General features: G+C 44.0%; 1 protein-coding gene across 3 annotated transcripts; it reads right to left on the reverse strand.

Annotated features, from left to right (window-relative positions):
- Window positions 1–28,525: 28,525 nt before the first annotated feature.
- On the reverse strand, window positions 28,526–108,432 carry ZFP64 (ZFP64 zinc finger protein). 3 transcript variants are annotated; one of them, XM_035025422.1, is made up of 9 exons: window positions 108,261–108,432; window positions 104,596–104,835; window positions 92,056–92,217; window positions 90,796–90,858; window positions 87,230–87,481; window positions 40,989–41,138; window positions 40,695–40,757; window positions 32,246–32,497; window positions 28,526–29,446 (listed from the first exon to the last, which is right to left on the reverse strand). In XM_035025422.1, the coding sequence occupies exons 1-9, from the start codon at window positions 108,304–108,306 to the stop codon at window positions 28,785–28,787; spliced, it is 1,890 nt and encodes a 629-aa protein (XP_034881313.1). In that variant the 5' UTR covers window positions 108,307–108,432; the 3' UTR covers window positions 28,526–28,784. The 3 variants fall into 3 exon arrangements, with proteins under 3 accessions (XP_034881313.1, XP_034881312.1, XP_034881311.1); XM_035025421.1 differs by lacking the exons at window positions 28,526–29,446; window positions 32,246–32,497; window positions 40,695–40,757; window positions 40,989–41,138 and adding an exon at window positions 80,684–82,106 and having other exon boundaries at window positions 104,596–104,829; XM_035025420.1 differs by lacking the exons at window positions 28,526–29,446; window positions 32,246–32,497; window positions 40,695–40,757; window positions 40,989–41,138 and adding an exon at window positions 80,684–82,106.
- Between the last annotated feature and the right edge of the window lie 35,747 nt (window positions 108,433–144,179).

A 144,179-nucleotide genomic window follows, 5' to 3' on the forward strand; every position in this document is an offset into this window, starting at 1 on the left:
ACGACTTTAAAATGCCCTGAAATGCGGAAGCCAGCCCGAAGTCTTCTCCATATCTGATAGCTGGAGCTATCATTTCTTTTTAAATGCAAATAAGGTCTTCTGAGTATTAGGAAAAAAAACTAATTTCTGGTGGCACTGGGCAGGATTTTACTTTTGGAAATAATGAATGTTTCCACAGGGGACCAGTCCTGTTTTAATTCTAGACAGGTAGTTTCATAGATTCACACATAAAGAGAGACCCTGGCTTTTTCTCTGAAGCCACAAACAAGCTCTGCCCTTCTATTGGGTTCTTAGGATATGTTCTGGGTCAGGCAGTTTGCTTCTGGTCACACCAATAGCAGCATCCAGTTCAAAGTAGGGGAAAAACAATCTTAACAATGCAAGAATTTCCAAAAGTCCAAACATCCTTGGCCACGGCGCTCCCACAAATGGAAATGGTGTCAGATCTGCATCATAATTGATCCTCCAGATTTCCATCCGCAAAAGAAGGATGTGGTCAATGAGAACAAACAACACCAGGGGCAACAGAGAAGCCTTTTTGCAAACTTTCCCCTGCCTCCGCCCACAAGAGTTTAGCAACTGACATCAATTTCAGCATAATCGCTCAAGATACAATCACCGTGAGGTTTACGAAATGTTACCAACGAAGAGCAGTGGACAAGCACATCTGTGCGATTTTTCCTCTCGGAGATGTGAACTGCTGATAAATATCCACAGTCGTGTTTTTTTTTTCCCCCCTATAATTTTTTGATTTTTCAAAAAAGCCAAACCATTCGAAGAGTCATAGCTTTTTGCCCCTGCCCTCCACAAACACAAGTGGGGGGGTGGGGGGGAGGAGAAAAAGAGAGTGAAAATGAAAGAGAAGAAAAAATTTGATACAGATAAAAGAAATTAAGGGAGCCATAAAGTCTGCTTTATTTTAACTGGGTTGTTGGGTCCCTGCTGTGCTGCCTATAATCCAGCTGGAAGAGGGGTTCCTGCTGGGTGGCTAATTAAAACAATTATAAATACAAAGAAGGTATCAATGGCATTCCAAGACTCAAACAAAGAGATAAAGCACTGAAGATTTAAGTTGTCAATGGCCAGTCTCTCTTTAAGGAGGTTGTGAAGGAGCGTCAGTGTCCCCAAGACTCCATTCTGGACTGACTGATGTTTGGTTATGTGGGAGGCTTCCTTCTAGTAGGTTTATAGACATCAAAATATATCAATGATGGAATTAGGGGAAATAAATTCATAGGCTGGAAAAAACTTAGTTGTCCTGGCATGTCAGGATAGTAGATCTGAATTTAAAAATAAAACCCTGTGTGTGGGGGGAGGGGAAGGGGGAAGGCCCCTTGACCCTTCTTTTGCAATGGATATTTTCTTTTTTTTTTTTTTTTAAGATTTTATTTATCTACTTGAGAGAGAGAGAATGAGAGAGAGCACATGAGAGTGGGAAGGGTCAGAGGGAGAAGCAGACTCCCCGCCGAGCAGGGAGCCGGACACGGGACTCGATCCCGGGAGTCTGGGATCATGACCTGAGCCGAAGGCAGACGCTTAACGACTGAGCCACCCAGGCGCCCCGCAATCGATATTTTCAAAAACAAAACAGAAAAGCTCTTGAGACCTTTTTACCCCAATTCAAAGTGATAAAAAGAGTCAGTGTAAAGTGTGATTAGTGTTTTAAAAGGACAGTTTGAGGATTGTTAACCATGTAGCAAGGGTGCTCGGATCCTTCCTGAATGTGTTTTAGAAAAGTGATTTTTTTTTTGAAGAATTAAATTTATTCCTCAACAAAAATGGAAATCTTTCTCAATGTATTCGCCCATTCCCCGCCCCCCCCCCCCCGGCTTTTGTAGATTCAACCTTTAAAGGAACACGCACAAGTATGATAATCTGGCACTACGTACATTTGTTTCTTGATTATGGTCAAGGTTCTCAAAAGGCATGAAACGGAAAGGCGCAGACAAGGCTGTAGCTAGGCAAAAGTGATGCGCATTCTAGAATCATCCAGCATACTCCCTAAGGAATAGCATTCCACATAGTGTTATGCACATGCCTTACAACTTCTTCTCAACTTGTCCTTGCTTAGAGCTTGCTGTCGCTTCAGGAACGTCTCAGAACCACAATCAGAGTGAGCACAATGGATCACAGTCGTTTCCAGGTGAGTCTCTGGGGAAGCGTGGTCCGTCTGCTCTCAGGAGGGGGATGGGACCAGTGTGTCCCCCGCCACCCCAGCACTGGGGCCTGTCAGCAGGGCTTCAGGAGTAAGAGCCCGAAAGCTCCAAGGCGCCAAGGCTGACCCTTAAAAGGAGCAACTCTTGTTTGCACCCAGAAAGTAACTGGTGTCACAGGTGAAAGCCAAGCGGGAGGAAGGTGATGGAGGTGCAGGACGCTGGTAAGACCTCAATGGGGGTGGGAGCCCCAGAGGCATTCCTTCCTTCCCATCCTCCTTTCCTCCTGCTTTCTCAGCTCTCCCTGCTCCCTCTCCCTCCTTTCCCCACCCCCTGCTCCCCCTCGTCCCTCATTTTGTTTCCAGTTGCAAAGGGATTGAGTCTCTCTTCTTTGGGAGTATCAATGGCTTCCCACTCTTTGCCTTTGTGTTATTTTCCCCACCAAGTCACTGGAAGTTAGGTCTTATTCCTGGTGGCGAAATGGTATCACAATTATCCTTAACAAGGTCGAAAGGACTGAATGGACACCTTGGCCCCAAACCTTTGCAACACGGGATGGTGATTAGTAAAAAGAAAGATACGATTTGACCAGATGACTTTTTTGGGGGAGGGGTGGGGATTAAAAAAAATGTCTCCTAAAGCACCTTTGTTGCTTTATGTATTTTTAAATGATTATGTAACCAGAGCAGTGATACACAGCACAGAAACTCCTAGTTATGAAGGTTCAGTTCAGACCTTTTCTTGATTTGAACAAACTCCAAAGCCGAAGCAAAAGTGTGACAACTCTACCTGACGCCAACAGAGGGCGATACATTCAGGCTCTGTCTCTTGAGTCTGGTCAAAATTTTTAGGCGAAGGCAACACTGAACCTCAAATGCGCTCGAGGATTAGAACCCGACAGACCAGCAGATCTCAGCCGTGGCCGACAAGGTCATAAATCAGCCTAGACAAATTTTAAATAAATCATCGAATCCTCCTACGTTGACAAGTATGTTCCTAACGACAAAGATAAAGCCTGTGTAAAGCTACTGAGAGTCAGAAAACTATCAACGATGAGAATTTCCTTATGACTGCACATGACTGGGTGTTCTGTGGTTGTGCCTGTGATATTATTCAAATGAGTAACAAACATAACTCATTATTATTTATCTGAGGTTACATTAGTGTCTGATAATAATTATATATGCCATTTCTTTTTGTTGCTTCCATTTTGGTAAAATTATGAAATATGCAGTTATAGCCAAGGGTTCTTTTTTTTAAATTTTTTTTAAAGATTTATTTATTTGAGAGAGAGAGAGAGAGAGAGAGCATGAGTGGGAGAGGCAGAAGGAGAGAGACTCTCAAGCCGACTCCCTGTTGAGTGCAGAGCTGAGGACCCTGAGATCACGACCTGAGCTGAACCCAAAAGCTGGATGCTTAACCGACTGAGCCACCCACGCACCCCCTTTTTAAAAATTTTTAAGTAATCTCTCCACCCAACGTGGGGCTTGAACTCACAACCCTGAGATTAAGAGTCACGTGCTCTTCTGACTGAGCCCCTATAGTCAAGGTTTTACATAATTTATATTCTATTGACCAAGCGTTGGCAAAATGTTTGTAAAGAGCCAGAGAGTGTTTTGTTTATTTATTTATAAACATCTTATTTATTTGAGAGAGAGAGCAAGCAAATGAGCCAGCACAAGCAGGGAGAGTGGCCGAGGGAGAGGGAGAAGCAGACTCCCCACTGAGCAGGGAGCCCCACGTGGGGCTCGATCCCAGGACCCTGAGATCATGACCTGAGCCAAAGGCAGACGCTTAACCGACTGAGCCACCCAGGCACCCCCGAGAGTGTTTTAAGCTTTGTGGTCTATACAAGGTCTCTCTTTTTCAATTTTATTTAAAGTCAATTAATTAACATATAGTGTATTAGTTTCAGAGGTAGAGTTCAGTGGTTCATCAGTTGCATATAACACCCAGTGCTCATCACATCACATGCCCTCCTCAATGCCCATCACCCAGTTATCCCATCCCCCCCCACCTCCCCTCTAGCAACCCTCAGTTTGTTTCCTAGAGTTAAGAGTCTCTTATGGTTTGTCTCCCTCTCTGATTTTGTCTTATTTTTCCCTCCTTTCCCCTATGTTCCTCTGTTTTGTTTCTTAAATTCTACACATGAGTGAAATCATATAATTGTCTTTCTCTGATTCTTATTTCACTTAGCATAATACCCTCTAGTTCCATCCACGTCCTTGCAAATGGTATCATATATTCTGTTTGGTTTTGCAAATCTTTAAAATATTGTTTTTAGCTGTTATGGACAGAATATAGCTAAATAGAGACGTTAGGCTTTTAGAAGTAAAATCCTGTCATTTGGGGCACCTGGGTGGCTTAGTTGGTTAAGCGTCTGCCTTTGGCTCAGGTCACGATCCCGGGGTCCTGGGATCAAGCCCTGCATGGGGCTCCCTGCTCAGCGAGGAGCCTGCTTCTCCCTCTCCCTCTGCCTGCTCCCCTGCTTGTGCTCGGTCTCTCTCTGTCAAATAAAATCTTAAAAGAAAATCCTGTCATTTGTCGACTCCTGCTATTGACAATAATGATCTAAAAGATGAAAAAAATCAAATACAACTATATTTAAAGGATAAAAAATTTGAGCATATGTTCATTGAAACATTAAATGTTAAAAAATAAATACCTCCTAAATATTTAAAAATACTTTTTGCCTAAGATATCCAAAATTACTGAAGACGGAAAGGTAAAATACAAATGATAATTGGTATCAAGCTTCACATCAAAATTATTTAAACAAAACTGAAATGTACATATATAAAAGTTTTAGCTAAATCCCCCTAAATACATTATAAAAATAAAACTACTTTCAAGTCCAACATTCATTTTTCATCTAGATGCCAATATCAAGAAACTAAGGGGCAACTGGGTGGCTCAGTCGGTTAAGCGTCTGCCTTCGGCTCAGGTCATGATCCCAGGGTCCTGGGCTCGAGCCCCACGTCGGGCTCCCTGCTCTTTGGGGAGCCTGCTTCTCCCTCTCACTCTGCCTGCTGCTCCCCCTGCTTGTGCTCTGTCAAATAAATAAATAAAATCTTAAAAAAAAAAAAAAAGAATCTAAGCATGGTCATCAAGACCAATATCTAAGCAAACTGAAGAGTGATATGAATTGTTTAATATTGTGGAATGCTCCTTACCCAGTCCCGTGCCCTGGGTAAGCCCATAGCACGACGTCTGGAGACCATGAGAAGTTGGAGAGGGATGCCCTGATGCTGCTGGGGAGACCGGCTTCCCCTCTATCTGCGGTGTTTATGGAGATGCCAGAGTTAGTTCTCTTTTTTCTTTCCTCGTTGCTCCTGGTGCTCAGGACCCCCTGCACAGTGGGGCAGGGTCGGTCGGTCTTACCTTGGCGGCCGCGCAAGGACGCGTCTTCAAGCCTGCAGCAGCGAGTGCCTTTTGTTTTGCAGACATGGGACCAGAGATGTGCAGAAGTGCTTCCCTGAGGTCTGAAGAGTGTTCGCCACAGAGCAGATGTGTGGTGCCACCCTGGGGACCGACGCTGGGGGGCAGATTGGCCCACGAGGTTTAACAAATGTTTTGCGTGTGTAATTTATAGTCAGAGCCACCACGGCGAGGCATCCTGGGCAGGGGCCCCTCTTGCTCAAGTCTAACGGGAGACCGAAGGCTGGGTTCAACATATAATGCAAGCGGGAAGACATAGGGCTGCTGACACTTGGTGGCAGAATCCAGGTGATGACAGGAGGTGGACTGTGGGCACCTGGGAAGCCCACGACCTGTCTCGAGAGAACTGCTGACATTCTGCCCCTTCCAGTTACTGCCCTGGGGGAAGGGGGACCCGGGGTTGCTGGGCTGTCCGATTTCTCAAGAGAATGCCAAATTTGGGGTTTTCATGTGAAAGAACTGATATTGATAAGTAATCCAAAATAAAAAAACAAGCGTATTTTGGACGGTGCGGGGGGGGGGTGGGGGTGGGAGGCGGGCGGGGCAAGCCCATCTTTGAGCTGGATTTGTTCCCAAAGCCACCGTGATCAGCCCTCTGGTCTACTATACTTTGCTATGGTTTGTGCTTATTTTCGAAGCACTGATGGTCATTAATTCCTCATTTTGGACAAATACTAAAACAATGACAGAGTCAAAAGTGTGGAGGAAGAGGCGAGACAGGATGAGGTCAGGGAAGAACGTGATGGGCACATGGGGTCGAATGTATTCTGTCACTTAGACTCGGCAGAACATGGACCCAGCAACATCCTGCTTCTAAGTAGAGAAGCCGCCACAACCCAAAGAATTCATCTGTTTTTGGCTCTGACACTAAGTTCAGAGAACTTTTTTTTTTTTTTTAAAGATTTTATTCATTTATTTGAGAGAGAGAGAATGAGAGACAGAGAGCATGAGAGGGAGGAGGGTCAGAGGGAGAAGCAGACTCCCTGCCGAGCAGGAAGCCCGATGTGGGACTCGATCCCGGGACTCCAGGATCACGACCTGAGCCAAAGGCAGTCGCCCAACCGACTGAGCCACCCAGGCGCCCCAGAGAACTTTTTTTAAAGAGAGCTTCACTCTACTTCCAACGTATTTTCAGTAATAGGAGAGTGGTGAGCCAAATGTGAGCCTGGAGTGTGGAAGAGAAGTCAGAGATCTCAGAAGAGTATTTTGAGGAGGCGTGAAGATTCAGGACACGGGGTTACATCCTGGGGCTCTGGAAGGGCAAGCAGAAGACATCCGGCATGGGAGTTGGGCAGCGAGAGAGGAAAGGGGAAGGGAGCAAATGGTGTTTCGGGCACTCTGGAGCACAAGTGAGATGCCTAGCATGGTGCTTAAGAGGTCAGACTGTCCCAAGTCCAAACCCTGGCTTTAGTACTTGGAAGCTGAAAAAGTTGCTTTTTCCCCTGAGCTTCTGTTTCAGCGTTGGCAAGAGGGTGATAATGACGACCTACCTCAAAGGTCTCTGGGCAATAAATGAGTGAATCAAAGTCAAGGTCTAGCACACATCCCACAGCAAGTACTCAATACCTGCTGGTTGTTGCTCATGGGCGAATGGTCACGGTTAGTGATGAGAATTCGGGAGTTAGCTGCAGAAAGGTGGAGGGTTGACATCTGAAGAGGACACCTTGGAAGAGACAGGACATATGTATTTGGGGAGCGTATTTGGTGGAGTAGAGGAAGGATGTGGAGCCCTCAGAGCGGTCAGAGAAGGAATAGTCAGGTAGGACAAAGGCCAAGACAGGGTTAAGGGCAGGTCCCTGCGTGAAAATAAACTAGAGACCTTATTTCACATGAGTGCTGAGTGAGAATACAGTTGGGTTAGAAGCTCCATAAGCTTTAGGTTGCCTAAGAATCACTTGTGACAGGGGACATGTTTTGAATGCAGATTCCCAGAAAGACTGGCTCAGTAGTTCTGGGCTGGGGCCCAGGGATCTACAGGGATTGCAACTGCAGACAGGCGACTGGAAGGATACGGTGTGAAGACTAAGCATGCAGCCAGGGAAAGGAGCAGAGTGGCCACCAACCTTTAAAGGCAGTTAGGGCACACACGGGTCTCACCCTCCTCCACTCATGCATTGAACAAAGTACAATCTCCAAGGAAAAATGGGTTGCTTTCAACAGGTTACTTGGCGAGTAAAGGAAGGGTTGGTGGCTGGCAGTGTTTATTTCTCCTGTATATGTATAATGGCCAAGGGGACTTGAACATCTGTGGCCCTGGGTTGTCACGGGTGAATTAAATTGGTTGATCTTCACATATTAAACCAACCTTGCATTCCTGGAATGATCCAGCTCAGTCATAAGGGATAGTGGGAAAGAGACACATTGATCAGACCTCAGGCTCAGGTTCCATGCTCCCTTTCTTCTCTCCAGACTTCAGGCACACAGGACCTTTTAGCCAAACAACCCAACAGCTCCCTAAGCCTTGGAAGTAAATACCAGGTCTTCTGGAGCAGTGATCTTCAAACTGTTTTTCTCTTACACCATCTAGAATAATTTTTAAAAAGTATATACTCCCATAGATGTTGTAAAGTTGATCTCTAAAATGTTTTCACATATTTAAATAGCTTAAAAGGATTCTGGGGCATTGTAATTATTTGTTACATGATTTATTTAAATATATTTAAAGTAGTCTGAATATCATGTATCCTGGATCTCCATGGTCCATCCATTTAAATAGTATACGAGTAAGCTGTCTTTAAAAATTGAGATTTTGTGTCATTACTGAAGGAGTTTTTCTCCTAAAACTTGTATTTCAATTCTATGTCCCTATGGGATTTTATAGTCATGCAATAATTATTTTTTGGCTTAGAAGTCTTGTATTGATCATCCCGTCAATCTTCTTAGCAAGAAAATTTATACATAAATTTAAAAAAACCTTTTTAACTTCCTTTGATCAGATCTGAGTTACTATTACAATGATTGCTTCAATGTAATTGATGAAATGATTATTTTTATGCAATTGATGAAAACAAGGTGATGGTATTATAAATCAGAACGACAGAAGGTTGCTAATTGTGTAAGCTGGGTCACTCACTCCTCTGTATATGTTTGAAATTTTTCATAATAAAATGTTTAAAAACATGTTGGAGAGTAAGTATGTCATAAATTCTTAAAGCTTCTTGGCAATAATATTTTAACAGGATGGCTATTGCTTGAATGGTCTCTTTGGTGCCAGTCAAGTAGCAACTGCTATTACAAGGTTCTTATGTATCTTTCCAGGGATATTGGATGAACACATGAATAAATACTCATATATACTCCTTTGATATGTAAATGGTTGCATAGTGTATGCAATTATGTGCCCTATTTTTTTTACTTATGTATCTTTGCATATGACCATGTCATAGCAATATATAAGGATACACACACATTCTTGCTCTCTATTTTTAAATGTCTTCAGAGAATTCCATGGCATGGATGAACCATAGTTACTTAGCCAGACTCCCTATGTGGGGGCATTGAACTGGTTTCCAATCTTTTGCCTTTACATTCAGTGCTGCCATGAATAACCTCCACAAAATGTTGTTCTGCTCATCTCTGAGTTTATCTTAGAAAAAAAAAACCACATTTTTAAGACTAGTCTTAATCGAAAAATGCCTCCTTTTGATAGCCTGCAAAATACCTGTCATAGATTTAAAAACAGATCAAAAGTGATTCTCTTGGTTTTCAGATGAGATCGTTATACCCCCTTCCTGCTTTTCTAATTCAAGTGAGCCAACTTCAGTGACCTAAAACAAATCTCACTTCTCATTATTTATTTGCCAAATATAAAAGCACAGCTGATTGCTCCTTTTTCTGAAATGACAGAGAAAGGGAAGATAGCATTTATTGAGCATTTACGATGTGCAGGTACCATGCTAGGAAATGTGTTACATGAGATACATCATGGAGCCCTCACAACAACCCCACGATGTGGACACTGTTTAAATATAGGAAAACTGGGGCACCTGGGTGACTCAATCAGTTAAGCCTCTGACTCTTGGTTTTCAGCTCAGGTCATGGTCCCAGGGTCATGAGATAGAGCCCTGTGTCCATCCAGAGCTCTGTGCTCAGCAGGGAGTCTGCTTAAGATTCTCTCTCTCCCTCTGCCTCCTGCCCAGCCACACCCCTCACCTTCCCAGGCTCTCTCTCTCAAAAAAAGAAAAAGAAAAAGAAGGCTCTGAGAGGTTAAGTCACTTGCCCAAGGTCACACAGCTGGTAAACTGGTGAGGGGAGGGGAAGGAAGAAAGAGAATCATTCTAGATATATGTGATTTCAGGAATTCCTCTGCTGCCTCGGGAGTCCTACAAAATATATACCCATGCCGTCCAAGCCAACACTTATACACTTTTTTTCTTTTGAAGTGTAGTTGGCATTATATTAATTTCAGGGGTGCAACATAGTGATTCAATGCTTATATACATTATGAGGTCATCTCCACGATAAATCTAGCTGCCATGTGTTGCCATACAAGGTTATTACAATATTATTTATTTTTTTAAGATATTTATTTGAGAGAGAGAGATCATAAGCAGTGTGGGGGGGAGGGGCAGAGGGAGAAGCAGACTCCCTGCTGAGCAGGGAGCCCCACGTGGGGCTCCATCCCAGGACTCCGGGATCATAACCCTGAGCCAAAGGCAGGTGCTTAACCGACTGAGCCACCCAGACGCCCCTACATTGTTAACTATGTTCCCTATGCTGTACATTGCATTCTTGTGTCTTATAACTGGAAGTCTGTACCTTTTAATTGTCTTACACACTTTTAAAACTACCTTTAGATTTATGGGAAATTGCAAAGATAGTACAGAGAGTTGTATGTGTGGTTCACCTAGCTTCTCCTAATTAACAAACCATATAAGTGTGTATCCTTATATATTGCTATGACATGGTCATATGCAAAGATACATAAGTAAGAACATTGCTACAACACTACTAACTAAACTAGACACTTTATTTGTATCTTACTAGTTTTCCTACTAATAGCCCCTCTTTTGTTTTGGGATCTAGAATACCACGTTGCCTGTAGGATTTTCTATTACTTGGAGTTCTTTCTTTCTTGTATGTCTCAGCTGCCCCACTACTTCTTGAGAAGAGAAATATTACTGAACATTTAAGTCCATCCCAGTGGACTCACAACATGGAGTCAATCACAACGTGACATGATTTATCGGGTTTGGACTGATTTATTAAGGTTCTGGCTGTAGAAGAAAACAGAAGTTTCCAGGGCTCTGGAATATCAGGTGTGCTAATGAACGTCCTCGAATGCTGGGGGAGCACATCAGCACCTTGTCACCTTGTCTGCCAGGCACTGGCGGAAGTGGGAGATTTGTTCGTAACACCAGGTCATTTCCTCCCTTCCTGTTCTGACCTTCCGGCACTTCCCACACCAGCTCCGCAGACGCCACGAGCCAAGTCACTTAGTGACATCTTAAGGTGAGGCAAAGAACTGACAGGGTGTGCCGTCCTTAAACACAGAGGGGACCCTCCAAATCCAGAGATCCCCTCCTTGGATGGCTTGCCACTTGGAAATATGACGAGTCTAGACGTTAAATGGATATACTTAATAAAGTCTAGATGTTAAATTGAATATACTTAATAAAGAAAAAAATTTGCTATGCAATTTTACCTGATCCCTATGATTATCTAGTACTTACTATCCATAATAAGGTTTTATAAATGTGTGGGGTTCATTCATTTATTCATTTAACAAATGTTTACTGAATATCTAGGCACTATTTTAGGGGTTAGGTATAAGGAATAAATGATAGAGTCCTAACCCCTTCCCTGAAAGCATGTATCTGGATATAGGAAGCAGATCAATAATCAATCAACAGTCAATAGGCAAGTGAGATGTTTGCCAATTGTGCTAAGTGCTACATTCATTTAGTAAGTATTTGAGCACCTTTGTGTGATAGGCACAGTTCTAAATCCTGAAGATGTGACAGGGAAAAAGATAGCCCTATAGCTTTGAGAAGACAGATTCTAATAAAAGGGGAGGGGACTTTAAAGAAAGGGATTGGGGAAGGCATCTCCAAGAGCGTGCCCTTTAATCTGGGATCCAACAGATAGAAAGAGCTAGACTTGGGCAAAGGGAGGAAAGAGCATTCCAAGCATTCCAAGCAACTGGGACAGCATGTGCAAAGGTCCTGAGGTAGAAAAGAGGTTGGCAGATTTGAAGAACTGACAGGAACATAGTGGAGTGTGTAGTGAGCAAGGGGAAGAGAAGGCAGCCATGGTTGTGGAGTGAATTTTAGCCCACAGGATATTGGAAGCCACTAGGCTAAATTGTCTGTTGCCCTTTGGACATTTCCCAGAATCCTCTTCCCTGTGGGTTCCAGGTTAGAGACTGCCAGTGGGAGGCATTTTAAGCAACCTGGCCTGCAGAGGAAGATAGGCTAGCTGGAGGCAGCTGCAGGCATGGGGTTGGGGTGAGGGTGGGGTGGGGAGGTTGAGGCAGCTTCCCGGAGAACTCTGTATTAACTGTGGTGCTACCTACTGAGAGCTTTCTAAAAGTTCATAGTGCCTTTGGATAAGGTTTTGAACCTACCTGCTAATGCAGGCTAAATCCAGCTCATTACCTATTTTGTAAATAAAGTTTTATTGGAACACAGCCATGTTCATTTACTTGTACTGTGTTTATGTCTGCTTTTGTGCTATAATGGCAGGACTGAATGGTCTGCAAAATAAAAAATACTGACTTTCTGGTCCTTTACAAAAAAAGTTCATCAACCCTGCACCAAGATGTGGCAGGCCAATATTGTTGGTGGCTGGCCGTGGGCAAGGCTTCAGTTCCCCATGCTCAAATATGTAGTGATTTCTGTTATCTCAACCTAACCTTGACACCCATCAAGGTTTTATGCAAAGGAATGATAAGGTCCAAATAATGTTCAAAGATTATGCTTATTACCCCCTGGAGGGTAAATGGGAGGAAGGCAAGGCTGTAAGTAAGGGACCCAGAAAGAGGGGGTTTATCCAGATGAAATGTGACGGCTTACCAGGGAGATAGCAGTGGGGGAGGGCGGTAGGGTAGGTGGTGGGAGGGATGAAGGGAAGATGCATGATACAGTTTGGAGACACCCAGTAGCAATAGGCACACCTAGTGCCCAGACTGATTTCAAATACTCTTCTCCTAAAAGAAACCTGCGTTCCTTTGAGAAATCTCTGATTCCACAGCTGGGGCAGGAAATGTACATGATGAGCTTGGAACATCTTGTGAGGCCAGGAAGGAAGTGCTTAAAAAATGATGGGGGCCTTTTGAAAGGACACAGGAACCAATATGAAGACCTCCCAATGGCGAAATCTAGACCAAATGAGCAACCAAACAAGTCATGAAAGTAGTAACTGATTCAAGTCAACAACTGAATAAATAAATGGGAGAAAGGACAGTGTTTCCTTACAGAAATTCCATATAATAAATGTGAAAGTAATGACAGAATTTGAAAAATTGTCATTTGGCAAACAACACAGAGTATCGATGGATGCTAAAGTGTGGGGCAGGTTGGTGGCGGGGGGTGGTGGGGGATGAAGAGAAACTGGATGGTATCAAAGAATCTCGCCACAAGGTACTTATTAAGGACAAAGGGGAAGAAGGTAACCTTAGAGTGGACAAACCCTACAGACATAGCCTTGAGACTGCAATGTATCAAGTTTGTAGATTATGGGGACTGGATCCTCAAATCTCATATACTTTAGCCCTTGTCAACACGTGGTATCACCAACTGTAAAAGGTTTGCCAGTCTGATGGTTATAAGCTGTCTCACCATTCCATTTTCCTGAGTCAGGCTCTGTCCAGCCTCTTGCCTACAGGACTGACTACACGTCTGTTCCCGTTGGTCGTCCGTCCACAGCCTTTGCCACATTTTCCCCTATTGAGTTGTCTTTTTCTTACTGATTTGAATCCTGGTGGGAAATATTTCACCCAGCATCCTGCTTGTCTTTTAACTTTGCTATGTGCCTTATTACTACTACTTGGTATTTCAAATCTAGAGATGTCCAATGGCTCTGATGGATTTTGTGTCTTTTAAATATATTTTTTAGGCTTTGTTACGTAATTAATTTTTTTAGGAGAGGGGAGAGGCAGAGGAAGAAGGAGAGTGAGAATCTTAAGCAAGCTCCACACTCAGCACAGAGACCGACGGGGGGTGGGGGGCTCGATCTCACAACCCTGAGATCATGACCTGAGTTGAAACCAAGAGTCAGATGTTTAACTGACTGAGCCACTCAGGCACCCCCAGGCTTTGTTATTTAACCAGTGGGGATTTACTTTTGTAACTAAAGTAGGGAATCCAACTTTACTTTTTTCCCCACTCAATAGTCAATTTTCCCAGCTACATTTATTGAATTGTTCCCATCTTTTTCTTTTTAAATTATATGTAAGATTTAAATCTTCTACAAATTATGTAGTACTTTTATAATAAAATACAACTACTTGAAAGGAATAAAATTCTATATTGAGGTCTCTTTCTCTCTCATGTGTCTCACAAAGTGCTGGGCACACAGTAGGTGCTTAATAAATACTGCTGAACTGAAGGCATCAACTTGTTTTTTTTTTCAACTTTTGTCTTCTACTTAACATTGTTATGAGTGGTACAATCTTCATGTTAGCTAAGGCATTATGGGCATTTTCGGGTTAGATCATAATCTTGAAGATTTTGTTTTCTTAGTTTTCAGTGAGGTTACAAAGAACCCCATTCCAAGGATATAAAACCAGTAATGTTGGGTGCCAGGAGTCTCTATTTTAAAAAGGACATCAACAAACCATATATAATCTTCATGCCCTCTTTTTTTTTAATAGATTTTATTTATTTATCTGACAGAGAGAGAGAGTTAGCGAGAGCAGGAACACAAGCAGGGGGAGTGGGAGAGGGAGAAGCAGGCTTCCCGCGGAGCAGGGAGCCCGATGCGGGGCTCGATCCCAGGACCCTGGGATCGTGACCTGAGCCGAAGGCAGACGCTTAACGACTGAGCCACCCAGGTGCCCCTCTTCATGCCCCCCTATGTCCTTTTTCATTGATGGATTATTCATATAACGCATTTTCAGCTATTCTTAAACTAAGTTATTTTGCAGCGATCTTGACTCTTTTCCCAAATAATTAAATGAAGTTATAGAAATGACTGCATGAGTAGCCCCTAAGAGATACTAGATAAGTATTATTCCTTCCTTTTTTTAAAAGATGCTGACTTGAAGGAATCGCTGAGGGTAGAGTCCCTCCTCCTCCCCGAAGGCTCCCATCCATTTTCTGACGTAAGGAGCTTTGTCAACTGCTGCACATTTCCGATTTTTAAGTTGCCCTCAGAGTTACTGAAAATCCGGCAAAGCTGTACATTTATTTTATTGTGGCCTCCACCCCCATACCCTTTCCTTGATCAGTGCTTTGTTCAGCTATCAAGAGTTGCATTTAAATACAGGAGTAGAAACTGTCTTTGAGGCTATTAGCAATGAGAGATAATCAATTGGAAATGGCTCCCTGCTGGACAATTTTCAAGCCAAGTCATCACCAAAACCCAACTGTGCTGGCAGCTTTTGGTCATCATGGACATCACTGTCCAATTAGAAGTTACAGTCCTATGACTTATATACAAGCAATATTTCATATTGATTAAGCCAATCAAGACACATGGGATAAATTCCCAACATGGGGGCAAAAAGTCTGGATTCTTAATAATTTCCTTTTTTGTTGGTGACTAGAATCATTAGGTGCTAAATAAAGTGGTGAAATTGCAAATGATTTTATGTCTCTACAGTGCTTATTCTGCTGTTGGATTAAGGGATTGATAAATTTTTTATTTGCGTATTGATACCTGGTCATCAAGATACTCATAATCCTTGATTTTTTTTTTTTTGCCATTCTTTTATTTACTATATATACTACATATCACTTAAACTATACAAAGATATGACCATGTATGGATTTTTACAAACTCCTCTACTAAGGCCATTAAGAGTTACTAATGCAATAATGATAATTGGCTTATCTAAATTAGTATGGTACTTAGCAAAATAATATCCAATTTTGGAGCAGGGGGTGGCCTCTCAGTATTGCTGATGAGTATAAACTGGTCCAACCTTTGTGGAAAGCAATTTCGCAACATGTAGCAAGCGCCTTAAAATGTTAATAACCTTTGACCCACTAATTCAATTTCTGGGAATCTATCTGAAGAAAATAATCCTATCTCGGAAAGAGCTTTATGTGTTAAGATGATAAATACGGTATTATTTTCAATTATAAAAAACTGGAAGAAGCCTGAATGTTCACTAAGGAAGTAATGGGAAGTAACTTATATTTATAAACAGTATATGATAACATGGGGAAATGTCTTGTTAGTTTTAAAGAAGGGAAAAGAAACATTTCAAATTGTGGATATGGTAATACATTAGACAACGATGTACGGTGGCTCAGTCAGTTAAGCGTCTGCCTTTGGCTCAGGTCATGATCCCGGGGTCCTGGGATCGAGTCCCGCATTGGGCTCCCTGCTCTGCGGGGAGCCTGCTTCTCCCTCTCCTCCCCACTTGTGCTCTTTCTCTATCTCTGTCTCTCTCTCTCAAATAAATAAAATCTAAAAAAAAACAAAACAAAAAACATACCAAGCATAGCAAAAGACTATAAAAATAGAGCAAAAATGTTAGGAATTGTTGCCTGTGAATTTAGGACTAGAGTAAAGGTAATTTTACTTTTCTGTATTATTTTGCATATTCTGCATTTTCTACGAGCATGAATTTAACTTAGATAAGGAAAATGATCATACTGCAAGAGGTTAAAAGTTAACATTTTAAAATTTAAATATTTAAATTTAACATTTCCTTCTAGTGTGAAATGTCAGTAATAAATCGTGTTGTTCCCTAGTACAATATTCCCTGTTCTTAAGAGATGGGTAACATTCTTGAGAAATATTTGATCAGAGGAAAGCACAAGAGTGGGAGGTAAGTTATAGACAGAATCAGTGAACAGACCCACTCTGTGACAGAAAATCTATCTGCTTTTTTTTTTTTCTTTTTGGACAGAATCAAGGCCAGCTGCTGAAATGACCACTGTACGGAATAAACTCCTATTTTATCCTGAAATCAGACTCTCAGAGAATAACAAAGAAACCCATGAAGGTGATCGATTCTTCCAGGCTCATATTTGGAGAGACCAGATTCTGTGCTATTCACAAACTGCCTTATAAAGAACTTTTTCCGTTTGTTGTCCAAGATTTTTCTAGAGACTGGCAGGAAAGGAGCTTAAAAATGTCCAAAAGTGCGTGGCGAGGGGTGGGGAACACAGGTGCAGAGACACCTCAGAGAAGCAAAATACAAGAAGGGAGATGTTCATAGAACTTTTAAATTCCAAAGGATTTTACGTGTTTAAATTAATGTATCGTATATATTTACAACGTGGACATCAAAGTGAACAAGTGAGAATGTGGGAGATAAACTTAAAAGCTATTTTTATTATTTATGTAGTCCTTGCTTGTTGTAAAAAGCCTAACAGAAGGCTATTAAAGTAATAAAAGCTCCTCTCTCCTCACACCTGCTTCACTTACCAGAGACAACCACCATTAAAGTTATTTTGTATCCTTTGAGACAATAGGCACGCACATAATTTCTTTTTTGAAGGCCAATGGGGACTAGATTGCACAGAGAGCTCTGCAACTTGCTTTTGGTTCACTTAATAATTGACCTTTAACCATTATCCACATCAACACGCACGGGTCAACCACACCTTTTAAAAAGGAAAAAAACCCACAAAGGTTTGTGTGGTCATCCACTGTATGGCTGTATTGTAATTTTGCCTGCGCTCATGGAAATTTGGGCTGTATCCTGCTAACTGGGCCCATGGACAATGTTGCTCTGAACACCTTCATACACGGTGACTTGCATATATAATCAAATTCATTCCATGGGAGAAACTCCTTCAAGGAGCATCGCTGGGTGAAGGATAGTTGCATTTTCTATTTGGGTAAATATGGCTAAATTCCTCTTCCGGTGAGTCTCCCCCTCATAGAGCACAAGAACCTGCCCATCTTTGGCTGTGGAATTAAGTTTTGTCTGTAATAAATACATGATTTCTATTCAACTGTGTCCACGTATTTGCAAGGCATGGGCATTTTTTATTTGGCCAAAGAGAAGATGATAAAGGGCAAGATATGTGTAGGTTTATTCAAGTATGAGCACTGGAAATTACTACTAACCAAATAAATCCAATACAAATGTTATAGAATTAATTCCAAAGTCACACATAAATGATCTGATTAAGGAAACAGCCTAGTAGGCATGGGTAAAGAGCTATCTGCAGTTATTAATGACTCATTTACAAATACAAATTATAATTAGCTAACTCGTGATCTGGGGCTTATTATTACATGCCAGACACGATTCCAGCTCTTTACACAAATTTATTTAATCTTTGTGACATTTCTGCGAGGTCGGAACTATGATTATCTTCATTTCATAGATTAAAAAAAAGGAGGTACAGAGGTCTCAAGTGATATGACCAAGGTCATGCAGCTAATACGATGAAGAGCCATCCTGACTACTGCCTCTGGGCTCTTAACCACCATGCTATATTCGAAGTTCACATTCAAGAAATAAGGATGCACTTTACAGTTCTCCACAAAGCTTTTCATCGTAGCATTTCCAACAGGGAAAGTTCCTTACCTTCCTTTGGGTTGCAGATGCCCCAATATCAAGATATAGCAATGGCTGGATTATAGGTTTTTCATTTTTGTTTTGCTTTTCAATGTTTTCTCTGATGACCACATATGGCTTGGGTCATAAGAAAACAAAGTTGCTTAAAAATATTGACAGTTCTTGAGGACAGAACACTTTCCGTATCAGAAAGTGGCTCATCTTTCAAATGCCTCATCCACCCTCCCTACCAGTGGCCACTCGGCATCAGGAGGGTTTCATGACACCAAACCACAAAACCTCAGTGGCACCAGAGGCAGAGTTTCAAAATTCCCCATTATAACATGTCACGTCGGTGTTTCACATACTTGGCATACAAATCTGGAAGATACTGCACACCCAGAGAATTTAGTATTGACCGGAGTACCCTAGTGTCTGTATCCCCGGTTGAGGAGTATGACGTGGGCAAAACAACCTTACACACAGACCCTAAAAGCAGAATCTGACAAGAGCTATTGTCTGCTCTGGGAAGGGAAAAGGAGGAGAAAGTCCTTCCAGTCAGGCAGCATTAGGGGGTGGCATTTGAAACAGGATTCAAAGGATGGAAAGAATTCCAATAGAGGACGTGAAGACCCTGCTAAGTGCTGCTCAGGGGTTGTTGGTACTCTCCTCAGATGCTTTTTTTGTTTTCATTCATCTGCTCAGCAGGACAGAGCACCTAAAATCCACCCTTCCCACTGCCACTGGGATGGAGCAGAAAGACCCGGAACAGCTGGGTGGTTCATTCTGCGGGACCGCAGGTTGGGTTGTGTGGGGTTGAACGCCGGCTCTGCCACTCAGAACCTATGTGTCCTCAGGCAAGTTCTGCAGCTTCAGTTGCCTCGTGTGTAAAATGGGGATAAAACGGCTTCTCCCCTGCCCCCATACAGTTCTTGTGCTGATTCCATGACGTCAGGTAGGCAAAGCTTATGAGAACACCGGGCACGTAGGAATCCCAAAACAAAGGCAGGCTATTGCCAGTACAGTGAGTACCTACTGCTATGGGCTAGGGCAGGGTGGTAAGCCCCTTCTGTAAAGACCACGGTCTTAGTTTAGGCTTTGCAGGACACCTGGTCCCTGCCTCTACTGGGCCACCGGAGCTCAAAAGCAGCCATAGACAAGGCAAATGAACAGATGTGCTGTGTTCTTTACAAACACACATTTGAATTTCATGTAGTTTTCCCATATCACAATTTCTTTTTTCTTTCAACCATTAAAAAAAAATCTGAAAACCATTTCTTAGCTCAAGGGTTGTACAAAAACAAGTGGTGGGTTGCCATTGGGGGAAACTGGGTGAACTGTCCAAGGACTTGCTCTGTATTCTTTCTCACAATGGCAGGTGAATCTATAACGATCTCACCTGTACACTGAGATTCCAGTAAAACTATTCACAAAAATAGGTGGCTGGCCAGATTTAGCCCATGGACTGGAGAATGCTGATCCCTGGATTAGCTTCTAGGTCCCCTACTCATCCCTAACAGGATTATACACTCACAGCCTCGGCCAGAGAATGCTGCACTCCCCCCAGTGCATGGGAAATGTATCTCCCCACCCCTCGGGTATTGGGCTTGCTACAGCCAATGGGATATTAGCCGACGTGATGTGAGCAAAACTTTATCCAGTTTTGCCACTTTTGCTTTGCCTTGTGCCTTGCTCCTGTGATCGGCCACGAGAAGATCAGGACCACCACTGACCTAAGGAGAATGTGGAGATTCACGGAATAGACCAGAACCCAGTCTGAAACCTGGAGCCTGGTCCAGTTAACCTAAAATTGAGCTGCCAAGACAACCATAGGTGAGAAAGTAAGTCTGCTGAAAGCCCCTGTGTCTTGGGGGTGGTAGTTTGTTATGCAACATTATCTCAGCAATGGTTGATTAATACACCACCTAACGCTCTGAGCTAAAGCACCAGGGCATTGCTTACTGGTTTGAGCGGCCCTTGTCAAGGTGTAGGTTTTGTTCACTTCACTGTAGTCTCCGTTTTCCAGATGAAGGACTACAGATTTGTAGCTTAGTCTGACTAAACACACGTGGGCTTATTTTAATGGTTGACCATGCCCAATGGCTATAAAAATGCAAGAAAGGTCAGCAGGGGATGTGTGTCCTGTTAGTCTTTGCCTATTCAAGAATAATTTTTTAAAACTTGAATACTTGTAGAGAAGAAGAGCTGATGTTTGGTCCATAGATCCTTATTGGAATGGTCACAGGTAATATGCCATGACTTGCAGGGAATGCACCTCCAAGGTGACCAGATGGCCCTTTGCAGTAGCCTAGTGGTGCATGTCTGTTGTGGAGGAGGCCCCCACGTAGATGGGGAAAGTAGAAAAGGAAAAGAGAACGGCGAGAGGTCATTCACAAGGTGGGAGACAAGGATCACCACGGCTCGGTGTGTGAGGGTAGACAGAGGGCCTTTGGCGCCATGCCCAGGCGCTTCCTGTGCAGGCAGTGGGGAGAATCACAAGGAAAATGTCTGGGACCACTATGTGCTAGTGATTGAGGACTCTTCCAGGAGCTCGATCTGTGAAGTGGGGCCAGTGGAAAGTTGCTGTATGGAGGAGAGGTGTTTGAGGTTCAGAGCACCAGTTGGCCCTGGTAGCTACTAGAATTACCACTGGCAGCTAACCCAACACAAAAACAGCATGATGACAAGTTTGAAATCAAAACTATCACGGATACGAAGACACGGCTAATGATGACCGCCTCTTGGAAGGGTCGAAGAGGGATCTAGATGAGAGACTTCTTACAGCACATCATGATAAAGTACCCCCCCCAACCAATCATGTGTATGTATTACTATTTTAAAATATAAACAAGACCCTAAGAATGCCAAGACTTTTTTTTTTATAAATGACTTTCCTAATTAGAAAACTTGACACATCATCTTTCCTAAAGAAGTGAACACTTGACAACATAAACGCACTTCATCTATCCCTTAAATGCTTGAGAAACACTAGAGTCTTTAATTACACTGACCCCTATATGGCAAAGCCTTTTGTATTTGAACTATAATATAAAGGCAATGTTTGGGAACAGGACACATCAGAAGAAATCATATTCAAGCATGCTTTTTGTGTCAAAAACAATCTAAGAAATGAGAGTTTAAAATCAAATACTGTATTTTTATAAGTGTTTCTGACTGGCAAGGGTTGTAAACTACAGCTCAGGGGCCAAATCCAGCCATCTACTGGTTATTTCATAAAAAACAAACAAACAAAAACCATTTCTATTGAGAATTGTAGGCCCATATGCAGTTGTACAAAGTAACAGAGAGATCTCTTGTATACTCTGCTCAGGCTTTCCCATAGTAACCCTCCACCTGTTTTGCACAATCCATGAGCTAAGAGTAGTTTTTAGATTTTTAAATGCTTGGGGAAAAAAAAGTATTTTGTGATGTGAAAAATTACATGAAACTCATTTCACTGTCCATAAAGATTAACTGGAACACAACTATGCATTCCTTTACGTATTGTCTACAGCTGCCTTTCCACTATGAGGTCAGAATTGAGTTGTTGCAACAGAGACGGAATGGCCCACAAAGCTGAAGATATTTATTACCTGCTTTACAAAGAAGTTTACTGACCCCTGGGCTAGAGACTGGGTTAGGGGCAGGAAAGAAATGAGTACCTGGAATAAAGATTTTTCTTTCAAAGGCTAAACATTTCTCAAGGACATCTGCACCATGGCTGCGTTCAGGTACTGGTAATAGAAAGGTCTTCTTCAACTGGGGATGGGTTGACAACTGAAGAGGCAAATGTACCTAGTTTTTCTCAAAATCCAGAGATGTCTTTATTTATTTTTTTAAACATTTTATTTATCTGAGAGACAGAGTGAGAGAGTGCATGAGGGGGGTGAGGGGCAGAGGGAACAAACTCCCTGCTGAGCAGGGAGCCTGATGCAGGACTCGATCCTGGGACTCCAGGATCATGACCTGAGCTGAAGGCAGATGCTTAACCGACTGAGCCACCCAGGTGCCCCTAGAGATATCGGTTTTAAAAGAACTCTACACAGGGAATCAACTTCTCTTACCCGTAAAGGGATCATTTATCAAAACTAAAAGAAACAAAGGTAGGTTGTTTCAAATCCATTAAGTAACCACCAATACAAATGAAACACCATTCCCCTCCCGGGACTCTTATAACTAACAAGTGCAAAGGACACTAGGCTGAACACTAGAATTAACTGCTGTTATTCACCTGTTACCTGCCCGGCAATGGGCAAAAAGCCTACCCTTAGCGAAAAGGCTGAAGCCAGTCTTTTGCAGACCTTATATTTTCAAGAAATATATGGTACAATAAGAGTGGGGACAGTGGCTTGAGAACTTCAGGATTGTTGGCCAAATCTACAATGTCTGCTTTCTGCGGGTCAAAGTCCGTTAAACTAACGTGAGGATTGAGCCATCTGAAAGAGCAGCTCATTGGAAAAAGATTGTACACCATGGTACAAAGAGCTCATTTGGTGAAGCCCTCCTACTGCAAGGTGTTTTGGGCAGGGGTGCTGGGGTAAGTTTTTTTTTTTTAAGATTTATTTTAGAGAGAGAGAGAGACAGCACTAGCAGAAGGGGGAGAGAGAGAGAGACTCTCAAGCAGTCTCCTTGCAGAGCCTGATGTGGGGCTTCATCCCAGGACCCTGAGATCATGACCTGCATTGAAACCAAGAGTCAGACATCCAACCAACTGCGCCACCCAGGCGCCCTGGGGGTTAAGTTTTCAAATGTTGGTGCTACTAGATCTGTGTTATGATGTAAGCAAGTGCAAATTCAAATTTTGCCACGGACACCAGATCCCCCAAACTCTATTAGCACTGAAGGTCTTCATATAGGGTCAAGGGGACCATGGATGGAATTTAGAGGGTTCAAGGACTTGGACAGGAAAGAAGAGGAACTTCCTGCACTAGCCTTCAACTGAAATTGAGCATTTCTGTCAATTCTGGATATAGGTACCAAACCACAGTGGCATGAGCAAGCCAAAGGAAATCAGGTATGTGCATAGAACATGTGAAATACATAACTTTTCAGGCTCTAGTTATCTTGAAATACCATCACCGTTTCAAAGTAAGAGTTACTAGATCTGCTGCTAGAACATATTTAATGCACTATTAAGTGTACATAATTCAAAAAATATTTTGATAACTATTTCAATATAATTGTTTCCCTTGCAAACAGATGCATTGTTTTCTTCTTTTAAACATCACTCAGGGGGCCTGGGCGGCTCGGTCAGTTAAGCGTCTGCCTTCGGCTCAGGTCATGATCCCAGGGTCCTGGGATCGAGCCCCACTTCAGGCTCCATGCTCAGCAGGGAGTCTGCTTCTCCCTCTCCCTGCTCTTGTGTTCTCGCTTGGTCTCTCCCCCTCCCGCAAATAAATAAAATCTTTAAACATCACTCAGAAGGACGTCATAGATTTCACTGGACTGAAAGAGGTCCAGGCCTCAAAAAAATGAACTCAGGCCTTAAGGCAGATCTCCCAAGCCGGCAGTATTGGGTATTAGAAGGACTTCCACCGGCAAGCCTCACACACGGGTTCAAATCCTAACACTCTTGACTTCAGACACTACAATTATGTAGTGTATGTTGGGAGAAAGTCATGTCGGTCGTTCCTGCAATACTTGCCCCAGCATGTGGTCGGACAGCCTAGGGACACTTCCGCAATCATCTGCTACCCATAACTGAAGTGTTTTTTTTTTTTTTCCCAGTCCCACCATAGACCTCCCCATTCTTGCAGAAAGAGCTTATCCTTTTTCTGCCTTAACATTTGGAACTCAAATGGTTCCACCTGATTCCCTCACCTCTGCTAGGGGAAGACACCCCGTACTTGAGTGGAGACCCGGACTGCAGATACCATGTGGGAATGTGAGCCCGGTACACCTGGGCTTGGCTATCCTGCACTAGCTGTATTATTAACCTTTCTGAAGATAGGTTCCCTTATTAGGACAAATGCAAATGCCATTCCTCGTGAGGTCTGAATGGAATGGTGCAGAGGAATGCTTGAACACCATGGTTCCCCGTGCCTGTTCCTCCCATGCAGAGCCCTGTCTGGCCAACCATGGTTAAGACAGCTTCTGGACCAGCAACACAGGCAGGTTTCCTTCATAGGCAGATTCTTTTTCTTCCTTCACAGGACCAGCTACATAATTTGCAGGGTCTGATGCCAAATGAAAACACAGGGCTCTTTGTTTAAAAATTAATTTCAGGATGGCAAGAGCAGAGCACGCAATTAAGTGTAGGGCCCTTTGTGACAGCAAGGTGGCAGGTCCATGAGGACAGCCCTGCTCCTTCAATGGGAGCATCTGTCCCCCTGTTGCACATCAGAATCACCTGCAGAATTCCAGAAAATACCCCCCCCCCCCCCAGGGCGGTCTCTCAAGATAGGTTCCATATACCTAAGAGCTTCCCAGGTGACTGTGGCCACTGTTGAGCTCACTGGACTAGAGGGACAGAAAACCGTGGACAAATGCCATGGACCAATATCCATCAAGAGCAGGCAAAGACAGCCCCAGTAAAACCGTGATAAAAGCGAAGTGTTCATGTATAGAACACCCCGGGTGTTCAGGATCTGAGCCAGGTGTTTCCTAGGAAAGTCGTCTCCAACTTTTAGGAGGCTGCACTGCTGCTCAGGGGCAGAGAACACTCATGACCTAGCGTCTCTTTCCAGGTTTTAACTTGGCAAAGGCTACTCCAGAGCCACCATGTCCCAGCTCCCTTCACCTTAGCAATGCCCTAGGACCAGCCAGGTAGCCAGGGGAGGTGAGCAAGAGTTTACGTACAACTTCCTGGCCGTGTTAAGGGGAAAGGGCATGGCCTTTTCCACCTGATTGGAGCTTAAGGCGGCACCATCTTGGACCACATGTGGAAGATCCAGAAGGGGGGAGAAGACAGAAGCCATGTTCCCCAACATCAGAAGGTCACAGGACTAGTTCTTGGTTATTTTCTAATCTGCCTCCCCACTCCCCCAACTGAAGAAACAAGAAACGGGCAAACAGGTAAGCCAACCTTAGTTTCATTTTACACCAGTTGATTTTAGCATTAAGCCAAATGCCTGAAGTGGCACATTTAGAGGAGCAAACAGAGAATCCGAGTCTCTGGTTGGATGCTGGACAGATAGTACTGCCAGAGGCTGGGGCTTCCTCACATCCTGCCTCCTCAACCCCATTAACTTATGTCAAAAGGCTTCTTCGGGATTGTCCACATCACCCTGCTCAACCTGCTACTTTAATAAAATTTTTGTCTGAGACCCAGCCTAGCATTTTGTTCACATGGACTCTGGAGCTACCCTGCCAGGGGCTGAAACCTAAGTCTGTTCTAGAAGTTTCTTCACCTTTATGCTTCTGGTTTTTGCATTTGGACCAGAGGCAGGGATCAGGGTGGGGTGGGTGAGGCAGTCCCCTCAGGTGCCAAAAGAAAGTGGTACCCCAAATCTCACTGATCAAGGTCAATATTTTAATGCAATTTTACATGAGACTAGGATCCAATTCTGCCCCTGCATAACTGGCCTCAATTCCCAGGCCAACTTCTAATACTACTTCACAACAAAGTGGCTGACCTGGGGGCCATAGTTTGCCAATTCAAGTATTTCTTGGTTATGGAGTTTTTGGTGCCCTAGGCAAAGGCCTCCCTTCCCTTGCCCTAGTCCCAGCTCTGGACGGCACTGGGAGAAATCAGTGAACACAGATAAAGTTCTTAGCACAATGTCTGGCTCAGAGTAGGGACTCATGTTGCCATGGCAACAGAAACAGGTTCATTTTTTTTTTTTTTTTAAAGATTTTATTTATTTGAGAGAGAGAATGAGAGAGAGAGAGCACATGAGAGGGGGGAGGGTCAGAGGGAGAAGCAGACTCCCTGCCGAGCAGGGAGCCCGATGCGGGACTCGATCCAGGGACTCCAGGATCATGACCTGAGCCGAAGGCTGTCGCCTAACCAACTGAGCCACCCAGGCGCCCCAGGTTCATCCTTTTTAAGAAAAACTAAATGGGACAAAAAAATCCACGTACTATATAGTGCTTAGAAGGCAGCAAGAAACCATAAGCAGAAAAGAACACGAGGTCATCTTGATTTCTGGACTCTTTCCTGGAGATTTTATAGCCAATCTGAGTAAGGATCAGAAGGACCCTGTTTTTCCCAATGCCTAAACTTGAACTCATCTGTTGCATGAAGTGGCCCCCTCCTTGAAGGGACCCCAGGACATTTAGCATTCTCAGTATCTCTTTCCCATGTTTTTAACCCATGATCATTTACCCCGTTGCTTGTACTCATCAATAGTCCAGCTCAGGGGTCAGCAAACTAGGCCTTCCAAATCATGGCCTTTTTTGGTAAAGTTTTATCGGCACACAGCTATGCCCATTCGCTTACCTATTATTTCCGGCTACTTTAGTGACAAAGGCAGAGTTGAGTAATTGTGCTAAAACAGCAGAGATGAACAGAGTTGAATAGACAAAGGCCAGCAAAGCCCAGAATATTTACTATCTGGCCCTTGATTGAAAAAGTCCACCAACTCCTGGTCTGGGCGAAGTCAGACCGCAAACATACTCAGTTTCCCCTTTCAGACCCATATTGACCTTTCAAACAGAGGCACAGAAACTTGGCCGTTCTGGTCTGCACCAGGTCAGCAGCCCCCTAGCCATCACGGCTCTTTCCAACAGTTCTGTCCTTATCTATATATTTGAAGTCTCATCCTAGAAGGGTTTACTCTTGTACTTCCTCAATTGTTTTATAAAGTTTTATTGGAACACAGACACGTTCATTCTTTCTCTTATAGCCTATGGCTGCTTTTGTGCTAAAGCCAGAGTTTCCTCACAAGAGAGACCTTACAGCCCTACAATGCCTCCAATATTTACAATGTGGTCTGGCACTCTTCGCGAACCTCTGCTCTATGGGGAATCCAAATTCACGGGTTATACCCAGGGTGGACCTCAGACCCCTGAAGTCCATACAACTGGGGAAAAAAAAATACCTTTTAAAAAGGCTTTCCTGTTTATCTGAAGAGCTGTGATACGAAAATGAAGAGCTGTGATACGAAAAGTTCAAGGAACGTTTATATGATTTCGATCTACGGGTTCCCACTTGAAAGGTCAACAGCCCTCTTGCTACTAGAACAGAAACACAGATAAGACTCATGACAAACAGAGGTGACAACAGAATCTGTACAATGCATGGGCATTCAGTCACGAGACACTCTCCTGGACAATCGAAAAGCAAAGCAATCCAAAGCAAGCAAAGATTAATTCTATCATGGGTCTCAGACATCATTTTCTCCTTACAGCAAAGAGATCCAACAGTGTATCATCATTCACCTGCTGCCACACTTAAATCAGGTATGTTCAAACAGAATTCATAATGAAATAAGCTAATACCTTCCATAAGTGAACTATTTATTCCCTTGTGTATAATCTATAAAAGTCTTCACGTCCTTTTTCTCCCAGTTTACCAAAAACGATGGATCTATTTAATCGGTTTTAAAAGCACCGATGTTTAACTTGATGAGGGCACATAAGAATTTGTATTAAACAAAAACTGTACTTGAAGATGCCAAACAACGAAACAACTCTGGATAAGTTATAGATCCATGGCATTCCAGAGCCTCCTAAGATTTGGCCAAAGTAAAATGTCCATCTACAAGAAGTTTGGATTTTCATTTGTTGGTTCGGCGAACACCAAGTGCTTATTGGGATGAAAGACCCTAAGCTCCGCCTGCCGCATGCATCACATGTCCCAGAACCAAGCCCGGGGCCCAAGTCTTTTCTCTAAGAAGTATGTAAATGCCCTTTCACAATGCACACGTGCGGGCTCAGCCAGTGTTAGCTTGATCTCTGGCGCCACCTACAGGTCAAGCTGCAGTTCACGTCACTGCAGCATTAATACCTCGAGAAATCTGGGTGCGCCCGAACGCATTACTGAACGGGGTGGGGATGGAGAACCCCACACCCTAACCAGTCTAATGGAAGAACGTAAAGAAAAACGGAGCGTCCCTCTTACGTCATTCTACAGCTGAGTCTGCCTTTTTATTATAAGACAATGATAAAAGGAACCACACGAATGCATAAGGCAAACACTCATCACCACCACCCAGGTTAAGAAATAGAACTTTCCCAGATGCCCAGGTCCTCCATGTAATGCACCCCCGCTGCCATCTTAGCCTCCCCCACTATACACATCAGTTTAGTTCTCCACGTGGTCTGAACAGTTTCATAATTCCATTGGAGGTGGATAAGTTTTAGGATCGGAATCCATCACGAAGCTATCCCGGTGGGATAGAGCGGTGCGCAGTGGACCCCCCCCCCCCCCCAACCTTGGAACGACTGGGTCGACTTGCGGAGCCGATGTTTGGAGGAAAGACAGCAACGTGGAGGGGCGTCTCCACGCTGTTGCTTTGGCGTCGGTTCTCACGCCAGTGACCCGCGGCCATGACCTTGAGGGCCTATAAAGTTGGAGCATCCGTCCCCGGAGCTGGTGACAAGTCTGGCTTGGCGGCCTCCACTCGGAGGGCGGGACCGCAGCATCTGTCTGGCGTTCGGACAGCCGACCACCGTCTGCGGCTCAACTAGAGGGTGCCCAGCTGCCCCGGGGCACCGCTTTCGGGCGGGAAGGTGACCAAGTCTGAGTTCTTGCTCTCGCTCTGGCCGTTGTGCTGCTTCTTGTGGCATCTCAGAGAGTCGTCCCTGACGAAGGAGGCTCCGCAGGTCTCGCAGCGGAAGGCCCGCTGGGTCACGATTTTGGCCACGTGCTGGGAGCTGCTCCCTCGGGGCCCTTCCTTGCCGGGCGGGGCCTGGTTCTCCGTTTTGGCCTCGTCCCTGTGCACCTTGTCAATGTGCTTGGCCAGGCTGCTGGGCCGCTTGGTGTCGAAGCTGCAGAAGTCACACTTGAACGGGCGGTCGGTGCAGTGCACTCGGCTGTGCACGCGCAGGGCCGCAGTGCTGGAGCACGAGTAGTTGCACTCGGGACACTTCTCGGGGTGGTCGGCCTGGTGCAGCCGGCTGTGCTCCAGGAGGTCGGCCCGGTCCCGGCCCTGGAAGGAGCAGTGCAGGCACTTGAACGTGTGCTTGATGCGGATGTGCGACTTGAGGTTCGCCTTCATCGTGCAGCGGACGTCACAGAACTCGCACTTGAAAGGCTTCTCCCCCGAGTGCACGATCATGTGCCTTTTCAAGTCCGAGCTGATTTTGAACTTGGCGCTACAGAGCCAGCACTGGAAGGGGGTGTCCCCTAGCAACGGAAGGTGTGTTTCCATTAGAGCAAGCAGGCAAAAGAACTCCCCCCTACCTACCCCCCCCAACATGCGTCAGAACACGTGGTGCAGAGAGAGTTGGGTCTTTGAACTCCAACGACGGGTAACTCCCTGACCCGGCCACTTACCATGTGCCTTAACTTCTTTTATCCTCACAACAATCTTATGAGTGGGTACTATTGCCCCCATTGAACAGATGGGATAATGGAGGCTTCGAGGTCAAATAGCAGGGATTTGAACTCAGGCACCAGGGCGTCCAAGTCCACACTCTTCATGAGGCCACTTTACTTTCCAATCTAGCTCTCATTTAATCTAACACCCCAAAACTGGGCATGGGAGAGGTGCAATTTATGTTACATCTGTGCCAAATCAAACTAGGACTTATTGCGGACTCTAATGTTTCAGCTGTATTACATCAATCGATTGGCTTGTATTACTAAAGTCTCATAGTTACACAACGAGACTGAATTATTTATAAAATTAATACAGGAATATGGCAGCAGGGGACAAATTCCTGAAAATCCATAGCCTCCTTTGTACTCTGGAGGCACTGCTAAGGATTTTTAGTGCTTCTGGAGGTTGCTACTTTAACGATTATCATCAGTTGAACATAAGCAGAGATGAGGATCTCACTTACCCTACACGTTCACCTTACCCACCCCCCAGCCTCTCCTCCATTGTTGGGTGTGTATTTTACCCCTCTGGCATTATCTTCTACATTGGGTAATAGCATCCTAACTTTTAGTCCATCAGCTTGAGAGGTTTCTTGAGGATTCCCTTGTCTTCACCATACTACCTCTTCCTACTTGTCAGGATTTTCACATTTAAGTTCAAGAACATTCGCATTCTGGCCAGTGAATTCCCATGCTTTAACTAGTTGTTTTCAGTGTTCGAATCAAACTGTAATTTATGACTGGGTATATGTCATTCACCGGGGCCAAATACTGCACCGGAATTCCGCCCACCTCCTTAGAGGGTCACTGTCACATCTGGGCCATTGGATAATGTTGTTAGCATTAAGGTCACACTGATTCTCTTTTCTTACATGCTCATTTTGGGTCACAGTTTAGCTTAATTCTTGACTGGACTATGCATTCAGGAAAAAAGAATCTTGCCATAATCTCAAAAGTAACCCAGTCCTTTAATTATGGAATATTTTAGATAAAATTTCTTGTGGATTTTGAGTTTCTGATTTACTGAATTTTCTTTTAAACCTTCAACATAGGAATCATCCTGATACTTCCCTTTACTGCAACCTCTGTTTGCTATATTCAAATATACATCAAATATGCCAAATTTTGTTTTCTCCCTGGAGAAGACTTTATCTTCCAGTAACTTCCACTAGCATGATGGCTGATAGTTTGATTTCTTGCCTAATTTTGTCTACTTTCTACCTGTATACTTCAGATAGTTTAGCTGGGTATAGAATTCTTCATTCAAAATCACTTCCCAACTTTGAGGGCATTATTCCACTATCCCCCTAGAAGCTAATACTACTGAGAAGTTTTTCTAGGTTTGACTCTGCCCATCCACTCTGTACTGCTTGGCATCTTGTGAATCCTTTCCACTCTCATGGCTCCTTAGAATTGGGAAATTCTTTCTCATTTGATTTTCTCACTTCTATTTTTTTTTTTCCTAGACCTAGTCAGTAACCAAACTTCCAATTTCTTATTCTTTCTCAGTTATCCAAATCAGTTTTTTTTTCTTTCTTCTAATGTCTGGGAAATTTCTTTGCCTTTGTAGTCAACAATTCCAGTTTTAATTCTTACTTTGTTCTCACTACATTTTCATAGAACTCTTCTTGGATAAAACATTTCTGCTAGTGGGTAGATACCAATTAGAATTGAAGAATTCTTGTCTGTGACCCAGGTACTCTGTTAACTCCAGGATTTGTTAGATTTGGGGCATTTTAGATCACTCATCTCTTGCCAATGATTCATAATCCATAGTTGACATTTAGTTTAGGAAGAACAGATTGGTTTAAGGATTAGATATAGGTGGTCATTGGTTTTACCTGCTACTGGGCAGTATGGACCATGTTGCCAATAGGCTTTAGCTTCTCCTCTGACTCTGTGGCCTTGGCAGTCTACATGCCAGTTCCAAGTCCAGAGCTCTCAGGGCAGTAAAACATTGGTTAGAAAGACTGGGAGGCAGCCATAGAGTTGGGAGCCATTTGTCTGCTGGACGAGTTTTTTTTTTTTTTTTAAACTTAGTTTCAGATGTCAGCATATTCTATCTGCTCGCCATCTTCCATGAATTCATTGAAAAGCCTCATTTTCTGAGGCCTTCTTATGAGCCTCCCAATCCCCACTTTTCTGTGCCATGATGAACTGGTTGATTCTATCTATTGTTATTCAATGGGGTCTCACAAAGGGAAGATAAAGCTCTTTGCCAAGTCTAATTTCCAGCACTAGAAGTCTGTGATTTGCAGTTCTAGTCAACTAATTTTGCAACGCATCTGAATTCAGCCATGCGATCAGTTTATGTGAAATGACTGAAACACCTAGTTTATACGCCAGACTTTTGAGAGACATCCCTTGCTTCCCTGCTGTAGTGGGTACTCATCCCCAGCTGTGGCCTATGTAATGGAGTTGGAAAAAACCCAGCTGTCAGACTTCCACGTTTTACTGAAAATTGCCATCCAAGTGAAAAACCACAGAGATTCCAATTCCTTTACTTTTGACCACCAAGTCCTCTTGGTTGCTTGTGTTTTGGCGAGGTGAAGGTTAAGAAACTGGACAACAGGTAAGGCACAGGTCTCTGGGCCAGGGACCTACCTGTGTGGGACCGCAGGTGGACGGTGAGCTGGCTCGAGTTGCGGCTGGCGTACGGGCAGAGCTGACACTTGTAGGGCCGCTCGTCCGAGTGGATCCGCAGGTGCTTCTTGAGGCTGCTGCTGTCCACGGCGGCGTAGTCACAGAGGTGACACTTGTGGGGCTTTACGCTGGTGTGGCAGCGCATGTGCATGGTCAGGTTGTCCTTCCGGCTGAAGCACTTGTCGCAGAACTCACACTTGTGGGGTTTGTCTCCTTCAAACACATAAGGAAGATTTGAGGGTTTAAGGGTTTCTCTATTAAGGTGACCGCAGAGAGATCTCACCAAGACGGTAGCCTGGGCCTAGGGTCTGCCTCTTCGTCTGTCCCAGCGTTCAGACAGGAAGACGCTGAAGTACGTAGTTCAGCATGCTGGGAAACGAGAAGGTGTGCTAGGCGTGGATGGCTCACAAGTTTTAAAGAACCCTAAGGAACAGGCAAGATCAGGTTGAAGGAGAAAAATCATAGACCAAACTCTGTTTGGGGAAAAAGGGAGTGGTCATAGAAGTATTCAAGATCAGGTGTAGGGACCTTGGAACAGCTTTCATGGCTCATACTGAATGGTCTGCTGGCCTCCTCCTCCACTTGTGCCAAACCATAGCAGCAATGGTGTCTACCCCAGGCTGTTAGAAAATGAGGGCGCTTACACCACAGAAACAGTGCAAAGGCCTCAAGTAGTTAGAAATAATCTGGAGAACAAGACCCCATGGCCAGAGCGTTTCCTCCAGTGTTCCATCCCTCCCCTACAACCACTCCAGACTGATCATTTACAAATAAAAAAATCTACCCAATAACCAAATGCTTCGGGGAAAGCCAGAACCCAGGAAGACACACCCAACTCAAGAAGTTGAGGTTCTAAGAGCAAATAGTTTTCATTTCCGTAATAATTCCGATTCTCCTAGGTCTCTCAAGACTCCAAGTTCATGAGTGGAAAAGATGTTAAAAAAAGCACTTCGAAGATGGAGCTCCAGAATCTCCCAGAAGGCTGCCCGAAAGGACAAGAGGGAAAGTGCAAGACATGAAAGCCAGTTCTAGATGGTCCAGGACGAAACAAATAGTTATTTCTCAACACTAACGACAGTCCCAGGTCTTAAGATGGCTTATCTGGAGGCAGGGTGATAGTTTCAGAAGCCCAAGGAGCTCTTACAGCTTTCAGAAAGAAATGCTCAGATCAGCATGTAACTCCTCAGACAATGGGAGCAGTGTCTGCAAAGTTCTATGGAAATTATTTAAATAGAGTCCTATACTTGAACTAGCATTCAGTAGGAAGAGAAAATAAGGCCAGATGATGACTCAGAGTATCACACTTGAACTGTGTACCTAAGAAAAAAGGAAGTGGATAAGATGTGGATTCTAATAAAATGGAAAGTATTGCTTCCAAACCACAAGAGAACCATACAAAAAGGCAAAAGAACACAAGTCAAACTACATAGAAGTAAAAACAGGTTAAGTTTCCCTGTTAAAAGTTTTAACACATTTTAAAAATCAGCTTAATGCTCCTAAGGTACATAAGTATTTTAGGAAAATGCTAGAAGATAGGAGTATCAAATATTGGGCAAAACAGAAATCTTGGTGAAAGCCGCTAAAAAAAATTCATACTGAAAAGATAAAACCAAATAGATGTGACTCAAACTTATGAATCTGACATGGTTTCCCAGAAGGTTTTTCAAAAGTCAGGGCATATTTTAAAACAATTTTTAAGAATCAAAATCCGATTACAAACTCCCTAGAGACGGGCAGGGAAAGCTCTGTCAAAACCTATAGCCTAGCCCTGTTTTCAGAAGGATGTTTGTAGACAAGTTCATTTTTAACGAACGGCTGGAAGTGAACTATGCAATTCGATGAACTAGAAGAAATCAAGATATACAGCAGTTAATCCATATAAACAAAAATGGTCAAGAAGGGAGGTTTGCTCAAGATACCAATACCCCAGGGTCTTCAAGCTCAGCATCACTGCCTTTTTGGCCAAGTAATCCTTTGCTGTAGGCTGTCCTAAGCAGCATCTCTCACCACTTCCCACTAGATGCCAGCAGCACCTCCATCCCTAGTTTTAAGGTCAAAAAGGTCTTCTGATTGTCCAATGTCCCCAGGGCTGGGGGGGCGGCGGGAGGGGGGGTTGGCGCGAGACTACCTGGTTGAGAACCATCCCAACACACTGGAAAAGAGAAAGGGGACTGCAGATTAAGTCCATCATGGCTTAAGTAGAACTTTACCCTAATAAATTAAGACTTGATAAAACGGATAATGATTTAGGAATATATCAAATTACAAAGCCTGAACCAGGAGAAAACTGATCAATGACAGAGTTGCTAGGTCAGAGATGAACCCCAAGGTGAACTATGTACCGTTTGACTATTCACTAGTGGTGCCCTGCCCAGGAGAATTCCGCCTCCTAGTTCGTGATCACAGGCTTGGGACTGTGACTCGTTCTGCCCAAAGAGATAGGATCGAAACGGAGGGATCACGCTCAGGCAAATGCTTTTAAGAGCCAGGGTGGTTCACCACATGTTTCTCTTACTCAGATGACCTGTAACGTTACAGATCAGGGTGTTTTTTTTTTTTTTTTTTTTAAAGATTTTTATTTGACAGTGTGTGTGTGTGGGTGGGTGCAAAAGCAGGGGGAGTGGCAGGCAGGAGAGGGAGAAGCAGGCTTCCCACTGAGCAGGGAGCCCGATGTGGGGTTTGATCTCAGGATCCTAGGATCATGACCTGAGCCCAAGGCAGACACTTAACCAGTTGAACCACCCAGGCACACCCACCCTTTTTTTATAGAAGATTTTGAGACTGTGTGAGCATGGGGGGTGGGGGGGTGGGGGGGTGGGTGGGGGAGAAGGGCAGAGGGAGAAGCAGGCTCCTGGGTGAGCAGGATCCCTCATGCTGGCCCGATCCCAGAACCCTACGATCATGACCTGAGCCAAAGGCAGATGCTTAACCGACTGAGCCACCCAAGCACCAGCCTCCGCCAGATCAGGGGGTTAAAATAGGGCTTGTGGATAAGATTTAGGAGGTCCAAGACCTTGTATGAGAAACTACTACATTTTTATTTCTACTACCTGTAACTGGAATTTAGCATTTCTACCCATTATGCAATCAACAAACCCAATAATGGTACCAGAGACCCTGGTCAACAGACAGGAGCCATGCTCATACCATATTATGCTTGTTGCATTTCTGAAGGATTATTTATGCTCATCACTACTTCACAATTAAGAGGAGGATCTGGTAGCTGGTCTGTCAAACTCAAGGTTTTCTTAGTGTTCCTGCACATACTAATCATCTGGGGGCTGAGGAGGGGCTCATTAAAATGGGTTTCCCCCCAAGCTTTGGGATGTAATTGACGTGACATTAAGGTATACAGTGTGATGATTTGATATAAGTGTATATTGAAAAAGGATTACCACCCTAAGGTTAACACCTTCACCTCAGAAAATTACCGTTTCTTCGTGGTGAGACCATTTAAAGTCTACTCAATATATTAAGAGTTGCTAACTGAACAGTCGCCACGCTGTACATTAGCTTCCTAGAACTCCATCTTCGAACTGGAAGTTGGTACCCTTTAACCAACATTTCCCATTTCTCAAGTTAAACTTACAGAGTAAAATGTAGTTTGTGTCAGCGTGCCCAGGTTGGTCCGGAGATTCAGGGTTTCTAACAAGCTCCCAGCTGAGGCTGACACACCTGGTCTTTACCACACTTAAGGGGGGGGCTATGTATTAAAATACCACACGTTTAACACTGATCAAACAGGTACAGAAATACTGAAATTTAATTTAAAAACCTTCTGGGAAGGGTCCATAAGCTTCACAAAATTGCCAGGTGTCCATGGCAGGAAAAAAAAAAAAAAGGTCACGACTGCCTTTATCTGGCATGTTCCAGACAGAGGCCAGGCCGCTCCACGGGCCGGTTCCCAGACAGAAGACAGCACAAGGCGCAGAGGGGTGACTGACTCTGGGGGACACTGGGAGGGACTGAGCGGTCTTCATTTGTCCTGGAGATGGACACTGTCCTCACAACCTAATCTACACTCTCTCCATCCACTGAGAAAGTCAGAAGCGGAGAGCATCGTGGGCATGTTCTATTAAGTCTTCCAGAAACAGTGTTTCCACTGTTTATAGCACAGGGAAAGAAAAAATGCCCCCACTCATTTCATGACCAATTAACCCTGATTCCAGTACTAAAATAGGATAAAAAAATAGAAATATTGTAAGTCAATCTCCTTTACTAAGCTAAATGCTACATGAGCATCTTAAAACATTTACAATTCAACTATTATTTCTGATTAAAAATTTTTATCCAGGATAAACTGGCATTTGGGGTATAAAGAGGAAATGTAACTTTAGAATGAAGTTAATAAACCCCAAAATCAAGGCCTTGTTCTCCAGGAGGTCTCTAATGTGAGCACACCCAGCTTTCTAGTTCACTCTCCCGCGGATAAGCCTGCAGCAAGCCCCCATTCCCGGCACAGAGGCCCTTCTCTGAGCCGCTATGTCCGCCGCGCCTCCCTCCCCTGCATTAGCCTGTCCTGTCAAACTCCACCTCCACGGTTCTCAGAGTGCAGTGCCTGGGGGTCCCCGAGTCTCTTCCAGTCGAGTCTGCAGCCAGAAGTATCTTCATCCTACTACGAAGATAGGACTTTTCCTTTTTCATGGTTGACCTTCACTCTGCTGTGGGAGCACCTGGGCAGAACTGCAGGTGCCTGAGCACGGATTGCCAGCCACCGCCCCCCCATCCCCCTCCCGCCGGAAGGTGATTCCTCCCAGCCGTGCCCTCCCAGGGAACCCAGTGCCAGTTTCACTTAGGAATAGCCTTCCCAGCAGCAAAACCTATTATATTAAATCTCTCCTTGCTGACAACTTTTTAAACACCGTGTAATGAAACGGGAAGTATGCAGACCAAAGTACACGGTCTTGAGAACAGGCTCTTGCTGGGGGGTAGGAGGGGGCTGCATTGTGAGGTGCAGACGTCAGTTTCACTCGAAAGAACAGACCCACTGTGGTTTTTTCAAATTTGGGATTTGACGAATAGGTTCTTCAGAATGAACTACGTGAGCCTGTCATTTCAAGAAAGATAATCAACAATGCTGCAGTGGTAACATCCCAGCTCTAACCTCAAAGTTAGGATTTCGGAACATCTATCCCCTACCCTGGGCATGCAGCTTCCTGGTTCTTAGATTTTTCTGATGAGATTGGGAATATTAACAAGTGATTTTTTTTTTCTATTATAAAATGGGTCAGTGTTTAGAAGGATTATGAAAGGCGATAAATCAGTATTTTCCAAGTAGCCAATGCAGGATAGGTGTTTAAAAAAAAAAATCAAGCATGAGTAAGACATTCAAAAAGTAAATAGAACAATGGATTTTATCAGTTTGAGAAGTTTATGGGTATGGCTCCAGGTTCTATACAGCAACTGATCCTTAAGAAACCCTTGGGGTACCTGGGTGGCTCAGTTTGTGAAGCATCCGATTCTTGGTTTCAGCTCAGGTTGTTCTCTCATGGGAAGGAGTCCTGCATCCGGCTCTGCACTCACTGGGGAGTCTGCTTGAAGATTCTCTCCCTTTGCCCCTCCCCCCACTTGCACGCTCTTTCTCTAAATCTTTAAAACAGTTAAAGAAACTTCCCTCTGATGTGTTTTGGTAGAATATTAAAGATTATTGGAAAAGGCTATCAACAAAATATTCCATTTCCAACCACATGAGGCACCAGATTTTCTTCAGACACTTCAAAACACGGCAACGGACTATATGCAGGTGCGAGAATCCAGCTGACTTGAGATTTACGAGGGTATAGATAATACCACTGGTCACATTTTTGGGGGAAAAGTTATTGCTCATAAAAGTGTCAGTATAAGGAGTTTACAGGTTTTTTTTTTTTTTTTAATTTTAAGTAATCTCTCCACCCAGTGTGGGGCTCAAACTCACAATCCTGAGATTAAGAGTTGCACGCTCTACCACCCAAGCCAGCCGGCCACCCTGGCTTACTTTTAAGTGGATAAATATTTTAAAGTTTGGTTTTAATTTTTAGTGCAGTAACTATAAAAACAAACTTGGGGTGGGGGAAAGCTTCAATTCTTAGATATAAAAAGATCACAACAGTGTTTTGAGAACCACTGTTGAATCCATTAGGCAAAGCTCCAGCCTAAGCCTTAAAAGATCACCTGCACATAGCACCCTCCCCGCCTCTCACAGCTTGGTCAGGGACGCCCTTCAGCCCACACGTCCGTTTTCTTGTAAGTAGAACTTTTCTCTATAAGCTGGGCACGTGGCCAGAGTCAAGACTTTTCTCCCAGCCTTCATTTCCACAGCCTGGAGTGACCCATGTGACTACGTTCTGGCCCAACAGGAATGAACCCAAGTGACAGGTAACTTCTAATATATACCTTAAAGGGGGGGGGGGGGGGGGGGGGGGGGGGGGGGGGTGTCAGCCAGCTTAGACCATGCCAACATGGGCTACACACTTGGGATGTTAAAGCAACCACCTAAGAGCCCGAGTCCCCGAAACCATGGGGCTGTCTACCATACCTAACTTGGACTGTCGTAAGACAGAAATAGCTTGGTTTTAAGCCACCATTAGTTGGGTCTCACTATTAATCACAAGGGATCCTACTTCTGGGTCATGGCCTGAGAGATGCTGTAAGTCCCCCAGACTCCTCTCTTTCACCAGTTAAGATATTCAGAGAACTAGAGCATTTGCTTTGAACACAGAAATAGCCTAAGAATCTGCTAGAGAAGCCATCTATCTTGCCCCCGCTTCTGTTATCAAGGAGTCTGTCTGAACCCCACCAAGGACAGGGCCTTGCCTACTTTCTGTATCCCCATCATGCTCTGTATTATTCCAATAAAACATTATTAATCCACCCCCGACTATCTTTCTAGGTCTACCTTGGCACTATTCACATTTGGGGGTCTGGGAATTTTTTGTCGCAGAGCCTGACCTGTGGTCCTAGGAATTTGGGGGCACTTCTGGCCCCACCCACTAGGTGGCAGTAGCACTGCCCCAGCTGTGAGCGACCAACCGGCTTTAAAGTTGCCTTAGCCAGTCCTTTTGGTGGGGTCTCCTTTGTTCAGATGGCTTCTGCAATCTGCATGCTCCTCCTGCTGACCTCATCCCGGCAGCCCGGTCTTTCAAGGAGGATCAACATTCCCTTCACTAATAGACCTTTCATGACCTACCCTTTCCTGGCAAAAAGGACCCTTCATTCTCTTATTTGCACAGCACGATACCCATTTCTAGCTGAGACTACTAATTGCCCAGAAAGTGGTCCTCCTATCGGAGCTCCCGAGTTTAGTGGTTTCTGGAAACCACTTCCCAGCCCCCCTTGATGCCCGAGGTGGGTCATATCCCACCAGTCACCAGGGATGTTGCTGGGGGGTGGGGCAGGGCATGGCCCAAGGGAGGGATGCTGTGAGACCCTCCCCCGCTTCTGCTTGCCACTAGTTAACAGAGCAGTTGCCTTGTACCTGGAGATGAAGCTATAGGTTAAGGATGACAGAGCCATTCAACCAGCTGTGGAGTACTCCTTTAGTTGTATTCGAAACTTGATTATGTTTAAGCCACTTGGTTTGGTTTCTGTAAGAGCCAACAGACCAATATCTTAATTTTTATTTTATTATTTTTTTAAAGATTTTATTTGACAGAGAGCATAAGCAGGGGGAGCTGCAGGAAGAGGGGGAAGCAGGCTCCCGCTGAGCAGAGAGCCTGACGTGGGGCTCGATCCCAGGACCCTGGGATCATGATCTGAGCCAAAGGCAGATGCTTAACCGACTGAGCTACCCAGGTGCCCCCCTTATTTTTTTTTTTTTTACAGATTTTATTTTAGAGGGGAAGAGCATGTGTGCGTGAGGTGGAGGAGCGAGAGAGCGAGAGAGCGAGAGAGCGAGAATGGGGGTAGGGGGCTAAGGGAGAGGGAGAAGCAGACTCCCCATTGGGCAGGGAGCCCAACCCGGAGCTTGATCCCAGGACTCTGGGATCATGACCTGAGTCAAGGCAGACGCTTAACCGACGGAGCCACCCAGACGGCCACAACCTTATCTGAGGTTTACTAGGGCCACAAGGCCTCTTTGTAGCCCGTCCTCACCAACCTCTCCAACTAGCTCACCTCTTCCAAGCCTTTGCACCTGCTGTTCCCTCTGCTGGAATGTTCCTGGTCTTGTCTAGTTACTTAGCCACCTTTTATAGTTTAAGGCAAGAATCTTCTTCAGAAAGCCTTTCAGAAATAGCCTTGATCCCATCTACGACCGGTTCTTCCCGGACAGCCCCCCGCCCCATGACTTTTTAGGTCCCAGCCCACCCCACCAGACCATTTCATGAGGCAGAGACCGTTTCTGTCCTGCCCACCACTACGTGTCAGCACTTAAATTCTTATCCATTTCCTTCTTTTCAACATTAAAGTTTCGCACAAACAAACGGACACCTACCCGTGTGGATTCTCAGATGGCGGTCCAAATCTTTCATGCCATGAACAGTTTTGAAGTGGCAACCTAGAAGAAAAAAAAATCCAGCTTTTCTTAAAATAGCGCCTCAAAAAGGAAGCTCCTATAAACCTGAAGTTCTGGGAAGCCCGGCCGAGCTCGGACGCCCCAGGATGCTTAGAACACACGGAATGTGCCTGCGCGGAGCGGGGCCAGGACTCAGCAGGTGAAACAGGCAGAGCTTGCCCGCCAGCGCCCGGTAAAGAGATGGGGCTCCGCGCGTTCAAGTTCATGTTTCACCTGGATAGCAACAGTTGAAGGTCCTTTCTCCAAGCGTCACCGTTTGTTCCTTGGACGCTGAGGGAAGTGCCAAGGCAGGGGCTTTCTGGGCATCACTGCTGTCCGTGGAGGGACACGTTGGTTTGGGAACATTATCTTCTAATTCTGAAGCTGAAATGGAGACAAAAAGTAGTGTTAATTTCTCGAAAACCACCAACATGGTAAGTCTTACAATATAAGCAGGATTGTTTTACCTCCCTTCATCACCTCTCCCAAAACAAAAAAAACAAGAAACAAAACAAAAACATTAAAAATGGAAAGCCACGTACACTTTGGCCTTACAGAAGTCCTTTCTTGAACTACTAACTTCCAGAAAATACAGGGGACAAGGGACGTGGAAACAGGACAGACTCAACTGGCAAGACCCAGGCTGCAAAACTTTGTAACGGGGGCTTCTCAAATGACCTACTGAAAACTTAGTTTGTAAAAGATTTTCCGATCCATCACAGGCTGCTATTTTTATAAAATATAATGCAAATTACAAATGAAATACGAAAAAAAAAAAAAAAGACCGAACATTAGAGATGAAAGAAGGCTGGTCCAGCAATGTCAAGCTATTTTTCAAAGCTTACTCGATTTCTGAATTTGTTTTGTCTCCATTCAGTAGGACACAGACCATATTTCAAGCACCGATGGTCTCCTGGACAAAATGCCACTGTTTCAGCAAATCACTTAAAGATGAAGGGGGAAAAAACCAGACTCAAAGATACGACTTGCAGTATCAGGAGGTTACTTGGATCCCAATTTAAACATATAGTAAGCCATTTAAGACCATGACAAGCATGAACGCTAAAGTGTTTTTTTTTTGGGGGGGTGTGAAGATGAAATTAAGAGTTTTTAAAGCGCATTCTCATAATTTAGGGATGGGTATTTACAAGTTGTATAGATATCGGATGCTCCGAAATACTTCAGGGCAGGGGAATAGCTGGACAGAAGAAACAAGCCTGGCCCTGTGTCATTAATTGTCGAAGCCCAGCTCCAGGTACATGGGAGTTCATGGCATCATGTTCTATTAGGGTAGAACCATGTGAAACTGATGTTTTTGTGGGCCAAAATCGTCAGATAGTTTCATGTGGTCCAATCTAATGTGGAGGTTTAAACATTTCTGTAACAAAACCCAAGCGTTCCCAAAAGATTATAAAGTGAGTTCTCTCCAAACAGATTTAAATCCGAGGAATAAAGAGGTGCTGTCAATGCCTGAAGTCTTAAAAAGACACTGATAAATTATGGGCCAAAGGCTGGGACTGTTTTCGCTCCAGGTAGAGAAAGTGGATTGTTTTCAGTGAGAGGTTTGTCAGGGTAAACCTCTTACCATGAGAAGCGAATGAACACATTGGTGTGGGCTTTAGCTCTTAGGCACAGGGCTTGCTTAGCTACTGACACTTAACCTTTCTGAGCCTCCGTTTACTCCTTTGAAAAAGGATCATGGACCTGCCGCAGAGCTGCAGGGTTAAGAGAACAATGTAAATTCTCAGTACATCACCCAGCCTGTGCTTGTAAACACAATTCAGGAATAAAGGATCGCAGAGGTCCCATCTGAATAGTGGTGGTGCTCAAAGCCCCTTAACAGGGTCTGAACAAGTGACCGAATCTTGTGACTCTCCACTAAGGGTAATTTTGCCCCCAGGGGTTATCTGGGAATGCTTGGGGATTATTTTATTTATTTGACAGAGAGAGACACAGCGAGAGAGGGAACACAAGCAGGGGGAGTGGGAGAGGGAGAAGCAGGCTCCCCGCAGAGCAGGGAGCCCGATGCAGGACTCGATCCCAGGACCCTGGGATCATGATCCAAGCTGAAGGCAGACGTTTAATGACTGAGCCACCCAGGCGCCCCTCTGGATAGTTTTTAAAGCCTCATTCTTTTTAAGGTACTTTTTTTTTTGAGAGAGAGAGAGAGAGAGGGGACGAGAGGGCGAGCAGTGAGGAGGGCAGAGGGAGAGAATCTTAAGCAAACTCAGGGCTGAGCACGGAGCCCCATGTGATCCTCGATCTCACAATCCTGCGATCATGACCTGAGCCGAAATCAAGAGTCGGACGGACGCTCAACCGACTGAGCCACCCAGGCACTTTTTTTTTTTTTAGGATTTTTATTTATTTGACAGAGAGAGACACAGCGAGAGAGGGAACACAAGCAGGGGGAGAGGGAGAAGCAGGCTTCCCGCGGAGCAGGGAGCCCGATGCGGGGCTCGATCCCAGGACCCCGGGATCACGACCTGAGCCAAAGGCAGACGCTTAACGACTGAGCCACCCAGGCGCCCCTTTGGGGATATTTTTGATGGTCATATGTGCACACACAGGTGACTGTGGTGGGTAGAGGCCAGGGATGTTGCTAAACATCCTACAACGTACAGGAGAGCCCCCACACCTGTATCTGAGTCACATGAATTGTGGGTTTTATTTTTTTATTTTTATTTTTTTTTTAAAGATTTTATTTGACAGAGAGAGACACAGCGAGAGAGGGAACATAAACAGGGGGAGTGGGAGAGGGAGAAGCAGGCTCCCCGCTGAGCAGGGAGCCCGATGCAGGGCTCGATCCCAGGACCCTGAGATCACGACCTGAGCCGAAGGCAGACGCTTAACGACTGAGCCACCCAGGCGCCCCGAATTGTGGGTTTTAAATGTAGCTTCCCAGGGCTCACCCCAGATAACCTGGGGTGAGGGTGGTTACGGGTAAATCCCAGGAACTTGCACTTTGAAGCCCTGCCCAGCGATTCCATCATATACTCCAAGCCCTTGCTACTTGAAGGGTGATCCCCAGAGCTCTAACATCAGCATAACATGGAAGCTTGTTAGAAATGCAGAACCTCAGGTCCCAGCCGACAGAATCAATCTGCACTTTAACAAGATCCCCAGGTGATTCCTGTGCACATTAAAAATAGGAGTAGCCCACCACTAAGACACTGCTTCTCAAACAGGTGCATTAGCATTACCTGGAGGGCTTGTTAAGGCTCAGGTGGCTTGGGCTCCACCTTTAGAAATTGATTCAGTGGATCTGGGGTAGAGCTGGTCATTTTTCATTTCTAACAAGTTCCAGATGATGATCTGGCAACCACACTTTTGTAACCTTCTCTGTGAGAACGGAAACTGGTTCAGAGATGCTGAAGGTTGCAGGGCTAGAAGTGTTCAGCTGATCAGAACCCCCACTGGCCAGATCTGAATGAAGCCCATCATTATGCTCCTCAGAGGAAAACCCAAAACCCTGCACTACTTAGCAATTCGTATTAAAGAAAACCATCAAACTCTTAAGGATTTTTAATCCCAGAGAAACCAAGAAAGATTGAAAAGTGAAATCTAAGTGAGAGGTTGTAAGGCACAGTGGTTTGGGGAGCTGACTGGAAAGCCAGGGCTAAGTTTCAAATTTTAGTTCTATCATTTATTAGCTGTGTGACCCCGGAGAAGTTACTCAACTTCCCTGTTCCTCAATTTCTACATCTAAAATGGGGATCATGGCTCTTCTCTCCTAGGTTTAGGTGAAGATTAAATCCTTTAGTATACGTAAGAGGACCTGGTACATAACACTATATAAACATTGATTTTGTTCATTGATGGGTACATGTGACCACCAGATTCTGCAAGGGAGGGAAATGCATTGTGCCATGAAAACTTGGAAACAGGCAGAAGAAATTGCTGTGTTAAAGCCAAAAAAGAAAAAAGGCTATCTAGGGGCACCTGGGTGGCTCAGTTGGTTAAGCATCTGCCTTCAGCTCAGGTCATGATCTCCCTGCTCAGGGAGGAATCTGCTTCTTCCTCTTCCTCTGCCCGTGCGCCCCCCCCCCCCCAAGTCTTAAAACAGATCTAATACTAGAAAGGGTCACCCAGGTAGAATGTGGAGTGGCATGAAGGGCCTCCCAAGGAGACTTCCTTACTTTTAAACATCCAGGAAACCAAGCCAGTCTGGAAGCCCACTCTCTCCTGAAAATGGTACAGCTGGGACAGAGACCCTTCTAGTCTGAAAGTGGGGGTGAGCCACATGATAGAACCCAATTTAGTACAGTGGGCATTTTAACTATGAAAAACCACTGTTCCTTTTATAAGGTTACCCTCAGGTATTTTTTTTTTTTTTTAAACTGGTCATGACTGAAGTCTACCAATTGACCGGCTCCATTTTATTTCTTCCAAAACCTATTTGAGTTGCAAAGCCATTTGCAAATTAATAGTGGCCCACCCCTGCTAACTGTGGGATGGGGGAAGCCTAAATGAACCTCAAAAAGGTGGGCCTTTGTTCAGCTGGACAGACCCAAAATGCAGGAGGAAAAACCACATCAGTTGGAAGGTTGCTTTTTCTCTACAGAGTGGCTGGCACTTAATTCTGATTGTGCCCTGCTCCCACAGGGGGCACCCCGAGTACCTCACAATGCAGAACACCCTAAGCCTTCTAAACAGAGGGCGTCTCCAAAGGAGGCATCTTCACAGCAGCTATGCAAGAACAAAAGGAGCCCCGGGCCCTCACGAAACAGCCAGGGATCATTCAGGTTACTGTCTTTTATAGTTGCTTTCCCCCAAGATTCAACACCCCCAATTACACTCTCCAGTTCCTCCTTTATGGAGGATCAGCAGGGGCCCTGCGGTTCCCCCCCCCCCCCCCCCCCCCCAGGAGACCCTCCCGTTGCAATCTGTGTCCATTATAGTCTTCGGGCACAAAGGTAGTTACGGTCTTTCGGTTAAAAGGTAGTTCCATCCAGCCCAATTTTAGTTTTAGGTACTATTATTTCCAAAGTAGCTTCGTTACACTTCTCCCCTCCACTACCCTCCTTGGGCGGGTGGTCATCAAAGCCCAGCAGACCGACCTGGCACTGCTGGAAGTCTGAGGCTTATTCGCAGAGACCCCCGAGATCCCCCAGCTCCCTTTCTGGGCCGAAGGAACGCAGGGGAGAGGGAGAAAAAAGTTCACTGGGAACTAGGAGGTTATCAGTTAACTGCGGCGGTGCAGTGGGAGGGGGGTGGAGAGGAGATCGAGTGGGAATTTAGGTTATCTTAATCTGAGGGCAAGATAATCAGAAGGGAAGCGCCTTAGAGATGCAGATTCCCAACCCCACCTCGCCCCAGAGATTCCAATGGGGGCGGTGCCTAAGGGTAGACTGAGGAATTTAGCGAGTTAGCAAAGCTGCCCACCTGCAGGCTCGTCAGAAACGGAGGCTCCACTGACCACAGGGTGAGAAATACTGCCCTGAGGACTTAGGGTAGTCCGGGGCCTCTGCGCGTCACCCGGACCCCCTCCACCAGCCACTTGGCGGCCAAGTCAGCCCGCAAAGTCCGGCCGTGGCAGTGGTTTGCTCGACACACCCTTCCCTCCAAAGCCTCATTTAAAGTAAAAGGGTCCTAAAATAAAAGGCAAAGTCCTTACTGGAGTCCCTAGGGCACCTATCATCTGTCCGACCTCATGTGCGCCCCCCCCGCCCCCCAACGCTGCAGCCTTGCTGACGTCCCCGGCCTCTGCACTTGCTGTTCCTTCTGCTTGGAATGCTCTCCCCCCAGGCATCTCCAAGCCTCTCACAACCTTCGCGTTTTTACTCGATGATACCCACCTCCGCGAGGCCCTCCCTGGACAACGCATTTGAAATGCCCCCTCCCCCTCCCATCTCTCCTTTCCCAGCTTCGTGAGGTCTGCTTCCGCCGCTCACCCCTAACGCACCTTACACCTCCCCATTCTGTCTCGAGGGCCGTCCTTCTCGACCCCACTCGGCCATAAACTGGAGAAGGACTAGGATCCCGTCCGCTTGTTCATCGCCGTTGCCCTCGCCATCACCTAGCTCCAGAGCCAGGCGGAATCTCAGACATCCCCCCTGGTCCCAGACGCGGGTCTCCCAGAACGCCCACCCTCCAGGCGCGCCACCCCGGGCCAGCACCAAGGAGGTCGGGGACCCGGGTGCCGGCGCGCCCCGAAGAGGGCCCTCCGAGCATCTTCCCAGCGTGTTTGGGAGAGGAACCGCGATTTACTAGCGCTTGGGGCGGCCGCATAGTTTACCGGCAGAGAGGGAATTCACAAGGAGGTGTAACTACAAAGGCGAAGGGCCGGGGCGCCGGGGTCCCAGCCCCAGCCCCAGCCCTCGCGTTGGAGGCTTCACCCCGCCCTTCCACGCCCGGAGCCCCGCACCCGCGCGGGTCCCGGGACAGTCCGAGAAGCTGCCGGCAGCCCCCAGACGGGGCGTCCGCCGCGCTACTCACCCGGACCCCCCGCCGTCCCCGGGCCAGCCGCGGCGAACTCGCGGCGCGCGGGCGGCGGCTCCTGGGAGTTGAGGTGCTGAGGCTTGGCCTGCTTGCGCCGCGACATGGCGAGAGGAGCGCGGCCCCCGGCGAGTCGCGGCGAGTGGCCTGCCTCCCACGACCGCTTCCCGGAGTTCGGAAATTACCCCCCCGCTTCCCCGGCTGGAGCGCGCACGTCCTGGCAGTCCTGCTCCGCAACCGAGCAGGACGATTTATCAAGAACCCTGACAGCTGATTGGCCCGGAGCCAAGACCTCGGGGGTCGGGGAAAGCGTAGTCCGCGCCCCTGCAGCCCACACCACCCGAGAGCTCGTTAGAAATGCAGACTCTCGGGCTCCACCCCAGACCCGCTGAATCAGAATCTGCATTTTAACAAGCTCCCCAGGTGATTCGCATGCACATTCAAGTTTGAGAAACCGTGTCTGCATTTTAACGAGATCCCCAGGTGATTCGTTTGCCCATTAAAATTTCAGAAGCACAGCTCTCCTCCAACTTTCATGTGCGCTCGAATCACTGGGGATCTCGTTAAAATGCAGATTCTGACTCGGTGGGTCTGGGGTGGGGCCTGAGCTTCGGTATTTCTAACGAGCTCCCAGGTGATGCCGCTGCGGCCGCACAGGCTGTGTTTTTAGATTCTGACTCAATTAGTCTGGGCGGAAACCTCGGCATTGGTTTTTTTTTTTTTCTTTAAGCTCCCCAGGTTATTCTGATGTGCAGCCAAGGTTGAGAAGAACGACCTCCAGCATCTTCGCATATAAAATTTAAATGAGCCCAGAGAGTCTCCGACTGCAGATGGACCGCTCTACTGAGGAGCCCATTAAAAATGCAGATTCCGAAAGTTTTGGCTTCAGGCGGCAGGGCCCAGTAATCTGTATTTCTATACGGCACCCCCCCCCCCCCCAAGCCCCACCCCATCCCTCGCGCGGTGACTCGGGCGCTCCAGGTCTAAGACCACACGCGCGGGAAGCCTCCGGGCCAACAGGGGCGTGGGCCCGCCCAGCAGGTGACTGGGGCGTGGTCGGGGGGGTGAGCTAATTGGCTTTCATGCTCAGACTGGCTGGAACCTTGATGAGACCCGGGGGAGGGGGGAAACCCCTCCTTGCACCAGGTGAACGACATCCAACAGGGAGCAAGGAAGCCACCTACATCCCTCAGGTGTTTACTTTCTACAAATTGGGGAATTGCTTAAGGCGGGGCTATGCCCAAAGCTTGCCCAAACCTGCGAATCACGTGGGGGCCCTTGCTAGAAAAGACCCAGGTTCGGCTCTAAATCCGTGGGGGCAGAGGCTTGGGCGTCCGTATATTTAATAGCGCCCTGCTGACAGTTGGCGCTGTGGCTTGGGCCGCCCCATGGGGTTCAACAGCCGCCTGTAACTCGCCTTTTGTGGGGTTACCGTTAGCAAATCCTAGGGCAGGGCCTGCAAGAAGACGAGTTTTACATTTCTCAAAAACTTGAGTTGTTTTTCTCCAACTTCCCGCTGATTTTCACATGGTGAATGGATTTTAGGGATGGTTGTGTAATGCCAGGTGATGTCACTCAAGGTTAATTTATTTATATATTTACTTACGACTTTTTAGAAAAATAATTCCTACCCCCCAACGTGGGGCTTGAACTCACCGCCCAGAGATCAAGAGTCGCAGGCTCTCCCCACTGAGCCCGCCAAGCGATCCAAGGTTAAATCTTAGAGCACTTTTTTTTTTTTAAACAACTTTTAAACTTTTCTCCAGGATGTGCATGTAGCTACATATATACAGAAAGCCATTTGAAAACCGATGTCTGTGCTTATGTTTATCGCGTCTCCTGGAAAGTCTCAGGAGGATACTGGATAAGCAGGCGGAGACAGTGGTTGCCTCTGGGGAAGCAAACCCAGCCAGAAGGATGGGAGATATCTGATACCCCTTTAGATTGCCTGAGGTGTGTACAGGTGTTTATATATTTAATATTTAGATAGGATTTTGTCAGCTCAGGTGCACACAATTGGATTAATCCTTGGTACATGACACCTGGTCATTACTGATCCATTGCTGGCTTATGGTTGTTTGGCTGCTTGTTTGTTCCCAGGCTTCTTAGGATATAATAAGTACCAGGGAACCCACCACTCAAAACTGAGAGCATAACCATAACCTACATCTCTCTGATACAGCCATCAACCTAAACCCCACATACTTCATTCCTTTGCCTTATCTTTTCAGCAAGCTCTTTTGCATCTACATGTAATCTTAAAAAACACAATTTTAATTTTTAAAGAACTTAAAAAGGGTATGTAATTTTCTAGGAATCCCCCTTCATTTATTGTATTGCTAAAGTCATCCAAATTGCTGTCACGGTCGTTCGTCTGACTGATGTGTAATATTCTATGGTGTGAAAATAGCACAGTTTATACATCTGCCCTCTTGTTGGGCACTTGGGTTGTATCGTCTTTCTGAATTGTGTGGGTATGATCTATGATCCTTCTAGAAAGTGTCAGAGGTTAAGTGAATGTACACATTTTTGGACTGTAGGTGACTGTTTAAGAGATTATGCCAAAATGGAGGCACCAATTTACATTTCCACCAGCAAAGTAAGAAATACTGTGGAGCCACATCCTTTCCTATACCCAGTATTATCAGGTGTCGAATTAATATACAATGATATTTCACTATGGTCTTGATTTGCATTTTCCCTGCATGTACGGTTTCAACAAAAAACAAAGCAAAGTTTATTTTTCACAAAAGGACAGCAACTGATTAAATTTGTTTCATTTTTTGGAGGCGTTGTAATACTCTTTAATACATCTGTTCAAAGTTATGGCTGTAAATTAAATTCATTACCACGTTTGGTTTTAATGGCTTGACTTCAAGGGTCGTAACCGAAAAATTGAAAAAAAAATATAGGGGCGCCTGGCTGGCTCAGTCGGTAGAGCATGCGCCTCTTGATCTACGGGCTGTGAGTTCAAGCCCCACGTTGGGCATAGAGCTTACTTAAAAAAAAATTACAATTATAACTCATAGATTAGAGATCTAAGTGAAAGCAGGGTATCATTCATTGGCTATGATAAGTCACAATTCTCCTCCAATCCCATTCACCAATTATACAAGTTGACTGTTTTTTGAAATCCAGCTTGTAAATTTTCATCTTCCCTGATAATCAACTTGGGGCTTTTGCCAATTAAACTGAAGAGGGCGCATCACTACATCTTTAACAGATGGATTTCAAACCCACCGTTTGGACAATGTTTAAACAAATCAGAAAATTCTATTGCTAAGTTTAAACACGCAGAATGAGGTGACACCTTTTCATCGTCCTTCAGCAACACAATCACAGAACACGGAAACCGTGGCCAAACATGCATTTCAAAATATTTTCACCACAGGATGTTTCTCTAGAAATGAGTTACTTTCTCATCTTCATCCTGATTTTTTTTTTTTAATGATTGTTAGGTAGTCCCCTTCAAGAGAAAGTCAAATTTTCAATGCTTGTCACTTTTTAAAGGAAAAATGGAAAATCTCTGTGATTTTGATAACTTAAGTCTTTTGCCAAGAGATAAACAGTGCACCTCTAAATTATACAAGATTCTCCTCATCCCTCTAGATCTCTTTATAAAGCATTATAAAGATTGAGAAGCAGTAAAATGTAAATAACATTACTCTAGAGCCAATGTGAGTTGGAATCCTGGCTTTGTGACCGTGTGGCCTTGGGAAAGCTGCTGTGCACTCCAGGTTTCTCATCAATAAAATGGCAATGCTAATATAACTAGGGCGGTTACAGGGATGAATAGATTTCTCTATGCAAAGGACAAAGTACAATGTCTAGTGGTGAGCCGTACTCCCTACGTGTTCACCATGACTATAATAACAGAGTAAATGTATTAGTTTACTATAATAGTTATCATGTATAATAGCTCACACTAATCCAGAATTGGTGGTTCCAATTAACTAGGCACAGATATTGTTGTCCATGGAAATAAATTGGAAGCAAACCAACCTGTGTTGACTTCACCCAACCCTTCTGAGTTGCAGATTTTCTATGCTTTCATACCAGTTTCAATATATGTGTATTATTTTTTTAGAGAGAGAGCATGAGGTGGGGGGGGGGTTGGGGAGGGGCGAGGGAGAGCAAGAATCTTAGGCAGGCTCCACGCTCAGTGCAGAGCCCGACATGGGGCTCGATCTCACAACCCTGAGCTCATGACCTGAGCAGAACTCAAGAGTTGGATGCTTAACTGACTGAGCCACCCAGGCACCCTAATATATGAATATTAAATGAGAAATGCAAAGGGACTCATTTAATACTGCTCAAGTAATTGCTTTCTTTTTTTTTTTTTTTAAGATTTTATTTATTTGACAGAGAGAGATACAGCGAGAGAGGGGACACAAGCAGGGGGAGTGGGAGAGGGAGAAGCAGGCTTCCCGCGGAGCAGGGAGCCCGATGCGGGGCTCGATCCCAGGACCCCGGGATCACGACCTGAGCCGAAGGCAGACGCTTAACGACTGAGCCACCCAGGCGCCCCAAGTAATTGCTTTCTTAAGAGAAAAAGGCATTGCTCATCTGACTTCTGTCCTTTCCACTACCTTTCTCCACTATGGATATAGGAATGAATGAATGAATAAATGTTTATCCAGGTATAAATGATTCCCAAAGAGGGTGTAAAGGCAGACAGGAGCAAATCTGACTTCTTTCTCTGCCAGGAATTTATTTGTTCAACTGATAATTTTTTGAGCTCACACTATTGCCTGGCTCTGTTCTAGGTGTGGGGTACAGAGTGATATGCAAGACAAACAAGACCCAGCAGGGCAGCCAGAGAATGAATGAATGAATGAATGAATGAGTGCATGAGGTCATTTCAGATAAGGATGAGTGCCACAGTCAAGATGACATGGGGTGGCGTGAACCAAGAGTGACTGGGTGGTATGGGGGAGGGTAGCTGAGTTTGGCTAGAAGTGACCTTTGGGCTAAAACCTGATGTAATAGGCAGCCATGGGAAGAACCAGAGAGAGAGCATTTCTGAGGGAGGTAACAAGCAAAGGTTCTAAGAAGATCAGCTTTGGCACGTTTGAAGCAAAGTAAGAAGCATCAGTGACTAGTTTGTTCCCAGAAAAAAAAATATGTCTTGTAAAAAGTTGAAAAAAAAGTCTGAGCTCACTTATGATGAAAGAAATGCAAGTTAAAATAACTTGAAATACCATTTTTATCTTGTCTGAACAGGGAAGATTAAATGCACACATATTAGCAAAGGTGCACATACGTCATGATCCAGCTATTCCTCCCCCACGCTGCACTTCTCACACTTACTGCTCATGAGAATCACTTGGGGACCTGGTTAAATGCAGATTCTGACTCCAGTGTGTCTCAGAATTTAACACGAGTGCAGATCACCTGGGGACCTTGTTAAGGAGCGGATTGTGATTTCAGTGCTTCTCAGACCTTAATGTGCAGAAGAATGATCTGGTGATGTTGTTAAAAGCAGATTCTGGGCAACCAACCTGTGAAGAGGTATTCAGCCTCACTAGTTATGAAGGAATGAATATTAAATAACCATAAATTCCTCTCTTTTTTCTCCCTATCAGATCAATAAAAATCAAGAATGCTGGTAACATCTACCGTTAGCAAGAGCACCGGGAGTTTGGTCTTCTAATGCATTGCTGGTGAGAGCGTGAATGTTTATCACCGCTTCGGAGAGCAGTTTGGCAATAAAGTGCCAGTGATCTATCAATTCTGCTTTCCATCTATTCTCCAGAGAAATGTCTGCCCATGCACACAAGGGAGCGTGTCCAAGGATGTTTGTGGCAACACCACCGTCATAGTAAAAAAAAAAAAAGCCATTGAGAAATAACCTAACTGCCCAACAACAGGGGACTGGCTAGGTTAAACTAAGGTTTAGCCATACCACGGATTACCAGGCAGCAAATAAAAGTAGTCACCAGATTTATGAACACACACATGGCTAGAGTTCCAGATACACTGTGCTGAAGAAAAAGCAAGTTCCACACAGATAGAATTAAACATCTATTCAAATCCATATATGCTTTCAATGGAAAGTAAAAGGTACTGGAAGGGTACACACTGGCTATGTGTTAAGCAAGATGGTGGCCGGGTAGTAGCTTGAGGGAGGAAGGACTGGAGAGCCTGTGTTCCGTGTCTGTTTAAGAAGACGTGATCCCTTGGGGCGCCTGGGTGGCTCAGTCGTTAAGCGTCTGCCTTCGGCTCAGGTCATGATCCCAGGGTCCTGGGATCGAGCCCCACATCGAGCTGCCTGCTCAGCGGGAAGCCTGCTTCTCCCTCTCCCCCTGCTTGTGTTCCCTCTCTCGCTGTGTCTCTCTCTGTCAAATAAATAAATAAAATCTTTAAAAAAAAAAAAAAAAGAAGACGTGATCCCTTCAGGGTCCTGGGATCGAGCCCCGCATCGGGCTCCCTGCTCACTGGGGAGCCTGCTTCTCCATCTGCCTCTGCCCCTCCACTCCCCACTCTGCTCATGCTCTCTCTCTCAAATAAATGACATTTTAAAAAAACTAAAAAAAAAAAAAGACATGATCCTTAGTAATATCTCCTTTTAAAAAAAATAGGGAATGGATTACCACACTGCTTGACCGTGAAAAAGTTAGAGTTAAAAAGCAATAGTTAAAATAATTAACTAAATTATGGTTCTGTCATACAATGGAATATGTTCTGTATGACCATAATGGAGAATGATGTATTTCCTTGTGCACTGATATGCAATCTTCTTCAAGATATGTTAAGTGAAATATTCAAAGGACAGAACAGTATACAAATTATGCTACTGTGTGTGTATGTGTTTTACATACATACATACATACACACAATAGCATAGTAAAAACATAATATATAACAGCATCTCTCTATTAAATTTAACACACAGACATACAGACACATGTGAGTGCAGATGAGACAGGGGAACTGGTAACATGAATTATTCCTGGGGACAGAACAACAGTTGTCTGAACGACATCTTGATATACACTTTTTGGCAATCTCTTAAGTTAAAAATCTCTTAAGTTAAAAAATTTTAAATCATAAAATCTGGCACACTCACAAGAGTGTATAAAACACAAGTGTGCAATTTATGGACTAAAACAAACACCGCTGCAGCCACCAACAACTTAAGGTCTAGAACATTCTTAGAACCAAAGCAACTCTTCACATGTTCCCATCCATTAGCTTCTCCTGCCTTCTGCCACCCTCTTCCGCTAGCTCCAATTTTGTGTAATTCTTATTTAAAAATAGTTTGTCACTGTGCATCAATGATGCTTCAGTTAAAAAAAAAAAACAGTGGTTTTGTCACCTAAATAATGGTGTTTAGTTTTGCGGCTTTTGGAACTGCATGGCTAATATTCCTTCCATTGCTTCTTTAAGTTTACGAGATGCGCCGTGGAGTTGCAGGCAGCTGCGCTGGATTTTCTTTTCTTTCTTTTTTTTTTTTTTAAAGGTCCAACTTCTATTTATTAATTTATTAATTTATCAATTAATTAATTAATTAATTAACTTATTTAAAGACTTTCAGAGAGAGAGCGTGCACGCACGTGCGTAGGAGTTGGGGGGAGGGGCAGAGGGAGAAGCAGGCTCCACCCTGAGCAAAGAGCCTGATGCCGGGCTCGATCCCAGGACTCTGGGATCATGATCTGAGCCGAAGGCAGAGGCTTTACCGACTGAGCCACCCAGGTGTCCCTGCACTGGATTTTCACTCTTGCATAAGCTCCACACGAATTTACCACATTTTACACCTTCGCCGCCAAAGGGTGGTTTCCACTTTGGTAATTCTGAGCAACGTGGCTGGGAACATTCTTACACAGCTTTCGTGGTTCTTGTGTGTAAGCTGCTCCACGCCCAGAATCTGCATTTTAACAAGATCCCCCCGTGACCCTCATGTGCGGTAAGTGTGAGACGTGCAGCTTAGGGGAGGACTAGCTGGATCATAGCATAAGTTCACCCTCAATGTTCCGAGGAACTGCCAGACTTTTTCTGATGTGACCATATCAATTTACGGTCCCGTCAGCATATGTGACTTTTAAAATGAAAATGAAAAAAAAAAAAAAAAGGGAACTTGTTAAAGTCACTAGGGCACGGTTTTCGTTGAAAATGTTAATAACCACTACCCCGATCTTCACTTCCTCTTCTTTCCTTTCTGCTCCCACACCCAGCCCCTCCCCTTCACGGATTAGAATATGAACCGATGAGATGATTTCCTAGAGGAGGATACCCTGTGGGTGACACAGTGGATCAGGCCCTTTATTTATAGAGAAAACAGCCTCCAGTCCACCTGCTGGCTCCTACAGGTTTGGTGGTTCCTGAACTCTAAAGAAATGTGGTCCCCGATGAAGAATCTAAGCTTCTAGACCTGGGGCAGGATGTAGCAGACCAGGGCTTGTCAGTTGTCTTACCTGGTCCTGAAAAATGTGAATTTCCAATCCCTTTCTGGCAACACTGGAATCACCCGGACCAAGGGTCACCTGCAGATCCTTTGAGTGTTTCCGTGTCTTGGGCCGTACAGTCTCCCTGACTCTGACACTGTCTACTAGGGCTTTTGCTCTGGAGCCATTCATCTGTTTAGCAAACATTAATTGGGTTCCACCTGGTTGTGAGGTTGCTCACCTCTAGGAATGCAACAGCAAGCCTAGAAGGAAGTCGCAGGGTAATGAGGAGGGAACCTAAGTCAACAGGCAGGTACAATATGCCGTGTGAGAAAGGTTCGCACGGTGGTCGGGGAAAGCTTCCTGCAACAGGCGGGTTTGTAACCCCAGGTGTATAGGATGAGTAGGTCTTGGGCAGGTGGAGAAGTGAGGTGGAGAGGCTTAAGAGGCTTTCAGGCAGAAGGGACAGCTTGTGCCAAGACCAGGAGGTAAAGGGATGGCCCTGTTGAGGAACCTTCGTCTGGCTGGAGGTGGGCAGAATGCTGGCAGGCAGGCAGAGGAGGAGGGTGGGAAGGAGACGCAAGGGCCGCGTATGGCAAGCGGGACACGTTCAGAGGCAGTTTCCAGGCTCGGTTTGACGAAGGTCAAGGTTACTTACTGCACCTCTCCTCACCTGAGAGGCAGCAATGCTGGCAAGGTACTGACTGACAAGGATAACAGCGAACACTCACAGACGCTCACTGCGTGCCAGGGGCTGGGTTCCAGCACATTCTACATGGAGTATCTCACCCGAGTCCAGCTCTCCACAGATGTGTGCTTTGAGCAAGTCTCTTAACCTCTTGAACCTCAGACTCATCTGTAAAATGAGGATTATAAATCTACCTACCTTAAATGGTTTTCCTGAGTATTAAAAGGGACTGTGGGGCCCTTGGGTGGCTCGGCTGGTTAAGCGACCAACTCTTGGTTTTGGCTCAGATCTTGATCTCAGGGTTGTGAGATCGAGCCCTGTGTTGGGCTCTGTGCTGAGTGTGGAGCCTGCTTAAGATTCTCCCTCCCTCTCCCTCTGCCCCTCCACCCACTGCTCGCAAGCTCCTTCTCTCTAAAAAACTAAAATAAGGGCGCCTGGGTGGCTCAGTTGGTTAAGTGACTGCCTTCAGCTCGGGTCATGATCCCGGAGTCCTGGGATCGAGTCCCGCATCGGGCTCCCTGCTCGGCAGGGAGTCTGCTTCTCCCTCTGACCCTCTCCGCTTTCATGCTGTCTCTCTTTCTCTCTCTCTCTCAAGTAAATGAATAAATAAAATCTTTAAAAATAAAAAAATAAAAAAATAAAATAAAACAAAACGACCCGCCTACAAGAAGGTCTATTCACTGCTGCACTCTCTGACAGTGTTTGTCCACAAGTCACTTGCTGAATAAACTATGGTAAAGCCACACAATGGCATACTTCGCCTCCGTAAAAAAAAAAAAAAAAAAAAAAGAATGAGGAATCTCTTTATGTACTCATTTGGTAAGATTTTCTGAATATATTAAATGGAAAAAGCAAGGGAAGCAAAAGGGAAGGGGATAATGGAAGACTATATTCATATTTGCTTATGCTTGTATAAAGAGACACTGGAAGCCTACAGAGTTGGCAATTGCTGTTGGTGCCCACCCATATCCCCTCGCCCTTGTCACCTTGGTGCGTGCCAGACTGACCTCCAGCGGTCAGTACCTGCATCATTTTTCCGGAGGGTTTTCTCTATTTGCCAGCGTCCCCTTTGCCCACCTGTGCAGCAGTCTGAAAGACATGGGCTGTTCATCTCTTCTTGCCACCTCAGGAGTGGCTCTCAATCAGCAAATGCTGGGAGCTGGTGGATAAATACCTCAGCGCCCTTGCCCCACAAATGGATAATTCTGAGGCATCAGTTCCTTCCTGCCTCCCAGGGGTTCCCAGCAGAAGTAAGTGCCAGATGCCCGCCCTGGCACCCTGCCACTCTGTATCAGCTCTTTCCCTCCTCTGTCTCACTTCTCCACCCACTGTCGGTGTTTCCCGGGATCACCTCCCAAATAAGCTACTTGCTCTCTAATCCTTGTCTCGGGCCTGCTATTGGGGAAACCCCAATAAGACCAAAAGAAAACAAAAAAGAAAGAAGAAAAAGAAAAGAAAGAAAGAAGGAAAGAAAGAAAGAAAAGCAGTTATCTGTATGGACCAGGAAGGGAACACAGGCTGGGAAAGAGACACCTCAATGTATAGCATCCTATATTGTTTTGTTTTGCTATGTGGACATCGTGAATGTATGAATTATTCATGAAAGAGCTCACAAAAACATCAGTGATGCTAATCCTAAAAAAGAACACATTGGCTGTTGGGGTACAGTGAACAGTTTTTGACAGAGCTCTATTCGGGCTATGCTCATTTCTGCTTGATGCCAAACCAATTGCCATATTGCAAAGGTGTGAGTCCCCCCAACTCCTCTCTCCCTGTTCTGTTAGGGGCACGAGCCCTAGGCTGCAAATGGAATGGGGAAGTTGAATGTGATGGTGAATCTTGGCATCACCTGTCCAACAGTGTGCATTGTGGATTGGGGGTGAATCCACGACTTTTGGGCCTCAGTTTTATCACCTGAGAAGTGGACACAATAAATATCCATGCTACCCTCCTCTCAAAGTTGTAAGGAAAGTCCTGGATCTAGTAAAGTTCACCTACAAGAAGTGTGCATGCCTGACAAGCTTATGGACTGTTAAATCAATCAATAAATCAAGCTATCAATATGGTAAATGTATTTAATTTGAGGTGCTGGGCTTATAAAGAGTCTACAAGAAACTAAAATGTATGATCTTTTCACCAGAGACACTCATTGAGGAATGATGTAGCCTAAAGAATATTCAAAAATATAAACTTTTATATAAGACAGAACTGGCCAAGTCATAGGTCTATAGCTTGGAACAAATGGTTTAATATATATTTTGTATATATATGTATATATATATATACATATATATATAATTTTTTTTCTAGAATTTTTTTTTTAGATTTTATTTATATAAGAGAGAGAGCATGTGCACAAGTCAGGGGAGTGGCAGAGGGAGAGGGACAAACAGACTCCCCACTGAGTGGGGAGCCCCACACAAGGCTTGATTCCAGGACCCCAAGATCATCACCTGAGCCGAAGTCAGATGCTTAACTGATTGAGCCATCCAGTTGCCCCCAAGTGATTTAATGTTTCTGGGCCTTGGTTTTCTTAAAAGAGCATTATTGCATTGTCTACTGTTTAGGGCTGCCATAAGGGTTGACGAGACATTAGTTGTAACGTGCTCAGGGCATTACTTGGCAGAGTGGGAGCAGTCAATGAAAATGCCTTTTTCTATCAATTACTAGAGATACCCAAGGCTTCCTTTGACTCAGTTTCTGTAATGGAGGGTCTATTAATCAGGACAGTATGCTTGCAAGTAACAAAACACCCTTCCTTTTTTTTCTTAGGAAAAAAACAATAATTTGTGCCAAAGAACTGAAGGTTGGTAGGACATTTTTATTTCAGCTCTGGCTTTATCCAGGGGCTCAAATATCATGCCAGCTTGGTCTTCCTCCGCTCCTCTCAGCACATCTTTGCTGTGTGCTGGTTTGCTCTCAGGCACTTCTCTCATGGGCCAGGTAGCTTCTGACATGGCTCCTAAAAAGTCCCACCTCCCAATGTGCTTGCTCTTGGCTAATCCCCTCCCCTTGGCTGGACCTGGAGACTTCTGCCCTGGTTAGGCGTGGTAGGCGATCATATGCCCATCTTTTCGACCAGGAGATGACAAACTATGGTCTATGGGCCAAATCGGGCCACTGCCTGTTTCTGTAAATAGGTTTTGTGGGAACACAGGTTCATTTGTTGATGTTTATAGTCTAGGACTGTTTTTGTGCTAGAACTATAACAGAGACTGGATGACCCCCTACATCTGAAATATTTACTATCGAAGATTTCTGTTGAAATTGGCAACCATTTCTGTTGCTTTAGAAAGAATTTGCTGACCCTTGTTTTAGCCCAGTATCTTTGATCAAGGTCGTGGAGTACTTTGATTGGCCAAGCATGGGACCATGCCCTCCCCTCGTGCAGGGAGTGTGTCAGCCCCATTTGGAGCATATGGGCTGGAGGTGGGGGTGGAGTGGATCCCCAAGGATCATCTAGGAAATGCTCAGGGAAGGAGGTAGTTAGCAGAGGGATGAGGCTCAAGGCCTCAGCAGTGAACCTTCATGGTTTTGTATAACCACACTATCCTCCTTCCTTTGGGGAGCTAGTCGTGGTGGGACTGGCAGTGTTGGGGAGGTCATTGAGAGTATGTGACCACTGGTTGACCTGTGAGCTGGACCCCAGCAATTGGAGGCTCCTCAATCTCTCCGCAGTCCTTGAAATATGGGTTCTGCTTGCCTTTCCGGCTCCCAGAAGCTGCTCTAAGGACATAGCCTTGAGATAGTGATGTGGTGCTTAGACCATCTGGATGGGACATGACTGAACCAGTTAAGGCCTCCATGTAGATTTTTAAGGGGCACCTGGATGGTGCAGTTGGTTAAGTGTCTGATTCTTGGTTTCGTCTCAGGTTGTGATCTCAGGGTCAGGAGATCAAGCCCCACGGCGGGCTCCATGCTAAGTGCGGAGTCAGCTTAAGACTGTCCTCTCCCTCTGCCCCTCCCCACCTCTAATAAATAAATAAATCTTCAAAAAATTTTTAAAAATTAAGCTTTAAAGATTTGGCGGGAGGGTGCGGAGATCTATTCATCTTGTAACTGCCCAAGACAAGCGTCATGTGTAAGTTCCCTTGCTTATGAAACCTACCACCTACCAATCTGGAGTGGCCTGACTCTTTCTTCCAGTATGCAGCCGGTTTCAGATGACTCCCAGGAAGCTCCCCAAGAGGTCTTGAACTGACAGCTAGTTCTAGAAAGCTACCAATGGCCAGCAGGCAGGATGGACTCGTCCTAGCTCACTGTATCCCCCAGACCACTGAGCCGCTCTAGCACTGGGCATGTGCCTCAGTGGAGAACCATTCCTGGGCTATTTATATACAAAGCAAAGAGAGAGAAGGACTGCCGTCTGGGTTGGCTGAATTGGGATGGCGTTAAGCTGGAGTTGCCTGTGATCATATCCTTCTGCCATGTACAGAAAACCCGTCTGCAGGAGGAAAGAATAAAGCCAAGCAAAGGCCTGCTGTGATGGGCATGATCGTGAAAGAAGACACACACAAGACCACAGCCCTGGGATAGGTCCCCAGGTCCCCAGGTCCCAAGGTCCCTGGAGCAGCTCTGACCCCTGTGTTTCTTTCTCAGATTCTGGAAACTACCTAGTGTCTGTCCAGGAGGTGTTCTTACTTCTGCTGGTTTTTATATGTTTCCTGTTACTTGTAACCAAAAGAGTGTTGACAATATCTGATCGAGCTGTAGAGAAAGACCAGAGAGGGGCTCCCCTCACCCGAAATCAGGAAAAAGCAAAAACCCTAGGTAGAAGCTATGGTGTATGTGAAAGATATAGAATAGAGGGCGAGGTGCAGAGTCTAGAAAAGACAATGAAACAAACAGATAAATGTGGAATATCTGAGTCTCATCTATGGCAGAGAAAATACCTAAGAATTCCCAGAACTAATAAACTGCAGTTCCAGCTTCTGATCTCCTGACGTCTGGTGACCTAGCTCTCACTGCATATACCTTCCCACATTTTTGTTGTCACCGGGGTCTTACAAGCATTTAAGCCTTGGATTAAAAGTCCCTCTAAGAAGGAACTAGTTTTGGGGCACCTGGGTGGCTCAGTTAGTTAAGCGTCTGCCTTCGGCTCAGGTCATGATCTCAGGGTCCTGGGATCCAGCCCTGTGTCAGGCTCCTTGCAGAGTTTGCTTGAGATTCTCTCTCTCCCTCTCTCTCTGTGCCTCCCCCTACTCGCGCGTGCACGTTCTCTCTCTAAATAAATAAATCTTAAAGAAAAAAAAAAAAAGAACGAACTAGTTTAGAGGTGCCTGGCTGGCTCAGTTGGTAGAGCCTACGACTCCTGATCTCAGGGCTGTGGGTTCCAGCCCCACACTGGGGATAGAGATGACTTAAAAAACAAAATCTTTTTAAAAATATTTAATTTATTTATTTATTTGACAGAGAGAGAGAGTGAGAGCACAAGCCAGGAGACAGAGGGAGAAGCAGGTTCCTCGCTGAACGGAGAGCCTGACATGGGACTCGATCCCAGGACCCTGGGATCATGACCTGAGCCGAAGGCAGCCGCTTAACCAACTGAGCCACTCAGGCGCCCAAAAAACAAAATCTTAAAAAAAAAAAAAAAAAAGAATGAACTAGTTTCACATGAGCTGATATGGAATGATTTCTGAATCTTTAGCCCCAGATGGTGGCATGAAACTATTCCAACCTGTCAGGGTGCTTGCTGTGTAGAAAAAGTGCCTGGCACATAGTAGGTGCTTAATAAAATTTATGGAAAAAATCCTGAAAGATATATTGTTAAATGCAAGGAAAAGAGAAAAGGGAAGACCCGCTACAAGACACTATGTAGATTAAAGGCCCATCTTAGTTAATTAAGAAAGAAAAGAAACAAAATCTATACACACAAGCATGTTTAAGCACATAATTGCTTTTGGGGAAGGGAGTTGAAAATCTGGTGTGGGAAGGAAATAATTTTCCATTAGACCACATTGAAATGTTTGAATTTTTCCACTCTGTGCATGTATTACTTTTTCAATGAAAAATTTACTATAATGGAAAGATCTTCGATAAAGCAAATATAGTAACATGGTGATTGAATCTTCAGGCAAAGGATATGGGTGTTCACCAGAAAATTCTTTCAACTTCGCTGTATGTTTGAAACTTTTTTGCAAAAAAAAAAAAAAAAAATTTATTGGGACATGTTTACTTTAAAAAGTTCCCCTTCTATGATGAAATCAAGGGCCAGCCCTGAAGCTGGTTCCCATGCAGCTCTGAGAAGGGAGGAGAGTTCCCATGGCAATGGTGGGGGGCCTCTTTCTGCATAAAAGTGCCAGGGTTTACACTGTTAGAGTGAAAACATCTGAGCTGGCTTAGTGCAAGATTTCTATGTTGGTATGGCCTCATATTCTGTCCACTGGAGCCCTCAGTTTTGGTCAGTGACAAGGGATCCAATCAAAGCTTCTCTCTTTGGGAACGTATCAACTGGGGTTTGTTGATGATACGTAAGAGAAACTGTTGGCCATTTGAATCAGAACAGAAACTTATGGGCAGCATGTGAGTCAGCCAAGTGCCTTGAGGGGCGCGGAGAGCCCGGCTCAGGTGACGGGCAGAGAGGGAGGCTGGCCAGACAGGTAACCATGAAGGACATCCCCTGTGGGGGACTATCTGCTTTGGATGCTGCAGGGAGACAGCTCTGGTACTGATGCTGGGAACCCCTAAGCTGCAGCCCACTGCCCCCAGAGCGAGCCCCTGCTGCCACCATCAGGCACTGTTCAGGCCTCTGCTGAAATGCTGTCACTGTGAATGAACTTGGATCCGTCCCTGTGGTTTGTGCTGCTTGCTCGGTCTTGGGCCGGAGCATCTGACTGGCCAAGCCTAGGTCACGTGCTTGTCCTCCAGCTGCAAGGAAATGGTGAAGTGGTGGGAGTATTATTTTATCTAATCCTACTTTATAAGACTCTAGGTTGGGTACTGTTATTGTTCTCACTATACAGAAAAAGAAACTGAGGTTCAGAGAGGTGAGGTTAACCTGTTGGGTCTTATTGCTGAGAAGATGTGGAACTGGGATTTGAACCCAATTCTTTCTGACTCCAGGGCCCTTGTTCTTAACCAGTACCCTCTACTGCCAACTGATGCAGGCCTCCATGGGCCTGCTGTGCCAGCCAGGCAGGAGAGGTCTCTGAATGACTTCCTTACTCACCTGCTCATAGGTAATTTGGGTGTGTCCATGCTGTTTGCACTGGATTAGGTAGAAAGGCACTCTCTGTAAAGACGACTGCAGGTTTGCTAACTTATAAGAAATTTAATACTAAAAAAAATTTAAATTCTCATTGAGCCTCCAACATACCCATCTTTTAAATCAATCTGAACTCTGTCTTTCTGAAGACACTGGTAACTGAGAGTTAGCTCAAAATGAACAGAGGGATGAGGGGAATTTTTAATTATTAGTTAATTATTAGTTAATTTTTTTCCAAAAGCTTTCCTTTTTGTATTTTTTAATTCTTTATTTAAATTCAGTTTAGGGTGCCTGGGTGGCTCAGTCGATTAGGCGTCTGCCTTCAGCTCTGTGGGAAGGTCTTAAGTCTTATAAAACTGGAGACCACTCCAGCACTCATTCCTTTTGTGTATCTTCTCCTGGGAGGCGCCGATTCTCAGAGCCACCTGGGAAAATGCTGCCTCTAACAAAAGATGTCCTATGGAGACCAACAGGTGCTATGTAGATTGGGTGGGAAGTCCTATGGGCAGATTGTCCTTTCCCATGAAAGGAAACTGACCAGAAATTAAAAAAAAAAAAAAAAAAAAAGGAAGGGAGGGAGGGAGGGAGGAAAAAAGGGGCAAGACAAGATGGGAGGAGAGACCTGTTGTATTTGCATCCGAATTGTACTTTCTCATCACACTTGTGTTGAAAGTGATTTTTAAGTAGTATTGTAGGGAAAACATTTCATTCATTCAAATAAACACCGAATACTGGATATGGCAATTCCATAGGCAATCGCAAGCTGAAGGTTTCACTCATAGTCTCCCGTGTTAGTCAGCTTTTGCTGTGTAACAAGCAGCCTCAAAAATCTCAGTGGCTTTCTACAATGAATATTATTTGCTTTTTTATAGGTCTGTGAGTTCACTGGGGCTCTGCTGGCTTTGGCTCTAGGCTGAGGGTTGGCTTGAGGTCAGTTCCATTGGTCTGCTCATTTCTCCTTGGGCCATCAGCCACATGGGGCATGTTCTTCTCATGACAGGTCCCTTGAGAACAAGAGGATAAGCTACATTGTACACGTACAATGAAAGCCCCTCTTCCCGTCAGGTCCATGAGTATTCAATTAGCCAAAGCAAATCACATGGCTTTGCCCAGAATCAGTGGGGCAGGGAAGCACATTCCACCCACCATGACGCCAATGGGCAAGGGCAGATACCTGTAATTCTGGACCAGGGAGGGAGTGTCGAGTTGGAAACAACAATCTAGCATAGCTGTTAACACTGAAAATAGGAATACAGTCACAAGGTGAAGTATAAACAGATTGATAAAGACTGTTTCTTGGAAAACTAATTGGTGGGATGTGGCCCTCTCATCTTTGCCTTGGGTTGTAACACTGCATTCCACCACTAGGGTGAGGCTCTAGTCATTATTTTACAGCTTCTGGCTTCCATCCATCATTAATCACAGCAGGCTGGAAGCTGATTCACACCTGCTCTCCCAGCATTATTATCAATAGTGCCTCTTCACTCCCAGAGGTGTCCCAGTTTGGATGAAGAACTAGATGATCATTATATATATATATATAATAAATGGGGCACTTTTTTCTCCCGAAATAAACAACCTTCCCAGGAGGCTTACATACCACGAGGAACACCAATCTTTTTTCTTTCCCCCCGCTCCTTTTCCTTCTGGAAAAATGCTCCAATTACAAATGACCTCTCTCTTTCCAGACCTTTATATGTTCCTGTCCACCTTAGAACACTCATCCCCCATTTCTTGGTTCCTGCTTTGCTGCTGTGATGCCTATTCATCACTTTGACTTTCCACAGGCAGCTTCCCCTGGCGGTCCAAATCTGGGTCACACGGCTTCCTTGTCGTGCTTCCAGGTCCCCTGCTAGAGCACTGATGTGCTGTGGCAAATGTGTATTTGCTTGTCTGCCTTACTAGACCGTGAACTCCCAGAGGGCAAGGATCCTGCCCGCATCGCAACACCAACATCTTATGTATGCCCCTGTGGCAACTGGTATTTGCTGAATGAATGCAACTGCTATTATTGTTTTAATGAGTATTATAATATACAGCAGATATGCATTAAACATAGATAATAATTCTCTCACCAACCCCATGGTCTACCTGCTCCTCTTTCCTGCTCTCTCTTCTCCAGCCACATCAACCTCAAAAACCACAGGCACATTTCTCATTTAGGGTTTTTCCACCGGCTTTTCCCCTTGGAATTCTCTTCCTCTTAATATCCACATGGCTCCCTCCCTCCCTCATTCCAGGCTTTGTTCAATCTTAACTTCTCAGGGAGGCTTTCCTTGACCATCTATTTAAAACCTCAAGCTCTGGTATCCAAGATTTATAAAGAACTTATCAAACTCAACACCCCAAAACCAAAAAATCCAGTCAAGAAATGGGCAGAAGACATGAACAGACATTTCTCCCAAGAAGACATACAAATGGCCAACAGACACATGAAAAAAATGTTCAACATCACTTGGCGTCAGGGAAATACAAGTCAAAATTACAATGAGATCCCACCTCACATTGGTCAGAATGGCTAAAATTAACAACTCAGGAAACAAAAGATGTTGGCAAGGATGGGGAGAAAGTGTAACCCTCTTACACTGTTGGTGGGAATGCAAGCTGGTGCAGCCACTCTGGAAAACAGTATGGAGGTTCCTCAAAAAGTTAAAAATAGAGCTACTCTATGACCCAGCAATTGCACTACTAGGTATTTATCCAAAAGATACAAACATAGTGATTTGAAAGGGCACCTGCACCCCAATGTTTATAGCAGCAATGTCCACAGTAGCCAAACTATGGAAAGAGCCCAGATGTCCATCAACAGATGAATGGATAAAAAAGAAGTAAAATGGAATATTATTATATATATTATTATATATAAGAAGTGATATATATATATATATATAATGGAATATTACTCAGCTATCAAAAAGAATGAAATCTTGCCATTTGCAAGGATGTGGATGGAACTAGAGGGTATCATGCCAAGTGAAGTAAGTCAGTCAGAGAAAGACAAATACCATAGGATTTCACCCGTATGTGGAATTTAAGAGATAAATCAGATGAACATAGGGCAAGGGAAGGATAAATAAGATGAAAACAGAGAGGGAGGCAAACCATAAGAGACACTGAACTCTAGGAAACAAACTGAAGGTTGCTGGAGGGGAGGTAGGTGGGGGGAGGGATAACTGGGTGATGGGCATTGAGGAGGGCACTTGATATAATGAGCACTGGGTGTTGTATGCAACTGATGAATTACTGAATTCTACCTCTGAAGCTAATAATACAGTATATATTAACTAAAGTTAATTAATTTATTTTTATTTACTTATTTATTTGTTTAAAATATTTTATTTATTTGAGAGAGAAAGAGAGAGAGTGAGCATGAGCAGTGGGGAACGAGGGGCAGAGGGAGAGGGAGAAGCAGGCTCCCTGCTGAGTAGGGAGCCCAATGCAGGGCTCAATCCCAGGACTTTGGGATCATGACCTGAGCTGAAGGCAGACGCCTAATCGACTGAGCCACCCAGGCGCCCTAAACTGAATTTAAATAAAGAATAAAAAAATACAAAAAGGAAAGCTTTTGGAAAAAAATAAACTAGGGCAAAACAAAGATAAGCAAATATCTATCTGCCCAACCTATCTCTTCTCCCTGTAGAATGAATCTTCTCTTGCATTCCTCATGTTGATTATAATCTCCCAGTCCCATTTTCCATTAGGCTCAGTGGGCATCATGCTCAGAGTCCAGGAAAGTGCTTTCATTTCTTTTGAAATCAAAAGAAAAAAAATGTAATACGATCCAGCCTGGATTACCCATCTTTGTACCCACATGGTTGTAAGATATAATTTTAAATGTGTGTGTGTGTGTGTGTGTGTGTGTAGGAAGGGGGGCTTATGCAGGGAAAAGTACCCATAGCCCAGGACAACAGCAATGTGACCCTGTTGGCTCCCAATAATTTAATATTAAACTGTAACCTTCCTTGAAGCTTATGTTCTCTCATTTGGGGACTTATGGGGGGGGGGCCCTGTTTTGCTTTCACGACAGGATGAAGTCAGAGGCACCAAGCAAAATTAGAAAGCTAAACCAGAGTGCAAAAGGTATTCTTGCCTCTGTGTGTTACCCACTAGTGAGACACTCAATGCTGGGGAAGGAAGTAACGAGGTATGGACGGAGCTGGCTGGGCTCAAGTGCCATCAGGCCAGTCACCAGCAGAGTGACCGTGCATAGGTCATGTGACCTCTGTCTCCCCAGCCTGCCAAAAGCACAGAACTAGGTAGTGAAGGAGCATTTTAACGAGTGAAGGGTCAGTTTAAACAAGAGTCCACCCTCTGCAGCCTGAGCTCCTTGAACCTGCAGTTCACGTGTAAGATCGGGAAGTCCCCTGGTGGACAGCCCCAGGGGGCTGAATCTGGTTCCTCTGACCTCCTCAGATAACCTCTGACCTCGAGAAAGGACAGCAGTGCAGCGGTGAAAGAACCGGGAGTGGTGGAGGGGAAAACGACTGTAGTTTTTACTGCAGTTTTTATTCTCTACTGAAATCTTTCCAGAAGATCCAATGCCGGCTAATGAATCAAAGAGAAATTTCAGTTGCAAGCACTTCGTTTTTATGGCTCAGAGGAGAATTCTTCTGAAGCCCAAACAAAAAAGGATGAATTAAAAAAAAAAAAAAAAAAGCATCAGTAGCTAGGATTCCGGCAGTGACCAGGTTTCAGGACACAACCCTTGGGTTCTTGGGTCTCCTCAAGAGAACCCATGTAAAAGTAAATGCTAGCCGGCTTGGGCACAGCAGCTCTGCTGGATTGAGCACGGCAGAATGATGGGGAACACAAAACGGAAGCATTTTGGGGTGCCCAGGCTCACAGCAAAGATACTATGAATTCCCAAAATTATACTGTAAACTAAGGTGCCACAAAATTAGATTTGTCATTCGCATGTGGGGGTAGGTTCGGCAGGCACCCCAGGAAAGCCTACCCAGTTCCACTTAGTAGCCCACAAAGATCCGTGGGCAGAAGGGAAATGAACTCCTGCAAACAAGCCCTTTAGCAAGTTGGCCGAAAGTCATGACTCATGAAAACATGCTGGTTAGAACAAGGGCGGGGGGGTGGGGGGCACCTGGTTGGCTCAGTCGGTTAAGCGTCTGCCTTTGGCTCAGGTCATGATCCCAGGGTCCTGGGATCGAGTCCCTCATTGGGCTCCCTGCTCAGCTCCCTGCCTCTCCCTCTCCCTCCCCCCTCTTCCCCCCTCGTGCTCTCTGTCTCTATCAAATAAATAAATAAACTCTTAAGAAAAAAAGAACAAGGGCAGGTGATTTGATGCTGGCTCTAGGTTTAAACCTCTTACGGCTAATAGCTGTGTGACCTTGGGCAGGTCTCTTACCTTCTCTGAGCCTCTGGTTCTATACCTTAATATTTCTTAACTTACTAGGGCACCTGGGTGGCTCAGTTGGTTAAGCATCTGCCTTGGGCTGAGGTCATGATCCTGGAGTTCTGGGACTGATTCCCGCATCGGGCTCTCTGCTCGGCGGGGAGTCTACTTCTCCCTCTGACACTCCCCCATCTTGTGCTTTCTCTCTCTCCCTCTCCCTAATAAATAAATAAACAAAATCTTAAAAAAAAAAATTTCTTAACTGACTGGATCAGAAAAATCTCCAGAGGTGCTAGATTTCAAATACAAATTATCAGGCCCCCGCCCAGATGCACTGTATTGGAATTTCCAGAGCTGGGCTGTGGCTGTGGGCATTTTAATACATTTTCAAGGTGGTTCTTACACCAGGCAAGTTGGGAAACACATCCTTCTCAGCACAATGTGAGTGATAATAGTACTTCCCTCATGGGCTGTTGGGGGCGTTAAATGAGATTACTGTGTACAGCATTCAGCACTATGTTGGCACATTGCGAGTCAGTAAATATCAGCTTTTATCACTGAAAATCATGACTGCCATTTATTTAGTAAATACTTATTGTGCACCAACTATGTGCAGGGTCCAGATCAAGGGTTGGCAAACTATGGCCCAGCACCTGTTTTTATACGATCTGTGAGCTAAGAATGGTTTTCACTTTTTTTTTTTGAATGGTTAAAAAAAAACAAAAGAAAAATAATATTTCCTGACATGTGAACATTTTATGAGATTCAGATTTTGATGCCCATAAATAAAGTCTTATTGGAACACAGCCACACCCACTCCTTTACATACTGTCTATGGCTTCCATGCTCCATCGCGGAGTTGCATAGTTGCAACAAAGACCATGTGGCCTGCAGAGCTGAATGTATTTACTATCTAGCTCTTTACACTGAAAACTTAACCACTGCTCTAAGGCAAGGGTCTTCAATTAAAGTTCTTGTATTTTGGCCATATACAAAGATTTTTCAAGGGCATGATTAAAGAATCAGTTCTCAGATTTTCAATTTTTGTGAGTACCTTTTCCTAAAATTGATCATTTAAGAACACACCAGAAGGTGGGTCCCCTTGAATAATCTGCGCCGAATCAATGCATGGAGCTATACAATCTCTGGGACACCAAAAGAAAAAAAAAAAGGACAAAATGTTGGAAATCATGGTATCAATGCTGAGAAAGCGTTCCCTCCCTGGGAGAGAAATCCCAGGTGGTTTTCGGTTCTTTGCTTTTAACAAAATTGACCCACTTAGTTATGATTGATCATTACGTGATTTTCTAGCATATAATTCAGAAGGAATTAAAATAATTGAGAAGCATCATTAAAACAATACAATTTCTCTTTCCATATCCTTATTTATGTGAAAGACACTTCTCAGAGTTTATATCAATAAAAAAAAACTGAAAATTACCTGTATCTTATTCTAGCAGTTGGTAAAAAAAATTTGTTTGTAGAAAGGTAATATTCATCAAGGATATATAAGCTGATTAAAAAGTAGGCCTATCTATCTCATCAAGATATATATTGCCAGTAAAATTTTCCTTATATTTAATAATTATCAAGATGTATAATATATTTATGTTACTTATAGCATACCAACAAAAAAATTTGTTTCTTTTTTTTGTTTTTATTATTATTATTTTATTTTATTTTGTTTTGTTTCCTTCTTTTTTAAAAAGTTTATTTTATTTAACTAATCTCTACACCCAATGTGGGGCTCAAACTCATGACCCCGAGATCAAGAGTCACATGCTTCTCTGACTGAGCCAGCCAGGCGCCCCTAGAAAAAATGTTTAAAGCTTGGAGCTCTATGTACATTCTTTTTTTTTTTTTTTTTAAAGATTTTATTTATTTATTTGAGAGAGAGAGAATGAGAGAGACGGAGAGCACATGAGAGGGGGGAGGGGCAGAGGGAGAAGCAGACTCCCTGCCGAGTAGGGAGCCCGATGCGGGACTCGATCCCGGGACTCCAGGGTCATGACCTGAGCCGAAGGCAGTCGCTTAACCAACTGAGCCATGCAGGCGCCCTGGAGCTCTATGTACATTCTTGCAGCCATTATGGAAAACACTGCGGAGTTTCCTTAAAGAAAAAACCTGAAAACAGAACTACCGCATGATCTAGCAATTCCACTAGTTCAAAAAGACACTGGCATCCCTGTGTTCACTACAGCATTATTTACAACAGCCCAAATATGGAAGCAACCTAAGTGTCCATCAATAGATGAATGGATAAAGGTTTGGTATAATATATATGTAACACATATATATTACTCCACCATAAAAAAATGACATCTTGCTTTTTGTGTCAACATGGATGGACCTAGAGGGTATTATGCTAAATGAAATGAGTCAGAGAGGGAAAGGCAAATATCATATGATCACTTGCATATGAAGTCTGAAAATTTCAGCAAAACAAATGAACAAACAAAATAGACTCATACATACAGACAACAAACCGATGGTTGCCAGATGGAAGCGGCATGGGGGGCTGGACAAACTAGGTGGAGGAGATTAAGAGGTACACCCTTCTGGTGTACCTTCTGGTTATAAAATAATTAAGACATGGGGATCTAATGTGCAGCACAGAGAATATAGTCAATAATATTGTAAAAACTTTGTATAGTGACAGATGGTAATTAAACTTATGGTGGTAACCGTTTTGTAATACATATACATAACGAATCACTATGTTGTACACCTGAAACTAATATAATATTCTATGTCAATTATACTCTAATTAGAAAAAAAAAAGCTTGGAGTTTTTTAAGGAATAAAAAATGTAAATTTCAAATTACAGAATCATAATTTTTTGCTGAGAAGTAGGAGGAGATGAGCAACAAAAAATTTTCTGCATTAAAACATCCAAGCCCCACATTCTAGACCCTCCCCCTATTCTGGAAGCTTCAGAGTCTGCTTCTCTCAATCTGGCTGAGGTGAGGTGAGTCCCCACCTATTTTCTAGCAACACTGACATTCTGTCTCAACTTGGCTGGTCACTGGATCTAAGGGATCTGAGAATTGGATGAGATTGTGTATTACACCTTTCATCTCCACTAGAACAGAATTTGAAGATGAAAGAAAAGCATCCTATGTCCAAAGGTATCATTCATCTGCCAGGACAAAAGAAATGCCAACCGAGGTGCCCATTCTAAGGGATATACTCAAGAACACAGTCTAACAGAATAAAGGTAAGATCAGAGTAAAGATGTGAAATAGGGAAGAGGGAGAATATATAAGAAACGATGGCAAACAATGACCATTGACATCTTTGGCCAAATCTAAGTGGGTGAAGGTAACACAGGAATTATGAGACCAACCACAGGACAAAACTTAGCAAAAGCTTGGAAATAAGCTCGTGAACCGTCTCAGCAAAATTTGGGATTTGGGGAAGGGGGCTGCAGGAAGAGATGAAGTCCAAAGGCCTCCTGTCATGGGGGAGGAGATTTTTAGTGGGAGGTTGGGGCAAGGTTAATATTTATATTCGAGACAACAATAGAGAAATGTAAATTTAAAAATAATTGGTAAAGCTTTGAAAGTAACTGTTAGCAGAATGGAGACATAGGCAGGAACTTTCAAGAGAAGAGGGGAAAGCTAGAAAGGAAAAGGGAGAAAAAAAATCACAACGTTTAATAAACAGTAAATATTCAATAAGACAGAAGTGAACGTATGAAGTCTATGTGACTATGATAAATGCAAACAGTGTGAATTCTCCTATCAAAGACAAAGGGAAGCTGCTAAAAGAAAGATCTTAAATTACAGAGTAGGCGAAGGTAAGCCAGGCACATGTAAATAAATATAAAATAGGGCTTAGAATATTATTGAGATAAAGTATAATTTAAGGTCAAATGTTACTGAATGGAAAGAACAGGTGGAGACAAAAGGAAAAAAGGTAAAATAGATGAAGAACATATAACAACCACGAACTCTTATGCCTCAAACAACATAGGGCAAGGTATAATAAAATAAAACACCCCAGGGGTGCCTGGGTGGCTCAGTCAGTTAAGCGGCTGCCTTCGGCTCAGGTCATGATCCCAGGGTCCTGGGATCGAGCCCCACTTCGGGCTCCCTGCTCAGTGGGGAGCCTGCTTCTCCCTCTCCCTCTGCCTGCCTCTCTGCCTTCTTGTTCTCTCTATCTCTCTGTGAAATAAATAAATAAAATCTTAAAAAAAAAAATAAAACACCCTAGTAGTTATAAGAAAACCTTAGTTAAAAAAATAACCATGCTGAGAGGTTTATAAATACTTCTTTCAGTTTATCAAATAGACAAAAACAGAGAAGATTAGAACTGAATAATTAAGTCAATGTGCTTCTTTTTTTTTTTTTTTTTAAGATTTTATTTATTTATTTGGGAGAGAGTGCATGCACATGAGTGGTGTGGGGGGAAAGAGCAGAGGGAGAAAGAGAAACAGACTCCCTGCTGAGCAGGGAGCCTGATGGATGATGGATGATGCTAATGCCGGGCTCGCTCCCAGAACCCTGAGATCATGACCTAAGCTGAAGACAGACGCTTAACCGACTGAGCCACCCAGGCGCCCCTGTAATTTATTAGTTCTTTTTATGGCCATGCACGTTACCAGTTTTTGCTCTGATTGGCAGGTATCTATGAAATAAGCACGCTGAAAAAAAAATTAACATTCTAAATAAAATCTTTAAGGGCACCTGAGTGGCTCAGTCGGTTAAGCTCAGGTCATGATCCCAGGGTCCTGGGATGGAGCCCCACATTGGACTTCCCTGCTCAGTGGGAGTCTGTTTCTCCCTCTCCCTCTGCCCCTCCTCTGTTCGTTCTCTCTCTCTGAAATAAATAAAATCTTTTTAAAAAAACTAATAAATTACAAAAAGCATGTATCTTCACAGGTCACATCCTCAGGCCCGTGAATATCAGAAACTATAATCCCAAATACAGTTTCCCAAATTGTAACTACTTGAAAAATAAGAAACGTTCCTTTCTATAACCCTTGGATTCTGTCCTGACAACCCACCAAACCAAGCAACCCACTGAAATAACAAAGCATCTAGAAACTTATAAAAGAAGGATACTTCATATAAAAATCTACAGGGCTATGGATATCACAAACATTTTTGAAAGACCCCCAAATAGGCATAAAAGATGGACTGGGTGTCCTGTCTCTTCTCTGCTCTGGGCTATCCAGTTCTCTGGACGTTCATGCCTTTCATTGTTTTTGAGATATTTTACAACCTTGTGAGGCACAGAAACATATAATAATGCAAACAACTCATCCACAGGAATGTGAACGCACTTTATCTGGCAGAGGGCAGCGGGTGTTGCCATAGAGACACTGAGCCATTCTGCATGTGTGTGAATTCAGTGTAGCATTTCTTTTCTTTTCTTTTCTTTTTTAAGATTTTATTTATTTATTTGACAGAGAGAGAGAGCGCACACAAGCAGGGGGAGTGGCAGGCAGAGGGAGAAGCAGGCTCCCACTGAGCAGGGAGCCCGACTGGGGACTTGATCCCAGAACTCCGGGATCATGACCTGAGCTGAAGGCAGCCACTCAACCGACTGAGCCACCCAGGCGCCTCAGTGTAGCATTTCTGATTACCTGTGTAACTTATACATGCACTGAATTCTCCTGTGAGCCCGTTGGAGCCTGTTGAAACCAATGCCCTCATTAATACTTTCATTACAGTTTATCCATTGATATTTTATATTTGTATGACAATCATGATTTTAACTTTAAAAAAATGATCTTTTAACATAGGTGAGGTCACAATGGAAAACACATAGCTTTAAATGCTTTCATTATGAAAGGCTGAAAATAAGTGAACTTACAGGAAATTAGAATAACAAAACAAACGGAAAGAAAAGCAGGAAAAATAATTAATATAAAGAGAAAAGCCAAAATAAATAAAATGGAGGAGGGCAAAGAAAGTGACTAACAGTAAAAGCTTTCACACTAATATTTTTACGAAAAATAGATAAACTCTTTGGCAGACTAAGGAGAAGACTGAAAATACAAAAAAAACAAAAGCAGAAACCCTCCCCTCCTCTGAAACCAATAGCAATAGGAAAGGTGACAAACTCCCCAAGATGCCAAAGATTTAAAATTCATTTTAAGAGGATGGTAAATGGAATGTGAAATCCAGAGCAAAGTGAATAATTTTTTATTCTGCAAAATATAAATGACCAAAACTGAGCCACCCAGGCTGTAAAACCCAGACTTGTCACTGTGGAAAAAGCAGGGAAGTTTCGTTAAGGATGTGCCACGAGAAAGGGCAGCAGCCTACGTCATAAGCGGATCACTCCCGAATAGCAAAGCTATTGCTAAATTGCTGAAAAGGAGAGAGGCCCAAATCAGACAGACCACAAAAAAGAATCCCAGAGATCAATTACACTTATGGATAGAGTTGGACAACTTTCAAGCGAAATGTCATAATTGCAACCCAAGCAATGTGTTTGTTAGAAGAATAAGCCAACATGACCCAGGGTTTGTTCAGGAATACCAGGCTATACGAATTCACTACATCAACAGACTTAAGTGCAAAACCCAAGGAGTTATGTCAAAAAACGCTGAAAAGATATTTGCTAAAATTCAGCAACCTACCCTGATACAAACTCTAAGTGAAAATTGCAGTAGAAGAAAATGACCCAAGTACTAGAAAAACCACCCCTCAGAGGAACAGTGTATATTATGTGAACCAGGAAAATTCTGAAGCCATTCACATTAAAATTGGAGACACAAAAGGATGTCAGCTGTATCGGCTTTGTTTGGAGGCTGAGGCTAATTGCAGTGGGGCAAGGAAACAAAGTAGTATAAATATTACAAGATAAAACCACCTGGAGGGGCGCCTGGGTGGCTCAGTTGGTTGGGCGACTGCCTTCGGCTCAGGTCATGATCCTGGACTCCCGGGATCGAGTCCCACATCGGGCTCCCTGCTTGGCAGGGAGTCTGCTTCTCCCTCTGACCCTCCTCCCTCTCATGCTCTCTCTCATTCTCTCTCGCAAATAAATAAAATCTTAAAAAAAATTAAAAAAAAAAACCCACCTGGAAATGAGATGACTGTATCATAACCATTATAAGTTATATTTATCAGAGACCAAGAGTTTCTTTTTTTTTTTTTTTTTAAAGATTTTATTTACTTATTTGACAGAGACCAGCGAGAGAGGGAACACAAGCAGGGGGAGGGGGAGAGGGAGAAGCAGGCTCTCTGCAGAGCAGGGAGCCCGATGCGGGGCTCTATCCCAGGACCCTGGGATCATGACCTGAGCCGAAGGCAGACGCTTAACGACTGAGCCACCCAGGTGCCCCAGAGACCAAGAGTTTCTAATAAATACTTAATGTCAATTAATAAGAATTGTTTTAAAAGATTTTGTTTTTAAATAATCGTTCCACCTGACATGGGGCTCGAACTTAAAACCGCAAGATCAAGAGTCTCACGCTCTACCGACTGAGCCAGCCAGGTGCCCCAATTAAGAAGAATTTTTGCTAAGGGAGCTCAATATAGACAAATATACCAAATGTAGCTATTCTTTATATATTTGCAACAAACAATTATTTTAACAAGGAAAAATCCTATTTATTTATTTTTTAAAGATTTATTTATTTGACAGAGAGACATAGCAAGAGAGGGAACACAAGCAGGAGGGTGGGAAAGGGAGAAGCAGGCTTCCTGCGGAGAAGGGAGCCCGATGCGGGGCTCGATCCCAGGACCCTGGGACCACGACCTGAGCCAGAGGGAGATGCTTAACGACTGAGCCACCCAGGTGCCCCCCTATTTATAATTATAATAAAATTATACAATAATAAGGAAATATAGGCCTCATATCATAAGAACAGATTGTGTATGAAGAAAACCATATGAATAATGGTTAACCCAGGAGCTGAATAAAGGTTTTTGCGTGTAAGATTTAACATATTTTAATAAGTCATTCTTTGTATAAGTTCAATATCACATGGATCCATTTCTAATAAAAATTCTCAAAAGGATTTTCTTTTTGGGGGGGCCTTGAGAAGTACTGGATAAAATGATAGTTCATTTGGAAGAATGAATATCTAGGAATTGCTAAGAAAATTTTGGAAAAGAATAGCTAGAGGGAGGCTTTGTGATCCTAAAAGACAGTAAGGCTCACCTTAATGCTACTATAATAAAATGTGTGTTGCTGGCAAACCAGAGAAGATATAAAGATCAGTGAGACAAAGCAGAGCTTCCAGAAACAGATCCAAGTGTATTTGAGAACTTCCATTTACAGGTGAAATTAGGATTTCAGTAGCAAGGAAAATAATATTGTATTTAACAAATGGTCCTGGCATATGTGGGCTGCCAAATTTCCATGTCAAATGTGTATAAATAGGAATTTTTGCTGCGGTAAGTTGCTAACTAAAAACAAACAACAAATATATTAAAGGAAAAAAAAACACCCTTTTCTCATCTCAGGGGAAGAGATGACAGTCCTAGAAAAAACAGAAGCCCCAAGTGAAGCAATAGAAGGCTGACTATAGGAAAAGAGAGTTCTTTTTGTGAGGTGTCAGAAGACAAAAGACAGGAGGGGAGAAAATGTGACAGACATGGGGTTCGTGTCCCCAGTGCCCAACAACTCAAGGAGAAACATGAGGGAGAATGTGTTTTAGGTTCACAGACAAGAAAATGGCCAATGATCAACAAGTCTATATAGAGATGTCACAGAAATGCAGATCAAAACACCAGCTGGGGAAATGCACAGAGCCCAGATGGCTCATTTCACTTATCAGACTGACAAAACTTTGAAAGATTGCTAATAGCCAGGATTGGTGATCATTGGGGCCTGCACCACGGATGAGGCTACCATTTCGAAAAAAGTAATCTAAATCTATATGCAAGTACAAACTACAGACACTCGTTGTAACTCCAAAAGCACAATCGAATGTGAGCAATTGTGCAGGAGGTTGATTGCTACTGTTTTTAATGGCAAATAAAAACAAAACAACCTGAATATCCATGAGTAGGGAGATGGCTGAATAACGCATGGTATGTTCACACTACCTTTTGCTTAAAAAAAACAGTAGAGATAGCCGTATTCACCTGTAATCCTGTTCATACATGGAATAGTAAGAGCAAATGCAGAGAAATATACATAGTATGATACAATTACTAGAAAAATAGGAAAAAACCTTTTCTACATTATTGTTTTGAGTCTGTGTATGTCAGTATGAACACAGAGAAAACTTAGCATTACTAACCCTAGATAGGAGGAGAATAGGAAGGGCGCTGGAGATGATTGGCTTGGTTTTTGTACAATTCTGTATATAGTTTATTTGTAATAACAAGTTTTGCTGTTGTGGTTTGTTAAAAAAAATCCAATTATGCGTGTGTGTGTGTGTGTGTATGCATGTGTAGGTGTGTATGGGGGCAGCAGATAGCTGGAGATATAAATATATAAAAGGAAATATATAAACAGAAAACTATGCTTGATTCAAACCCAACTCTATAACTAGAATGGAAACCATACATACATAAACATAGAAACAAAGGAAGTCCATCAAAAAAGGAAGTCCATCAAAATGGTCACAGTTTTTATGTCTGGGTAGAAGATTACCAGTAACTTTGATTTTAATTTTTAAAAATTTTTATTTTTTAAAAGATTTTATTTATTTATTTAGAGTGTGCACGAGCAGGAGGTGGGGGGCAAAGGGCGGGGGGTGGGGGAGAGTGAATCTCAAGCAGACTCGACGCTGAGTGCAGAGCCCGAGGTTGGCTTGATGGCATGACCCCAAGATCCTGACCTGAGCAGAAACCAAGAGTCAGATGCTTAACTAAGCACCCAAGTGCCCCAATGTTAATTTTAAAAAATAATATCATGTGTTTTGTATCTTTTCTACCTTGAATGCACATTACATTTCTAATCAGAGAAAAAAATCCTTTAAAAGTTGAAGAAAGGGGCATTCTGGGAAAGAAAGATGTGGAAAACAGGTTCATGACAATAGAAATTTGCCAGCTAAAACTGAATAGCTAAATAGTTTCTTAAAGAGCTGTAGGCGGGACACCTGGGTGGTGCAGTCAGTTAGCATCTGACTTGATTTAGGCTCAGGTCATGATCTCAGGGTCCTGAAATAGAGCCTGGTGTCAGGCTCTGTGCTGGTGGTGGAGCCTGCTTAAGATTCTCTCTCTCCCTCACCTTCTGCCCCTCCATGCCTCCCCCACCTAGTGCTCTCCCTCTTAGTTAAAAAAAAAAAAAAGGCTGTAAGCAATAATTCTAAAGCAGTGAAATTATTAAAATATTAACATAGTACGCTGCAAGCTTTTTCATTTTCTTGCCAAACCACAGTTAATGACTCATTACCAGCATTGCTTATATGAAAATAAATTGCCCCCCCCCACCCCGCGAATTCTCAGAATTGTGTTCAGATATTAAGGATCAGAGAAAGGAAGGAGACAACTCAAACTTTACAGCTATTTCGTAAGGGAAGTTGATTTTCCTATTCCAACAGGCAAACCCCGAAGGTTTCCGCATCACTATTTTGTGTATTTCCTTAGTTTGTTGTTACCAAAGAAAAGGGGGGGGGGATGGGTAATATCTTTATGTAAAAGTGAGCTGATCTGCATGAAAATTTTAGTAAGTTTGTGTGCTAGGAAAATGAAAGTGATGAGGGCTCTGGTAAAAATGTAAGGGTTCTCCGGGTTCCTGGGTGGTTCAATCAGTTAAGCGACTGCCTTCGGCTCAGGTCATGATCCTAGGGTCCTGGGATCAAGCCCCGCACTGGGGCTCCTGGCTCCTTGGGAGAGTCTGCCTTTCCCTCTCCCCCTGCCCACCCCTCCCTCTGCTTGTGCTCTCTCCTCCTGTGTCAAATAAATAAAACCTTTTAAAAAAATGTAAGAGTTCTCGTAACATTTTAAATATGCTTTCCTCACCAATCCTTGCTGACACTCTGTGAGAGCATGTTTCAGTCATCCAATATGTGTTAAGAACCCATGATGAGTTGAAGATCGCGCTAGAGGCTGGAAATTACGGCTTTGGTTACAAGCATGGGTAATTCTAGCTTGCTCTCTGGCGCCACCTACTGATCAAACAGCATTTTAATTCTAAAACAGTAACATTTGAATTTCCCTTTCCTCAGTAGAGCCTACCCTTCTGAAAAATGTAGGTGCTTTTCCAATACCACTCGTCTGGTCCCCGAGATTGCACAATACTGATATTTCAAACAATGGTATCCTAGAAATCCATTCTAAACGTTAGTAGGAAGTCACATCATATTTGCATCTAAACAGAAATGTCAGGTTTGTCAATCTCGTTCCAAAATGGAAATGGTATCATTGGGTCATTTTAGGCATCAGTAATACTTAAGTTGACTGTGAAGGTTGTAAGACATCTGTATAATATTGATCGGAGGACTAAAAACCTTTGCTTCTTCAAATTTTCTTTAGCTATAGGATAATTCACACCCCATTATGCCCCAGTCATACTGTGACTCTAAAGAATCATTAACATTCAGTATATTTTACTCACGTATCAATTTATTAGGAAACCATTTCTTTTTTCTCATTAGCACTAAACACTTTTTTTTGGGGGGGGGGGGGTCAAGTATCCATGTAACATTGTATAGAAAATGGTCCTCATGCCAATAGATTTGTATCCATGTACTAAAACAGTAATAGCCCAGACCTGGAAGGGGGGTATTTCAGAATGATGACTTCAGAGAGGTTGGGAAGTCTCCCATCTCCCACACAAATTTAATAAGATTGGAAAAAACCCTTCTCAGAATTGGGAAATCAAGCCGGACAAAACAAATGTATTCACTACTCACTGCATTGAATTCCAAGCCCTAATTGGAATCATCTTGGCAACATTCTACAACAGTTAGAACACGGCGATTCCGAGGTGGTCACAAGCATTAAAAAATCATAGTAAGCAGTATAAAATTACGATTTATTACGAGGGGAGGGGTTTCACATCAATCCTTAAAAACATTAAGAGCAAACCTCTTACAGAATTCTTTTTAGGACTTCCTGTTTTTGTCACTCCTTTCCCCCCCCCTTTCTTTTGGTTTTTAGGTACTAATCTGGTATGGAATCCGCGGGACAGAGCAAGGCTGGGTGGGCTCCCCCTTGAATGATGGAGTAAGTCTGTTTGGGCAGTTCTTGTTGGGAGGAGGAGGAGAATATAGGCGGGGCCGTGGTGTCCATGGCGATGTTCTGACCTCCATCGCTCACCACTGTCACTTCAGCTGTCCCCTCCTGAATCAAAGCATTAAGGCCTTCAAAGTCCGTGCATGTAATACCCGAACTGGTGATGAAAGTCTGGTTGCTGGAGCCTTCCTGGGGGCTGCCGGGCGTCGTGGGGATGAGAGTCTGGTGCAGAGTGGCCCCATCGGCCTGGTCGTGAGTGGTCAGCAGGACAGCGGGCTGGGTCATCGTGCCCGCCTCGCTCGGACACCCTGAGGGCTGAGGGGGGGCGATCAGATTGACCTGGCGCAAAATCTGCAGCCGGCTGTTGCCGGGGAGTTCCTCCGGGTTCTGCGCCACCAGGGCGGGGGGTACGATGTTCACCGCGGCGGCCGCCGCCTGGATGATGGTGTTGGCCTGTGGCACTTGATGCCCAACGATGATTTTGACTCGCCCCTCGCTGAACTGGGGCACTTGGCTGGGCTGGAGGGGCACCTGCAGGTGGCCCACGGTGAGGGGCGGGGCCGGCTGCTTGCTGGGGTCTATCTGCAACTGCAGGACCGTCACATCCGAGTGCTTATTCTCACTGTGCTGCCTTTTGTGGCTGCGGAGCGAGTCCTCGCGCATGAACGAGGCGTCGCATGTATCACAGTGGAAAGTCTTCTTGGCGTCCAGCTTGGCCACCTGCCGGCTGCTCTGGCGGCCCGCGTCTTTCCTCTCCGAGGCCTCGGTCTTCACCATGTCCCCGTGGAACTTCTTCATGTGCTTGCTTAGGTTGCTGGGCTGCTTGGTGTCGAAGCTGCAGTAGAGACACTTGAAGGGGCGGTCGGTGCAGTGGATGCGCTCGTGGATGCGCAGCGCCGCCTTGCTGGAGCACGAGTAGCTGCACTCGGAGCACTTCTCCGGGTGCTCCGACTGGTGCACCCGGCTGTGCTTACGGAGGGTGGCTTTGCTGTCACCCAGGAAGTCGCAATGCGGACACTTGAAGTTATTCCCGCTGTGCTTGATGCGGATGTGCGACTTGAGGTTGCCCTTCATGGTGCAGCGGACATTGCAGAACTCACACTTGAAAGGCTTCTCCCCCGAGTGCACGCGCATGTGCCTTTTCAAGTCCGAGCTGATTTTGAACTTGGCGCTACAGAGCCAGCACTGGAAGGGGGCGTCCCCTGTCAACACAAGGTGAGTTTCGATAAGAACAGGCAGGCAACAACCACAGCGGATCCCCCCGAAGCATACACCAGAAAATCGCTTATACCAAGGCAGGCGGATGGAGACCTGCCTACTGCAGCTGCTAGCAGCCCCTGGGGGGGAGGGGAAAGGGGATGGGGGGGGGGGGGCTTCTTTTCTTTCCCCAAACCTAAACCACCAGCACCGTTAAAAAAAAACCCACAAGAAAAACGGGAGACTGAAAAGAGCTATTCAACTGTCCCAAACCAAATGGAATTTGTGAATATACTTATGTTCTTGAAAACGATCAAGCTATGGTTCATTTTGCTCATGTGCCCACTCTGCTAGTTAATGGTTCACAGTTGTGTAAATTTTGCATAATCCGTTGATTTTGATTGAGTTACATGTCGTAACAGATTCGAGGACACATTTGGAATCAGTCAGCTCCATGCTCACTCATCAGAATAGTCTTTATAAAGCGATTGAAATGCCCAGCTTACGCTTCATGCAGATTTTTATTAATAAAGACGTGTTTATTGCGCAAAATTTATTTATCCCACATTGCCAGCTGCGTTCTTTACTCGTGAAGTTACGAAATCCAGCTGCTTGGTTTGTTTGTCTTTTTTTTTTAATTCATGGTCGCTGAAAGATGAGCAGGGAAAGTGAAATTGCAAACATCTGAATGCACATGGTACTCCAAATTTGTTTCCTCAATGAATGGCAAGTCCGAATTATCTAAGGTACAGATAGTTCAAGCAAATTGGTGACCCCGCCCATTTCAATATTGTTGAAGCAAGCCAAGTAGCAGCTAACATTCTTCGGTTGCTTCCAAGATGGCAGGCACTCTGCTGAGCACTCCACAAGAATGGTCTCATTTGATGCTCCCAACATTCCCACGACGTGGGTACTATTATATTATTCTTTTTTTTTTTTTTTTAAGATTTTATTTATTTATTCAACAGAGAGAGAGAGAGACAGCGAGAGAGGGAACACAAGCGGGGAGAGTGGGAGAGGGAGAAGCAGGCTTCCCGCCGAGCAGGGACCCCGATGCGGGGCTCGATCCCAGGACCCTGGGATCACGACCTGAGCCGAAGGCAGACGCTTAACGACTGAGCCACCCAGGTGCCCCCTATTATATTATTCTTAACACTACTGTACAAATGAGGCCTAGATAGACTGCAATAACTTGTTCACGGTCCCCCAGTAGTACGTAGCAGGGCTTGGATTCCAACCCAGGCTGGCTGCAAAGCTGGTATTCTTAGATGCTGGGTAATTATCTGTGCATGGGGCTTGAACTCACGACCTCAAGATCAAGAGTTGTATGCTCCACCAACTGAGCCAGCCAGGTGCCCCATGTGTGCTTTATTAATGCATTAAATAAGAAGATCTAGTGGCGGATCTGTAACTATAATTTCTAAATAGAAAAGAGCATAAATGATATATTGATCGATCTCCAGGGACTGTTATGAAAAGATCTGTGATTTCCACTGGCAGCAGTATGCACTATTCTCAGATCAGTTGCCAATTTTCAAATGGAAGGACACGCCCAATTTCAATACAGTTTGGTTAGTGAAAATGAAGATGTAATTTTTTTCCCATCCAAATTCATGGACCATCTAAAGTTTATTCATGGATCTCTGAGTGGAGGTATCTGTGGATCCAGAAGGAAGAATCCCTGCTCCAGAATTTTCTACTAGGTTTTCCTGTTAATCCCTCCCCAAATTACAGTCTTTTTGCCTTTTTTTTTTTTAAAGCTGTCAGCAGAGGTGAAACCCAGAAATACCAGATAACCAAATCTCACAGCTGAGTTGCAGAGTTAACAACACTTCTTGATATGAAAGAAAAGGTTTCCAATCCCTTTGTCATCTTTTTTTTTTTTTTTTAACCACAGATTTCTCAACTGAGGCGTAATGGTCAGTCATGGTTCCATGGGGCCATGAGCTCTCCAAAGCTAATGACTACGTTTGTTCTTGCCCCCCACGTGATCCTCACAGTGTCTAGTACCTCGCGGGGACTTTATGAATGTTGTTGAATGAATAAGCAACTGATATATGTAAGCTGACAGATCTTTCTTGAGTTTAGCTTGCTATGAAAACCACTGATGATGAATGAAGTCAGTCCTAGCGATGAAAGGATACAAACAAAATCCTATTAATTTTACAGTTTGTAAAATGTTCTAAGTGCCATGGATTTATAAAAGGGAAATGAACAGTCCATGGAGACACTGCATAAACAGCATAAAGTTTTAGAAAATTCACCTTTCCTAGACCAACTTGAAGATGCTACTGTAAATGGTAAGTTTATCCTTCTAAGTCAAAATGATTCAGAACCACTTTCGTAAACGAGTCCTTCAGGTCCTCTAACATAGGTGTGGGAGATTTCTGAAGAAACTCAGTTGGCCATTGGTTATGCCTATGTCTGGAACTTGCTTTAGTAGACCACAAAAACGTTCCCAAATCTCACCACCTCTCCTCCCTTCCCGTAGCCATGGCCTCTGCCATGCGTGCCATTATGCATGGTCTCCAGACAGAGGCAGGATGACCTGCCATGTCCCTCGACAATCATGTGGCTACATTTGGCTGATGGTATCTTCAGTAGACTTGATATGAGTAATGGCTTGAAATGGGCTTGTACACTGGGGTTTGCTTGCTTGCACCTCTGTCAGCCATCGCCATGAGATGATCAAGGCTGGCTTGGCGTGCTGGTCCCAGGAGGAGGGTGACAGAAATGTGGAGAAGCGCTGGATTCCCGCCGCCAAGACCAGTGGACAGACAGCTCACAGCCAGCAGATTCTCGGACATCTGAGTCCAGCCAAGATCAGAACTGCCGAAGTGACCCCCAGCTGATCCCCAGCATGCCACCAGAAAAGGTACATCGTTGTGTCCAATGAGGTTTTGTGGGAGTATCTGTTACACTGCATTTAGTGTGACAACGGATAACTAATACAGAGATTGATATCTAGAAACAAGAGTGCTGCCATACCAGAAAATTAGAATATGTAGCATTGGCTTTGGGGACTGGACGGCAAGAAAAGACTGGAGAAGTGGCAGGGCACACTATTTAATGGCAAACATTTGGTCCCGTTGTCACCTGCAGTAAGTGAGAAGATAGAGAATATAATATACCTGTTGAATTTGGGACTTGAGCAAAGAGATTAATTCTGGGCAGAACAGTGAAAGTGCCTTATGGGCTGCATATGATGAGGTCCTATAAGGAAGAGACAAACTCACACAAGAACTGGCCATTTTCTAAATGGAATTTCGAGAGAATAGAGCAAACCGAAGATGTGCTGAGTTAGATAACATTTCTCACCTCCAACCAGCAAAGGGTTTCCAAAGTAAGACAGAAGCCGGGGGACAAAGGTCATACCCAGGGATGTGATCTCAGGGGGAGGACCGAATGAGAAATGAGGGGTGTGAATGTAGGGTTCTTCGTTAAAATCTCCGAAAGAATTAAGTTGGCGCCACGTAGGTTCTCCAGCTGGACAAGGATTCCTAGGGACGTCAAGGGATTCAGCCACAGAAGGTTATATGCCAAAAGTGCCTACAATGGGGTTCAGAGGAAAGGAGAGTCTCTGAAAGAATTGTGGGTGTGGCTTTCGGCACACAGACTCACAAAATTTTGCACACGGCTCTACCAGCAAACCTGTCATCCCCCTCGACTAAAAAGAGCCCTACTTTTGGTAGGCGGGAAGCAGGCTGAGAGAGTTTCACAAAAGTACCTTTTCCACTACTTTTTGGAAGGGGCTCAGGCAGCTGATGGGAAGGATGCTGCAGTGGGCAGAGTCAGGAGCCAGGAAGCTGAGCCGAGGCCTAATCAGGGAACATTCTCTGTCCCCAGAGTGAGGGGACCTGGGGACATGTGCCCAGAGGGATTCTAGAAACCCGTGGAGCTGTGAATGCCAAGTGCCTCCCATTCTTCTCTTTTCGAACAGCAGGGTAACTGGAAATGCCCTGGTTCCATGTCACCGCTGTACATTGGGAATGTAGGAACAGACGACTTGTCTTTTTACTTCAAAGGAACTCTAGGTCAAGAGAAGCCATATCCGGACCCAGGGGAGATCACGGGATCCTGGGTGTTTGAGCCTGATCCTGTGATGGGGTGTGACTTATGTGGGTCTTAGGAAGGCATTATTAAATCCACATGTCAGAGTTGTGCGTGACAGCGTGGTGGACTGTGGTGGTTTGCAAAAATGGTCCCAATTCTTCACCCTTCCTCCTATCTCTGGCCTTTGCCCTGTAACCTCGTGGTGACCTCCCAGCGTGGGTGAGGCCAGCCCCATCCCTGACGCCAGGCCCCACCACATAGCCTGCTTCAACCAATGGGATGCAAGCAGAGGCCTGAAATGGGCTTACCCACTGGGATGTGCTTGCTTGTACCCCTGCCACTATCAGGAGAAGGACAAACCTGGGGTAGCCCACTGTTCCAAAAGGAGGATGAGAGGCACGTGGAGCAGAGCCGGACCAGCCCCAGCTAAGGCAAGTGGACAGCCAGCTAACCCCCAGGCAGCCGATCCCCAGCCAAGGTCAGGGGACACCCAGCCTTTCCCCGCCACAGGTGATTGAGCCCAGTCAAGATCAACAGAGCTAGACATGAAGTATGTGAGCAGTAATTGATTATAATCTGCCACTGAGCTTTTGTAGGGCTTATTACACAGCATCACTGCATCCATAGCTAACTGATACACTTGCCAGAAGGAAATGTCCATGCTTTATTAAGTGACCTACCTGCCGAGTTTTTCCATGAAGCTATCGCATGCTGACCTAATCTGAGTATACTTCAAAAATGACCGGAATGCAGAAACTATGCAGACATTTATTAAAAACGCACTGTTTATAGTTATCTCTCGATTTCATTTAGCTCACCTCCTCATTCAATACTTTACTAGTGACTAAGTTATAAAGTTGCCTAAAGATAGAGATGAGGTTATAAGCGCCGTGTTTTTTTTTTTCCCCTCATCGACCGAGAAAGGCTCTTCTGGGTGGACGCAAAGCGAACCTGCACACCGTGCAGTGAGCAGACGTCCCCCGTTCGTCTACTTGGGCCGTGACTCAGTGCTTTAAGGTGCTTTTCAGTAGCTGGTGGTGAGGAGCCCAGCGCGAGGGCAGCAGGAGGGACCTACCTGTGTGGGACCGCAGGTGGACGGTGAGCTGGCTCGAGTTGCGGCTGGCGTAGGGGCAGATCTGGCATTTGAAGGGCCGCTCGTCCGAGTGGATCCGCAGGTGCTTGTTAAGGCTGCTGCTGTCGGCCGCGGCGTAGTCACACGTCTTACACTTGTACGGCTTCACCCCCGTGTGGCAGCGCATGTGTGTCTTCAGCTTATCCTTCCGGCTGAAGCACTTGCCACAGACCTCACACTTGTGGGGCTTGTCTCCTTCAAACACACACACAGAGGCATCAGAAAACCACCCTGAAGGAGAAAGAGGCTTACTCCCCGCCCCCCCCCACCTTGCCTTATGATAAGAGGACTACGCGGTCACCCAAGAATATGCAGGAAACCCCAAAAGCTAGATAGAAAAATCTGCCAAGACCTGAGCTCTTGGGAGAGGGGGGAGTTTCTTCTATTTTGCCTCTTGCCATTTTCTAGTTTTTCCTACATCGAATGGGGATTCCTTATTAATTAAAAATAGAAGGCGACTCAAATGTCTCAAGGAGAGCTAAGGAAAATAAGGAACTGTTCATTGTCTCCTTCCATTCTCTCCTTTTCCCGTTTTTTTTTCTTTTTTTCCACAGACACACCCTAAAGCTCAGAGGCTCTAAGTTTTCGGAGAACTCCGGGCTGAGCAGCTCAAGGCTTCCTTTCCCAGCCTGGCCTGCAGCCAGGAGTCATCCTTTGGCGCCGCGGTCCCCGCCAATGAAATGGCAGAGAGGGTCAGTGGGTCCCTTTTGCAAAGTGACGTTGCTTGCCTTTTACTTTCCTCTTTCCGCCCTTCCTGCCAGCTGTCTCCAAGACAAGGGGTGTCTGAACTGGCAGGTGAGGGCGGCTTGCCTGCAGATGGAGGAGCCCTTACCATGATGCGCTTCAGTGACACAGAAGGAACTTAAGTCCCTGGCTGATCTCGTAGGACAGAGCTGCCTACCTGCTCTAGACCACCTGCTTAGCTCCGGACAGTTATGTGAGAGACACATAAACCCCTACCGCGTGTGAGCTGGGGTGGGGGTCTTTGTCACAGCAGTTTCATCTATACTCACTCATGTACTTACTGCCCCCGAATGACTGCTGATTTTTTGATGGATAGCTCTCCAGTTATTTGTGCGTGTGTGTGTGTATTTTTGGTACAAAAAAACTTCTTGGCTAACATCAATTTAAATACTTTCTGAAAGGCACGGTGCCTCTCAATGATTCTCCTTAATCCTCTCAACAACTGGGATTAGAACCCACGACTGTCTTGCTTTCTGAGCCCAAATGCAACAATGCCTCCCCATTGACTACTTTCTTGCACATAAAATAATTCCAATCGTCTTGTCACATCATTAAATCTCTACAGCATGGTTTTTAAAGCTGAAGTATTTCACTGGATAAATACTTGAACCAGTTCCCTACTGGGCCACCAAAAAGAATGAAGCAGACATGTACTACTGATGTGGAAAGATGACCAATATTAAGTGGAAAACAGCAATTTGCAGTGACAATATATATAATATTAATCTAGTAAGAGATGGAAAAAGTAGATTTCTGTGTGTTTTTAGGCCCAGGATAGGTATGCTAAAATTTCAGAATGAGACACTATTAAGACTGGTGACTTTGGGCTTATATTGAATAAGGAAGGGGGCTCTGAATCAGGATTTCCCCTTTTTACTTTATATATTAAATATGTCTTTTGGCTAAATCCTAAACAGCCAGGTGCTAAAATCAATTGTCAGCCAAAGCTGATCACTACCGTTGTAGAGCAAACGTCTGGGATTTAAGAATACACCTAAAAGTGTATGAAAGATTATGATTTTATTAATAAAAAATGTTAGTCAAATTTAAAAATCCACGAACAGGAATTTCTCCTGACTGTCAGCGGCTGATTAGCTCCTGTGGTCGCCGGGCTGTGTATCTGCCCCCCTGGGCAGCCGCCAGATGCTGGGGAAGAAGGATGGTTTCCGGCTAGCTCTGCGGGTGAAGAGCCCCCTAGGGCTCCTCCTGGCCATGGCCTCCTCTCCGAAAGTAACTAAGGTGAGGACACCTTGTCAACTCTCCGCCTTGATATTATTGGAGTTGCTGCAGTCACAGAGAAACCACCCTACGACCCTAAGCTGGGCTACCTGCGTGTATAAGGTGCTTCCTGAAGATCTGCAGAAACGGACTTAAGGTCACTGCTTCACTTATGTGTTTCGATTGTTTTCTTAATCCTCGTGAATACTGACAGCACTTTACTCTGGCAAGGATGAATATGCTGTGCTTGACTCGACTGACGGGATTCATGTTGAACCCACAGGGAGAGATTCATTGTTACGTCGAGAATGCTTACCAATACTTGAAACTTAATATTCTGATAATTGGAATAAATCCAAATGACGTGACACAGTGAGGTTGGTTAGAACAGGATGGTGACCCCAGTACGGCAAGGCAATCACTAGCCATGGCCGACAAATGTCAGAAATCACTGCTGGAGATTTCATCTTCCAAAGGTGGAGGCAGACTTTGGGCAATGAGTGACGCCCCCGCCAAATGTCAGTGGACCCCGACCTTATACACATTTATACACTCCGCAGTCACTCTCTCTCATTTGAATTATGAGTATCTAATACTTTGTTAAAAATAATCTAAATACAGTTCCTTCTCCATTCAGAAAATCTGGGAGACATAAAAATAATATATTAAAGAAAATTAAAATCACCAGAAATAAGTACATTTTTCTTTTCCATGCATCAATCTTTCCTCTCCTTTTACTTTTTTTTTTTTAAGTAATCTCTACACCCCACCTGGGGCTTGAACCTATGACCCCAAGATCAAGAGTCACACGCTCCACCACCTGAGCCACCCAGGCGCCTCATCAATCTTTCCCTCTCCTTTTATTATTTATTTATTTTTAAAGACTTTATTTATTTGAGAGAGAGAGAGAGAGAGAGCAGGAGCAGGGGGGAAGGGCAGAGGGAGAGGGAGAAGCAGACTCCCCACTGAGCAGGGAGCCCAACGTGGGGCTCGTTCCCAGGACCCTGAGATCATGACCTGAGCTGAAGGCCGATGCTTAACTGACTGAGCCACCCAAGCGCCCCTTTCCCTCTCCTTTAAAAAAAAAAATTTACTAAATTTCACCTTCAAAATGGCAAAAATAACACACACACACTCTGTATCCAGTGATACAGTAGAGATACATAAAAAAAATTTACTATTCTTCACCTTTATTCTTTTCTTTATCAATCATTACAAATATACACATTTATAGGACCATCGCTTCAAAATAAGAATATGTACATTTAAATTTTAATTAATTCTGGCAGATTAATTGTCAAAATGGTTGCAGCCATTCACACTTCCATTAGCTAAATTTGCTCATATCTGCTCCAGCACTGGATTTTATTGCTTTACACAGTTTCTGCCAAAATCATGTACAGATACAGCATCTTACTTTTACTGAATTTGTGTTTGTGACAACCAGCGAGATTCCATGTCCTATCACATGTCTGACTTGTCCAGATCCCTGGCTCCTAGCACAGAGCACATGCTCCGGGCTTATATGCCACAGAAATGTCACTTACCAGTGTGAATTTTTAAATGACGCTCCATGTCCTTCATGCCATAGGCAGTCTTGAATTGGCAACCTTAAAAAGGCAAGAAAAGATCAATTACAAAGGGAAACACAGTAACCTAAGGGTGGAGAAACCTGGCAGAAACTTCCTTAACCAAGTGATGAGCGTAAAGCCTACAGTAAGCAGGACAGACGGGTATCACGTGCCTCCTGATACGATGCACCAAGAAGGACATACATCACGTCTGTGCTTCCTGCCCAAACTGCAGAGCCTAAATGTCATCGTGAGGAAACATGAGACAAATCCAAACTGAGGAACATTTTACAAAATAACTGGCCTGTACTTTGCAAAAATGTCTAGGTCATGAAAGACAAAAATTTAGGATTCAAGGAAACTAAAGAGACGGGAGAAGTCAAAGCAATGTGTGATCATGAATTGGATCCCAAACCAGGGGAAAATGTTTTTCTTTTGCTATTGAGAACATGAGTGAGAAGTTAATAAAATCTTAATAAGGTCAGTGGTTTGATAATAGTGTGTATAAATGCTAATTTCCTTTTTTTTTTTTAAAGTAAACTCTCTGCCCAACGTGGGGCTCGAACTCATGACCCCGAGACTGAGTCCCATGCTCCTCCAAATGAGCCAGCCAGGTGCCCCTAAATGTTAATTTCCTGATTTTGATGATTGTGCTGTGGTTTATAAAAGAACTTCCTTGGTTCTAGGAAATATACATTGAGGTATTTAGGGGTAAAGGGACATCGGGTCTGCAACTTACTCTAAAATGGCTTTGGGGGAAGAGTATGTATATATAGAAAGAATGATAAAGCAAATACAGTATGTTAACATTTGGGAAATCCAGAAGAAGGGCATACATAAATTTTTGTGCTCTTTTTGCAGCTTTTCTGTGAGTCTGAATTTATTTCCAAATCAAAAGTTATTACTATTTTTTAAAGGAAACAACAATCTTTCTGGATGTCTTCCTAAGCCATAGCACAGAAAGAAAAATTCACAGTAACCTGGATCCTCATGAATCCCATTTCAAAGGCCCGTGTCTGTAAAAGTCTTACAGTCCACGTGCACAGTGACCAGGGACAGTGAGAGATAGATCATATGTGATGATGTAAATGCTTGGGGGGAGGGGGCGGCTCTGATTTTTAAGCCAGGCAGTTTAGAACACGTCTATATCCAGTTGTCAGGAATTCACGAGCTAGAGCCCTGGAATCTGTTACATGTTACATCCTCTATATAAGCAGGACACAATGCTGTCTTTACCTGGATAGCAACAGTTAAGCCTTTTCTGAGCAGGTGGTGCTGTGGGCTTTTTGGCACGGGACTTGGCAGGGAGAGAGATGACAGTGGCTGTCTGGTTTTCATTGCTTTCCGTGGGCAGATAAGTTTGATAGCCATGTTCAAAAACAAATTCTGGAGCTGAAACTAAAAGACAGGATGATTATTAGATTTCATAATATGAATACCCAACAGCTGTTCCCTTTGCCTACCTTCCTTTCTAGAGAACGAACAGGCTAAATTGCTTCCCCAGTCTCCTTTGCTGCTTAAGGGTAATCCTGTGACCCCATTCTAGTCAGTGAGACACTAGAGAACATCTTGGGGGGCTTCTGGAAAAGATTTTCTCCCTGATTAAAAAAAAAAGAGGTGGTTGAGGAAAAGCTCATTCTTGCTGTCCTTGTTGCCCATTTCCTATCTTTGCTGGAGTGAGGACGTGATGCTTAGATCTGTGGCAGCTATTCTGTAACCATAAGGGGAGAGGAAGAAACTCTGATGTTGAGCCAGAGTTCTGAAAGTATCCAAATCTAGACTTATTAAATAAACAAGAAAGGCCCCTGTCATTTATACCAGGCAAACTTTCTACTATCTCCAGCCAAATGCATTTGGTACTTTCATAAGCTTTATCACAAAATCCTAACAAACAGCTGGAAAGAAACTGATCAAAGGAATTCTGGCCCAAACTACAAGCACTCTCTAAAAACACAAATATTCCTAAAAGAAATCCTTGTATTCTTACTGAAGTTTTCAGAGGGACAAAAAGAAAGACCAAACATCTTTATCATCTTTATCTTTATATTTATCATCATAAAAGATAAAATAGGTAGTCTCAAATTTCTTTTTCTGCTTATAGATTTTTGTGACTACTTTGTTAACTAAATTTATGGTTTTGGGTTTGGAAATGTTTTCTTCCCTTATTATATATAATTTGTGCCATGCAGATCTGGTTTCACAGGAGGAGTCAATATGACCGGGGGGGGGGGGGTTCTGTTCGTTGGGTGAATTTGTCAGGTTGAGAGGCCCTAACGATGACTTTGAAAGCCACGGTCATATTCTGTTTCCCAAACCTCAGGCACCGAGGCACCACTTCTGGCACTGTATTTACAGAATATCCTTACTGAAATCGGCGCAGGCCTAACACTTTGCCTCGAGCAGTAATATCCATGTCACAGGTCTGCGGTGCTAGTTATATTTTCTCTTAAAACAAACATCATCTTTCTTTGAATCTTAGATCATATAGATTGTTAGATGCACCGTTATTTTATGTACAATTAAAAAGCTGATTATTATGAAGCAATGCTTTCATATTCCTTATTTTATATTTAATGAAATTCCTTAGAAATTATGTGTTTATGCAACAAATTATTTTCAATTTCTTTGGGCATCTGTTAAGGAACCCATGCTCCTCCAAATGAGCCAGCCAGGCGCCCCTAAATGTTATTTATGTTAACAAATTATTTTCAATTTCTTTGGGCATCTGATAAGGAACCCAGGTTCCTTATCTCCCCCTCTCGAGCACCTCCGGCAATGACAACATCACTGATGTGGGTCCAAGAGCACCTGGGTTCGACCAGCATTTTCTATTGAAGTAAATGGTCTCAGGGTTTCAATTGCAACATGCACGGGGAAGTTAAGTGGCTTTTGTTTAAAGTTGGCCAGAAGATTCTGACAAATGGATGTTCTGTCTTCACGCCAAGTCCCTTGGATGCCTGGATGAACCACACCTCCCTCTTGTTGAAATGTTTCATCTACCCTGTGGGGTTTGGCTTTTGTTCCTGCTTCCACTGCTCTGCTCAGTTCTCAAAACGGGGTTCCTAGACATTAGCACTGGACCTATGGAGGAACCTGCTACAAAGGTAGATCCTCAGGCCCCGCCCCAGTGCACTGAATCGGAACCTCTGGGGTGGACCCAGCCCAGCAACCCTGTGTTCTAACAAGCCACCCAGGTTGTTCTGATATGTAATCAAGTTTGAGAACCACGGTGTACATTGTCCTTTTCCATGTACCTCATCAGTGAAACTTAACCCAACTCTGTCTAATGGAGGGAATCCTTCTTTCCCAGTTGCTGCTTTGCAAGAAGCGCAGCTGTTTCTCCAACAACCATTTGCTTCATTAATATCAAGTGGATGCCCCCGCTACTGTTTGCAAGTATTTCTAGGTACATGGTTACTTCTCATCCGTAACCACAATCATCACCCAATGTCTTGGAAGATGTTTCAACGATGAAGCTCAATACACAGAGTTCCAAAAAATGCACACCGCTCTGCCGAAGTGACAGAACGTGTTCAACGATGTTCAAGTTTGTTCACGGGCTCCCAAAGACATGTTTCTTCTTTTGGTGACTGCCTCTTGGTTGACAGCAATCTCATTGATTCTGATGTGCACTTCCATTTCAGATATGCTAAAATCTATCTTTCAATTGATATGAGTCCAGGTCTGGCCACTTACTGGGTGTGTGACCTTAGGCCAGGTACATACCTCTTTTTTTTAAAAAAAATTTTATTTATTTATTTTAGAGAGAGAGCAAGAGAGAAGGCACGAGTGAGTGGGGGAGGGGGAGAGAGAGAGAGAGAGGATCTCAAGGAGATTCCGAACTGTGCAGGGAGCCCAACGCAGGGCTTGATCTCAAGACCCTGAGACCATGACCTGAGCCGAAACCAAGAGTCAGATGCCTAACAGACTGAGCCACCCAGGTGTCCCTACATAATCTTTTTGAGCCTCACTTTCCTCACCTGGGGACTGGGGGCAATTTCTATTCCTACCTCTTAGGGCTGCTGTGAAGATTAAAAATCAGGCACATAACACGGCTGGTGCTGTCGTCATTATTCACAGACTTATCCAGCAAATATTGATGGAGCACCTGCTGCTCTAAGCACTAGAAACACATCAGTGAGCCAAAGGGACAACAATCCCTGCCTTCGTGGAGCTGACGCTCTAGCTGGGAGTGGTGCAAGCAATAGATAATTCAAACATTCGCTATATAGCTTATACAGATATAGAGCTAAATGCTATGGAGAGAAATAAAGCAGAGAAAGGGCACAGGGAGTGCTGGGGGGCATGCAATTTTAAGTAGGGTGATCCATGAAGGCCTCAGTGAGAAGGTGACCTTTTGGAATGTGGAAGCACCTAATTATTAATCGTTTCTGTTGCAGGTGGCTGGAAAACAACAGCCAACAAAGGGGCCTTGGGGCATCTGGTTACTAAGTCTTGCTGGAGCCTCTTGGCTGGCTTTGTAGAGGGTCATCCTCTCCCATCTATCTCCCACACCTGGCTTCTTTCCAGGATGCCCTGGGAACAGCAGAGCCTACAGACACCCCAGGGAAAGGCTTCAAGTGGCCTTGGTCACTGGAGGGCTGCCTCAGGCCCTTTAGGTGTGATCTGAGGTTAGAGTTGCACTCATTCCCAGATGTGTAGAGTGCCACTGACCTGAGGCCAACTCTTTGCAAGAGCTCAGAGCCTCATCTCCTCTGGCTTGGCTATTAAAGTCAAGTCCCACGTTTACTGAGATGAGCCCCCATGCCCTCCACTAGCTCACGGCCTCACACACCTGCTGCGGGCTTTGGCTTTGTTCTTTTTGCCTCCCGGGGATTTCCCTTGCTGTGCTGTGTGTCCGGGTGTGCACCCGAGAGCCTGTTTGTTGCAGTTAGTCCTGGTCTGTAGCAGGAGCCCCTAAGGTGTCCAGTGACGCAGTTATGATGCTGCTTAAAATCTAAGACTGTTAGGGGCGCCTGGGTGGCTCAGACGTTAAGCATCTGCCTTCGGCTCAGGTCATGATCCCAGGGTCCTGGGATCGAGCCCCGCATCGGGCTCCCTGCTCAGCGGGAAGCCTGCTTCTCCCTCTCCCACTCCCCCTGCTTGTGTTCCCTCTCTCGCTGCCTCTCTCTCTGTCAAATAAATAAAATCTTAAAAATAAATAAATAAAATGTAAGACTGTTATATGAATGTCAGAGAACCAAAATCTTTCTCTCTGAGGTCGTACCCACTGGTGTCTGAACCTGCTGGGCTCATGTGGACCACTGGTGGCTCCTTTTCCAAAAAGCTGCCCTTCAGATAGCTGAAGACAGTTTTCACATCTTTCAGCCCATTTTGCTTCTACCTTCTCTTCTTCAATTTAAAAACTCCACTTTTTCTTTTTTAAATTAAAAACGTATATATATTTTTTAAGATTTTATTTTTAGGTCATCTCTACACCCAACGTGGAGATCAAGAGTCGCATGCTCTATCGACTGAGTCAGCCAGGCACCCCTGTATTGTTTTTTTTTTTGAATAAAAGTAAACACTAATTGTAGAAAATTTAGGGAGTACAGATTAAGTGTAGAGAAGAAAATAAAAGCTGCCCAAAGCGGCCATGGCAATATATCACATGACTATATATACCCCTTCATTATATGCTCATTATATACTGTACTTTTTCTCTAAAGCACTTATCTCTACTGTGATTAAATAATTACTTGGGAAATTATTGAATGGCCATCCTCCTCCCTTTGGTTGGATGAACCACCTGAGGACATGCCTGTCCTCTCCATCACTGTTCCCCAGCACCTAACGCAGAACTTGATAAAGGACAGGGGCTTAAAGGACATTTGTGAATTAATGACCAACCGAATGGCTAAGACATTCTTTGTATAGAGATTTTAAAAGTATAAAACTGGCATCATGGCTTAAATCATTTATAGTCTCCTTTTCTGTTAAAAAATTTTGCCATGTGAAGCTGTTTGGCACACTATCGTCCATCCAAAACACGATTTCAAATGGCTACATACTATTCCTTCATTTTGGTTGTGGCATGGCTAAATGATCTATTCCCCTGTCTTTGACACTGAGTTGGTTTCTAGGTATTATTTTTATAAATAACACCTGCCCCTAATTTTTAATTGACCTCTGGATTTTTTTGGCTACATTCCTCTAAAAGTTGAAGAATTGGTCAGAATGGTATGGTCAGTTAATTGCTTGCTGACACTTAATTATAAGATCCTTACCAAAAATCTAAATCAATTTACATTCTCCCTTTACTTTCACTAGCTCTCGCGGGCTATTTGATAGGACAAAATGAGATCAGTTTAGTGTCATGTGCATTTCCTTTATAATTGGTGAGGATGAATCCCTTTCAACATTTTTTATCCATCCCCATACCTTCTATACTGAACTCCCTGTTTATGCTATTAGCTTTTTTTCCCTATATTGAATTTCACTTTTTTTCTCATTGACTTGTACATGAACATTACAGATGAAGGATATTACTACATTGTCATGTATTCAAATCTATTGCTCTTTTCTTCCTGTGTTGTCCGGGCCTACGATTCACATTTAGGGTTCTGGATCCAACTGCAAACTCAGAATTCATCTCCTGAGAGAAAAGGGTTTTCACCCACGGGGTGCACAGAGACCGCACCAGCCAAGAACCCCTGGGTGAGCCCTCCTCCAGGCTCCCATCCCTGATTCCACCCCCTCTCTCTGCCGCAGCTGATTGGCCCAGCAGCAGATACCTGACAGGAGCCGAGCCAATCAGATCCGCCTGCTCTGAAGCTAGGAATTGGGACTAAGATACTGCGGTTTGGTGTGAGCTTTCCTCTGGGGCGGGGTGGGAGACAGCCTTAATCAGGTGGGGCAATCAGGTGGACAAGCTTCTTGGGATCTGGGGATCTCTTTATAACGCAGATTCGATTCAGTTCTTTAAACCAAGCCCTCCCTGGCCTGCTTAAATTCCGGACCCTGCTCAGAGCCACGGACATGTTACCCCGAGGGGACGGGGGTCTGGGTATCTGCACGGTTCACTGGAACTTCGGGGGGTTCTGAGGCAAGAACAAGTCTGAGAAACACTGTCATGAGGACTCTTCCACGGGGTGGTCAAGAGCGCAGATTCTGCAGCCAGTTAGCTTGGATTTGCCACTTTCTGGCTCTGTCATCTTGGACAAGCTTTTTACCCTTTTGTGCCTCAGTTATTGGTAAAATGGGGATAATAATTCTTAGTACCTGATTTGTGGTTCATATGGAGTGCTTAGAAAAGAGACGGCAAATAAGCACTACATCAGAATCGGCTGTTATTATTGTCAGATCCTCCTAGCAAACCATTAGTTTGTCTTACTAAATTGCTCACCTGCTCAACAACCTTCAAAGGCTCCCCAGCTCCTTCAGAATGAAGGCCAGAGCTGAAGCATGGCTCCTACCACATATACTCTTTGTCATTTTTGTCATCTCTAGCCACTGTTACCAGATCTTGCCTTGAGCTTCCCCACTTCTCAACCACCATTAGGAAATGTCCCCTTCCCACCGTCTTCCTCCCAAAGGCCAGGGAGTCTTTCAAGGCCTATTATACCTTTGATCTCACTCACAGTTTTCCCTCTGGGACCAATCTACTCCACTAACTCTCTGCACAAGACTATGCTTGTCACAGACGGGTGGGCTTGTATGTCTTACTACTAAATTCTCCCCCATGGGCTCAGAATTCTCCCAGGGCAAGCATCTCCACTATCTCGGCTCCAGCATCTGGCACACAACAGTCCCAACGCTGCCCTCGCTGGACCCTCCTGATGGGTCAGACACCATGCCACAGGCCACATGCACACTCATTTAATGCTCACAGCTGCCCTTTCCTGTGCTCATTCCATTAACTGGTGTACTGAATGCCTATGGTGTCCCAGGCCTGGTGCGGGGGAGTGGGGGGTGCAGGAAAACAAGACGGATTAGGTCCCTCCTGGCAGGGAGATTTACAATCCAGTAAACTAGAAATTAAACCATTCGTTTGGGGCCCACAGGCCAAACTAAGCCTTCAGATTCTCTTTCAAGGTTTTCAAAATCAGCTAGGTGGGCTGGGTCTTCCCCATGTCAACGTCCTCTGGCCAGAGACCACCAGGGACACGGCTGTGGCTGAAGTTTGTCACTCAGTGCGCAAGGGAAACCTCAAACCACGGGAGTCATGGGGTAACTCAGTAACAGGGCTGCTACGAAGGACTCATTCCTGGTTGGGGGCTCACGTTAGGTGAGCTGCGGGGAGGCTGGAGGAAGCCTACCTGGGAGCTGTCAGGAAGTGGGGAAAAGCCTAGGGTTTGGTATCAAGAATCCTGAGCAGAGAAGGCTCATCTGGCGTAGGCAAAGAAGCAACTGCCCCTGACATTAGTAGGGGAGGGGATGTTTGGTATCTTGTGCCTTAGGGAAGGGAGGGGTCTTGTTTGGTCTTGTTCCACCACAGTGCCAGAGTGGCCCAGCTCATGCTGATGTTCTGTGAACTGTTTATGTTCACCAGGAGAACAGCACAGCCTACCTGTGAGAGCCAGCCCAGCTCCTAGTCCCACCAAGACGTAGCTACTGATGGTTCCTGGCTGTCGGGCTGCTTTCCTTTCCCAGCTGGTTGTCCACAGGTCCTCCCACTCCCCATCGTGGCGTATCTGTTGCTGCCTGGCCTCTGATAGCACCTGAATCCACTTCTCTAGCGAACTAAAGATTGCGTGCCACCAAATTACTAGTTAATTACAACTGAGATAAATAAGTGCTGGTTGGGAAGTGGTAAAACACCTAACCTGCAGACGGAGGTGGGGGGCGCGGAGAAATCATGGCTAGCTTCTAGGTGGAGGTGACTTCTAGCCTGGGTCCAAAAGAGTGGGAATTAGCCAGAAGGGGAGAGAAAGACCCTTCTAGGTCAAGAGATCAATTCAACTACTATTGGTTGGGGGCTTGTCATGAGCCAGGTTCTGCACCAACATTTTCCATGAGCTGTCTCCTTTCGTTTATACAGCCCCCTGATTTGGTAAGTCAGGAGAGCGAACCCTGATAGCTCTAAGTGCCTGGCATTTAGGAGCCCTGGCTAGAACCCTCTGAGGTGAGTACTGTCCTGTTACAGTTGGGGCAACAGACACTGAGATCCTGTTACGTGCCCAAGGTTACCTGGTCAGCAAGTGCTGCCGCTGGGAATTGAGCTCAGGCAACCTGGCCCAGACCCTTTAACTACCAAGCCCTGTGGTCTTTCTCTTTATTCTTGTCGCCACTTGAAAAATGAGACACCAGGAGCTCTTGTAACTGGCCTCGGTCATGAGGCTCCTAAGTCCCTATGTGGCCAAGATGCCAACTCAGGGGCCTAACTCCTAAACCCCAAGATTTTCAGAACTTAGAAAATGCAAGTGGGATGCTAATTGTTTCCACCAGCATCAACATCGAATGTTACCGCACCTGTAGGAAAGTTCTTAAACCAAATGCCAAACAAAAGGCAGCTTTCAAAGCTAGCAGGCAGAGAATACATTTTACTTTACATCCAACTGTTATTGGACAGAGAAGGGACAGAGATGAGCTGAGTGAGGAAGGGTCTGGCTTTAATCACGGCCTGAGAGGCACAAACAAGTTTGCGCAATGTCTGGGTGAGAATATCTGGAGAAATCTGCCCGAGTCGGGGGTCAGACTCTGGCCTTGGGCAGTGAGTGACTCTCCACAGTGGCTGGGACCTGGAATCCCCCAGGAGCTTGTTAGAAATACAGATGCCTGAGCCTCAGCCCCAGAGCTTCGAATTCAGGAGGCGGAGCCCGGGCACCAGTAGCTTCAACAAGCTCCCCGGGGATTTGGGTCCACAGGTGGCCAGGGAACAGCCACTAAGTGGAGCATAGGAGCCCGTGCAGGTGGGGAGCTGGGCCCAGAAAACCAAATGAAACAGTGTAAAGGAGGGGAAAAAAGCAGGCTTCTGTTTGTTTTGTGGCAGAGAAGCCAGAACGATGAGGAAGAGCCGCTGAGTCAGCCAGAGATGGAACATACTGCAAATCTTGCCACCTGTTCATTAATCTCGACGTTAATAAAAGCAGTTGTTTACTGAGCCCAATTATTCTATCCCAGACCATTTATGTGGATTATTATAGAGTCCTCCAATAACACAATGATTACTAGGTAATAGGCACCTAATTCTATTACCTAATAGTATTAGGTGCCACTCGAACCCCTTTTTACAGATGAGAACTATTAAGGAGAGAGCAGAGGGCGACTTGCCTGCAGTCTCGGGCTGGTGGGTGGCAGACAGGGATGCAAGCCCAGCCGTCTGTCTCTGGAACGTGTAGCTCCCCGCAGCACCGTGCGGTGGGTGCCACCGTGAGCTGGGCGCACCGAGGTCTCCAGGCTCAGCCTGAGCGTACAGGGCGGCCAGCAAACCCCAGGCATGCCCCCCAGTGAGTGGTCCCAGGGCAGTGGAAATGCCAAGGGGAGGGTGAGCATCTCTGAGCAAAGAACTAGGACAGAAGAAGAAGCAGGTATGTGGGTGTGGGGTCAGCTTTACCGATGGATGGGAGATTGGGGCAGCTGCTCACTCCCTCAACAAAGACCGGTGCTGGGGATCTAGTGATGGACAGGAGGGGTGCAGGCCCTGGCCTCGTGGTGCTTACAGCTCAGGGATGGTTTAATGACCGGGACCTGACCTGGGCCGGGGGAACAGTGTGTGTGTGGTGTCAGGGAAGGGGTCTCTGAGGAGATGCCTTTAAGCTCAGCTCGGACGTATGCCTAAAAGTCAGTTCCAGGCAGATGGTACAAACACATACTCAGGTTCTGAGGCAAAGAAACGTGGCTCATTTGGAAAAGAGAGGACTTCATCTTGGCTGTTGCCATACAGAGTGAAGGGGAGTGTCCTGAGATGAAACAAGGTCCTCTGTTGGGAAAAGTATTTCAGGCAGAGGGAACAGCACAAGCAAAACCTCAGACCCTGGAAAGGTGCAATGGCCAAAAATAAAGTGTGGGCCTTGAAGCCTCTGACGTTTTATAGGTTTCACACCCAGTGTGCGGAGTTACTGGGAGTTTGATTTTGAGGACGGTGAACAGGGAGAAGACCACTAGTGTAAAGGCCAAAATGTCCAAGTCCCAGGACTGTCTTGAACTCGTGGTGGCCCATTGGCTGTGTCTTCTCCCCATCTGCAGCTTCCCTTTGTCCAGTGGGAAAATAAGGAGGTTGTACCCAGGCCCACTGCTAAGGCGGTTTTTAGTTTTAACACTTTCTTGGGGACTTCCTCTGGGATGATAATTAAGATAAACTCAGAAGAAAGTGGGAGAACCTCAAGGTGCTTTTTCTAAGGCTTTGTGAGGGGCTCAGGTAATTTTATTTCAGTGTTTTAAAAACTCAGCAGACACATTATTTTGGATGCATTAAGGAGACAACCCCAAAACTTTGCTTACTGCTAAAAAAAATTCAAACATCACACCAATACAAAATCACGGAGGTGAAAGTCGGTGCCCCCCCTTCAGATGTTCTTTCCATCCCTCAGCTCTAGGTTAACTATCTGCTAAACACTGTTGGAGAAAAGTCTAGAAAAAGCCTATGGGCTCAGTCAGGCTTATTGATGTATTTCATTTGGCTGACAAAGTTTTAAAATTTGGGAAATTTCACGTTTTTCAGCTTCTCTGAAAAACCTAAATATCTAACTGACCGGATCCAAAGGGCAGCTGTCCCTTCGGATGAGTCATGTATACTTACTCTACTTAACCACAGTCTCCACCAGTCCCCATACTCTACTTAACCAAGTCCCCACGAGTCCCCATTACCTTACGCATAGCTTGCTTCTTTCATTAACATCACCTGCCTCATTCCTGTTCTAGAAGCTTGCCTTGAATATAATACTATGTAAGCATGCACATGTGTGTTTTTTTTACACTTCCCGAGAACCTTTCTGTGCCTCTACAAAGCTGTAGCTCCCCTTTTCAAGGTTAAGTCATATTTCATTGTCTGAATCTCTGATGTTTATTTATCTAATTTTCTCTTGATGTATACATACAAAGATTCCACTTTCTTTATAGCATATACTGTAAACGAGTACTCTTATACATCTGTTTATAAAATTTTACGGGATAAAAAGATAAGTGGACTTAGGGATAAAAAGATAAGTGGACTTACTACTAGGTAAATGTGTTTATGTACATTTTAAGATTTGAAAGATTTTAAATTTAAGATGTTAAATTTAAAAGATACCACAAAATTGCCCAGGTTATATGAATTTACATCCCCAGAAAATGAAAGCAGTATCCTGTCCCAGGCCTTCTTCTCACTTGCATTAATTTAATTACTAAGGTGATGGAGCATCCTTCTATGTTCCATGGTCTCTTGTATATCATCTGTTGCCCTTTGCTGACTTTTTCATTTGGTTCTTTTTCTCTACCTTTATTGATTTTTAGGAGTTCTTTAGCCTTGGTCATCTGTGCTGCAGTTTTGTTTTTTTTTTTCCCCAGTTGTTGGTCTTCAGTTTTATACATTGTTTTTACTTTGGGAAATTTGTAACTTTATTTGTAGCCACATACACGATGCTTTTTCTTTTGCCAGAGGGGGCCAGCCTGTCTTCTTTGGTAGGCACAGTATTGGTATATATATTATATATATTTTATTATTATATTTATAATGATATCTATATTATACATATAATTATTTTTTTAAAGACTTCATTTTTAAATAATCTCTACACCCAATGTGGGGCTCGAACTCACAACCCCAAGATCAAGAGTCACATATTCTATCAACTGAGTCAGCCAGGAGCCCTATATATATATATATTTTTTTTTTTTTTTTTTAAAGATTTTATTTATTTATTGGACAGAGAGAGAGACAGCTAGAGAGGGAAAACAAGCAGGGGGAGTGGGAGAGGGAGAAGCAGGCTTCCTGCTGAGCAGGGAGCCCGATGCGGGGCTCGATCCCAGGACCCTGGAATCATGACCTGAGCCGAAGGCAGGCGCTTAACGAGTGAGCTATCCAGGTGCCCCAAGCCCCATGTATTTTAATTTAAAAATCTGAATGCCTTTAGCTAAGGAATACATAGTCTGTTTCTCAGTCTGGATGTCTGGAGTGAGATAGTGTCTGCACTATCTATTTCATAAATGGGTGACTTCACATTTTTAAAGTTGTCTGTCTAGTCCCTTGAGACAGATCACAGGTGTAAGTATAGGTACATGTTAGTGTGAGTACGTGTCTGTGTGTGTATATTTACTCTAGAACTTTTATGGTTTCACTGTGCACATTTAAATTCTGGATCCATCTGCAATTTCTTTTTGGTGGGGTAAGTGAAAACAACCAAGAATTAGGATGAACTTTTCTATTTTCCTAGCTGGCAGCGGGGGGCGGGGTGGTGGGGAGGCATCAAAGCCCATTGGTAAATTAAAAAACAAAAACAAAAACAAAATCAACCCCATGTTTTTGGTCCCTTTATAAAAATAATACAAATTCTGGGATCATACCCATACTCCCACCACCCAAAACAACTACTTTTTTTTTTCATGCAATGTATTTCCTGCAAGTATTTTTTTTCCCCTTAGTATATACAGGTTTTTGTTTTAGAAATCTGCTTTTTGTCTGTTTTAACATGTGAGAACATCTTTAACTGCTAACAGTTAATGTTTCTACCCAGCAGTTCTCGAACCTGGCTGGGCAGCTGGCTTCCCAGTGGAGCTTGTTAAAAATAATGAATCAGCAACCCTACAGGGTGGACCCTGGGAATCGATATTTTTAATAAGTTCCACGGAGGTGTTTGGGACATAACCAGGCCAACTCTAACAGTAGCCCCCCCCCCCCCCCCCCCCCGGCTGTACCTGTGATCGTCTGGGTCTCGGAGGTGATGGTTCTGGTGGTGGTCTGAGCTTGGGTGGCAGGCACTGTTTCTTCAGATACAAACTGGACCGTGCTGGGGGCTGCCCCGGATGTGCTGGTCAGCTGGCAGCCACTTTGCTTGTGAGCCACAAAGGCATCCAGGTTATTAAACTGCTGCTTGCAGATGCCACAGATGTGGATGTCTGGAGTGAGCTCAACCAGCACCGTTGTGCCACCTGGAACTCCATGGGACAAAGGGAAAGCCATAGGTTAATTAATTAATTTCAAAGAGCTTGAAATCACAGCACAAACCCAGATTCATGGTAGAAAAAAGGACATAGTGGCAGAGACGGCTGGTGGCTGGACCGATGTCCATTCTACTCCCCTCTTCTCCCTGAGCAGCAATGTTTCCAGACCCCAGGGATTGCTGCCCGAAGGGGCACTACTGGTATTTTATGCAAGAAAGTTCTTTGAGGGGCGCCTGGGTGGCTTAGTCGTTAAGCATCTACCTTCAGCTCAGGTCATGATCCCAGGGTCCTGGGATCGAGCCCCACATCGGGCTCCTTGCTCAGCGGGGAGCCTGCTTTTCCCTCTGCCTGCCACTCCCCCTGCTTGTGCATGTGCTCTCTCTCTCTCTGACAAATAAATAAATAAAATCTTTAAAAAAAAAAAAGAAACTTCTTTGATGTGCAGGGCTGCTTGCACTTTGAAGGACCAGTAGCCATGTCCTATCCCAACGAAAGGTAGTTTTACTCCCCAGTCATTATGAAAACCAATCCCTCCTCTTTTATACTCCCCCTCCCCCAACTCTGCCATGAGAACTGCTAAATAATCTTGGTTCCTTACATGCATGAGAACTTCTGGGAAGTTTGGCTTTCATGATAAAAAGGGATAAGACATGACTGGCACTGGTTCCCTCTTCTTTTGGCTTTGAACGCAGATGTGATGCCAGGAGCTTCTGCAACCATATTGTTATTATGAGGAAAATGCTAAGATCCCTACATCTGCTGATCTCTACTTCTTTGATTCCCTGAATCAACTAATTCATGACTTCTCATTAGGCTGGTATAGTTCAGTTTGTTACCTGTAGCTAAAATTCATTCCTAACTGATAGGGACATTGTCTTTCAATAGAAACGATGCCAAGAGTTAATACTGTGTTAACATTTGCAAAGAACTTACCACAATATCTGGCACTATTTTAGAAAGTGCTATGTAAATGTTGGTTAAATGAAGAAATACAATCAATTAATGTCTCTAATATGACTACCTTAATTTTTATTTTTAAAATTTTCTTTGTCTTATTATAAGGAAACTCATGTTTATAACAGAAAATTTGGAAGAGAAGAAGCAGGGGGAAAATCACTCACAATCTTTCCACCTATGTGTACCATGAACATTACAAAATATTTTCTTCCATTTATTTTCTTTATGCTTAAAAATTAAGATCATAATGTACTGTAAAATTAGTCTTTTCCCCACATAACATTGCATAAGCATTGTGGCTAGATCACTAAAATTTTTGTAAGTATAATTATGTAAAGGGTGCCTGCGTGACTCAGTAGGTTAAGCACCCGACTCTTGGTTTCAGCTCAGATCATGATGTCATGGGTGGTGGGATGGAGCCCTGCGGCAGGCTCCGTGCTCAGTGGGGAGTCTGCTTGAGATTCTCTCCCTCGGCCCCTCTCCCCACTCTCTCTCTCTCTTCTCTCAAATAAATCAATCTTTAAAAATATATATAATTATCTAATAATACACTATTCTATGTTATCTATGCATCATTATCTCAGTACTTATAAAGTCTTTATATTATTTCTAATTTTCCTCAAATCTAAATCATGAGAACTACCTTTGTGCATATATGGTTGGTATATATGAATCATAACTTTCTGAAAATTTATAAATATTTATATTATGTTCAATTTTCCCCAAGTCAAGCTAAGACAAAAAAATCTCTGTGTGGAAATACAATTTGGTTGACTTGCTAAGGAGAGCTAGCGTGGGCTGTTGTAATGCTTTATAAGCCGTTCTGCAGAGCGCCCTGTGCACTTAAGTACATCGAAATCAGTGGATGGAAGGAATGAAGCTTTTCCTATTCCTCTGGAACACTACCTCCCTGCAGCTGAGGTGCCCATGAGACTAACAGGAAAACAAGGAACCGGAAGATGAGGTGATTGGCATTGATGAGGATTCCTTAACGATCCAACAAGAATGATACCCCGCATGAAAGGGTTTTAATGACAGTGTCTCCCGTATGTGGCAAGCGCATACGCAATGACCTAGTCTTTCCTTAGAATCCCGACACTACAATTTAGGAAGAGTGACTTGGGCTTGGTCTCTCGCATCTGTAAAATGGGTAGAAGTTTCTGTTCCATAGGACGGTTAAGAGGATTAAGTAAGATGGTGCTTGTAAAAAGGGCCAGCACAAGGGGTCTCCATGCCCTGGCAGGACACCTGGTGGGGTTATTACCGAGAAACCCTATTTGAATGCGACAGTATCCCCCTCTGAAAATTTGGAATGATAAAATATCCCTAACCTCCTGCATTTGTAGTGCGAATTAATAGACCAAACAGAAAACACTGGGTACAGATACGAGCTCAACAGCAACAAGAAAGAATTCCTTTATCTTCACTATGTTCTCCAAACCTGTAACGGCATCAGAACAATTGGTGTGTGTGTGTGTGTGTGTGTGTGTTAAACATGGACATAGCTGAGCCCCACTTCGGAGATACTGAGTCCTAACGGAGGTAGGGTGCAGGAGGGGCTGGTGTTTTGAGAAATCTGCGCTTTTCACAAGTTATGCAAGGAATACCCAGCCAAGTTTGGGAGGCAATGTCTCCACAGCAGCTAACAAGCTAAGCGCTTACTACGTGCTAGGCGTCTGCAAACCCCTGTGCCACGGGGTCGTTTTCAAACTGTGTGTAACCGAACCGCTCAGCGTCTGGCCACAGATCCCCTCCCCCACGTCCCCCATCTAATGGGTGGGGCCCAAGGAGCTTTTTTCTCTTTTTAAATAAGCGCTCGCGCTCCCAGGTGGCTGGTTTGCGCTCAGTCTCTGGACCACACTTTGGGAAACAATGCAGCGGGTGAAATCAGGTACTTGAATAAGGCTGCTGTCCTCATCAGGAAAATTAAAATGAATCCCAAACTCAAAGAAAGCGACCACCGCCCCATTCCCCATTCAGATCTCCACCTTTAATGTGTAAAAGGCTTTCCAGTGCGCCGGCAAGCCCAGCCCGCCAGACCTCATGCAACCCTCGGATCCCCAGACTTCAAGGATTTTGAGCCACCGAGGCAGAAGTTTTCCCATCAGCGTAATCGCAGTTACCCCCAAATCCCCCCAAACTCCGCCTGGGGGGGGCGGGGAATGCCCCGGGGGGTGGTGATTGTCTGAACCGCACGCCCTCCCCCACCGTTCCCTTACAAGGGGTCTTGCGAGGCTGGAGAGCGCCCCCCGCCTTGCATTGGGTTGCGTGCCCCCATCCTAAGCCCACTCCGGCGCCCCCTTCACGGCGCGCCCGCCGCGGTACCCGAGACGCCGGCTCGGGGCCGTCACCCCGATTTCGGGGCCCCGGGCCTGCTCGCTGCGTCGCAGACGTGCTTGGGCCCGGGCCCCGGAGCGCGCACTGGGCCCCGGAGCGCGCACTGCGCCCGGAAAAGCACTTACTTTGCACCGAGCCCGGGAAGCTCTCGCCCTCGCTGCTCGCGTTCATGGCCACAGACTGGGAGGTCCCCCGCCGGCCGGGGTGCCAGGGTGGGGGGCGCTGATCTACATGGTGCAAGGACTTTTCCTTTTATTTTTCCACACCCCCCAGCCTTCCTTCTTTCAACTCCGCCAGGCGGGGAGGACGGATGTAAAGCAAGCTCCACTTCCGCTGCCTAGAGGGCGCTGGCCGGGCCCGGCCGCCCCAGCCTGGCTTTGCATCAGCGGCTCCCCGGGGAAGCAGCGGGCCAATCCCGATGCCCGGGCCACGCGGCCCGGGACCGCGGAATCAGCCGGGATCTGGACCGCGCACAAACGTCCCGGCGGGTTGGGCAACCGCTGGCGGCTCGGGATGCGCCCCCACCTCCGGCCGCTGCAGCCGGCGTCCCGCCCGCACCCCTGCGGTCGTGGCCGACGCGTTTGGCCCCCCCGGCTCGGGCGCCTTTGCACCTGCCGCCCTGGGCGTCTGGTCCCCAAGGCGTCGCTCCCGGGTCGCCGGGATGCTCTGCGGAGGGGACCGCGTCGAGCTGCGGTTGGGGGGTGGGTGTGCCGGGCGCCGCGGGCTTGGGAGAAACCCCAGCTGAGCATCAGTGGCGGGCAAATCAGCAGAGCGCTGGGCGGGTCCCCTGCCCAGCTTGTGAAATAAAGAGGACAGTGATCACGTGGATCCTAAGAGCAACAACTAGGATCAATCGCCAAAGGCGCCCTGCTCCAGGGTTCTGCCCACTTTATCGTGCACTGTCACCTGGAGGGCTCGCTAGAACACAGACTGCTGGGTCCGTCCCAGAGTTTCTGACTCAGTAGGTCTGGGGCGAGGCCCGAGAACGAGCATTTCCAAGTTTCCAGCAGTTGAAGTCCCAGTGATGACTGACACGGTCCTCTCTGATCTGTGTCCGCTTGGCCGACCCCATCTCCTACAACTCTCTCCTTTACTCAGACTTCAGCGCCAAGCACTCTCCTGCCTCAAGTCTCCTACGCTGCTGTTCCTTCTGTATCCACCTGCCACGCTCCCTACTATCTTTGGGTCTTGATTCAAACTCCCATTCTTGGAGAGGCCAGTCTTGGCTAGCCCATTTTAATATTGACGCTCCCTCTTCCCCCACCCAACCGCTCCCTGTCTCTCTCTGGTCTGCCTTTTCTTTCTTCTTAGAACTTATTACATTTAACATTATGTATCTGGAGTATGTCTATCTATCAACAGGTGTTTTACCTGTCCCCCCTTACAAATTCAAAAGTTCCCAAGAAAGTGGGATTTAAAAAAAAAAAAAAAATCTCTGCTTCACTGATCTATCTATCCCCAGCGAGGCCTAGTACGTGGCAATAGTAGGCTCTCACTAAATATGACTGTATAACTAATGGAATTTTCCCTGCTGCTTCCTTTAAGGGTTTGTTCATTATATATATATAATATATATATATAAATATATTATATATATTTTTATATATAAGTGTTGCAATGGACCAGACACTGTGCTTGTCCCTGGAGGTACAAGGGTGATCCGAATGATTTGGTGCCTGTTCTAATAGAACTTGGCTAGTGGCTAGTGATTCAGTCGACATCAAATAGTCAAATCAGCAGTGTGATTTCTTTCTTTTTCTTTTTTTTTTTTTTTTTAAGATTTTATTTATTTGAAAGAGAGAGAGAGCGTGTGCACAAGCAGGAGGAGGGGCAGAGGAAGAGAGATAAGCAGACTCCCTGCTGAGCGGGGAGCCCGATGAGGGAATCCATCCCAGGACCCTGAGATCATGACCTGAGCCAAAGGCAGACGCTTAACAGCCTGAGCCATCCAAGTGTCCCGCAGTGTGATTTCTTAATAGTGATAAGGTCTCAGAAGAGGTAAAACAAGGTCGTGATAAGGACCACAGGAATGGTCAAGGAAGGCCTCTGAGTAGGTAATAATCGAGAGCAGGCAATATTTGAAGGTGGGGGATAGGGGTGGCAATTCCAACCTGAGGGATTGGCAGGAATGAGCGGGATGTGAACTGGCCGTTGCCCACCAGTCCCACTGCCCATCTACAGCTCTCCTCTTGCTTTGCTCAGGCCGGCATGACCTGCCTTCTTGCTGTCACGCCAGGGGCTCTGCATCTGCTCCTCCCTCTGCCTGGATTGCTTTTCCCTGGTCTTCTGCAGGCCTGGCTTCTTTCTCACCCAAGGCCAAATGGAATGTCACTTTCCCCTGGGCAATTTTTCCTGTCCCATATCTAAAGCACCTACTCCTCTTGGCACTCTACCACATCACCTTCATTATACCTATCCCTAGCTAACATGATCCAGAGAGGCACTGCAGCTTAGGGCCATGTTTATTTTTGAATGCTTGATAAATGTTCACATATGTGCACACCTGGGTAAGCTCCACCTGGATCAAGGTGCAGAACGTTTCCAGCCTCATGACCCTTCCCAGTCAGTGCTACTCCAGCTCCCCAAGCCCAGAGAGGTAAGCCCCACTCTGACTTCCTTGTGCTGAGAGCAGTATTCTTCATATTAGCCTGAAGAGAAGAAACATCTAGAGGGCTTGGGAACAACCAAATTCTCAAGTCCCCGTCTAGACCTACTGCAGAATTTCCTAGGGCAAGACCTGGTAATTTACATATATTTCCCAAGTGCCTCAGGTAATTCTTATTGAGTATAAGCCTGGACCTTACCAATTGATTCTTGAGTCTGCTTATCCCACCACCATATAAATCCTCGAGCTACTTGGGTGACTTTGGGCAACTGCTTTATGTCTCAATTTTCTGTAAGTTGAGTTAAGGTCATTAAATTGTTTTTCAGAGGAAATCAGTCAATATGTATAATGTGCTTACAATAGTGCCTACCTCATATAACCAGGCAACAAATCCCTGCTATTCTTCTTATTTATTTATTTTTTATTTAACTTACTTGGTTATTATCTATTTTCCCACCCGACTGTGAGCTCCAGGAGAGCATAGATCTGGCTTGTTTTATTAACCCTGTATCCCCAGAGCCTAGGATAGGGTCTGGTACACAGGGGCCTCAATACAGTTTTTGTTGTTGAATGAATTTATGTATGTTTCCATCAGCTCCATTTTGAACATTTGCTACTATGCCCAGCCATACTTTCTCTTGTATGTGTAGATCATTGCACTGGTTTTTTTTTTTTTCTGGCTTCAAAATTTCCTCTTTTCTTGTTTTTTTTTTTTTTCTTCCTATATTTGCTTTTCTTATTGTACAAGTATTGCAAGTTCACTGTTAGAAATTTGGAAAAAATACAGAAAAATATAAGAAAGAAAATAAGACCCATTTATAATCCCTTACCCAGAAATAACATCTAAAAAAAAAAAAATAAGCTCTACCCCCAATGTGCAACTTGAACTTACAACCCTAAGATCAAGAATTGCATATTCTACTGACTGAGCCAGGCACACACCCCCAGAAATAATATTTTGATTGCTATATATACTGAAACTCTTTCTTTTCTCTGTGTCTGTGTATGTATATATATTCATAAACACACAAGTTGTGTTCATATATTTTATAAAAATATGATTTTAATTTACATGCTGTTTTTAATCTCCCTTTTTGTGTACATATTATGATCCTTATTTTTAAAGATTACACAAATAAGACATGGCTACCTGAGATCTCACCATCCAGAGACAACCAGTATTCACATATGTACTATATATCTTTTTAGATTTTTCCATAGAAATAGAATAGAATGACTCAAATGAATTGCTGATATTTGTCTATTTTAACTTAAAAATGTTAATTTCATATGGTTCAAATCAATATGACTCACCATATAAATATTATACTTCTGGTAGAGATTGCTGTTCATGTACCCAACATTGGTTGCCTTAAATTCTCTTAGTAGCAGAACTTCTGATTTGCAGCTGAGTGCATGGCCTCCTGGAAGAAGGCTTTTTCCAGCCTCCTTTGTTGCTAGACATGGCTATATGATTACATTCTCGTGATGTAAATGAAATGTTGTGATGTAACTTCCGGGAAATCTCCTAAACATAACAGGGGACATAGCCATTTGCCACTTCTTTTTCACTCCCTGCCTCCCTTGCTTAGAAAGAAGATGTGATGGGTGGAGCTCCAGCTGCCATTTTGGACTATGAGAATGAAGTTATACTCTAGGTATGGTCAGGTGGTGAGTTGGAAGTAGCCCAGGTCCCATTTCCTTACACCACACACAAAAATAGACTCCAAATGATGGAAAGAACTAAATGTGAGACAGGAGTCCATCAAAACCCTAAAGGAGAACACAGGCAGCAACCTCTTCGACCTCAGCTGCAGCAACTTCTTCCTAGAAACATCGCCAAAGGCAAGGGAAGCAAGGGCAAAAATGAACTATTGGGACTTCATCAAGATAAAAAGCTTTTGCACAGCAAAAGAAACAGTTGACAAAACCGAAAGACAACCGACAGAATGGGAGAAGATATTTGCAAATGACATATCAGATAAAGGGCTAGTATCCAAAATCTATAAAGAACTGATCAAACTCAACACCCAAAGAACAAAGAATCCAATCAAGAAATGGGCAGAAGACATGAACAGACATTTTTCCAAAGAAGACATCCAAATGGCCAACAGACACATGAAAAAGTGTTCATCAGGGAAATCCAAATCAAAACCTCAATGAGATACCACCTCACACCAGTCAGAATGGCTAAAATCAACAAGTCAGGAAACGACAGATGTTGGCAGGGATGCAGAGAAAGGGGAACCCTCCTACACTGTTGGTGGAAATGCAAGCTGGTGCAACCACTCTGGAAAACAGTATGGAGGTTCCTCAAAAAGTTGAAAATAGAGCTACCATGTGATCCAGCAATTGCACTACTAGGTATTTACCCCAAAGATACAAATGTAGGGATCCGAAAGGGTACGTGCACCCCGATGTTTATAGCAGCAATGTCCACAATAGCCAAACTGTGGAAAGAGCCAAGATGTCCATCGACATCTTGGATAAAGAAGATGTGGTATATATATACAATGGGATATTATGCAGCCATCAAAAGAAATGAGATCTTGCCATTTGCAACGATGTGGATGGAACTGGAGGGTGTTATGCTGAGCGAAATAAGTCAAACAGAGAAAGACATGTATCATATGACCTCACTGATATGAGGAATTCTTAATCTCAGGAAACAAACTGAGGGTTGCTGGAGTGGGGGGTGGGGTGGGAGGGATGGGGTGGCTGGGTGATAGATACTGGGGAGGGTATGTGCTATGGTGAGCGCTGTGAATTGTGCAAGACTGTTGAATCACAGATCTGTATCTCTGAAACAAATAATGCAATATATGTTAAGGAAAAAAAAAAAAAAAAAGAAGAAGGAAGTAGCCCAGGTCCCTAACTTCTTTGTGGACCTGTCAACTGGACTTCCTACTTCTGGGCTTCATTTACATGAGAAATGGACTTTTATTTTGTTTCAGCTACTGTTACTTGTATGTGTGTTCGTGCATGGGGGTGGGGTGTTTCTTTCACATGCAGTGGAGTCGAATCCTCATCAAACACAATACTATGCATACTGTTTCATAATTGGCTTTTGAAGAGTTTTCCCAGTTCGGTTGGTGATTAGAATCACCTGAGATGTTGTCCCAACTCCATGTGTGGAAGCTCTGCTTCAGATGCACTAGTACGAAGCCTAGGCATCTGAACATTTGATAAACTCCCTGGGTGACTGTGATGCTCTTGGTGTTTGCAAGCTTCTGCTCCTGTTAGTTTTAATGGTTGTATAATATTTTATTATAGGATTGCATCATAATTTATTTGATATGCTATTGAATGTTAATTATTTTAGATATCATAAGTAATATACCCTTGGCTTTTTTTATTGGCCCATATGAACCCCTTATCTATGCCAGCCATCCTGAACAGAGCTCCTAGGATAACTTGTCTTAACACCATTTGGAAGGGTTTTTCCTCTCCTTTTCTTTTCAGATCATTTCCTCAATATGGGCTCCTTCCAGATGAAGTTCTCAGTAAGAATTACATTTCTTAAAAAGCCTTTGCCTGCTCATGGTTCCTACTGTTCTTAAAGTTTTGACTACTTCTCAGTTAATAGAATACAATTTAGCAAAGGCCAACCTCCTGTAGGTTGTAGGTTGTAGGTTGTAGGTTGTAGATATAATCCTGCTACATGTTGGAAATCTAGATTGTAGAATAAATATAAATCTGTTGCCAATGCTTAAAAGATGCTAAATTTCTCGTAAAAATTGGGATTTTTAAAAAATTTTAATATTTTTTATGTATCCTATATATCCAAATTATTAACATTTCAACATGTAATCAATATTAAAACATTATCAATATTTTATTTTATTTATTTTTTAAAGATTTTATTTATTTATTTGAGAGAGAGCAAGAGAGAGAGAGAGAGCACTAGCAGGGGGAGGGGTAGAGAGAGAGGGAGAAACTGACTCCCCGCCGAGCAGGGAGCCCGACACGGGGCTCAATCCCAGGGCCCTGGGATCATGACCTGAGCCAAAGGCAGACGCTTAACTGACTGAGCCACCTAGGCACCTCTAAAAAATGATCAATATTTTAATATTATTATTAACAGTTTACAATCCAAAACTAAGTCTTCGGATCTGGTGTGTATCCGGTACAAGACACCTTCACTGAAACCCAGGCACATTTCAGGGGCGCCGAAGCCACATGTTAATTAGTTGCTATTGTCTTGGGCAGCACAGTTTTATACCAGTGTTGGGACATTATTCCAAAAAAGCTCTATTTCAGTGAGTAACCCACTTCTACATTTCTATATTTGATAAAAATTGGGATTTAAAGCCTTTTTTTTTTTTTTTATGGAAAGATCTGGCAAATCCAGGCCTGGATTATCATATGTGTATGGTAACACTTGCCTGGATCTGAGAAACTTCTTCAGATCTGATGAAACTTCTCCTAGCCTCTCTAGTTTACCCTAGTCCCCACTCCTCTCTGTTGCTTCTTGGTATCAAGATTGAGTTTTGGGGCGCCGGGGTGGCTCAGTCAGTTAAGCATCTGCCTTCAGCTCAGGTCATGATCCTGGGGTCATGGGATCGAGCCCCACATCGGGCTCCCTGCTCGGCGGGGAGTCTGTTTCTCCTTCTCCTCCTACCTTTCTCCCACTTGTGCTCTCTCTTTCTTAAATAAATAAAATCTTAGAAAAAAAAAAGATTGAGTCAGTTCCCTAGATCATTGCCCTTGTGTTGCATGTGTTTGAATTTATCCAAATTTCCCATGTTTCTTTTTTTTTTTAATATTTTATTTATTTATTCAGGAGAGAGAGAGAGAGAGAGAGAGAGAGGAGAGAGCACGAGCACCCCTCCAATATGTTTCTGATAGAAAAAGGGATTTGTCCTTTCCTATGGTTTAAATATTTCTTTTGACTAAAAATCTCTGCCAAGGAATTACCTGTGTTACCTGTACTTTGCCATTCAATCCCCAGAACAACAGAAGGATAGGCACTATTATCACTATTTTATAGATGTAGAAACTGAATCTCATGAAAGTTAAATAGATTTCCTCCTGTCAGAAGGCCAATGAAAGATGATCTCAGGTAAGAATCTTTGAGGGCAGGTAGCATAAACTGTAGAAGAACAGAGATTTGCGTAGTGCTTCGAAATCAATCCATCAGAATTATTTTCTTACTTAAATAATTTCTGGAAGGAGATTTTCAGATACTTTCTTAAATTATTAAGAGAATACACATCTTTAAATTCTGGTAATATAAATCATAACAAGAATCACAAGATCATAATCACTGGATTCATTGTCATAAGTTTTGTGAGCAAAGATGCCCTTCTCTTAACAAGATAGTTCATAATTTCAAGTAATCAATTTTTTCCCCATAGTAAACTTTTTTTTTTTTTTTTATGTAGGCCCCATGCCCAGGGTGGAGCCCCATGTGGGGCTCGAACTCACAACCCTGAGATCAAGACCTGAGCCAAAATCAAGAGTCAGACGCTTAATCGACTGAGACACCCAGGTGCCCCTTCCATAGTAAACATTTTAACAAATGTAGTTTCCTATAGCGATCATGCATAGTGCACTAAAAAGTAAGTTCTCAGGGCAGGAACTTTTGTTTATTTTCTTCCTTGTTGTAACCAGCATCTATAACGGGGCCTGATTTATAAAAAGTGACGGATAGATAGATAGTTATCAAAGTTCCTTTGGAAGATCGCTGTTAAAGCAAACCTTTGGGAAGCACTTTTCCCTTTTTAGTTAAACATACAGACGGAAGTGTGATATGATGACCAAATCCAGAAAAATTATTCCTTCCATTGAAATTGTATGGTAACTGGTGTGCAAATATTTTTAGACCTCTCTTAGTTTTCAGACAAAGGCTAACAGGAACAGCTAACTCAGAGCTTTGCATTTCCAAAGGCACTCCTATCAACTACCTCTCCACTCAAAGTTTGTCAAAATTACCCAGAAAATTGCGGCGCAAGGTTTCCACTGTGTATTTAACCAAAGCAGGGGGGCGGGGCCCTGAGTCTGTTGGTCTCTGATCCATTCCCTGCCTCCCCTGCTCAGCTCTCTTTGGCGGGGCAGCTGACCCCTATCTGTGTTTCCAGGCTTTGGGAGCTTTTGGCTTCCTGCCAGGTTTGGTTAACAGGAGGAAGGGAAAAGCCAGCCTGTTTCTTCCTATCCTGCGTGTATCAAATTCCCTGCATTAAATTTACACTTAAATCCTCAGAGTTGCTTCTCTTTTTCTGATTGGACCATGCCTGACATAGTTGCAGTAAGTTTGTGGGGCTTACAGTTTTAGTCTCGCTCTTCTGGATGCTGCAGGTGATTCTTAACTGGAGAGCACCTCGGACTCTCCATGGCACTTGCGGGGAAAACACATGCTCGGGCACCACCCAGATGTACTGGAACAGAATATCAGGGCGTGTGGTCCCAGCACGCAGCATGGAGACACGCCTTGGGTAACTCTAGCGGGCACCTCCTGGCTTCATCAGTGAAAGCTGATCCAGAATCTTTGAAGGGGACCGGGGAAAAATTTATTCCAAAGCTGATTCACTAACAATATTCAAAAACTACCTGCAATCCTTATATAAACATAAAAGTCAACAAAGAAAAACTTGAAAGTTAAAAGAAGCGCAAAACCCCTCTGTAATAGGATATGATCAAGACTCAACCCGTTGTGCATTAAGTGGTGATTACACAACCAATTATTTTGATGAGAGTTGGCTTTGAGTCTTGCCTGGCACCTGAGGGTGGCACACCTGTGTTTTAATAGTTACATTGACTTAGGTGATTTCATAGGAGCAAGCAGACACAGGCCTTGCTTTTTTTCACTCTTTTATATAGTTAATGCAGGAACATGAAAATACTCCAACAGTATAAAAGGGTATACAGGGAAAAGATGGTACCCTTCAACTCCCCCCCGGGCCCTCCACTTTCTTTTTAGGAAGCAACTGCTATATTACCAGTTTCTTGGGAGTTCTTCAGAGGTTTCCTACATCTGTAAAAAAAGGCTATGTATACTCATCCATTTCTTTTGTCCAAATTACACTATAATGCAAACAACATTCTATACCCCACTTTTTGGGCATAACAATGTATCTTGGAAAATATTGGTTAGAGGTGGTCTAGCTCTGCCTCTTTGCTTTAGGAAGGGTTCAATTTTCCATTGTACACATACATATACTAAAATGTACTTACACACAATTCCTGTTAATGAACATTTAGTTTGTTTCCAGTTCTTTGTTACTACTAACAAAGCTGCAACAAATATCTATGTCTGTTTTATATCTGTAAGGGAGAGAGTGTATCTGTAGAATAATTTCCAAAAATAGAACTGCTAGGTCAAAGGGCATTTAAAGGTCTGATGCATTCCAATGGGGTTGTGCTACTTAGAGCTCCCATCAGTAACTTAGAGCACGGGTTTCATACTCACTCCCACAGTGTTATTGCATTTCTGATCTTTGTCAATCTGATGGGTAAAAAATGCTAAGTTGTAGACTTAATTTGCATTTTTCTAATTATGATACAGGCCTAAATTTGAGCAAACTAAAGCAAATTCTTAATGCCCATCTCCAAGAAACCAAAACAATGTAGTTACAATCTATGTAATTATTGACTCAGAGGAGGTTCAAATATAATGCATAGATGGTAAAGGAGACACTTTGTTCCAAAGTTTGAATGTCAAAGAGGGAATCTGAAAGTGAACCTCCTGGGGTCCTCAGTGTGTTAAAAGTTAGCATGTAACATTTTTGGGTGTGTATTTTCAAATGGTATTAATTATATGTTAAAGATGAAATTCAAATCAGATATTTGCTGAGCTGTTGGAACACTGTTAGCGACACTATGCTTTGAACACTACTGATCTAGTTCTCTTTTTACAGAAGGGGAAACTGAGACCCTTCCCTTCTTGTGGGAATCCAGAGCTGTTGGCGGAAGTTTGAAAAAAATATTTTTTTAACCTTTTTTGGATATCTTTTATTTTGGATACCCTTTTATTTTGATATAGTTTGACCCACAAGAAGTTGCAAAAATAGTACAGAGAATTCTCATGTACCCTTCACCCAGATCCCGCCAAAGATAACATCATACTCTTTCCGAGTTGCCAAAAATCTTGAAATGTGGGCTACTTTTAAATGCTCTTCCATCCGCATTCACGGCCAATGCAAAAGGTAGTCATATCACAATTGTATTGATAATCCAGATTTCATTATAATGTCCTGGAAAGTATTTTAGTTAGGGCCACATTTGCTCCTGAAATCAATAATCCCCCAAATACAAAGCTTTGAAGTCATAGAAACTGCTTATTCTCAGGTCTGAGATGCAAGGTCTCCTTTGAAGGCCTGGACCCCCTCCATCTTGTGACTCTGTCATCCCCCACAGCTGCACCCGGAGAAGTTCCACTCATGTCCTAAAATCCTTTGGCCTAAAAGACTCTACACACCTACTTCCGACTAATGTGCCATTGGCAGAGCCTAGTCACATGGTCTCGAGTGGCTACCAGGGGGCCAGCCTGGGAAGTGTAGTCCCTGGATGGGCAACCCCTTGTAAACTACAACTCTAGGCTGGAGGTGGAGCAAGTTTTGATGGACAGACAGCTGTCTGCCACAGAAAATTCTGTACTTTGGCTCAGATGATACATCACCAAGGAGATCTAGGAACCTAGGCTTTACTTGAGCTTATTATTATTTAGCTAATTCTAGTGGAGTTTGGTGGTTTTGTTTTGGAATCCGCCTGGTATCCCCTTCTTACTTCTGATAACAGGATAACTTCTTTCCACGTCTTCCTTTTGGCAAAGGTTCTCCCCATTCCACATAGTGTTAATCCCAGCCCCCAATCCCAGGGGTCACAAAGGTGTCCTGGGACCCAGACGCAGCCAATATCTTCTACCGTACCGACTTAACTGCAGCTCCTCCAAGCTTTTGTACCAGGTGCATTCTGTTCTTTTTCCCACTTGAAATTCTGTTTCCCACCGTATGTTCAGGAGTGGACCTGGTTTGCGGAGCTACGGTAGCTGCCTTGTGGACCTCAGCGGGCGAGCTTGGGTGTGGAAGCCGGGGTGCTAAGAGCAAAAATAAAAGGAGCCTGGGTTCTTGCTGATGTTACTGAGCCATTGAAACTGCTTTGATACTGCCTCCCTTCTGATTTTTTGTTACTATAATAATAAATGTCCTTCTGATTTCAGCCAGTTCTTTCCAACTTTTTTTGCATCAGAGTACATGATTGAAATGCTAATAATTATCTAGCACACTGGGGTAAACTGGTAGAAATTTTGAGGCATTGGTATGGAAGCTTAAAATCTTTTTTTAAAGATTTTATTTATTTATTTGAGATAAAGAGAGAGAGCATGCACACAAGCGGGGGTGGGGAGCGGCAGAGGGAGAGGGAAGAAGCAGGTTTTCCGCTGAGCAGGAAGCCGGATGTGGGGCTGGAGCCTAGGACTTCAGGATCATGACCTGAGCCGAAGGCAGATGTTTAAGCGACTGAGCCAACCAGGCGCCCCTGAAAATGAATCATATTTCTTTATGTTATTCCCTTAAAATGTAAAAAATAAAACAGGAAATTTTCGGAAGTAATTAAGTATTAGAATTTTACGAAAGTTCCTGTTGTAAAGTGTCAGATTTTTATTTTTTATTTTTTAAAAAGGTTTTATTTATTTATTTGAGAGAGAGAGAGGGCATGAGCAGGGGAGATGCAGAGGGAAAGGGAGAAGCAGGCTCCCTGCTGAGCAAGGAGCCCAAAGTGAGACTCTATCCCAGGACCCTGGGATCATGACCTGAGCAAAGGCAGATGCTCAATGGACTGAGACCCCCAGGCGTCCCAAGTGTCCGGTTTTTATACAAGAAACTTGAGTTTGTTCCAAAGACATGACTTTTGTATGTCAGACTTCATGATTCACGTGGGTATACGCAATTCCTATTCAAATATTTTTAGTGATGATCTTGTCACATATTTGATAGGTACCATCAATGAAAAGCATTGTTAGCACAAGGAGGTTTTATAAAAATAGAAAACTGTTTTTTAAAACAACCTTTCAGAAATTTCCAATACTAATATATATTTTTTAAGGCTCTAATAGCAAACATCTTCTTTCCTCTCATTGATAAATGTGATAATGCAAATGGCCTTCCAGTCCAATCAGACACATAGATGAAATATCCTGTTTCACAATAGTGGGGAAGATTCCATGTGCAGATCTCACAGGCATGGTTGGAGCAATCCCCTGTGGCTCGCCTAAATTCACCAAAATGGAACAGCTGGGAAAGCAGAGCAGTAACCAAGTTATAAAAAGAGAGTGGAACCGCTACTGGGAAATGGACCAACGGTTGTTCTGGCCAGACCCCCCCCTCCTGCCAACCAACTCCATGTTGGTTGGCTTGGCCAACATATTCCTTGGGCATCTGGAACACCCAACTCCTCCAGGAGCTCCATGGCGCCTAGGCTGGTTGCTGGAGTGGATCTCCAGCTCGTGGACAACCTTCTCGGCCACCTTCAGCACGTCAAACACCATCAGCGCTTTTCAAGTAGGACCTAAATGAAGACTGAAGGTGCTTTCCGGGGTGGACGGTCCGCAGCTTTGGTAGTTGTCAGTTTTCTATTGGTTGCTAATGACAGAGATCCAAATGTGAATTGGCTTTAAACAAAGAAGAGAATTTATGACTCTAGCTTCAAGGCTGATTTTATCAGAAAGGGCTTTCTCTTTCTCTTGGCCCTGATTTAGAAAAAAAAAATTGATTTCTTCATGTGAGGTTTTAAAATTTAGTTTTAATTTTTATCTATGTGATACAGGCATGCAGTTTAAAGAGTTAAGTTATTCTCCAAGGCTCGTTATGGAGAAGAGTGATCTCCCCGCCACTATTTCCCAGGCCCCAAAGGAATTACAGTGTAATTATGTTTAGACAAATATTCAATGTTTACATTGTGTAAATACTAGCTGCAGATGAGCCATAGTATATTCTGATTATTTCCTGTTCTGCACAACTTTTTGTTTTCATTAGAGTTAAAAAAAATGTCCTTTTCTGTTTGCTTACTTTTTGGTGCATTAACTCATCTGAATTAGTCCTTACCCATTGTGTAAATCTCTTCTCAAGGTATTCAAACACATGCCCATTTCTATGGATTTCATCTTTTGGAGAAGATTCTTCAATCTGGAGAAAAGCAGCTGAGCACCGATGGTCTTGAGATGGTATCTTCCTCATCCTCCCAGGATTTCTTATGCTTCTTCCTCATGCCAGACCATCTTGTTCTATATCTCTTCCATCTTCACCTTCTTGGTTTTCCCCCTTTTTTGGTGTGCTAGATTCTTGTGATGAAGTACAAGGGAGGTACATTTTAAGATTTAACACATATATCCTACTTTATGATGATTAGTGTTGAAAATTCCAGGCTAGGTAGAATATTACTCAGCAATAAAAAGAAATAAACTACTGATAGATGTAAAAACTTAGAAGAATCCCAAAGACATTGAGTTGAGTGAGAGAAGCCAGTGTCAAAATATTAGATATTGTGACCCCATTTATGTGGCATTCTCTAAAAGACAAAATGATAGTGATGGAGAATAGATCAGTGCTTACCAGGGTTTAAAAGGAGAGGGGAGGGTTTGACTACATGGGGACAACATGAGGGGATATTTTAGGGTGCTGGAAATGTTCTGTTTCCTGATTGTGCTGGTGGTCATCCAAATCTATACATGTGTTAAAATTCATAGAACTATACACTGCAAGAAAAAAAAAATCTCGCTATATTGTACTATAAAAAAACCTATTCTAGGAGTGCCTGGGCAGCTCAGTTAAGCATCCTACTCTGGATTTCGGCTCAGGTCATGATCTCAGGGTCCTGGGATTGAGCCCCAAGTCAGACTCCCCACTTAGCAGAAGTCTGCTTGTCTTCCTCTCCCTCTGCTCCTTCCCCTGTTCACTCTCTCTGAAATAAATAAATAAATCTTAAAAAAAACCCCACCTCATTCTACGTTAAAATTATAGTTGCTTCTTTTTATTTGCTACCTTTGTGTTCTACAGTTACCATGATGCTGAATTAGGGAACAGTGTTACTAGGTGAAATACAGACTTGGGTCCCTTTGAGCCTCTGGTCATGATATTTTCATCCATCTATCAGTGCATAACCTTATGCGTGTTACTGTTTAAAGACACTCATTTAATATATATTGTTGATTCATTAGGACTGAACTCTGCCAATAGCACTGTTATTTATGCCTGAACAAACCTGATCTAACACACCAACATTTTCTGTAAGCACATCCCAGCCTTCCTGGATGTAGGAGCTCTAGACAGCACTTCATCATTATGCTTGGGACCATTTTATTATTATTATTTTATTTTATTTTATTTTATTTTAAAGATTTTATTTATTTATTTGAGACAGAGAGAATGAGAGAGAGAGAGAGAGCACATGAGAGGGGGGAGGGTCAGAGGGAGAAGCAGACCCCCTGCTGAGCAGGGAGCCCGATGTGGGACTCGATCCAGGGACTCCAGGATCATGACCTGAGCCGAAGGCAGTCGCTTAACCCACTGAGCCACCCAGGCGCCCTTATTATTATTATTTTAATTAAGTAGTCTCTACGCCCAACATGGGGCTCGAACTCACGACCCCAAGATCAAGAGTCACGTGTTCCACTGACTGGGCCAGCCAGGTGCCCAGCTTGGGGCCATTTTAAACACTTTGAAACAAAAAACCCACAAAAAGTGCATAGAATGTGGCACCAAGCAGACTGATGAGGACTCTGGCTCAGCTGACATGAGGAGGCAGATCGTCACCTTGGTTGACCTCTGCTGGGTGTCCCTCTTGCCCCTCTCTGCACATGTCCCTGAACAACCAGGAAAACATTTCCATGATTGATTTCAGTGTTAAAAGAAATTTGAGCCAGTAGGTAAATTCCAAATACTGAATCTGGGCATAATGAGGATCAACTGGAATTGTCCCTGAGAAATTTGAAGGCTTTGTTCCATTGTTTCTGTGTTTCGCAAGTCCCAGATGACCTAAGTCTGATGCCATTCTGACTGTTGGGTTTTTAGATGAAAACTTGTTTTTTCACCAGCTTTTAGCTGTATTTCCTTGTCCCTTAGTAACCTGGAATTTCATGACGTTGACGGGGGGTGCCGATTTCCACCCATTGCACGGGGACCCAGAGGAGCCCTGTCATCTAATAGTGTCCTCTGCTGTGAGTTCTGGGACATTGCATCGAGTTTTTTTTTCTTCCTCTGTTTTCTCTGTTCTCTTGCTAGAACTCCTGGCATTTGGAACTGGAGCTCCTGCCCCGGTCCTATCATTATGTATCATTTCTCTCTAATTTCATGTCTTGGTCTTTTTGCTTTACCTTCTGGGACGTTTTCTCTACTGTATCTTTCAGGCTTTCTAGGTAGTTTTCTAGGTAGATAACAAGCCACTTAGTGTTTTAAGCCACGACATTTGTGGTAGTTTGTTACAATAGCAGTAGGAAACTGCCCCCAACCTCATTTTGCATGTTCATTCCAATATTCCTCATCTGGGAATATGTCTGTTCTTTGGATTCTCCTTTGAATGGGTTCTAACACCTCCCAAAGGAAACCTGCCCTGCTAACACCTTGAACTTAGCCCAGTGAGGCTGAGTTTGGACTTCTGGGCACCTGGACTATAAGATACTGAATCTGTATTGTTTCAAGCCACGAAGTTTGTGGTGATGTGGTTGAGCAGAGGACACTGAGACACTTGCCTCTGCTGACTGATTTCAGGAGTGAGAGGACACTCAGCTTTGGCACACAGGGCTGTTTAGAACCAGTGTCCGAGACGGACGTGTTGATGTACAGAAGTGCCTGAATGACTCACTAACTTAATAAATAACTCAAAAGGAAGCCCGCAGCCTAAAATAAAGTCGGCTTTTATTGTATCAGGATCACTTACCTGGTTTTTGAAAGGCATGCAAGTCCCCAAATTCCTATTCACGTAGCAGAAATTGAACTAAAAGTGTGAGAAACAGAGATCCTGTTGGGTCAGCATGAATGTCTGCCCGACCTCCCATCATCCTAGGACAGAAAGTCAGTGTTAAAAACCATGTCCAGGTGTCAAAGGTAGAAGGAAGTTGTGCTGTGATAGTCACTGACTTTAATCTCCTTGCCCACCTCGTAAAGAGGACTTCATGGTTGAGACATCACAGCTGACTTCCTTTTTGATTTTTACCAGAGCTTTCGCCTTTCTCTTCATTTTTTTTTTTTTTGCTGGCAGGTGTATGACATATTTTTTCCCAAAAAAACTTACTCAGCACTTCAAAGTGTCATTACTCTTTAGTCCTGTGTCCTAGCATATTTAGCTCAAGTTAAAAAGAAAAAGAAAAAAGGTTGGCTTTGGTCTCTGCACTTGGCTGACCAGGCCTAGAATGAAGAAGAAAAAAAAAATGAGCAGAATTGACTAAGAAGATTCAGGCAGGTCTCATAGCAGCTCATTTTTGACATAAGTTCCACATATTTATTCCTTTTTTTTTTTTTTTTTTCCTTAGTGGCCTCCTACCTGGGAACTGCTTAAAAGACACATGAATAACTTAGTTTAGGCCCTGGCTTCTCTTGTGGGTTGAATTGAATCCCCCCCACAAAAAAAAATATGTTGAAGACTACCCCTCACCTTATTTGGAAACAGGGTCCTTGGGGATGTAAGTAAGGGTGAGATCCTGCTGGAGAAGGGTGGGCCCTTAAACCAATAGGACTGGTGTCCTCAGCAGAAGGGAAGAGACACGGACAGACAGACAGACAGACAGACACACAGGAGAATGCCGTGTGAGGACAGCGGCAGAGACTGGAGAGATGCAACTACACGCCAAGGCATGCCAAGGATTGCCAGCAGCACCAGCAGCCGAGAAAAAGACATGGGACAGATTCTCCCCTATAACCTTCAGAGAGAACATGGCCTGGCTGCCATCTTGATTTTGGACTTCTGGCCTCCAGAGCGGTGAGAGATACATTTCTATTGTTTTAAGCCACCCAGTTGGTGGGGCTTTGTTACAGTAGCCACAGGAAATGAATATAGCTTATCAATCACGGCACTATTGACATCTGGGTCTGGAGAATTCTTTGTCATGGGGCTGCCCTGTGTATTGTAGGATATTTAAGAGAATCCCTGGCCTCCACCCACTAGATGCCAATAGGACCTGCCCATTTGTGACAACGAACAGTATCTGCAGATATGGTCAAGTGTCCCCTGGGGACAAAATCACCCCTGTGATTGTGGTTGAGAGCCACTGGTTTATAGTTTAGGAATCTTCTGTCATTGCAATTATAGGGATGTAGCCAGAAGCACTGATTAGAATGAACCTTGTTCATGCTTTTGACCAATAAACCACTTCTAGTTGCTGATTACCCTTGGTGGAGTGTTTCTTTCCCAAACAGCACCCTCAAGTTCTGCCCTCGATCCTGGTGTGTCTCTCTTCTCTGGGCAGTTGGTGGACTTGGGTTTTCTGTGTTTCCCTCCCTGGGCCACGCTTGAATGCTTAGAACAACACCCACCTCCGCGCGGCGGCAGACTGCCAGCCTCACACCATCTCAGGGGGCACAGCTTGGTACAAGTGCAGATTTCTGGGCAGAGAATATTGACTCTGAATATATGGGGGTGGGAGCCCAGAACAGATATTTTCAGCAGCCTCCCCATGTGAGTGCTATGGAAGCCAGACTAAGTTCGCCTTAGGAAACAGAAAACACCATGAATCGAAACGTGCTTGTTTCTGCCCTTCATGTATATTTAAGAGGAGCTTCTGGGTAACAATTATACTGTAAAGTCCCTTCAAACAGACTGTGTGTAGACGTTTGCTCAGGATTTATGTCCAGGAAGGCTCGGGGCTGGAGTGGAGGAATACTGAGGACAGTAGTCGGTCCCTCTGAAAGGATTCAAAGCTGTGTGTTCCCTTGGATTGCAGGGGCTACGTGAGTCATGGTGGACAGAAGTGGGAAGGTAGCTGTGGATGATTACAAAGAAGCTGGGTGCAGGGAGCCTGTTCTAGGCATCTGCTGCTTCCTGTGTCCTCAGAGACCAGGCTGGACCCACCCTTCTGCCCCAGCTCGGTCAGCACATGGCTATTGCCTGTAGATTTGACATATCATTCTTCTCCAAATGGCCTGCGTTCTCCTCTTCACTTGTTGGTAGGACTGTGTCCACAGATGAGAAACAGAGAGGTGACTAAAGGGAAGGAGAGAAATGTCCTAATGGGCTCTCTGCTCTTACGTGGGAGAGGGATGCCCTTTCTTAGAAATTTCTCAGCTGGGGTGCCTGGGTGGCTCAGATGGTTAAGCGTCTGCCTTCGGCTCAGGTCATGATCCCAAGGTCCTGAGATCGAGTCCCGCATCGGGCTCCCTGCTCGGCAGGGAGCCTGCCTCTCTCTCTCTCTCTCTCTCTCTGTCTGTCTCTTATGAATAAATAAATAAAATCTTTAAAAAAAAAAAGAAATTTCTCAGCTGACCCCTTCTCACATCTTACTGCATGGAGGTCCCCTGGCCCCTCCCAGCTGGAGGGCGGGTGGGGGAATTATTTGGTCCCAGTCTCTTTGGTGGGAGGTGATCAGCGGAGGAGAGGGAAGGTAAGGACTATGAGACCATTCAGCAAGGCTACCACAGCTCCCTGCTTCCCTCTTGCTCACTAACCACAGCATCCCTTCCAGGAGACAGCATGGTGCTGGAGCAGCTTCTCCTCTCCTCACATTTCCAGTGATGGCTGAGCTCCCATTACAGATGGGCACCCAGATCCTTGCTCCTCTAGCTGATCCCACTTGAAGTGTTTCTGGTGAAATACGAGATAAAAGAGATGTAAGTGCAAAGAAATAATTTTGAACTTCTTGGTAAAAAAAATTTTGGAAAGGCCTAGATTTTATGCCAGTGAAGACTTATCTACTATTTATTTTCCATCTTCCCATAGTATCTAACATTGTGTTCTGAGCTGAAACGGAATGGAAAACGGAGGCCTGACAGAAACAAGGCAAAACAAAGCACAATCCACCAACTAGTACCCTTAAAGAGTACATGAAAACTGCCCTAGTAACTAAGGACATAAACATAAAGACAACTAAATAATTGTAAAGCTTAAAGGAACCTAGGGATCCTTTAATTATTTTATTTATTTTTAAAGATTTATTTATTTATTTTAGAGAGAGAGAGAGTGTGCACAAGTTGGGGGGAGGGGCAGAGGGAGAGGGAGAGAGAATCTCAAGCTGACTCTGCACTGAGCGCAGAGCCCCATTCCCAGCTCAATACAGGGCTGGATCTCATGACCCTGAGATCGTGGCCAGAGCTGAAATCAAGGGTCGGATGCTCAACTGACTGAGCCACCCAGGCATCCCCTTAGGGATCTTTTATTTTATTTTTTAAAGATTTTATTTATTTATTTGAGAGATAGAGAATGAGAGAGAGAGAGAGTGTGAGCGTATGAGAGGGGGGAAGGTCAGGGGGAGAAGCAGACTTCCTGCTGAGCAGGGACCCCAATGCGAGACTCCATCCCAGGACCCTGAGATCATGACCTGAGCCAAAGGCAGTTGCTTAACCAACTGAGCCACCCAGGCGCCCCCTTAGGGATCCTTTTAAAAAGGGATTTTTATAATTCTGTGTGTGTGTGCACTTTTGGGAAAGTTTGATCAATATATTGGAGAAGAAGGCATATATTGGTGGAGAATATTTATGATTTTCTTGCTGCCCAGAATATATTCGCATTTTAATGGTATCAATGTTCATTTTTCTTTTGGAGAAATTGGATCTCCCATGTTGCGGGAAGTCTTGGTATGATCATCAACGAGGATACCCTTTCCTCTCAAGCCGAGAGACTGATCAGATGCCCATTTCCTTCCTGTCCTGGTGGAGACCAAAGATGGAACTCCTTCCTTCCAGGGATGGGACTCTCAGCAGTCTGTCAGGTCATTTCTGTGACCTAGCCTGTCAGGCAGGGGAGAGCCCTCTTCCTGGTTTGCAAACAGCTGCCTCTGGCTGTATTTTCACATGGCGCGGAGAGAGAGAGAAAATGCTCCAGTAACTAGAGACGTCCAGAGAAAGAGAGAAAGTGAGACAGAAAGAGAGAGAGAGAGAGAAAGAATTTTTTTCTTGCATCTCTTCCTGTGAGGGCACTAATCCCATTCTTTTTTTTTTTTTTTTTTTTTTTAAGATTTTATTTATTTGCGAGAGAGAGAATGAGAGACAGAGAGTATGAGAGGGAGGAGGGTCAGAGGGAGAAGCAGACTCCTCGCTGAGCAGGGAGCCCGATGCGGGACTTGATCCCGGGACTCCAGGATCATGACCTGAGCCGAAGGCAGTTGCTTAACCAAGGCGCCCAGGCACCCCACTAATCCCATTCTTGAGAGCTCCCCCTCATAACCTAATGACCTCCCGAAGACCCTGCCTCCAAACACTATCATACTGGGAATTAGGATTTCAACATATAAGTTTTGGTGGTGGTGGTGGTGGTGGGGAGACATGAACATTCAGTCTGTAACAGCCGTCTAGAACTGCTGTGTTTAAGATGGCAGTCCCTAGCCATGTGTGGCCACTGAGCCCTTGAAATGTGGCTAGTCCAAACTGAAATATTCTGTAAGTGTGAAATAACACACCAGGTTTTGAAAACTCAGTACCCCCCCAAAAAAAAGAATGTGAAAGAACTCATTAGTAATTTTTAATATTGATTACATGTCAAAATGGTATATTTTGACTGTAACGGGTTAAATGAAATGTATAATCAAAACTATTTCATGTGTTTATTTTTGCTTTTGTAGAAAGGTAGCTACTAGAAAACTTCAAATGACACAGATGGATGGCATTCCATTTCGACTGGACAGAACTGGTTTATACCCTTGCACTCATGAGTTAAGGACATCGGTTAAGGCTTTTCCAGCTCTACCTGATCCCAGGCAAAACTGGCATCAGAAGCTTGGGGTGGACAAAGAACCCAAGTGCTTGGCTGGAGGGAGTAGGAGCGTCCTGGGACCCTGTGTGCAGGTACACGGGAAAGGGACCCACAAGGGTCGTATACTGATGTCTGCTCTAATCTGTGTAATACTTGTCCCAGGAGTTAGTTATTTTCTCATTTATGTAAACTTTATTTACTTATTTACTTACTTATTTATGTATGTATTTATTTACTTAGTAGGCTCCACACCCAGCATGGAGCCCAACGCAGGGCTTGAACTCATGACCCTGAAATCAAGACCTGAGCCAAAATCGAGTCTGATGCTCAACTGACAGAGCCCCCAGACCCTTCTGTATAAGCTTCTTTTAAAACAAAAGTTCATTGTAAGCAATACCTATTGTGGCATCTCAGGCTTGGAACACGAGTATTTTATTTCTAAGACATTAAAATAAACACAAAACTATTAACATAGAATCATATTTATCTCCTGTCCCACCTATGGTGCACATTTTGGAACATTCTGGCAACAATCAATGTTTGTTAATCTTCAGCAAAGGAATTCTTTCAAAAGAATAGTCAATCATTCTCTGATATGTGTAATTATGACTTTCCTTCTCTTCGATTTTATGAAGCCATTTGAATTTCTCCAATGTGTTCCTTTGACACTTAATGCAATGTTTATGCAACAATCATAAAAATTAATTGTCTTCTTTCTTGAAACTATTTAAAATCCTCATCCTTGGCCCTGCCTTATTGACATGTGCACATTAAAATATGACTATGTGACAATAATAATTTTACAACAATGAATAACTGTCAAATTAATTATGTTAAAATAGTAATTTGTCTGCTTCCTTTCAGATATATATATATAATTATTAATTTGGGGGAAGTGTGCAGAAAATGTTAAGTATATTAGAGCTGTGGTTCAATCTCAGAAGTGATGTTTATTTTTTCTTCTGGAATGTATTATTTGGGAGTTTCCTTTTTGTCAGAATCTGTCACTTGGTGGTCAGTGAGTTTTAGGGAAATTCTGCACTTTTACTTTTCAAACCAGGGGCTAGGAGGTGTTAATGGCCATATCACCAGAACTTTCTGTTCATGAAAACTTTGTGGATTTTCTCTGGGAGGGGACAGTTTTTCCTGTCAGGATAAGGATCATACCATCTTCTAGTTTTGTTTGTTTGCCAGAATATCTATGCCGCTAAAAATAGGAAGCACGTATGCTTCTTTTGGTTCTTCACATATTGTCTTAAATATACATCTGTGGAGAATCCCTCCCAATTTAGGAGTCGCATTTTTGGTAGTGTTCTCTGTCTTCATCTCAGATGGTGTAAAGAGATGAACTGAATCTCTATTTTTTATTTTTGTAATTATCCTTAGTTTATACCTTTTACACAAATTCTGTTTCATGTATGTATTTTCACAGTACTCGGTAAATGGATTTGGTGAAAAGCACGGTGGATGTTGTGGGGTTTGTGGACATAAATGGGGGCTCTGGCAGGTTGAGGTTTAGCCCCCAAATGCCTCTCTATTGTAATATGGTGCTATTGCAAAATTTCTTACTAGAAATGATAGGGTTCAGCGTTCTGCATGATTTTCCTAAAGGCCTGGGAAACATGAGAGATAATTAGAGCAGTTAAATGTGGCTGTTGGCAGAGCCTAGAGACACCAGTCTGTTCCCGGGGCCCCTCACTAATCCCTGGATAGCTGGCAGCCTCCCTCTCTCCTGTGGGGCCAGCTCCTCTCCAATCCTCTGGGTCTGTTTTGGGCAAACAGCTCCTCTCTCCCCTAGGCTAGGACTTGCCTCTGAGCAACAAGCTCTCCCTCTCTGCTTCCCCTTTCCCTTCTTTTCTTCTGCCCACATTTCCCCTTTTAGAAGGCGGGCTTGGGACTAGGGTGAGTCCTGCAAGGGTGGGGGAGGGGTCCTGTCCTTCCTTAGATTTTTGATAGGTGTTCATCATGATTTTTTTGCATTGACTTTGCTTTAAAAAATGTGTTAAAATATTATTTGTCTTGATGATGGAGCTCTTTGATGCCACCTTAAATTTTGTACCTGAGAAGAGGGTCTCACTTGCCTCACCTTAATCCCCTGCCCTGCCTCTGAACTCTTTCCTGAGAAACTGAAGTCCTTGCCTCCCGAAAATCCTTGATAATTACTGAATCTGGGTAATGAGTATATGGGGCGTCATACTGTCTGTGTTTGTATTTTTCCAATAAAAAACACAACTTTACAAATACAATACAAATACATATATATTTATATATAGTAGAGAAAGCTTTGTTGTATTGCTTCACACATATATTAAGTGTAAACATAAGTATTAATAATAACTTTTTTCTTATATTAAAAGTTTCATATTTACATTGGAAAAATTTGGAAAATGTTTTTTCAGGTATAATGAAAAAGATTAAAGTTACTCTTAAATCCCACATTCACTCAGATCTGTACCTCTGAAACAAATAATGCAATATATATTGAGAAAAAAAAGAAGAAGAAGAAGAAGAAGAAGAAGAAGAAGAAGAAGAAGAAGGTAGCGGGAGGGGAAGAATGAAGCGGGGGAAATCGGAGGGGTAGACGAACCATGAGAGACGATGGACTCTGAAAAACAAACAGGGTTCTAGAGGGGAGGGGGTGGGAGGATGGGTTAGCCTGGTGGTGGGTATTGAGGAGGGCACGTTCTGCATGGAGCACTGGGTGTTGTGCACAAACAATGAATCATGGAACACTTCATCTAAAACTAATGATGTAATGTATGGGGATTAACATAAGAATAAAAAAAAATCCCACATTCAGAGGATTATCGATAATATTTTTATATATCTCTGTCTTGTGTTTTGCTTGTGTGTGTCTTTGCTTCTCCCTCTCCCACTCCCTCTGCTTGTGTTCCCTCTCTCACTGTCTCTCTCTCTGTCAAGTAAATAAATAAAAAATCTTAAAAAAAAAAAAAAAGGAAAGGCCCATTAGCATGGTGATTTAGGACTCCAAAATTTGAGATCACTATTTTATAATATATGCAATTGGCACCTTTCACTCTTGCTTACTATATTATGTCATTAACCATTCATAGAAGGATTAAAAATAAGTTCTTTTATGTCTAATTCTGATTACAAAAGGAATATATGTTAATTTTAGAAAATTCTATGTTTTTATATGAATGTGCACTACCAAAGTATCATTATACTATACAGACTATGTTGCATTATATATTCTTATGCAACAAGAAATCACGAATATTTTTCCATGTCAGTAATATTCCATGATCTTTAATGGCTATCTTATATTCCATCAAATTAATACAGATTAGTGTGTTGGTTAAGATTATGGGCTTTGTCAATGTCCACAATAGCCAAACTATGGAAAGACCCAAGATGTCCATCGACAGATGAATGGATAAAGAAGATGTGGTATATATATACAATGGAATATTATGCAGCCATCAAAAGGAATGAGATCTTGCCATTTGCAACGATGTGGATAAAACTGGAGGGTGTTATGCTGAGTGAAATAAGTCAAACAGAGAAAGACATGTATCATATGACCTCACTGATATGAGGAATTCTTAATCTCAGGAAACAAACTGAGGGTTGCTGGAGTGGGGGGTGGGGTGGGAGGGTTGGGGTGACTGGGTGATAGACATTGGGGAGGGTATGTACTATGGTGAGTGCTGTGAATTGTGCAAGACTGTTGAATCATAGACCTGTACCTCTGAAACAAATAATACATTTTATGTTAAAAAAATAGAAGAAGAAGATAGAAGGAAGGGCAAAATGAAGGGGGGGAAATTGGAGGGGGGAGACGAACCATGAGACACTATGGACTCTGAGAAACAAACTGAGGGTTCTAGAAGGGAGGGGGTGGGGGGATGGGTTAGCCTGGTGATGGATATTAAAAAGGGCACGTACTGAATGGAGCATTGGGTGTTATACGCAAATAATGAATCATGGAACACTACATCAAAAACTAATGACATAATGTATGGTGATTAACATAATATAATAAAAAAAGATTGTGGGCTTTGTCTTCCTTTTTAAAATTTTTTTTAAAAAGATTTTATTATTTGTCAGAAAGAGAGAACGGCAGGCTGAGGGAGAAGCAGACTCCATGTTGAGCAGAGAACCTGACATGGGACTCTACCCCAGGACCCTGAGATCGTGACCTGAGCTGAAGGCAGACACTTAACCGACTGAGCCACCCTGGTGTCCTGTGGGCTTTATCTTCTTGATTGGGTCTGTTCCCTGCTCTACTTCTCCTTTTTTTTTTTTTTTTTTTTAGAGAGGGCAGGGAGGGGCAGAGGGAGAGGGAGAGACAGAATCTTAAGTAGGCTCTATGAGCAGCATGGTGCCTGATATGGGGCTCAATCTCACAACCCTGAGATCATGACCTGAGAGGAAATTAAGAGTTGGAGGCTTAACTGACTGAGCCACCCAGGTGCCTCCCTGCTCTACTTCTCACTAGCTGTGCATCTGGGACAAGTTATTGGAATGACTCATGTCTCTGTCTCCTTACCCATAATGGTAGACAGTTACAGTACATACCTCACGGGTAAAGAAGAGTGCATGAACCAATGTCTGTTAAGCCCTTGGAACAATGCCTAGCATATTGTAAGTAAATAATCAATGAGGGTTTAAAAATAATTTAATTACTTAATCCTCTCTGACTAGATGTTTAGGTTGTTTCCCACTTTTTATTTTTTAAAGTAGTGCTGTGAGCATCATCTTTTTCTTAGGCTAAGTTCTCAGAAGTGGAAATACTAGACTATAGAACATAGATGTTTGTAAGGCTCATGATAGACAATACAGATGTGCCCTCTGGAAAGGGTTGTGCCAACTTCTGTTCCTGTCATCAGCTGAAATATTTTCAATACCCTTTTGCCAAGTTAGATATTATTATTATTATTTTACATTTCTTTCGCTAGATAATCTGTCTTTTTCCTTTCCTAGTCCCTGATATGCACACCTGTGTTAGAATTATCCCTCTATACCTCAAGTAAATGACATTTTTTTTCATTCATTGCTGAACCAGTGCATAAAGTGAGTACTGTTTAAAGTGATAGTGTCTTCATGAAAAAGTGTTCAACATCACTCGGCATCAGGGAAATCCAAATCAAAACCTCAGTGAGATGCCACCTCACACCAGTCAGAATGGCTAAAATTAACAAGTCGGGAAATGACAGATGTTGGTGAGGATGTGGAGAAAGGGGAACCCTCCTACACTGTTGGTGGGAATGCAAGCTGGTGCAACCACTCTGAAAAACAGTATGGAGGTTCGTCAAAAAGTTGAAAATAGAGCTACCGTACGACTCAGCAATTGCACTACTGGGTATTTACCCCAAAGATACAAATGTAGGGATCCAAAGGGGTATGTGCACCCCAGTGTTTACACCGGCAATGTCCATAATAGCCAAACTATGGAAAGAGCCAAGATGTCTATCAACAGATGAATGGATAAAGAAGAAGTGGTATATATATACAATGGAATATTATGCAGCCATCAAAAGGAATGAAATCTTGTCATTTGCAATGACGTGGATGGATCTAGAGGGTATTATGCTAGGCGAAATAAGTCAATCAGAGAAAGACAAGTATCATATGATCTCACTGATATGAGGAATTCTTAATCTTAGGAAACAAACTGAGGGTTGCTGGAGTGGAGGGGGGTAGGAGGGATGGGGTGGCTGGGTGATAGACATTGGGGAGGGTATGTGCTATGGTGAGCACTGTGAATTGTGTAAGACTGATGAATCACAGACCTGTAACTCTGAAACAAATAATACATTATGTTAAAAGAAAAAAAAGAAGAAGATAGTAGGAAGGGAAAAATGAAGGGGGGGGAATCAGAGGGGGAGATGAACCATGACAGACTATGGACTCTGAGAAACAAACTGAGGGTTTTAGAGGGGAGGGGGGTGGAGGGATGGGTTAGCCTGGTGATGGGTATTAAGGAGGGCACGTATTGAATGGAGCACTGGGTTTTATATGCAAACAATGAATTATGGAACACTACATCAAAAACTAATGATGTAATGTATGGTGACTAACATAACATAATAAAATAAAATTAAAAAAATAAAAAAATAGAAATAATATGTTAAAAAAATACAGTGATAGTGTCTTTTCTTTAAGTAGACACAGGTAAGAGTGAATGTTCTTTCCCTCATATCCTGCTCACCACAATAACCATTAACAGGTTGTTTGGTATTCTTCTGGACCGTTCAAATAATCATTTAAAAATAATACAGTGACAGGAGCATCTGGGTGGCTCAGTCGGTTAAGCATCTGCCTTCAGCTCAGGTCATGATCCCAGGGTGCTGGGATCAGAGTCCTGCGTCGGGCTCCCCGCTCAGCGGGGAGTCTGCTACTCCCTCTGTCTGCCACTCCCCCAGCTTGTGCTCTTTCACTCTCTCTCAAATAAATAAAATCTTTTAAAAAATAATAGTACAGTGACTCATATATTCTTGTTGTAAAAATGCAAACAATGTTCAAATATATCTATGAGTACTTATTTCTAGATGACATCTTAGGATTCTTACTGAATGCAGAATGCTTTCTGTGTTTACCACCATGTCATGGATGTGTCCACACAGGTATATGTGGATCTGCTAATTTTTTCAAAATGTCTGCAAAGCATTCTATATCCTGCTTACGTGAGTCTAATCAAAACGGATTAGCTATTCCCTATTGATGGACAATTGCCTCCAATTTGTTAATACTATAATTTGGTATATTCGACATCTTTGTACCTATGTTTTTGCTTATTTGTATGTGGATAAATATCTCAATGTTCACTTGTTGGGGTGATTCTTTTAAAAATACGAATGCAGTCAGTAAACAAAGACAGATAAAGTTAAGATTTGAGACAATACGGTCGTAATCTCTCTTCTTCCCCCAGTGGTTGTGTGAGGTATTCCAGCATCAATAATAAATGTGCTTAATTAAAAATGAAAATTAACCAAACAAAAGAAGCCAGCTTTCAGTTTTAAATTCTTATTTACAAACATTAATTGTGGTTTTTTTTTTTCCCTTGCCTTCATTGTGAACTTTAATTTTTAACTGTAACCTAAACCACCTTTAAAACAAATCATTTATTCCAAAGGTTTACAGTGTCATAATTGCCTGGTTATTTGGATGATGGATGTGTTATATCTGAAAACAAACTAGTTATCTTGTGAAATTTATGTCAACATGCATTATCTGAACCACCAAAGATGAGAACACTGCATGGATATATATGATAAAAACTATGATGGATTTAGAAGCCTGGTGCTCAGGTTTGCTATTTTGTCATTTTTATTGTATTGTGGGGTCAAAAATGTAAAAGAAGGCCAGCAAAGGAACTGTTAATGTGCCTTGTGGAGTTTTTTTTGCCTGGGAAGCAGGTAATTCTAGCCTAGGAGCTCTTGAATGCTTTACAAGTAATAGGAACCAAGTGGGAAAAGCATGTTTTATATTTTAATGCTGACATCCTCATAGAAAAAAAAAATTAAAGATTCAGAATATTTGGCTGTGATTCAGTACCTAAACACTTCCTGGGGTGTTTCAGAATCCCCCAGAGACCCATAAATGCTTCTGTGCTGGAGGTTCCTGTAGTCGCTGCGCACTTAGGCCAGTTTATCAAACTAACGAGCTCAAGAGTGATGCTATTTCAGGTTCAACTCCATGAGGGAGGGACAGAGAGAAAACAAAACCAAAATTCAGACAGGAGAGTAATCCTAAGGGCCGACCTGACAAAAAATTTATTAACTCATACACACCAAATCTTACCCAGAGTGATACTCTTTGCGGAGATTTGACTCTACAAATCTTATGCTAGTTCCTCATCAAAGCCTCACAGATGAAGCATGATGGTTTTCACACTGGGTGATGTGTGTGGGTCTAGACTTAAAAAACAGTACTGTATGGCTTTCTCCACGGACAGAATCCTTGCAAATAGCTGGGGAAGAGAGAGAATGTATTTTTCTCTTGTCAAGTGCCTAATGCTTCATCTCTCAAATAACAGAAGGGGGAGGAGGTTTTAAAATTCATTTAGAGGACTTTTCCTTTATTTTGGAATTTGAATGATGGGTTGGGTTGGGGGGAAATAGTGAGTTTTTGTGTTATTTGTGTCATCAAAATAACCATTGTATTAGAACATGAGATAATCCATAGATAATGAGAGAAGAATACGGAGTTTATATAATTGTGTATTTCTGGGGCACTTGGGTGGCTCAGTCGGTTAAGCATCTGCCTCCGGCTCAGGTCATGATCCTGGAGTCTCGGAATTGAGTCCCGCGTCGGGCTCCCTGCTCAGCGGGGAGCCTGCTTCTCCCTCTCTCTCTGCTGCTCCCCCTGCTTGTGCTCTCTCTCTCTCTCTCTCTGTGTCAAATACATTGAAAAAAAATGTGTATTTCTTAAAAGCTTTGTTACCATTACTCTCTAGGTGAAATTAGGCACATACTGGGTACACTTGTGTAGACAGAAAATATCGTGTGATCTGAAATGGAAAGGCGATCTTAATAGGCTTGCCTCATGCAATGCTGAATGTTTTGAGATTCAGCTCGTGTTTAAATGGATTCTTCCAACATTGTCAAATGAACGTGGAAACATTTTCTCGGAGGTGACTTACTACAGTATGGTTTTACCATTGACAACATAACCAAATTAGAATTTTTGAGCTGTAAATGTGTTATGTTAGTGCTACAAATTTGGGTTCTTTTTCCTTTGTTTTCATGTTTTTTTCTTCTTTTTCTCCCCCCCGCCTCCTCCAGCAAATTCATGGAAGTAGGAGGCCTTCTGTATTAATTACATTATCTGCTTCTTTTTAAACTTTTCTTTGGGACACATTTTCCACACAGAATTAGAATGAGGCATGAAACAATTTTAATTAGTCCTCTACTTTTTTCTTGTTTGGTGGTAGAAAAACTAAAGAAATACAAACAAATAAAATCTGCTAATATTTCTTACCCTTTATATCTGTGCTCAAGAGAAGACATTTTTCCTGGAATGGCATTTAAGAAAAAAAAAAAAAGAATGCCAAGTATAATGTACATAACTCTTGCTTTCTTGGTTACATCTCTTTAAACTTTAAGACATTATTATTTACATTAATGTTTGAAGTCTTTCCTCTTGAGGAACTACCTATGTGGTTTTTTTGTTTGTTTGTTTTTGTTTTTTTTTTGCATACTGGCCTTGGCTTCAATAGTCATATTTTGTAAATGATGATGGCAAAATTTATGTTCTTAGAACTTCAGGCCATGATTCATTCTATTTTGAACCTAAACAAGAACATTTCTTTCCCAACGGAATGGCCATGCCTCACATTTATCCTAGCTGCACGATCGACGATTTTTGCCTTAAAAAGGCATGATTGTCTGATCATGTTTTTATCATCAGTATTTTCATACACAAGTCATGAAGCCCATGGATTTCCTCATGCTCAGCATACACTTACTTATTTATCTTTTTGCTGTATGTGCTTGATACTTTTGGGAAGAAGACTTTGGATTTAGGATACACTTAAAGCCTAGGTTGGCAATGAAGTATATGTTTCTTTGCTATAATGCTGGAAGCCAAAAGAGTGTGAAAAGGCCCTTCAGGGAAGCAAATGCTGCTCACTTGAAATGTGTAGAGCAGGGCTTCTGGCTAAGGGATAAAAAAAATGGTCATATTACCACCACTTTACATTCGTGTGACCTTTTATATTGTGGTCACATTTGTCTCCCTTCCCCACCCCTCAACATTCACCTTCCCCCTCCTCACACTGTATCCTGATTTCTTTTTTGAAATTATCTTTCCTCCATGAGCATGGTCAGAGTGTTCTGACTTCCCACTATAGAGGCCAAGGAGGCCCCTTCCCGGAACTTCTTATTCCAGTGCAGCCCAGGGTGGACAGGTGGCTCAAGGCCAGCCAACCAGATTCTCTCTCCCAGGACTTTGAATCATGAGCGTGACTCACAGATGGAAAGATGCTCCCAAGGCAGTGGCCGCCGATCGGTGAGCTGCGTTAGGTCCTGCCTTGTTCCTGATCTTTGTTCGTGCCTGATTTTGCAGCTTTCCCATAAATTCTGGAGGCTTCTAAATATCCCTCTGGTGAATTTACTTTTTGCCTTTGCTAGCCAAACAACAGCGGCCAAACAGTTTCTGTTTCTTGCCACCAAAGAACTCTGAGTGATAGAGCATGGGTCTCTCATTCACCAGATCAGAGTGGTGAGCATGTGTCACCATCCCATTTTACATATTGGGAACTGTGGGTTCAGAGAGGCTGAATGACTTGCCCCAAATCTCACAGCGAGTAAATGACAGAGCCGTGATCTATTCTCATGGTTTTGACCTCTGCTTTGGAGGTACGTCTACAAAGGTAATTTCGATTTCCTTTAGTAGCAAAGCTTTACTTCAATACCAAACAGCCTCATGTTTGCATCTTGGCCAATGGCTGAAACTCTGAGCTTTATGACTGGGGGATAATAATACCTATGAATGGAGGACAATAATATCTACTCCAAAGGACTGTTGTGAGGACCATGTAAGATAATGATCTTGGGCAGCATGTAGTGTTGGTCTCGGCATGCAATATGTGCTCAATAAACATAACTCCCAAATGAATAGTTACAACGTTAAGATTCAGGCTCTCTGGATGTTGTATGGGCAAGTCTAATAGAAATAAAGTTCCTTAGTAGTAGGAAAGCTTGTATGATGGAGAAGAATTCTTAAAACAATGGCCCTAGCTGGGTTTGACCGGGATGTATGGCCCAACCTTCCTGGGCCTTTCCTATATCAGGTGCCCACTTCTCCTGACCCACTTTGGGAGCCACTGGGCATACACATCTCTCCCGCCTTCCTGTGGGGACCAAGGACAACCTGGCATAGCTCTTCCCCCTTGAAGATATTTGCAAGACTTCGTTGAGCCATGCCCTTAAGCAAGGAGATTTATTGCACTGCCAAGCACATGAGGCAGTGGACTGGGGTGGACAGAAGTCTCAGAGTTAAATCCTGATTCCACCCCTCACTGGCTCTGTGACTTTAGGCCAGCAGCTTAAACTTTTGAGCCACAATTTCCTCTAGTACCAGGGTTTGTGGGTGTCCAGCTTCCCCTTCAATACTTTTGTGAATCTCTGGGAGACTTGGATCCAGACCCCATCTGCTAGACGAGGAGGGAGAAGTCTTGGAAAAATGAAGTTTTCTCAAAAGGTTCTTTCGAATGGCAAGAGATTATCTTAAAACTAGGAGACTGAGATACCTTAATGGATGAGTTTGTTTGCTTTTCCCTACTGTGGGTTCCAGAACTGGGCTGTCCAATGGAACCATCTGTGATGGAGGGCATGGTCTATATCTGCACTGTCCAATATCATAGCCACTAACCACATGGGCTGTTGGGTGGTTGAAATGTAAGTAAGTGTGACTGAGAAACTGAATTTGTAATGTTACTTGAATTCATTTAAGTACAATTAAATTGAATTAGTCACATGTGGCTCATGGCTATTGTATTGGAAAGCTAAGCTTTAGAGGGAAAATAAGGCAGTTGTAGAAAACAAGGACGCTCTGCTGACTTTGAGTGGGAGAGTTTACATTAGTGACCCTGGAACATATGAGAATGACCTTATTTTTGAGACTCTGGCAGAAGGGCATACATTCAGACCATGGACCAGGAGCCTGGGACAGAAATGGTGAATAGAGAAAGATGGAGGGCGGTCCCCAGAAGCAAGAAATGAAGGGCCATGCAGAATGATCATTAAAGTCTGCTCTGGATGGAGGGTTTGTGTCCTCCTACAATTCATACATTGGAACCCTCTTCCCCAATATGATGGTATTTGGAGATGGTGGCTTTGGGAGGTCATTAGGTCATGAGGTGGAGCTCTCAGGATGGGATTAGTGCTCTTCTAAGAAGACACAGGAGAGAGCTTGCTTCTCTTCTCTCTCATAGCCACGTGAGGACACATGGAGAAGGCAGTAGGCCAGGAAGCATTTTTTCCCAGACACCAGATCTACTGGCACCTTGATCTTGGCTGTCCCATCCTCCAGAGCTGTGAGAAATAAACGTTTCTTGTTTAAGCTCCCCAACCTATGGTTATTTGTTATAGCAGCCTGGAGAGATTAACACAGGCTTCCTTCTTGGGTTGTTAATTTCTTAAAGAACCAAACCCCTTTACAGAGAGGAAATTGATCTTCGAGAGCAGGTGGGGGAAACATCCAGAAGAACGCAACATTTAGCCAAAAGAGATGGAAAGCTACTGTTTTAAACCAAAAGAGGCTGGATTTAAATCAGAAAGGACTGAAATGCCATAGTTAGCTAGTTTTAAGTTTTATTCCTGCACGTCTTCCTTACCTGCCGGCAGGATTGACTCAGGTTGGAGAGTAGGACTCAATCAGTTGCAGAAAATAAAGGTACATTTTCCCTGCATGTCTGAACATAACGTGCTAAAATATATGTTTTACCTCACTTACAGTAATTGCATATTTATTTTTGTAATTATTCAATTCCTGTCTATCTTGCCTTCTTGACTCTAAGCCCCCAAGGGCAGGAGTTGTCTTTGCATTTCTCACTGTTGGATTAAGCCCCGGGTGGTGCACTTGGCACAATTCTCCAATTGTTCAGTGGCCGGCACCCAGCAGTGACACGGGAATTTAATATTTTCATCCCCATGTAGTAAGGGCCTCCTAAATAGGGTAGTTGCAATGTGCTTTTTGTTATATGCCACCTAATGGAGATTCTTGGATCCATTTGTCTGCTATCCCGACAAATAGGAATTCTTACCTTTAATAGGTTAAGAGGAATAGTTACTGAAGGACAGTTGGTTAGAGATCTACTTAACAGATTAAATCATTGCATTTAATTTACCTAAAAACCCAGAAATATATGATTTCTAGTATTGTCCATATAGCTCAGTTTCCCCAAAGTTACAAGATGTTGCAGTGGATATGTAAAATGTGTGCTATCATTTATTTATTTTTATTAAATGAACTCATTTAAGAAAATAAACTGAAATGCCTTAGCATCCTCTTGGACTCGAACGTCTAGAAAAGCACAGATTTGCTGTGCTAAATTTTCCCTAATACACAGTAAGTAAATGTATAACTAGTGGGGGTAGAGACTTGTCCTTTATACCCCTTGACTATGTAGCACAGTTTAGGGAACCTCAGATGCTTCAGTATTAAAGTGGTGTCTTATAGAGTCTACCTATTTGTTACACATGGGAGGCTGGGGTCTCTGTTCTCAGAGCTGTGTGACCTCCTCCACAGAGGAAAGATGGTAGCTGGCTTGGACGGCCAACTGGTCCCACTTTGCTCAAGACTTTTCTCTACAATTCCCACCTCCTGGGAACCCCGTTAGTCCTGGGCAAACCAAAATGATTGGTCATCCTTTAGCTGGCACACTCTCATAACTTCAAGCCACTATCTTTTTAGAGACAGCTCCCTTGCTCCTAAGACCTTGGGACTAGATAACCTTGGGGAGGAGGAGACAAATAAAAACCATCCGAGATGTGGAGGTAGGAAAATTTGGTTTGAGAAACTGACTCAATGGCTCATTTGCCACTTAATTGTCTTAATTTGGGTTTCTTCAAGTAGCAGATCCTTAGATACAGATTTGAGTACAGGTAGATTATTGGAGAGGCAACCCCAGGAAATACCCATAAAGGAATGGAGCACTGAGATTAGGATTGAGAACAGTCATCCAAAGAAGTGTTATCAAGCAAGTTACTGTTGTGAGCAACAGGACCCTCAGCCCTTGTGGGAACCCCAGGACCCAGGATGGACGAGGGCCTCCTCAACGGGGTGGGGGAGAGGGAGCCGAGGTATTTATACACCAATTCCCGTCTGTCTTTGGTTGAGAACTGCTCCCGGGGATGTGAATTCTCTAGGATCTGGCCTGCTCTGAGTACATGAGTTGAGTGGGCTCCCACCACCAGAAAGAGCCTTCAGGCCAAGAGATGGGAGCTGCCCACAGCAGTGGAAACATCTGAGGGGCTGAGGACAGGCACCAGCCAGGTCAGCTACAATAGCCCTGGGCAAGGCACTTTCCCTTCTTGAGTTTTTTTTTCTCCAATCCTGTGAGAAGCTGGGGTTTGGTGAGGACTTCCTAAACTGTGAACATGGACCACTAGCACTATGGGAGGTGATTTTGGTGCTACATGGACACTAGATTTCTTTCTTTTTTCTTTCTTGAAAGCATCTGTAAAAATTTTTTAAATTTAAATTCAATTTAGTTAACACATAGAGTATTATTAGTTCCAGGGGTAGAATTTAGTGATTCATCAGTTGCGTATAACACCCAGTGCTCATTCCCTCAAGTGCCCTCCTTAATGCCCATCACCCAGTTACCCCATACCCCCACCCACCTCCCCTCCAGCAACCCTCAATTTTTTCCCTAGAGTTAAGAGTCTGTTATGGTTTGCCTCCCTCTCTGTTTTTGTCTTACTACATTTTTCCTTCCCTTCCCCTATGTTCATCTGATTTGTTTCTTAAATTCCACATATGAGTGAAATCATATGATAATTGTCTTTCTCTGACTGACATATTTTGCTTAGCATAATATCCTCTAGTTCCATCCACGTTGTTGCAAATGGCAAGATTTCATTCTTTTTGATGGTTGAGTAATATTCCATTGTAAATATATACACCACATCTTCTTTAT

Source organism: Mirounga leonina, unplaced genomic scaffold, assembly GCF_011800145.1.
Source record: "Mirounga leonina isolate KUSES-001 unplaced genomic scaffold, KU_Mleo_1.0 Mir_195, whole genome shotgun sequence".
Lineage (NCBI taxonomy): Eukaryota > Metazoa > Chordata > Mammalia > Carnivora > Phocidae > Mirounga > Mirounga leonina.

Coding starts and splice junctions, on each gene's coding strand:
- ZFP64 (XM_035025420.1), bottom strand. CDS start 108,306: ATGAACGCGAGCAGCGAGGGCGAGAGCTTCCCGGGCTCGGTGCAAA. Junction 90,859..92,055: donor GCTTAACTGTTGCTATCCAG/GTAAAGACAGCA, acceptor TGCCTTTTTAAG/GTTGCCAATTCAAGACTGCC. Junction 82,107..87,229: donor CCACCTGCGGTCCCACACAG/GTAGGTCCCTCC, acceptor TTGTGTTGACAG/GGGACGCCCCCTTCCAGTGC.